This window comes from Pristiophorus japonicus, chromosome 22, assembly GCF_044704955.1.
Source record: "Pristiophorus japonicus isolate sPriJap1 chromosome 22, sPriJap1.hap1, whole genome shotgun sequence".
NCBI classification, from domain to species: domain Eukaryota; kingdom Metazoa; phylum Chordata; class Chondrichthyes; family Pristiophoridae; genus Pristiophorus; species Pristiophorus japonicus.
The window spans coordinates 24,696,949-24,835,146 of record NC_091998.1 but is presented as its reverse complement, the minus strand read 5'-3'; the positions used below and the strand labels follow the sequence as shown (position 1 = coordinate 24,835,146).

General features: G+C 43.0%; 1 protein-coding gene across 5 annotated transcripts; it reads left to right on the top strand.

Moving 5' to 3' along the window:
* The first annotated feature begins 37,845 nt into the window (after positions 1-37,845).
* On the top strand, positions 37,846-136,628 carry LOC139234906 (AP2-associated protein kinase 1-like). 5 transcript variants are annotated; one of them, XM_070865772.1, is made up of 18 exons: positions 37,846-38,294; positions 76,039-76,157; positions 91,056-91,164; positions 100,629-100,771; positions 100,860-100,981; positions 105,776-105,857; positions 106,029-106,161; positions 106,260-106,363; positions 108,528-108,607; positions 108,820-109,028; positions 117,874-118,064; positions 123,667-123,840; positions 129,161-129,390; positions 130,040-130,197; positions 130,836-130,952; positions 131,311-131,406; positions 132,684-132,710; positions 134,634-136,628. In XM_070865772.1, the coding sequence occupies exons 1-18, from the start codon at positions 38,132-38,134 to the stop codon at positions 134,726-134,728; spliced, it is 2,352 nt and encodes a 783-aa protein (XP_070721873.1). In that variant the 5' UTR covers positions 37,846-38,131; the 3' UTR covers positions 134,729-136,628. The 5 variants fall into 5 exon arrangements, with proteins under 5 accessions (XP_070721873.1, XP_070721875.1, XP_070721874.1 ...); XM_070865774.1 differs by lacking the exon at positions 134,634-136,628 and adding an exon at positions 134,476-134,606; XM_070865773.1 differs by lacking the exon at positions 132,684-132,710.
* Positions 136,629-138,198: the final 1,570 nt, after the last annotated feature.

Here is a 138,198-nt window from a genome sequence, read left to right as displayed (position 1 = left end):
GTAATACTTCGCAAACTTTTGACTGTAGAGATCCCAACCTTGAGTAAAGCCATAGCGATAACCCAGGCGTTCATCGCCACCAGTGGCAATACCAAGCAAATCTCTCAGCACATGAGTGCTGCTACGAGTATTGTGAACAAAGTAATGTTGTTTTCGAATCGTAACGTACAGGGCAGGCCTCACATGCCTGCAGCTGCACGTCCGCAGATGTCTCAGAGTCCACCATCAAGGGTGATGAATGCTAGGCCATTAACAGCTTGTTGGCGCAGCGGGGGTGATCATTGTTTTCATTCATGCCGCTTCAAAGGATACGTTTGCAAGGGTTGTGAAACAATGGGACATCTCCAACGTATGTGCAGGCGAGCTGCAAACCATGCTAATCCTGCAAACCACCATGTTGCAGAGGAGGGCAGATCCACAGCGGATCATGACAAACCAGAGCCTCAGACCGAGGAGGCAGAGGTATATGGGATGCACACATTTACCACAAAGTGTCCTCCGATAATGCTGAAGGTTGAATAAAATGGACTCCCGGTGTCAATGGAGCTGGACACGGCCGCAAGCCAGTCCATTATGAGCAAAAAGATTTTAGATAAATTGTGGTGCAGCAAGGCCTCAAGGCCAGTCCTGACTCCCATTCGCACTAAACTGAGAACTTACACAAAGGAACTGATTCCCGTAATTGGCAGTGTTACTGTAAAGGTCTCCTACGATGGAGCGGTGCACAAGTTACCACTCTGGGTTGTACCGGGCGATGGCCCCACGTTGCTCGGCAGGAGCTAGCTGGGGAAGATACGCTGGAACTGGGACGACATCCGAGAGCTCTTGTCCGTCGATGACACTTCATGTGCCCAGGTCCTAACCAAGTTCCCCTCGCTGTTTGAACCAGGCATCTGGAAGTTCCAAGGAGAAAAAGTGCAGATTCACCTAATTCTGGGGGCACGACCCATCCATCACAAGGCGAGAGCAGTACCATTCATGATGAGAGAGAGGGTGGAGATCGAGCTGGACCGACTGCAACGATAGGGCATCATTTCGCTGGTCGAATTCAACAAGTGGGTCAGTCCGATTGTTCCAGTCCTCAAGGGAGACGGCACCGTCAGAATCTGTGGTGATTACAAAGTAACGATCAATCGTTTCTCCCTGCAGGATCAATACCCACTATCAAAGGCAGACGACCTTTTTGCGATGCTGGCGGGAGGAAAGATGTTCATGAAGCTGGACTTAACCTCGGCCTACATGACGCAGGAGCTGGAGGAATCAACGAAGGGCCTCACCTGCATCAACACGCACAAAGGTCTCTTCATTTACAACAGATGTCCATTTGGGATTCAGTCAGCCGCGGCGATATTCCAGAGAAACATGAAAAGCTTACTGAAGTCGGTCCCGTGCACCATGGTCTTCCAGGATGACATCTTGCTTCAAGGTTGGGACACAGTCGAGCATCTGCAGAACCTGGAGGAGGCTCTTAGTCGGTTTATTCGCATGGGGCTCAGATTAAAACGCTCGAAGTACATTTTCCTGGCGCCTGAAGTGGAGTTCCTGGGGAGAAGAATCGCGGCGGACGGCATCAGGCCCACCGATTCGAAGATGGAGGCAATCGAGAACGCACCGAGGCCACAGAACGTGACGGAGCTGCAGTCGTTTCTCGGACTCCTGAACTACTTTGGTAACTTCTTACCGGGTCTCAGCACACTGTTAGAACCACTGCACGCCTTACTGCGTAAAGGAGACGAATGGGTATGGGGTAAAAGCGAAGAAAATGCCTTTGTAAAAGCGAGAAAATTGTTATGTTCAAACAAATTGCTTATGTTGTGTGATCCATGTAAGCATTTGGTACGAGCATGTGATGCATCGTCATACGGTGTCGGGTGTGTATTGCAACAAGCTAATGAATCTGGGAAATTGCAACCGGTTGTTTTTGCATTCAGAAGTTTGTCGAAGGCTGAGAGGGCCAACAGCATGATTGAAAAAGAAGCACTAGCGTGTGTTTATGGGGTAAAGAAAATGCATCAAATTTGAATTGGAAACTAACCATAAGCCACTGATATACCTCTTTTCTGAAAGTAAGGGGATAAATAAAATGCATCGGCCTGCATCCAGAGACGGGCGCTCACGTTCTCCGCATACAACTACGCCATCCGCCACAGGCTAGGCACAGAAAACTGTGCCGATGCTCTCAGTAGGCTGCCATTGCCCACCATGGGGGTGGAAATGGCACAGCCTGCAGATTTAGTCATGGTAATGGAATCATTCAAGAGTGAGCAATCATCCGTTACCTCCCGACAGATTAGAACCTGGACGAGCCAGGACCCCTTACTATCCTTAGTAAAAAACTATGCTTCATGGAAGCTGGTCCAGTGTCCCATTAGAAATGCAGGAAGAAATAAAGACATACCAGAGGTGCAAAGATGAAATGTCTATACAGGCAGACTGCCTTCTGTGGGGTAATCGGGTAGTGGTACCCAAAAAGGACAGGGACACTTTCATTAGTGATCTCCATAGTACCCATCCAGACATTGTAATGATGAAAGAGATAGCCAGATTCCACGTGTGGTGGCCCGGTATCGATGTGGACTTAGAGTACTGCGTGCACAAATGTAACACATGTTCACAGTTAAGCAATGCATCAGGAAGGCGCCACAAAGTTTATGGTCTTGGCCCTCCAAACTGTGGTCTAGGGTCCATGTCGACTATGCAGGCCCGTTCTTGGGTAAAATGTTTCTAGTGGTTGTAGACGCGTACTCCAAATGGATTGAATGCGAGATACTGTCGGCAAGCACGTCCGCTGCCACCACTGAAAGCTTGTGGGCCATGTTTGCCACGCAAGGCTTGCCTGATGTCTTTGTGAGTGACAATGGGCCGTGTTTCACCAGTGCCGAGTTCAAAGAGTTCATGACCCGCAATGGGATCAAACATGTTACATCTGCCCCGTTCCAATCAGCATCCAATAATCAGGCAGAGAGAGCAGTGCAAACAATCAAACAGAGCTTGAAGAGGGTAACTGCAGACTCACCTATCCCGTGTCCTGCTTAGTTCCCGCAGGAGACCCCACTCGCTCACTGGGATTCCACCTGCTGAACTGCTCATGAAAAGGGCACTTAAGACAAGGCTCTCGTTCGTACACCCTGATCTACACAAACAGATTGAGAGCAGGCGGCTTCAACAAAGTACATATCATAATAGTGCAAATGTGTCATGCGAAATTGATATTAATGATCCTGTATTTGTGTTGAACTATGGACAAGGTCCCAAGTGGCTTCCCGGCACTGTCGTGGCCAAAGAGGAGAGTAGGGTGTTTAGGGTCAAACTTTCAAATGGACTCATCTACAGGAAACACTTGGACCAAACCAAACTCAGATTCATGGACTATCCAGAGCAACCCACATTAGACCCTGCCTTTTTTGACCCCCCAACACACACACCAGTGGCAATCGACAGAGCGGTTGACCACGAAGCAGAACCCATCACCCGCAGCAGCCCAGCAGGACTCACCACACCAGGCAACCCAGCAAGGCCAGCTGCACAGCAGCCAAGCGATGGCCCAACAAATGACTCACCAAAACCAGCATTTGCACCGAGACGGTCAACCAGGGAAAGAAAGACCCCAGATCGACTCACCTTGTAAATTGTTACACTATTGACTTTGGCGGGGAGTGTTGTTATATATGTAAACCTGTAAATACCTTGTTTAACCACCTGGAGTCCCAAAGGATCCCACAATCCCTTGGGAGCACCTGTACTTAAGGAGGCCTCACAGGCTGGAGAGGCACTCCGTAATAAAAGAGTAAGGTCACACTTTACTTTGAGCTCACATTATCTGGTCAGACTCTTTATTCATACTTAACACTCACCATTCAAATACAAGAATGTGAACAAGAACTGAAAGGGGAAATTAGCTTTGTTTATTGGTTTTCCTTTGGAGTATGTTCACATAAAGCATTCACGTGAAGATTGTAAATCATAAACCATCACTGAATTTTGGAGTTAATACCAGAGTTGATTTTAGAACAGCAGCTTTATGTTTTTCTTATGCACTTAATTGAAATTAGAACAAGAAAATGATTTAATGGAATAAAATACCATCTGATTCTTTGAATTTGGGTTTCTTCAATTCTCCATGAAGCTTTGAAAGCTTTTAGCTGAAGATGGAGAAGGCAGTTCAGAAATTGAGTTTCACCCTTTTCAACTGCATTGGCATTTCTGCATTGTGTATTTATCCAAAAGTTTTTTTTATTCGTTCCTCTGGTGTGTGACTTGGAAGGGAACTTGGAGGTTATGGTGTTCCCATGCGCCTGCTGCCCTTGTCCCTCTGAGTGGTAGAGGTTGCGGGTTTGGGAGGTGCTGTCGAAGAAGCCTTGGCGAGTTGCTGCAGTGCATCTTATTGGTACACACTGCAGAAAGTAATAATGAACGACTGAAATATTAAATTTGGTTACGAGGACCTGCTAACTTTTTGTCAGTATTTTGCATTCGGACTGATACAAAATAAAAGAAGAAGGTGCAATGTGCAGTGGTGCCTGGATTCACCACCCTGAGGAACACCTTGTGGTGATCTGGTAGTAGCTCTTGAGAAAAATTTTCAGCTATTTTTGAAGGAGAGGGAGAATTTGATCATGTTAAAATCTGACTTCTCTGAACGTGAAACTTGAAACTTTCATTGTTGAGAGAATAACACTGAATTAGATGCAAGTGACAAAGTGTGGTCATTGTTACACATGATTCAAGTCAAGTAAATGGGTGAGAAATATCATCTGACCAATGAACCTACAGGCAAGCTAAAATTAAATACTTCTGGATGATGGGCACTGTTGTGTCCTTACACACTACAGCAAATCAACACGAGGCACATACTGGAGACAAGGTCACTCTGTGACCTGTACCTTTATTCACAGGACCAAGAAGTGATGACCCTGCGTGGGACCTCCCTTTATATACCTAGATGACCAGGTGAGGAGTGTCTCCCACAAGTTCACCCCCTGTGGTTAAGGTGTTCATTTCTTATGTGTATACAGTGTACAGTGTTGTTACAAGAAGGTTACAGTTACATGACGGTTACAAACATGCCATCACCTCCCCCCAACGTCTTTGGGTCAAAGATTGAGTCTTTCGGGGGGTTGACGCTCTCTCATGGAGCGCCGCAGTTGGGGCTCTGGTTGTTGAGCCTCTGAATGCATCTTTGTCACCTATGGTGATTCCGGCTCGTCCGGGCTGGCCGCAGGGATTGTGCATGCTGCTGAAGGTTCTTGTTGCTTGTTCACGGGCAGTGGTGTGGGCAGCATCTCATGATTTTCCTCAGGTTCCTCAGTGTTCATGCTGAACCTTTTTTTTACTTGGTCCAGATGCTTGCGGCATATCTGTCCATTATTAAGTCTGACCACTATGACCCTATTCCCTTCTTTACCAATTACAGTACCCTCAAGCCACTTGGGCCTCACAGCGTGATTAAGAACAAATATCGGGTCATCGATTTCTATGCATCTCCCCTTTGAGTTATGGTCGTGGCCCTCAACATTGTCTGACAGGACTGGATGGATGAGGGACAGCCGAGTTTTAAGTGTATGTTTCATGAGTAGTTCCGCTGGCGGGACTCCCGTGAGCGAGTGCGGTCGGGACCTGTAGGCCAGCAGGAGGCGCGATAGATGGCATTGAAGGGAGAGTCCTTGAATCTGGAGCATGCCTTACTTTATTATTTGGACCACACGTTCCGCCTGGCCATTGGAAGCCGGCTTGAACGGTGTTGTCCTGACATATTTGATGCCATTACCCGACATAAACTCCCGGAATTCATAACTGGTGAAGCACGGGCCGTTGTCGCTAACCAGGATGTCCGGCAGGCCGTGGGTCGCAAAGACCGCACGCAGACTCTCCATTGTGGTGAATGTCGTGCACGAATTCAATATGATGCACTCGATCCATTTTGAGTACGCGTCAACAACAATGAGAAACATTTTCCCCATGAACGGGCCCACATAGTCTACGTGAATGCGTGACCGTGGCTTGGTGGGCCAGGGCCACAGGCTGAGTGGGGCCTCCCTGGGGGCATTGCCCAGCTGGGCACACGTCATGCACCTGCGAACACAGTGTTTCAGGTCTGCATCAATTCCCGGCCACCATACGTGTGACCGGGCAATGGCCTTCATTAGCACAATGCCTGGGTGCTCGCTGTGGAGTTCCCTGATGAATGCTTCCCTACCCCTCCGGGGCATGACTACCCAGCTGCCCCATAGCAGGCAGTCGGCTTGGATGGAGAGCTCATCCATCCGTCTCTGAAACGGTCTGACCTCCTCTGGGCACGCCCCGTGCGTGGGCGCCCAATCCCCCGCCAGGACACATTTCTTTATCATGGATAGGAGGGGGTCCCTGTTGGTCCAGAGTTTGATCTGGCGGGCTGTGATGCGGTGTCAAAAGCCTCAACAGCCATGACCATCTCAGCGCTTTGCTCCGCCGCCCCCTCGGTGGTGGCCAGGGGAAGCCTGCTGAGCGTGTCAGCGCAGTTTTCGGTGCCTGGCCGGTGCCGTATGGTGTAGTCATACGCAGCCAGCGTGAGAGCCCATCGCTGTATGTGAGCTGACGCATTTGCATTGACCGCTTTGCTGTCGGACAACAGAGAAGTTAACGGCTTGTGGTCTGTTTCTAACTCAAACGGTCTGCCGAAAAGGTATTTTTTTCACACTATAAACGCAAGCGAGTGCATCCTTTTCGACCATGCCATACCCACGCTCTGCCTGGGAGAGCGACCTGGAGGCATAAGTTGGAGTTGTCCGTTTCCATTACCCTGCTGCAACACACACCCAACCCCGTATGATGATGCATCGCATGTTAAAACTAGTTTTTTACAGGGGTCATACAACATTACAGTTTGTTAGAACAAAGCAGGTTCCGCACCCTGTTGAAAGCCCGTTCTTGACAGTCCCCTGAAAACCATTCGCAACCCTTACGCAGGAGCACGTGTAACGGCTCCAACAATGTGCTTAAGTTCGGCAGGAAGTTCCCGAAATAGTTCAAAAGTCCCAGGAACGATCGCAACTCCGATGTGTTACCGGGCCGGGGCGCACGACGGATCGCCTCCGTTTTGGATTCGGTAGGCCGGATTCCATCTGCGGCAACCCTCCTGCCCAAAAACTCGACCTCTGGGGCCAAAAACACACACTTGGCCTTCTTCAGCTGCAGGCCTACCCGGTGCAGTCGACGTAGCACCTCCTCCAAGTTGTGGAGGTGTTCCTCGGTGTCTCGACCCGTTATTAGGATGTCGTCCTGGAATACGATTGTGCCGGGAATGGATTTCAGCAAGCTTTCCATGTTTCTCTGAAAGATGGCAGCCACCGAACAGATGCCAAAAGGACACCTGTTGAAGATGAATAAACCCTTGTGCGTCGTGATGGTGGTCAGAAGCTTGGATTCTTCAGCCAGTTCCTGAGTCATGTAGGCCGAAGTGAGGTCCAATTTAGTGAACAGCTTGCCACCTGCCAACGTGGCAAAAAGGTCCTCCGCCCTCGGGAGCGGATATTGGTCCTGCAGGGACACCCGGTTGATGGTGGCTTTGTAGTCACCGCAGATCCTAACCGAGCCGTCCGCTTTAAGGACAGGAACAATGGGACTTGCCCAGTCACTGAATTCAACTGGCAAAATTATGCCCTCTCTTAGCAACCTGTCCAACTCACTCTCAACTTTCTCCCGCATCACATACGGCACAGCTCTGGCTTTGTGGTGCACCGGTGTGGTGTCCGGGGTGATGCGTATCACTACTTTGGTGCCCTTGAAAGTCCCGACACCAGGTTGAAATAGTGCCTCAAACTTTTGTAAGACCTGTGAGCATGAACTTCACTCCACAGATGAAATGGCGTGCACATCCCCCCATTTCCAGTTCATCTCGGCTAGCCAGCTCCTCCCCAAAAGCGTGGGACCATTTCCCGGGACAATCCAGAGTGGCAACCGGTTCTCTGGTCCATTATGCGTGACCACCAACATTGCACTGTCTAGCACTGGGATGATCTCTTTGGTGTATGTCCGTAATTGCGTGTCAATGCGTTCTAGTTTGAGTCTGCTAGCTCTGAGTGGCCACAACTTCTCGAATTGTTGGACACTCATAAGTGACTGGCTGGCTCCTGTATCCAGCTTCATGCTTACCGGGATGCCATTTAGCAGTACTCTCATCATCATAGGTGGCGTTTTTGTGTTATGAGCTGTGGATGTTTGCCACCTGAACCCGCTGAACTTCAGTGTCCATTGCTGTGTCCCAAGCATAGCCCTGCCTTGCAGACCCCTCTTGTGGTTCATCCGCTTCGTAGACCAGCCTCGCTGCAGGCTTCCTGCACATCCTGGCTAAATGTCCACTTAAGTTACAATTTCTGCAGGTAAATTGCTGAAACCTGCAGTTCTTCGCAGCATGTCTGCCACCGCACCTCCAGCATGAGCTGAGATTGTTGTGAACAACAAAAGCTGTTACCAGGCATTCCTCTCTGATTGCCTCTTTGATTATTCTTGAGCACTCTGTTAGTGGGTGTCAATGGTCCCATCCCGGGGCGTATTGTCCCTTGTAATGGTGTAAATGTCCGTTCAACCTGCCATTGTCTCTGTTGAGGACCCACCCTAAAGTCTGTTACTGCCTGGTTGGTGTTGAATTGCCCTTGCCTGCTTGCGGGGTTCTGAGTCGCATTTACCATGTTAATTCCCTGCTCCATCGCCACTCGTTGGGAGCAGAGTTACGCGCGTATATGATCTTGGTTTCCTCCTCCCCCGCCATGAAGGTTTGAGCCATCAATGCCGCTGCTTCCAAGGTCAAGCCCTTGGTCTCAATTAGCTTCCTAAAAATCCCGGCATGACCAATGCCCTCAATGAAGAAATCCCATAACATCTCCCCCCTGCAGGTGTCCGTGAACTTACAGAGGTCGGCATGCTCTGCCCTTCCCGACGTCGGTGCGTATAGAACCGGTGTCAGCCCATGTGTATATTGCTCGCCAGTTTGAGGTGCTCACCGATCAGTTTGCTGAGCCCTTCGAAGGTCTTGTCCGCCGGTTTCTCGGGTGCGAGTAGGTCTTTCGTCAGCACGTACGTCTTAGGTCCACAGCTAGTCAGTAGATGCATCCTTCGCTTGTCATCCGCTGCCTCTCCCAGCCATTCCTCGTGACAAAGCTCTGCTGGAGCCTCTCAATGAAATCGTCCCAGTCCTCACCAACACAGTACCGTTCCCCCTTGCTACCGGTGGCCATTCTCATGAGTCGTTGATTCCCGTTTCTCGTCGCCAAATGTTGTGTCCTTACACACTACAGCAAATCAACACGAGGCACAAACTGGAGACAAGGTCACTCTGTGACCTGTACCTTTATTCACAGGACCAAGAAGTGATGACCCTGCGTGGGACCTCCCTTTATATACCTGGATGACCAGGTGAGGAGTGTCTCCCACAAGTTCACCCCCTGTGGTCAAGGTGTGCATTTCTTATGTGTATACAGTGTACAGTGTTATAGAAACATAGAAACATTGAAAATAGGTGCAGGAGAAGGCCATTCGGCCCTTCGAGCCTGCACCACCATTCAATATGATCATGGCTGATCATGCAACTTCAGTACCCCATTTCTGCTTTCTCTCCATACCCCTTGATCCCTTTAGCCATAAGGGCCACATCGAACTACCTTTTGAATATATCTAACAAACTGGCCTCAACAACGTTCTGTGGTAGAGAATTGCACAGGTTCACAATTCTCTGAGTGAAGAAGTTTCTCCTCATCTCGGTCCTAAATAGCTAACCCCTTATCGTTAGACTGTGACCTCTGGTTCTGGACTGCCCCAATATTGGGAACATTCTTCTTGCATCTAACCTGTCCAATCCCGTCAGAATTCTATATATTTCTATGAGATCCCCTCTCATTCTTCTAAATTCCAGTGAATATAAACCTAGTCGATTCAGTCTTTCTTCATATGTCAGTCCTGCCATCCTGAGAATCAGTGTGGTGAACCTTTGCTGCACTCCCTCAATAGCAAGAATGTCCTTCCTCAGATTAGGAGACCAAAACTGTATACAATGTTCAAGATATGGCATCCCAAAGCTCTGTACAATTGCAGTAAGACCTCCTTGCTCCTGTACTCAAATCCTCTCCCTATGAAGGTCAACATGCCATTTGCCTTCTTCACCGCCTGCTGTACCTGCATGCCAACTTTCAATGACTGATGCACCATGACACCCAGATCTCGTTGCACCTCCCGTTTTTCTAATCTGTCACCATTCAGATAATATTCTGTCTTCCTGTTTTTGCCACCACATTTATCTACATTGTACTGCATCTGTCATGCATTTTCCCACTCACCTAACCTGTCTAAGTCACCCTGCAGCCTCTTAGCATCCTCCTCACAGCTCACACTGCCACCCAACTTAGTGTCATCTGCAAACTTGGAGATATTACATTCAATTCCTTCGTCTAAATCATTAATGTATATTGTAAATAGCTGGGGTCCCAGCACTGAACCTTGCGGTACACCACTAGTCACTGCCTGCCATTCTGAAAAGGACCCGTTTATTCCTACTCTTTGCCAACCAGTTGTCTATCCACGTGAATACATTACCCCCAATACCATGTGCTTTAATTTTGCATACCAATCTCTTGTGTGGAACCTTGTCAAAAGCCTTTTGAAAGTCCAAATACACCACATCCACTGGTTCTCCCTTGTCCACATAGTTACTAGTTACATCCTCAAGAAATTCTATATGAAGGTTACATGAAGGTTACAGTTACATGAAGGTTACAAACATGACAGGCACAATCAGTTTTTTCCTGCACATGCCATTAAATTTTCTGTGCGCTCCTGATATTTCGCCATAACTTTGGTGGAAGATCAGCTGAAATGGCCATTTATGGCATTTCTCTAGAATTTCTGTGGATCTTCTGGTGAAGCCACGGCAGACAGTTGTTAGAATCCCCGCTGAAATTTAACCTCACGGAGATTTTTTCACCTCAGTTCCTTAGGACATGTACCAAATAATGAAGTGTATAAAGCACGGTTATGAGATGTCAGCATTTCCTTAATAAGGTTGTGTATCATAATTTTTAATATCAGTGCTAAGGAATTTCCAGCTTTGATGCTCAGTGGCAGTAGGAATCCAACCTAGGAAATAGGCCTCTCTAGGGCATCAAGATATCCCGTTATCTGAATGTGACACGAGTTCACAATGTTTACAGCAACTGATAAACTCAAGGTGACACAATTTTAGTGTTTGTAGTTAAAACATACTAGTTACAAAAGATTCATGGAATTAATGCTTGAACATAAAGAGGTAAAAATCTTTATTTGTTTTGGTCCCTCAAGTTTTAGATGAATAACAAACCTTTAATGAAAGTATATTTTTCATGGAATATTTGTATTACTCAGGAAAAATTGGTTTGGCATTGAAAACAGAATTAACAATAGATTGAAATAGCTGCCTAGGTGGGCAGTGACTAGAAAAGTTTGGCAGGATCTTTTCTAGGACTTCACTCTTCATATTACATATAAATGATATGGAGGCGAGTGTTTCCAATAATATAAAGAACTGTTGACACCCAGCTATGTAGTGAGATGATGAGTATAGGGGAGATTGAAAGCATTTAAATCGATCTGGACCAAGTAAGCTGATGATTTAAGGAATAGTGATGGATTTTAATATGGATAAATGCAAGATAGTTAACATTAAAACAGAAAATATGCACACAATGATGGTGTCCATTAGTAATGCTGGAAAGGAGAAGAGAATTTGGTGTGATTTGACCAATAAATTTGAAGCTGTTATCAACTATCCTGACTCAGTTTCATATTTCACAATCATGCTGTGACTTGACCAGTAAATGCAGGGATATATTTCAAAGTCATTTGATTGTAAGCCAAAACAAATGTTCACAACTTTGCATGGGTCATTGCCAAGGACATATTTTGGAATACTGCATTCAATTTTGGACTATCTTCAAAAGGTAATTCCTGCATTGGAGAAAGAATTTAAAGGAGGATAACTTTGGGTCTTCAACTACCAAGTTATTAAGACAGACTCAGTGAACTGAGCTTGTTTTCAGCAAAGAAAGTAAAATTGAAATGGGCCACAATTCGGTTTTTAGGAGTATAGAGAGGTTTGGGTAATGCAAATGTCAACAATGTATTCAACTTGGACTGTGATCGTGACGATGAGTGCAAAATCAACAAACCTCACGTGAAATCAGAGATTAGGAAAACATTTCTCGCCTCCCCAGGGTATTGATTTAATGAACAAACTGACAGTAGTTAAAGGACCACATTTTCATGGAAAAAAAAGTCCTTGGCAAAATTTGGTTTGAGTTGTTTGCAAACACGTGGCCTAATGAGGTAAGTTTCACCAAAATGCATTATCACATCATTTGTGCATGATGCCATTGTGACAAAATAATGCACAGATCTTTTGCTTTCCACCCTTTCCAAACCATAAAGGCAGTGCTTGTTTAATTCTATGATGAATTCTTTTGAAAGGAACTGGATAAGGTTAAACAGACGTGTGTAGGCAAAGAAAATCAAAACACTCTGTAGAACATAATGACTCCTGTGCTGCTACAACCACAGGAGTCATTATGTTCTACAGATTTGTGGAAAGCAACCAGCCGATGTTGAATAATGTATGTTGCAAGATTTAACTGATATCCCAGAGTTTTATGCACTTTGAAGACAGTGCATGAAATATATTGGGTGAAAGCATGATTGTAGATGGTCCTAAAAGGAAATGAGCCGAATTGCCTTTTCTTACTCCATTCTTTCATGTTTTCAAGATATGCTTTATTTATCTAATTGTATAAATTCATGCATATCAAATTATAGTCATTGACCATACATAAGTAATTGGATATAAATATTGCAATTACTAAAATGTTGAACTTGTCACATCATTCCTTTGTGTTTTATGTAGGTTTACTTGAATAAGACCCAATTCTATTTTCCTTGCACCATTTTTTAATTTAAAACTGCCCATTTGATTGCCGAATGCTTAAAGAGGAATATGAGTCAGGCTGGTGGCGCCATGCTAATGAGTGGTAAAACTTACGTTGTATGAACATCATACATATCTTTAGACACATAGAAATTTACAGCGCAGAAGGAGGTCATTTCGGCCCATCGTGTCCGCGCCGGCCGACAAAGAGCCGCACAGCCCTTGGTCAGCAGCCCTAAAGGTTACATAAAAACCTATGAACAATGACGGAAAGGCAAAGAGCACCCAGCCCAACCAGTCCGCCTCACACAACTGTGGCACCCCTTATACTGAAACATTCTGCACTCCACCCCAACCGGAGCCATGTGATCTCCTGGGAGAGGTAAAAAACAGATTAAAAACCCAGCCAATTTAGGGAGAAAAAATCTGGGAAAATTCCTTTCCGACCCATCCAGGCGATCGAAACTAGTCCAGATCATCACCCTGGCCGTATTCTATTCCCTGCAGTACTTACCATTATATCTGCACTGTCCAATAAAATGTCATCCAGTCTAATCCCGTTTACCAGTTCTAGGTCCGTAACCCTGCAGGTTACTGCACTTTAAGTGCTCATCCAACCATCTCTTAAAAGTGGTGAGGGTTTCTGCATCCACCACTCTTCCAGGCAGCGAGTTCCAGATCCTCCCCTGCGTAACGAAGCCCCCGCTCAAATCCCCTGTAAACCTTCCTCCAATCGCCTTAAAACTATGCCCCCTCGTAATAGTCCCCTCCACCAATGGCAATAGACCCTTACTATCCACTATGTCCAGGCCCCTCAATATTTTGTACACCTCGATGAGGTCTCCTCTCAATCTCCTCTGTTCCAATGAGAACAAACCCAGCCTATCCAATCTGTCCTCATAACTAAGATTCCCCATTCCAGGCAGCATCCTAGTAAATCTCCTCTGCACCCTTTCTAGTGCAATCACGTCCTTCCTATAATACGGCGACCAGAACTGCACGCAATACTCCAGTTGTGGCCTAACCAAAGTATTATACAATTTAAGAATAACCTCCCTGCTCTTATATTCTATCCCTCGGCCAATAAAGGCAAGCATTCCATATGCCTTCTTAACCACCTCATCCACCTGGCCTGCTACTTTCAGGGATCTATGGACAAGAACTCCAAGGTCCCTTTGTTCATCTACACTATTAAGTGGCCTATCGCTTAATGTGTATACCCTTTCCTTATTAGCCCTCCCAAAGTGCATCACCTCACACTTCTCTGAATTAAGTTCCATTTGCCACTGCTCTGCCCACCTGACCAGTAAATTGATATCCTCCTGCAGCCCATGCCTTTCCTCTTCATTATCAACCACACAGCCAATTTTAGTGCCGTCTGCAAATTTCTTAATCATACTCCCTATATTCAAATCTAAATCATTGATATATACCACAAAAAGCAAGGGATCCAGTACTGAGCCCTGCAGAACCCCACTGGAAACATCCTTTCAGTCACAAAACCATCCATCAATCATTATACTTTGCTTCCTACCTCCAAGCCAATTTTGGATCCAACTTGCCACTTCGCCCTGTATCCCATGGGCTTTAACCTTCATGATCAGTCTACCATGTGGGACCTTATCAAAAGCCTTGCCAAAGTCCATATATACAACATCGTACGTGTCATGTATCCTACATAGCTACTGTTTGTACTATCACAAGGTGTGCCACCAGAGGGCACAGCAGTGGGAGACTTGTAGGTCACCTGTACAGGTATGCCTGGTCTAGTATAAAAGGCAGGTCACCAGGTGTGATCCTCACTCTGAAGTTATCAATAAAGGACAAAGGTCACTACAATTCTCAAGTACAACACATTGCCTCATGGAATCATTATCAGAGCATCCTTGGACACAACAATTGGCGACGAGATTACGGACTTTCACGCGAAAATGGCTACCCTTGGTACGTTGCAGCAGTTCGCCGATGGTGCTGATTGGGACGCCTTTGTGGAGAGGCTCGGCCATTTCTTCACAGCAAACGACCTGGCAGGAGACAACCTGGCTACACTGGCTGGCAAGTGCAGAGCTATCCTACGAACCAGTTGTGGGCCCACCATCTATGGCCTCGTCAGGGACTTGCTGGCACCAGCGAAGACAACGACCAAGACGTATGAGGAGGACGTAACACTGATCCATGAGCAACTCAAGCCCAAGGAGAGCATCCTCACAGCCAGACACCGGTTCTATACCCACCGATAGCCCGAAGGCCAGGAAATCAGGAAATACGCTGCAGACCTCAGGAGGCTGGTAGCACCGTGTGATTTCGGCGACCACCTCACCGAAGCGCTGCAGGACATTTTTGTCATTGGAATCGGCCATGAGGGCCTTCTTCATAAGTTACTGTCGGCAGATACCACAGTCACACTGCGGCTCTTGGCAGATGACTCATCCTCAGGACTCAAACACGGCAAGTACTGTGCACAGAGTGGTGCCTTTTAGAGGCTGGACTGTAGAAAGTGAACCTTCTCAGGGAAGAGAGAACAGGTCCCCGAAACCCTTAACTCAGAGTCCGCTGAGGGGCGGCTAACCGAGTAGCCCCATGCTGGCGTTGTGGAGGGAATCACAGGGCTCATCAGTGCCGTTTTAAAGACTATGTATGCAAAGACTGCAGCACAAAGGGCCACCTCCAGTAAAAGTGTAAGAGAAATATGACTCACTGTGTCGATGAAGAGTCTGCAGATGGCCATGACTCCAGCGCGGATTATGAAATGATAGGAAGAGAGGCAGCTCAACCCTACGACGAGGTATATGGCATGTTTACCTGCACCACCAAATGTTCCCCGTTGAGGATGGAAGTCGAGATAGATGGCGTTCCAGTCTTCATGGAAGTGGATACGGGGGCGAGCCAGTCAGTAATGAATCAAGAAGCCTTTGAGAGGCTGTGGGACAATCAAGCTGAACGACCCAAGTTGGTCCCGGTTCAGGCAAAGCTGCGCACCTACACCGATGAACTTATCCCAGCTGTTGATAGTGCGAATGTAAAGGTACTCCATGATGGCGCGGTGCACAAATTACCTCTGTGGATTGTTGCAGGTGATGGACCAACGCTACTCGGAAGAAGGTGGATGGAGAAGATCCATTGGAAGTGGGAAGACTTCACCCCTCCAGCAATCGACATTCTCTGCGCTCAGAAACAAAGCAAGCCCTCACCTGAGGTTGGATTCGGCACCAAAGAGCAGACCAGCACAGCACCCGAGGCACAGATCGCCCACCATGACTGCGTGGAGATAATCCAGCTGGGACGACCCGAGCGCACCTTCCAGGCTCCAGTGGCAGGACTCCAGAGGAAGAAAATCGGATCCAAAGGCAACTCCCCAGCTTTGGTGGCAGAACCCGGGGAGAAGAGGATCACCGCAGTCAACATCGTGGATGGAGGAAAGATGGCGGCAGCCAGACCACAAGGGGAAACACTGATAGAGCAACACGTGGCACCAAACGAAGAAGAAGATTGGAGTAAAGAAAGCAAGGCTCTCTTAAAGGAGGCCTGCAATCCACCACACTTAAAGGGAGAGTTCCACATACTCAAGCGATGTAATAGCAGCTGTGAATTAGGTAAAATGTGTAACTGATGATCAGAGTTGTGTACATGCAACAAGCAAGGAAAAGTTGCGCGATCGCTATCGGAGCTACAGGGTATTCACAATAAGTAATGAAATGTTGTGCGATGTAGGATTTCAACTGAATACTGCCAATGCAGCGGGCAGACACCCATCGGGAGCACACAGGTCCAGCAAGCTATCCAAGGCTGTGGCCTGGGTCCCTGGGACCAGAGTTATGCACCATGGAGTGTGGCCACAAGCTGCCAATACACACGAGCTGCAGAGCAAGCGATCTCAGGAGGGCAACAGCATCGGTATCGATACCCTGCCTCTGATCAGCTCCACCTCTCAGGCACCCGATAGCACCAACCGCCACGAGCCTGAAAGAGCAAACTGTGCTAAGGCGCGGCCCCCAGACCCCACCGCCACCAAGGCCACACCCGGGAACGAAGGGTCACCCGCAACAGTTCTCCCAAAGGGGACCGGGACCAGCCAGGATCCCAAACCAAACAACGCCCAGGCTAGCGAGTCAGCAGTTCTCTGTGCATTGCTAGATGACAGCTCCTCAGGGAGCAGCAACGACCCAGGGCGCAAAGAAAGGACAGGGAGGTCACAGCATCTGTGAACCTGGCCGACGCTAGGAGCAATGGCAATAGCCTCGAGAGCAGGCAAATTGAGCCAACCGGGTTCCCACTGCCAACACTGGGCACCGCGCCACCACCAGACTGCCTGGACACCGGAACTAGCTTGTCCTTACGCATCGGTTACTGATCCCCAGTACGTATCAATAATGTATCTCACCAGTCTAATGTACTTGTGTCACAACTTACCACAAATGTAGTGCAAACTTGTTTTTCTGGACTTGAATGTGTATGAATGTAATGAGCCTCCGGCATAATCTATATGTGTGGGAGGGGGGGGGGGGGGTGCGGCGGCGGGGAGAGAATGGAGTGGTCAGGGACACACACAAACAGCAATCATCAGCACTCTACTGCCAACGAAACACCAGCCACTCACCCAAGATTGAAATGACCCACCAAGGGTCAACCAGAGCACAGTCAATGCAGAGGCGATTTGCACTAAAGGCTTGGGGGAAAGGTATGTCATGTATCCTACATGGCTACTGTTTGTACTATCACAAGGTGTGCCACCAAAGGGCACAGCAGTGGGAGACTTGTAGGTTACCTGTACAGGTGTGCTTGGTCTAGTATAAAAGGCAGACCACCAGGTGTGATCCTCACTCTGGAGTTATCAATAAAGGACTAAGGTCACTGCTGTTCAAGTACAACACATTGCCTCGTGGAGTCATTATCAGAGCATCCTAAGACATAACAGTACGCACTACCCTCAACAACCCTCTTGGTTAACTCCTCAAAAAATTCAATCAGGTTAGTCAAACACGATCTGCCCTTAACAAATCTGTGCTGACTGTCCCTAATTAATCCTTGCCTTTCCAAATGCAGATGTATCCTGTCTTTCAGGATGTTTTCCAATAATTTTCCCACCACTGAGTTTAGGCTGACAGGCCTGTAATTACTTGGCCTATCCCTTTTTCCCTTCTTAAAAAAGGGTACTACATTAGCAGTCCTCCAATCCTCCGGCACCATCCAAAAAGGACTGGAAAATGATGGTCAAGGCCTCTACTATTTCCTCTTTTACTTTGTTCAACAACCTGGGTTGCATTTCATCCGGGCCTGGGGACTTATCTACTTTCAAAGCTGCTAAACCCCTTAATACTTCCTCTCTCACCATATTTATTTCATCCAGAATATCACACTCCTCCTTGATAGCAGTATCTGCATTACCACTTTCCTTTGTGAATACAGATGCAAAGTATTCGTTAAGAACCCTACCAACATCTTCTGCCTCCAAACAAAGATTACCCTCATGGTCTCTAATAGGACCTACCCTTTCTTTAGTTACCCTCTTACTCTTAATATATTTATAGAACATTTTAGGGTTTTCCTCAATTTTACTGGCCAAGAATTTCTCGTGCTCTCTCTCAGCATTCCTAATATCCTTTTTAATTTTGCCTCTTAACTTTCTATATTCCTCTAAAGATTCTAAAGTATTTAGCTGTTGGTATATGACATAAGCATCCTTTTTTTTCTTAATCCTCCCTTGTAAGTCCCTAGACATCCACGGGGCTCTAGAATTATTTTTCCAGCCTTTTTCTTTAAGGGCATATGTTTGGCCTGTGCCTTCCAGATCTCCTCCGTGAATGCCTCACACTGTTCCGGCACTGATTTACCCACAAGTAGCTGTTTCCAGTCCACTATGGCCAAATCACTCCTGAACTTAGCAAAATTAGCTTTTCCCCAATTCAGAACTTTTATTCCAGGCCTATTCTTGTCCTTATCCATAACCAACTTGAATCTGACTGAATTATGGTCACTGGCACCCAAGTGCTCTCCCACTAATACCCCTTCAACCTGCCCAGCTTCATTCCTCAAAACTAAATCCAAGACCACCCCCCTCTCGTGTTGGGCTTGCTACATACTGACTAAAAAAGTTCTCTTGAATGCATCCTTCATTTTACCTATGTTGTTGGTCCCGATATGGAACACGACCTCTAGCTGTTTACCTACCCCCCCAGGATGCCTCTGTGACATTCTTGACCCTGGCACCATTATCCCAGATAATGAAGTAAGAACCCAAGAGTGTCTGCATCTGCACAGTAACATAGGGCTCAAGTTTCGGACTCCCGTTGAACGGCGCACATTGGAGAGGCCCGCCTAATTTGTGGAACAAAAATTGTGCCGAATATTTACCTCGCGATCCTCCGATAGCTGTTGGCTCATTTCCAGGTCGGCGTGGCGCAGCAGGAGCTGCTGGGGGTGGAGCTACAGCCCTGCGCCAAAAACAGTGCTGGCAGCTGTGCACATGCGCAGTGGAGACTGCGCGCGTGACCAGTAGCTCCCAGCCCTCCCAGCGTGTCCTGTCTTCAGGGCGACAACCCTATCCCTGGCCGATGGGACGTCGCCCCTATCCCAGGCCGAGTGGCCTGACGCATCTTACCTTGTTGGTGGGGCTGCCCGGTCTCTCGCTGGGGGCGAGTCCCGCCCGAAATCCTCCTTGGAACCGGCGTCGGTGGCAGCGGGGCCCGCCCGAAGAGTTGTCGGCGTCGGCAGCCCGGTACCTGTTGCATGCAGGCCCTGCCTGAAGTCCTCAGTGGGGCCCGGCTTCGTCGGCAGTGGCGGGACTCTCCCGCCTGGCATCTCGCTGGGGGCGGCCCCGCCCAAAGAATTGGCGGGGCCCATTCATCTTCTTCTCCACCCCCGCTCCCCCGTTCATCTTCCTCTTCCACCCCCCCGCCCCGTTCATCATCTTCCTCTCCCCCCCGTTCATCTTCCTCTCCCCCCCATTCATCTTCCTCTCCACCCCGTTCATCTTCGTCTCCCACCCGTTCATCCTCTTCTCCCCCCGTTCATCTTCTCCCCCACTTCCCCCCCCCTCTCTTCTCCCCCCCTCTTCGCCCCGTTCATCTTCTCCCCCACTTCTCCCCCCTCTCTTCTCTCCCCCCTCTCTTCTCCCCCCTCCCCCTCTCTTCTCTCCGGTGCTGCACTAGGTGAGTAGAAATAATTTTTTATTTATTGAGTGATTTTTGTATTTTTTTTTGATTGATTTATTGGTTGAGTTATTGATTTATTTATCATTTATTATTTATGATAGCTCTTTTTTTGTAAAAGTGAAGTGTTTAATGTTTGTAAAACCACCCACCCATCTCTCGATCCCTACGCCTGATTTCTAAGTGAAGGCAAAGTTTTTCTGAGCGTACAAAAATCTACGCTTACTTAATTCTAAGTTAGTTTGGAGTAAGTTTTCGCTGCCTAAACTTGCAAAACAGGCGTAAGTGGCTGGATATGCCCCCTTTTGAAAAAAAAATCTGTTCTAAAATGAAACTATTCTAACTCATTAGAACTGGAGCAAACTAAATGCCGAAAATTGCAATTTCTAAGATGCTCCATTCTAAACTAGCTGCTCCAAAAAAAAGGAGCAACTCAGGCCAAAATTTGAGCCCATACATATATAGACTGGAATAATAAAGTTATTATAATAAAGAGGAAGTCGGTAAACAACTTCACAAGCTTGTTGGGACACAAAAATCATCTGAAGCACATGTGCATGTGTGTGTCTCGCTGCAGGGTTGAACTTGATTGGCAAACCATTCAAGAAATGCTTTACATCCACAACCAGCTCTAGTAACAAACACTGATTTTCACGTGATTAGTTAAATGCAACCTGAATTGAGTCCACAATTATTCCACTTTAATGGTACAAGGCCACTTTTAAGGGAAATTTATTCTGACAAATGTTCCACAAAATGCACATTATTGTTGTTTAAATCAATATTCTAGAATAAGGCCTAACAGTAGATTCAAGTATTCATATGGAAAACACTGAATGTAAGACAGAGAAAAAAAATATTTGTTTAAATTTTATCAAGTTTATAAGATTTAAAAGGTGTGACTGCTGTCTCGCTTGGAGGGATCTTCACTTGAGTTCTGAGGCTAGATAAATATGGTGTTTGCTTAATATCAGCTCTCTGTAACAGCCTCTCCTCAGCTCAGAATTGATAACGTGTTATCACTCTTCTATTAAATATGTGGCATCAAATCACAAATAGATTCTCACCAATGGTGATACAGTATGCTTTACAATTTCATAAGTTCTTGCCAATACTCATTCAAAGACTATACTGCAGAAAATGTTTGCGTATACATTGCAATACATTTTTTTCTAAAATACTTTCCAATGTAATTCTATGTAAATTTAAAAATGCCTCATATTAATATATACCCGATTCTTTCACAGATTCATTTATTTTGCCTCTTCAGCACTGTTTTGATGGAGCTCGGCTGACTTATATCTCCATTTTCCTGAACCCTCCCCAGTGATTGAGGATTTGTCTTATTGTTAGGTTTATGGTGTTAGAATACCTTTTTCATTACAAGAGAAATTTTGAGGGGGCAGGGAGAGTTTATTTTGAGGGAGGAGATATTTTGTGGCATTAGTGATGAATGAAAACAGTAACAGCCCTATGTTCAGAATAGATTTCAGGGAGGGAACAGAGTCAGCATGTAGGGAAACAAGGACAGCAGGATGGTTGATGAAAAGGAAAACAAGGCATTAGAATAAGTTGTCTGCAGTAAAAAGGAAGCACACAGGTTTGAACACGTGCAGAAATCAACACAGAAGAAGCAGAATTGATGCAAGAGCTTAAATGCTTTTGCTATTGCTAATTACATGAGATCATACCTAAGCTTGATTGCTCTAGGTGGTTGGGCAACTCTCCAAAGGTATTGTGGTGATCCTTGTGCTTTCCTGCGTCTTTTCTTCTCGAAAGTTGTTGACTTGCATTCAGTGGGTTCAATTTTGCCCAAAGCCGTTTTTTGGTGTATTGCCAGAGTTACATCTGTTTTTCTAGGCCAGAACTACTCCAAAAATAAATGTTCCAAGTTTCCCCACTCTATTTTTCAAAGATTGGTACCACGCAGTCTGTCTTGTAGCCTCGGGGGATGGAGCCTACTGTCTACACCGATGAAACAAAGTCATCACTTCTGCGCATGCGCGAAAAAAAGTACATTTTTGACGTGACTCCTATGGGCGTGCATGCGCAGTACAGCTCCTGGTCTGCAATCGGCCATTTTTAAAGAGCCAGTTGCACATGTGAGAACTTTGAGTGCTGAGTGAGAACTTTAATTATCATTGGAAAAATCGGAGCTGCAATACAAGATGAAACGCGGCGCAAGGACCAAGAATTTCTTACAGGATGAAGTGGAGGCACTAGTTACTGTGATTGAGGACAGATGGCAGGAGCTGGACATCAGCAGAGGTCACACAAAAGTTCCACCCAAAGAAATGAAGAAATGCTGGAACCAACTTGCAGAAAATTACTATGCAATGGTGACCACCCTGAGGTCTGGAGGCCAGTGCAAAAAGAAATGGCAGGACCTTGGTCAAGTAGTTAGTGTAAGTAATATTTTCATTTATTCAGTGGAATTGCAATTGTAAATGTGGTCATCTGTATATGTCCCACCCAGCAGAAGGACACCCTCTCTAAAAAGTTATATTTTCATCTTTGCAGAGGAAGGTGGCATACAACAAAAGGGAAAGATCTCGAACAGGAGGATGTCCGGCAAATCTGCACACCCTTGGGTCGCTGCTTTGATGGGTACTGCCTGGAGAAAAGCAACCACCACTGAACAAGCTGGGCCCACACTCGAGGGAGAGGGTAAGTCCTGCAAATTCCACAGTCTGGCTTTTTAAATGTTAAGTACTGCATGGGCTAGCCATGCTTCGGTTCATGGGGATGTCTCCGTAAGCTACGCTTCGGTTGATGCAATGTGCTATCATTCATCGTGGTCGTTCAAATGAGCCTGCTGCCTGCACTGTGTGTGCCTACTTATGCCACCCTGCTCCCTCCTCTGCTGCTAACCATTTGTCTGTTCTGTTATATTTTGCAGAACTTGAGGCTAACCCTGACGATGCAAAAGATTCAGACGAGGACGAGCCTGAAGAGGAGAACATCTTCCAATCCTATCTTCCAGACCAAGAGCATGGGGGGGTGAGGATAAGGGGATGGATGAAGGCCCCACTGTTGTACTCACTTTGGAGGAGGTGCAGGTGCTGCCCATTGAGGTGGTAGCCCCTTCCCTGAGTAGTGGTTTGAGTGTTGGTGGGACATTCCATGGTTTCTCATCGTCCGAGGCTGTGGATTCCAGTGGGATGCAACAAGGCACACCCAGGGCCCCATTGTCCGAGGCTGCGGGTTCCAGTGAGGTGCAGTGAGGCACACCCAGGGTCCCACCGTCTGAGGCTGTGGGTTCCAGTGAGGTGCAGTGAGGCACACCCAGGGTCCCACCGTCTAAGACTGTGGGTTCCAGTGAGGTGCAGTGAGGCACACCCAGGGTCCCACCGTCTGAGGCTGTGGGTTCCAGTGAGGTGCAGTGAGGCACACCCAGGGTCCCACCGTCTGAGGCTGTGGGTTCCAGTGAGGTGCAGAGAGGCACACCCAGGGCCCCAATGTCCCAGACTATGGGTCCCAGTGGGATGCAGCAAGGCACACCCAGGGCCCCACCGTCCGAGTCTGCAGGTCCCACTGAGATGCTGTGAGCATTGCACTCTCCTGAGGGGCAGAATCTTACAGATGTGGTTCAGATGATGGCGATGAGTGCGGAGAGCATTGACTTTATGCGATCAGTCCTGGACACCATCAGTGGGGTGGGTGATGAAGTATCGGGATTGAATTTATAATGGGGAACAAAGAAATGGCGGACCAGTTAAACAAATATTTTGGTTCTGTTTCACGAAGTAAGACACAAATAATCTTCCAGAAATACTAGAGGACCGAGGGTCTAGTGAGAAGGAGGAACTGAAGGGTATCCTTATAAAGCAGGAAATTGTGTTAGGGAAATTGATGGGATTGAAGGCCGATAAATCTCCGGGGCCTGATAGTTTGCATCCCAGAGTACTTAAGGAAGTGGTCCTAGAAATAGTGGATGCATTGGTGATCATTTTCCAACAGTCTATCGACTCTGGATCAGTTCCTATGGACAGGAGGGTAGCTAATGTAACATCACTTTTAAAAAAAAGGAGGGAGAGAGAAAACGGGTAATTATAGACCGGTTAGCCTGACATCAGTAGTGGGGAAAATGTTGGAATCAATTATTAAAGATGACATAGCAACGCATTTAGAAAGCAGTGGCAGGATCGGTCCAAGTCAGCATGGATTTATGAAAGGGAAATCATGCTTGACAAATCTTCTTGAAATTTTTGAGGATGTAACTAGTAGAGTGGACAAGGGAGAACCAGTGGATGTGGTGTATTTGGACTTTCAAGAGGCTTTTGACAAGGTCCCACACAAGTGTGCAAAATCAAAGCACATGGTATTGGGGGTAATGTACTGACGTGGATAGAGAACTGGTTGGCAGACAGGAAGCAGAGAGTCAGGATAAATGGGTCCTTTTCAGAGTGGCAGGCAGTGACTAGTGGAGTGCTGCAGGGCTCAGTGCTGGGACCCCAGCTCTTTACAATATACATTAATGATTTAGATGAAGGAATTGAGCGTAATATCTCCAAGTTTGCAGATGACACTAAACTGGGTGGCGGTGTGAGCTGTGAGGAGGATGCTAAAAGGCTGCAGGGTGACTTGGACAGGTAGGGTGAGTGGGAAAATGCATGGCAGATGCAGTATAATGTGGATAAATGTGAGGTTATCCACCTTGGAGGAAAAAACACGAAGGCAGAATATTATCTAAATGGCGGCAGATTAGGAAAAGGGGAGGTGCAACGAGACCTGGGTTCATGGTTCAACAGTCATTGAAAGTTGGCATGCAGGTACAGCAGGCAGTGAAGAAGGCAAATGGTATGTTGGCCTTCATAGCTAGAATCAACTGCCACTCCCACACTAATCCCCAGACTAACCTCTGAAAGCCGGGCCTCCCACAATACCGTCTGCCACAATATCACCTGCTCCCCCCACCCTCCCGCCACATTCCCCCCCCCCGCCGCCAACAAGAAGTGTGCATTACCCGAGATGTTTGAAAGAATAAGCTTGGTACCAACCTGAGAAACGCTGCACCACCGCCTGCGGGCAGGGTGGTGGAGTCACCAAGACCAAGCAGATTAAGGTGGAGGAGAGATGGGTGCAACCTTTGCTACTGTTGTTGTTATTATTATTGTTGTTACTGTTGTAACTGTTCTCAAATTAAAAGTTTTTTGTAAGTTATGTAAATTTACAAGGTTAAAAATTAGTAAGTGATCTTAAAGTTTTGAAGTGATCTAAGAGTTTGTAAGTGATCCTAAAGTTTGTAAGTGATCTTAAGTGAAAACTTTAAAGTTTGATACAAGAATATGTTTATTAAAGTTATGTTAAGTACAAACAAATATTTGTTAAACTTTTGAATATATACTTTAGATTATAACTGAATCATTTACATTGTTTGTTCCATTATTAATACAACTTTTGAAGTAAACAAGAAGCATTTCCATCATTTGTTCCATAAATACAACACAACATTACGGAACAGGTCCAAACAGTAAACATAGTCCATGTGGAATAGTTGCCACTGAGTCATCAGCCAGAAAAGCATTCACGGATGAGCTGTTGGCACAAGGCTCGAGCAATCGTTAAAGGGGCATGATGGCCTGCCCTCCTCCGCCGTCGTGCTCCAGGTTCAGGTAGTTGCATGGCTTCTCCCTCCTCCTCCTCCTCCTCCTCCTCGTCATCTGCATCTTCCTCATCATTATCATCAGCCACTCTCACCTCAGGTAGATCTTCTACTACCATCTGCTGCTGCTTCATGATAGCTAAGTTATGCAGCATGCAGCACACAACAGTGAACTGATTGACAATCTCAGGGGAGTATAGCAAGGATCCTCCGGAATGGTTCAGGCATCGGAAACACAGTTTCAAGATGCCAATGGTCCTCTCTATTATGCTGCGTGTCGCAATGTGCGACATATTGTATTCCCGGTCAGCTTTATAGAAACATAGAAAATAGGTGCAGGAGTAGGCCATTCAGCCCTTCGAGCCTGCACCACCATTCAATATGATCATGGCTGATCATGCAACTTCAGTACCCCATTCCTGCTTTCTCTTCATACCCATTGATCCCTTTAGCCGTAAGGGCCACATCTAACTCCCTTTTGAATATATCTAACCAACTGGCCTCAACAACTTTCTGTGGTAGAGAATTCCACAGGTTCACAATTCTCTGAGTGAAGAAGTTTCTCCTCATCTCGGTCCTAAATGGCTTACCCTTTATCCATAGACTGTGACTCCTGGTTCTGGACTTCCCCAACATCAGGAATATTCTTCATGCACTCAACCTGTCCAATCCCGTCAAAATGTTATATGTTTCTATGAGATCCCCTCTCATTCTTCTAAATTCCGTCCGGGTTACACGTAGGGGCTTCATGAGCCAGGTGGCGAGGCCGTACCCTTAGTCACCCAGTAGCCAGCTCTGTCCTTCTGGCTGCTGCTGAGAGAGTCTGCATCACTCAGGTGCAAGTACGAACGCCTGTCTCGATATACCCGACGTGGGTAAGGCCTCCTGCCCATCACCCTACTGGCTCTGAGGTTCCTCATGCGATGACATCGAATCAATTGTCTCCTCCGCAGCACCATCATGCAAAAGGTTTGCACAAGGTATGAGATTGTCAATATTGCCCCTATGCTTAAATGCTACCTTTGCAAGAAGCTCAAAATGGCAGGCAGGCAGGACAAGGTTCTTTGTTCTCCCTCTCCACAGTTCTGTATGGACCACACCCAGGACTGAGCAGGCGCAGTGATCGGGAGCCCCGCACCCCCCCAACCCCCCGGGCTACATTTGATGCGTAGTGCAATCTTGTGATTTCTTCCGATTGCCTTCCACAGCCCCCCACCCACCCGGTCTTGATTTGATGGTAGTGCAGGCTTCTGATGCCTTCCGATTATCTTCCACAGCCTCCCACCTCCTCCCTGGGCTTCTTTTGCAGCTGAGCCCCAAGCCCCTGAGTCCGGGCATGGGACCGATTCTGCCGGCCAGCCCTCCAGCCCTGTTTGCAGATGTTTGGTGGTGGCATGTCAGTTGAAAAAATATGAAAACTTACAGAATTCCATCAAACTTCCATTTACTGCATTATAAGATAAAAAAATGTAATAGTTATTATGCATGTTTAACTCTTCTTGACTCCCTCCAAAACTTTGCTGGCTGAAAAACAATGGGGTCTTTCTGCGCCGATTTTGCAATGCACGCTGGTTTTTCTTAACTAACCAAAAGGTTTTTCAGGAGTGGTCATATACGCCGACCTAGGAGACATTTTTTTGGGGCAGACTTCCATAATTGACAAAAACTGGCGCAGACATCAGGTTACGTCCCATCTGACGCAAAAAAAACGTAACTGAGTTACGCTGGCATACATTCCTTGGGGAAACTTTAATTTTTTAACTTACGCCAAAAAACGGTATGCGCCAAAAAAATGGTGCAAATCACTGGGAAAAATTGAACTGGGGGTGGGGGCATAATCTTAAAATTCGAGTTAAGCCATTTAGGATTGAAATCAGGAAGTACTTTTTCACACAAAAGGTAGTAGAAATCTGGAACTCTTTTCCCCAAAAGGATGTGGATGATGGGTCGACTGAAATGTTCAAGACTGAGATTGATAGATATTTGTTAGGTAAGGGCATCAAGGAAGATGCAGCATCAGCAGGTAAATTAAGGGACATAGAAGCTGGAGTAACTGATAGCAGGAAATAATGCAAATTGTAGTTAAATCTACATATTTCAAACTATACTAGTGACTTCATTCAGGACTTTTCCCCCCAAAAGGCAGGTAACTATAGGCCGGTTAGTTTAACATCTGTAGTGGGGAAAATGCTTGAAGCTATCATTAAGGAAGAAATAGCGGGACGTCTAGATAGGAATAGTGCAATCAAGCAGATGCAACATGGATTCCTGAAGGGGAAATCATGTTTAACTAATTTACTGGAATTCTTTGAGGATATAACGAGCATGGTGGATAGAGGTGTACCGATGGATGTGGTGTATTTAGATTTCCAAAAGGAAATTCGATAAGGTGCCACACAAAAGGTTACTAGAAGATAAAGGTACGCGGAGTCAGAGGAAATGTATTAGCATGGATAGAGAATTGGCTGGCTAACAGAAAGCAGAGAGTCGGGATAAATGGGTCCTTTTTGGGTTGGAAATTGGTGGTTAGTGATGTGCCACAGGGATCGGTGCTGGGACCACAACTGTTTACAATATACATAGATGACCTGGAAGAGGGGACAGAGTGTAGTGTAACAAAATTTGCAGATGACACAAAGATTAGTGGGAAAGCGGGTTGTATAGAGGACACAGAGAGGCTGCAAAGAGATTTAGATAGGTTAAGCGAATGGGCTAAGGTTTGGCAGATGGAATACAATGTCTGAAAATGTGAGGTCATCCACTTTGGAAAAAAAAACAGTAAAAAGGAATATTATTTGAATGGGAAGAAATTACAACATGCTGCGGTGCAGAGGGACCTGGGGGTCCTTGTGCATGAATCCCAAAAAGTGGTGTTACCTTAGCTACCCTCCAGTCCATAGGAACTGATCCAGAGTCAATAGAATGTTGGAAAATGATCACCAATGCATCCACTATTTCTAAGGAAATCATGCTTGACAAATCTTCTCGAATTTTTTGAGGATGTAACATGTAGAGTGGACAAGGGAGAACCAGTGGATGTGGCGTATTTGGACTTTCAAAAGGCTTTTGACAAGGTCCCACTGAAGAGATTCGTGTGCAAAATTAAAGCATATGGTGTTGGGGATAATGTATTGACGTGGTTAGAGAACTGGTTGGCAGACAGGAAGCAAAGAGTAGGAATAAACGGGTCCTTTTCAGAATGGCAGGCAGTGACTAGTGGGGTACCGCAAGGTTCAGTGCTGGGACCCCAGCTATTTACAATATACATTAATGATTTAGACAAAGGAATTGAATATAATATCTCCAAGTTTGCAGATGACACTAAGCTGGGTGGCAGTGTGAGCTGTGAGGAGGATGCTAAGAGGCTGCAGGGTGACTTGGACAGGTTAGATGAGTGGGCAAATACATGGCAGAGGCAGTATAATGTAGATAAGTGTGAGGTTATCCACTTTGATGGCAAAAACAGGAAGGCAGAATATTATCTGAATGGTGACAGATTAGGAAAAGGGGAGGTGCAACGAGACCTGGGTGTCATGGTACATCAGTCATTGAAAGTTGGCATGTGGGTACAGCAGGCGGTGAAGAAGGTAAATGGCATGTTGGCCTTCATAGCGAGAGGATTTGAGTATTGGAGCAGGGAGGTCTTACTTCAGTTATACAGGGCCTTGGTGAGGCCGCACCTGGAATATTGTGTACCGTTTTGGTCTCCTAATCTGAGGAAGTACATTCTTGCTATTGAGGCAGTGCAGCGAAGGTTCACCAGACTGATTCCCAGGATGGCAGGACTGACATATAAAGAAAGACTGGATCGACTAGGCTTATATTCACTGGAATTTAAAAGAATGAGAGGGGATCTCATAGAAACATATAAAATTCTGATGGGATTGGACAGGTTAGATGCAGGAAGAATGTTCCTGATGTTGGGGAAGTCCAGAACCAGGGGTCACAGTCTAAGGATAAGCGGTAAGCCATTTAGGACCGAGATGAGGAGAAACTTCTTCATTCAGAGAATTGTGAACCTGTGGAATTCTCTACCACAGAAAGTTGTTGAGGCCAGTTCATTTGATATATTCAAAAGGAAATTAGATGTGGCCCTTCAGGCTAAAGGGATCAATGGGTATGAAGAGAAAGCAGGAATGGGGTACGAAAGTTGCATGATCGGTCATGATCATATTGAATGGTGGTGCAGGCTCGAAGGGCCGAATGGCCTACTCCTGCACCTATTTTCTATGTTTCTATGATATAATTTCTCTGTATCTCCCCTATATTATCCCTTTATCATTTTAAACATCTCAATTGGATCATCCCTCAAACTTCTAAACTTAAGGGAATACAAATCAAATTTAAGCAATCTGTCCTCAGAATTTAACTGTTTAAGCCCAGCTATAATGTTGGTGAATCTGTGCTGCACTTTCTCCAAGGCCAATATATTTTTCTGGAGGTGCGATGCCCAAAACTAAATGCAATGCTCCAGATGGAGTGTGTCCAAGGCTCTGTACAACTGATGCATCACTTCCTCACTTTTATATTCCAACCGCATTGAGATAAAGGTCCACATTCCATTAGTCTTTTTATTTGCTTTTTGGATCTGTGCACTAGCTTTTAGTGATTTGTGTACATAGATACCTAAATCCATTTGTTCCTTCACAGCTCCTAGTCTTCCACCATTAAAAAAATATTCCAATTTGTCTTCTCGGACCAAAAGTGGATGATCTCATACTGCTATTAATTCCAACTGCTATGGTTTTAGCCACTCACTTATCCTGTCCATGTCTTTTGTAACTTCCTGCTCTCATCTATGCACAACTTACTGTGCCTCTCCACTTAGTGTCATCATATAGTAGGGTTTGATATGATGGCAGAAGTACTAGTATCTGATGAAAGACACTGATCCATTAACATAAGAACATAAGAATTAGGAACAGGAGTAGGCCATCTAGCCCCTCGAGCTTGCTCCGCCATTCAACAAGATCATGGCTGATCTGGCCGTGGACTCAGCTCCACTTACCCGCCCGCTCCCCGTAACCCTTAATTCCCTTATTGGTTAAAAATCTATCTATCTGTGATTTGAATACATTCAATGAGCTAGCCTCAACTGCTTCCTTGAGCAGAGAATTCCACAGATTCACAACCAGTGGAAACAACCTCTCTGCCTCTATCTTGTCTATCCCTTTCATTATTTTAAATGTTTCTATAAGATCACCCTCATCCTTCTGAACTCCAACGAGTAAAGATCCAGTCTACTCAATCTATCATCATAAGGTAACCCCCTCATCTCCGGAATCAGCCGAGTGAATCGTCTCTGTACCCCCTCCAAAGCTAGTATATCCTTCTTTAAGTAAGGTGACCAAAACTGCTTGCAGTACTCCAGGTGCGGCCTCACCAATACCCTGTACAGTTGCAGCAAGACCTCCCTGCTTTTGTACTCCATCCCTCTCGCAATGAAGGCTAACATTCTATTCGCCTTCCTGATTACCTGCTGCACCTGCAAACTAACTTTTTGGGATTAAAGTTTAATTTGTTTTAATTGCCGGTGCTTTTAGTGTCCCCCTCCCCTTTTATAGGGGGCACTTGGAGAAAAATTGAATTCTGTGCAAAAAAAAAGGCATTGTAAATGTTGGTGTTTCCCCCAGATCGGGGGGCACGGTTTAATGTTTTTTTCCGTTAACTCCCTAAAAGAGTTTCATGCACAAGGAGTTCCATTATTTAAAGGGGCTGCTCCTGAAATTCTGGCTGCACTTCAGTCCCACACTCCTGATCTTTGGGCACCCTGTGCGGAGGGGAGCGGGTAGGTCCGAGGGCCTCCTCGTAGGACTGCTCCTGGGCACGGCCAAGGGTGCCATCAGCCGGTCCAGGCAGCGGGCGGTCGAGGGGGTCATTCAACCTGACTGCCTGCCTCTCTTCCGCTCTTAAATCCGGTCCAGGGTGTCCTTGGAGATGGAGCACGCGGTGTCCACCGGTACGCTCGCGGCCTTCCGCGAGAGGTGGGCACCGGAAGGACTGGAGTGCATCATCACGCCCGGCAACCAAATTTTAATTTGATTTTACCTTTTAAAGTTTAATTTGTTTTAATTGCCGGTGCTTTTAGTGTCCCCCTCCCCTTTTATAGGGGGCACTGGAAAAAATGTGATTTTAGCGTCCAAAAAAAAACCAAAAAAAAAAGAAAAACACAAAAATAAAAACACAAAAAAAAGAAAAAAAGGGCCTTGTAAATGTCTGGTGTGTCATCCAGGTTGGGTGGCACAGTTTAATGTTTTATGTTTTAAAGGTAAACTCTAAAAGAGTTTCATGTACAAGGACCCCCAAGTCCCTCTGCACCGCAGCATGTTGTAATTTCTCCCCATTCAAATAATATTCCCTTTTACTGTTTTTTTTTCCAAAGTGGATGACCTCACATTTTCCGACATTGTATTCCATCTGCCAAATCTTAGCCCATTTGCTTAACCTATCGAAATCTCTTTGCAGCTTCTCTGTGTCCTCTACACAACCCGCTTTCCCACTAATCTTTGTGTCATCTGCAAATTTTGTTACACTACACTCTGTCCCCTCTTCCAGGTCATCTATGTATATTGTAAACAGTTGTGGTCCCAGCACCGATCCCTGTGGCACACCACTAACCACCGATTTCCAACCCGAAAAGGACCCATTTATCCCGACTCTCTGCTTTCTGTTCGCCAGCCAATTCTCTATCTATGCTAATACATTTCCTCTGACTCCGCATACCTTTATCTTCTGCAGTAACCTTTTGTGTGACACCTTATCGAATGCCTTTTGGAAATCTAAATAAACCACATCCATCGGTACACCTCTATCCACCATGCTCGTTATATCCTCAAAGAATTCCAGTAAATTAGTTAAACATGTTTGCTCTTCATGAATCCATGTTGGGTCAATTTTTGCAGCTAATTTTTGAAAAGCCCTTCATTATAGAAATAAAGCATATAAAAGATATGGATGCATTGGACCAATGTAAAGAAGAGTAACAAGAATGATCCCAAACATAAAGGTGATGTTTGTCATTTAATCAAATCTGCCTTCCATCTTATCACATACCTTTCCCTTTATCCTTTCCTTCACCCCTTTTTCCCGTTTCTGTACTTGCTTAACTTCTTCCAGTTCTGAAGAAAGGCCATCGACCTGAAATGTTGGCCGCGATTTTGTGATAGTTTACTCACCTTTTGATTTTAACAGCTTGCCCACGAATTTCACGCTGCTCTTCGACCCCGTCTGTTCATCTGAGGTGGAGGTTGAGTGGCCATTGAAGGAGATGATAGGTGATAGTGTTAAAACTTGTATAAAAACTCACAGTTTACACCTGCACACTTTCCAAACCCAGAGATTCTTGGTTTCTCCCCTAGGAAGACAGATTCTGTTTTATGCTGGCTGCAAGTCTTTGTAGCAAACTCTCCAGCCATTCTCACCTCAATGCAGCAACCTCTCTCATCTTTGACAGAGTGTTTCTGTCATCTCATCTTCAACTGGTATCTACTCCATCAGGATGGGAACCATTTACACTCTGTCACCTTGACCCTCAGAATCTGACCACGATGAACACAAGCACCAGCAGCACCAGGCTAACCAGCGTCACCAACAATAACACCAACCTACTCCGCAATCACCTGATGCTGCACAGGACACAGGGCATCAGCTGCCCAGGATGCCAGGGATGGCCTCACCATAGCCACATTTACTTCACTTGATGCTGCACACCCTGGCTGCCACATGAAGTGCCAGGCTGGCATCACCCCACACCAACACCATAAAGCATTCCTACAATGCCCAAGAAATTCCTTTCACACTCATCAGCATTGCTGGGGGTCCTGTTATGTCTCACCACTCACTGTAACTCACTAAGCCGCTTCCAAAGGTGCACACAAATCTGTCCAAGAAGGCAAAATGTTGAAAATAAAGATTTCAATGATTGACAACACATTAACAGAAACTTTACATGAACATTGTGTGTTGTTAGTTGATATGCTTGCACTAGGATGAGGGTGAGTGTGAGGAGTGGCTAGTGAGATGGGGATGTGATAATGTAGATAGAGAGAGGGATGAGTCGAGGTGCAAGGTAAGGTCACTCCTTTGGTGTGAGTAAGGATGTGCAGGAGTAAGGTAGGGAAGGCAGAGTGAGGAGGATGTGATGAGTAGCACAGAAGGATGAGATTGAGTGTGGCTTTGCAGTAACGTTTTATGATCTACTAAGACCATTGAAAGGTTTGCGCCATTGCAGCCAGCTCTTCCTGATGATATCCCTGCTTGTGCCCTTCTGTGCAATGTGTAACCAGGCTGTGTTGGTCTTCCGGGAAGGTCTCTTCCACCCTCTGGAAGAGAAGAGAACCTCGCTGCATGCTGTGACTCCCTCCATAAGCATATGGACGGAGACATGGAAGAGACTTGGTGCACCTTTGTGCAGTGCTTGTCAGTGTTTGCAGCACCTCAGTGCTGTAGAACACTGACAACACAACTGCCAATAAATTAATTTGCACGTGGTCCCTTTAAGGAAACTGTCTGATGACGCATCATCAAGTGGCGTAATAAGACCCGCTTCCTTTTAATTGGCCGGGAACCTCGCTGGGTGGGCTTAACACAATCAGGAGAAAGTTGTGTGGGAGGCCAGGATGGAGACAGCAGCGGGACTCACCACCAACGTCACCGCCTTGGTCCCGCCTCTGTCGGTGAAATCGTGACTGTTAACTCAGTTTCTCTCTCCACAGATGCTGAGTGTCTCCAGCATTTTCTGTTTTTAATTCAGATTTGCAGCATCCGCAATATTTTGCTTTTGATAAAGGGGATGGCTATGAGGAATGATTGGAGAATTTCAAACTCTACATTTTAGAGAGAGGTTAAAGGGGTATTAAATGGATTAGATAGGATGAACTTGGAACCTTCAAGGTCAGCCAGACTAATCAGAGCAGAGGACATTAATTTCATGAAAAGTAAATTTAAAACAGAACTTAGAAAAAAAACATATTTATTCTAAAGGGCGATAACATTTGGAAATAATCTACGAGGCAAGGTTGTAGAGTCAAACATATTCAAGGAATTCCAAATGTAGTTGGTTATCAGGCTGTATAAGCTGAAATAATAAAGGGAAGGGCAAATGATCTTTTCTTATCCTTGACTTATTCTTAATTTTCTAATGTTCTACCTTCATAAAGGTAACAGAGAAATTACTTTTCAAACCATTGATATACATACAACACAAGTTTAAGGAAGCACTGTGGTTTCACTGGGAACTGTAATCTCATTCAGCCGTCTACCACCATCTGAGATCTCTGCGCTCCTCAAATTTTGGCATCTTGTGCATCCTCTGAGTTTCTTCGCTCCACCATTGGCAGTTGTGCCTTCAGCTGCCTAGGCCCTAAGCTCTGGACTTCCTTCCTGAAACCTCTCCACATCTCTATCACTCTCTCCTCCTTTAAGACACTCCTTAAAACCTACGTATTCACCTGTCCTCTTAAGACAAATATTGCTGGATATATTTAAGAGGTTTTGCAAGCTGTGTGCCACTATTACATAAATATAAAGAAGCATGAATCAAGAAAATGCCATTTGTACTGTGTGGCATATTCTCTCTGAAGATCATACACAATGCATTGCATTGTGGTGTAAGCAATCCATGTCAACTCTTAAAAAAGGATTCTGTAAATGATCCCACATACCACAAAGTTAAATTAAGCAAAATTGCAGAATACTTTTCTAATCTTCCATCCTATGTTGAGACTAGTTGGCTTTCTTGGCACATTATTTATCATGTCCATTTTGTTATAGTAATAATATAATGCCCATAAGATTATGACAAAGTATTCAATCGCCTCTATCTGTTTATATCCTTATAAGTTTTGATCCCTTTCCCTAGCAAATATTTAATCAGGCCAATTTCAAAATTATTGATTAACACACATTAACTGCTTAAACCAGGAGTCTGTTTCAAATATCAACTGTTCTGCAGGAAATAAAACTTTCTAATTCAATTTCTGCTGGAAGCTTGTTAATTTTGTACTTATGACCTCTAATTGTGCCATCATATTCCAAATACAGTAACTTGCTTGCATCTAATTTATTCATCCTTTTAACATTTAAAAACCTGCACATCGTAACTTGGAAATAAGTGGAGAAAATTAGCTTATTTTTTTCCACTTACTTCTAGCTTAGGGACATTAGCTAATAAGGTTTGTGATGAAATTCAATCAGGAGCAAAGCAAATATCAGAATGTATGCCATGATTCTGCCTTCTGCTCTCTGTCCAGTGCCAGAAATGAGATTATGGCTCAGATTCTGCTGCTTGCTTTGAAGTTGATAAAATTTCATCACAAATCTTATTTAGTCTTGCCAAAAAGGAACAACCCCAGATGCAACAGTCTGTCTGTTTAGCAGACACCAGAATTAACTCTAAATAGAAGAAAATTGTACGACGGTGAAAATAATAAAGTGATAGAAGTATGAAAGATAGACAATTGGTTAGGGATTAACATATAGAGCAACTATTGGCTTTTTAAACTGACTGCATTACAAACCATGGGGTCGCTATTAATTCCCCCCACAACCCCACAATTGGTGGGAGAGGGACGGGGGGGGGGGGATTAAAAAATGAAAAATTGTAAAACGTGCCCCCCCCCACCCACCACGTATCTGCCCATTGCCATTTTTACAGTAGTGGGTTTCGAGCCGTGGGTGTGACCCATCTTGGAGAGACAAATTATAATATTTAAATCAGGCTCCCACAGTGCAGTTGGGAGCCTGATTTAAATTTAACGGTTGTGGGCTGGGTTTCCCAGGGCTCAGGAAAGCCGGCAGAGAAATGGAGACGGGAGTTGCTGGATCAAGTAGGTTAATGCTTTTTGTAGCAAGCTTTGTAGGCCAGAAGGAGCAGGAGTCCTCCCACCAGCCAAACCTTCCAATTGCGGCCTCACCTCACTGCCACGATTGGCGGCCCCGCCCATCCAATCCCCGCTCTTTGCCTCCCTCCCGATTGCCATGCTCTGAGCCCCATCCTCACCAAGCCCCTATCTTTTCCAATTGCCGGGTAGTATCCCCAAAGGTCTTTCCTTCAAAGGTCTGGCTTTCCTCCCAGCAGCTGGCCAAATTGACAGGCGCGTAAAATGGGTTGCTAGAGGTTATTGCCTCAAATCTGTCACGAATAAAAGTGCACCTGGATTACCATCCGAAAAAAAATCTACAGTCCCTTTTATGGCTCATAGGGATGCCACCAACTCTATGCGAAAGATAGCAGCTCCGACAGCGCAGCGTTTCCTCAGCACTGCACTGGAGCGTCAGCATGGAACGAGCCCAGTGCTCAAGTCTCTGGAGTGGGACTTGAAGCCATGACCTTCTGACACAGAGGCGAATAAACTGAACCACGGCCAAGATGGCCCGTGTGGGGGGGGGATCGCACCCGTGACCATGCCGTTATTAGCACCAGACTCTAACCGACTGAGCTAACTGAGCAGTGCCCAAATTATAGTAAAAAAAAGAATGTGAGTTGTCATTGATAAAAGAGGGAACATAAGAAATAAGAACAGGAGTAGGCCCCTCGAGCCTGCTCCGCCATTCAATAAGATCATGGCTGATCTGATCTCGGCCTCAACTCCACCTCCCTGACCCGCTCCCCATATCGTTCAAAATGTCTAAAATATATTCAATGACCCCAGCCTCCATAGCTCTCTGGGGCAAAGAATTCCAAAGATTCACGACCTTTGAGAGAAGAAATTCCTCCTCAGCTCCGATTTAAACGGGCGACCCCTTATTGTGAAGAGACTTGAGCACTGGGCTCGTTCCATGCTGACGCTCCAGTGTAGTGCTGAGGGAGCGCTGTGCTGTCGGAGTTGCTATCATTCGCATGGAACGTTAAACCCGTCTGTCCAAAAAATCCCATAGCACTATTTCGAAGAAGAGCTAAGGGAGTTATCCCTGGTGTCCTGGCCAATATTTATCCCTCAATCAACATCGCTCAAACATTATCTGGTCATAGGTGCTGTTTGTGGGGGCTTGCTGTGTTCTAGATTCCCCCACGAGGGGAAACATCCTCTCTGCATCTACTCTGTCAAGGGTAGAGGGGGAAGTGGGCAGGTCTGGTAGCAGCAGCGGCAGGGAACTAGTTAAAGACTTTGGTGCTGACTAAGGAAAGTTGTTGTCTTTGTGTGTATTTCCGCTTCCGGCAGAGGGGAGGGGCTGGCGGGCAGCTCCCGCCTGCCGCATGTTTTCCTGACACTCGCTTCAAGTCTGTCAGGTAACACGGAGGGATGCGCCGGCTTGCTGGCCCCGAAACAATTGAAAACACCAACCTGAGCTGCGGAGGGGTCGCTGTCGGGGAAAGAGACATTTTTTAAAAAGCCGGCTTGTTCTTGAGGCGTCGTAGTCCGTTCGCTATGCTGTCAGCAAGGTGGCACTGAGATCGGAGGAGGAGGAGGGAGAAGGCAGAAGAAAGCCGGCGACGGGCGGCGTGAGGGCGAGAGAAGGATGAAGAAGTTTTTCGACGCTCGGAGAGAAGGCGCGGCGGCCGCGGCTGGTGTCGGCGGGGCGGCCGGCCAGTCGACAAGCGCCGGCGGCTGGTCTTCCTTCCAGGGCAAGGTGTACATGGTGGGCCGCTACCAGGTCACGGTGGAGGAGTTGATCGCGGAAGGTAAGGGGGGGGGGGAGTGGGTGTGTGCGCCGAGCGGCCGGCCGGTGAGGGAAAGCTGTCCTCCAACCGCCGTTAGGCGGGAGGCGCGAGCTCGCGCCCCAACGGTCCAAATTTGAGAAGGGCGCGAGCCGCAACGTTCCAAACGGGCGTTCTAGAATGAACATTCGTTCAGTTCAGTACTGTCCGCTCGCTGCTGCTGATTGGGTGGGGAAAGAGACTCGTTGTGTCTCCATTAAGCTGCTGGCACAATTTCTCTCACTTATTTACCCACGTCTTCACCATATATAGAATCATAGAATAGAATCACAGAATGGTTACAGCACAGAAGGAGTAGGACTAGCTAGCTGCAACTCAGCTAATCATTTGGCCCCTCGAGCCCCTGTTTGCTTTCTGCAACTCAGCTAGTCCTACTCTTTTTCTCTTTCTCTCTCTCTCTCTCTCTCTCTCTTTCCCCCCCCCGCAGCCCTACATTAATTTCAGGTACTTATCCAATTCCCTTTCTGAAAGCTGCAGTCGAGTCTCCCTCCACCCATCTTGCAGTCAGTGCATTCCAGATCCTAACCACTCGCGTTTTTTAAAGTTTTTAACTCCTGTCGCCTTTGCTTCTTCTGCCAATCACCTTGAATCTCTGGTTCGCTACCCTTCCGCCAATGGGAACAGTTTCTCTCCATCTCTACTGTCTAGACCCCTCGTGATTTTGAATACCTTGATCAAGTCTCCTCTCAATCTTCTCTGCTCGAAGGAGAACAACCACAGCGTCTCTAGTCTATCCACGTAACTGAAGTCCTTCATCCCTGGAATCATTCTCGTAAATCTTTTCTGCGTCCTATCCAAGGCCTTCACATCCTTCCTAAAGTGCAGTGCCCAGAATTGGACACACTACTACAGTTCAGGCCGAGCCAGTGTTTCATAAAGGTTCCTCATAACTTCCTTGCTTTTGTACTCTATCCCTATTTATGAAGTCCACTATCCCATATGCTTTTTTAATTGTTTCCTCAACCTGCCCTACCACCTTCAATGATTTGTGCACATATTCACAATTTGCTTGCTATGTCCATCATTTGCTTGTTGTTTTCACCCATGAATATAAACATTCTTCCAAGTGATATTTTTAATTTTGGAAAGTGGGAATTTTTTTTGAACACAATGCACTTAAAAAAAAAAGGTTAGATTGAGCACAAGCTGGGGTTCTTTTCTCCAGATAAGAGAAAGTTAAGGGGTGACCTGATAGAGGTCTTTATTAAAATTATAAAGGGGTTTGATAGGGTAGCTGTTGGAGATGTTTCTCACTTGTCAAAAACTAGAGGCCTTAAATATAAGAGAGTCATATCATGAATCCAATAAGGAATTGAGGAGAAACTTATGGTGAGAATGGGAAATTTGCTACCACATACAGGAGTTGAGGGGAAGCTAGATAAGTACATGAGGGAGAAAGGAATAGAATATATTTAATATATCATTGAATATATTTAAGATGGAGATAGACAGACTTTTGAACGATAAAGGAGTCAAGGGTTATGGGGAGCGGGCAGGGAAGTAGAGTTGAAGCCAAGATCAGATCAGCTATGATATTGAATGGCGGAGCAGGCTCAAGGGGCCAAATGGTCACCTACTGCTCCTATTATGTTCTTATATGTTTTTAGGGTAGACAAAGAAATTAAATATAATATCTCCAAGTTTGCAGATGACACTAAGCTGGGTGGCAGTGAGAGCTGTGAGGAGGATGCCAAGAGGCTGCAGGGTGACTTGGACAGGTTAGGTGAGTGGTCAAATGCATGGCAAATGCAGTATAATGTAGATAAATGTGAGGTTATCCACTTTGGTGGCAAAAACAGGAAGGCAGATTATTATCTGAATGGTAATAGGGGAGATGCAATGACCTGGGTGTCATGGTACATCAGTCATTGAAAGTTAGCATGCAGGTACAGCAGGTGGTGAAGAAGGCAAATGGCATGTTGGCCTTCATAGCGAGAGGATTTGAGTATAGGAGCAGGGAAGTCTTACTGCAGTTGCACAAGGCCTTGGTGAGGCCACACCTGGAATATTGTGTACAGTTTTGGTCTCCTAATCTGAGGAAGGACATTCTTGCTATTGAGTGAGTGCAGCGAAGGTTCACCAGACTGATTCCTAGGATGGCAGGACTGACATGAAGAACTGGATTGACTAGGCTTATATTCACTGGAATTTAGAAGAATGAGAGGGGTTCTCATAGAAACATAAAATTCCGTCGGGATTGGACAGGTTAGATGCAGGAAGAATGTTCCTGATGTTGGGGAAGTCCAGAACCAGGGGTCACAGTCTAAGGGTAAGGGGTAAACCATTTAGGACCGAGATGAGGAGAAACATCTTCACTCAGAGAATTGTGAACCTGTGGAAGTTGTTGAAGCCAGTTCGTTAGATATATTCAAAAGGGAGTTAGATATGGCCCTCACGGCTAAAGGAATCAAGGGGTATGGAGAGAAAGCAGGAATGGGGTACTAAAGTTGCATGATCAGCCATGATCATATTGAATGATGGTGCAGGCTCGAATGGCCGACTCCTGCGCCTATTTTCTATGTTTCTATGAAGTAGGGTGGGAGAAGGCCCTTGTGGAGCTACATTCAATGTATTTCTATGTAAAACTTGGTTATTGCCTTTTTAAGTGCATTGCATGCAACAATTTGCTCCTTTCCAAAACTAGAAGTATCACTTCAAGAATTTTGAGAGTATGTGAAGGAAATAGGGTCTTTTATGGCAACACTTTTTAGAAGCTGTATTTCCGGTTTCCAGCATCACTAACTACCTGCGTCTTTTAAAGTTGGGTTTGGTGACAGTCAAGCCAGCTCTGTTATATTGTCGAAAAAGGCTAATCTCAGTAAGTTCAATGAGAACTTTCCATACTTAAGTAGAAATATAAAAGAAAATTGAATGCTGGAGGTCTGAAATTAAAAATTGAAATACAGGGATCAATGTCTGGCCAAAGTTGACTTTTCAAATTGAACCCTTCATCACTTGGTTTCTGAGTAGTTCAGCGCTATTTTTTTTTTTTACTCGTCTGGGGTTTTGCTGATCAACCTTTTTGCTGGCTCCCAAAAATGTCCGAACAAAGTATATGGTGCCAGCAAGCATATCATTGCATCAGTTGCATGTGATAGTATTTGACATAACACATGACTTGCCAAAACCACAATTGACCAAACTCTTCTTGTTAAATACCTTTTATTTCCGATTATTTGATTTATAGGATGTTTGCTATGAAAATGCAGTATCAAATTTTGATAAAGTGCAGTGCCGTGGGACATTTTACCAAGTTAAAGATGCTATATAAATACAAGTTAATTTAGAATTTGTAGAATGGTGTATCAGAATCTGTAATGTTTTAACTGGGACAATAAGTACCATGTTTGTGACTGAAATGCTCAGTGCTTTTTATTTTTTGTAATTTAGTACTGTAATTTTACAAATTCTGGTAAACATAAGCTTTAAGATCTATCTATCTTTTCTCATCCATCCACTCAAGTTTCAGGCACTTTTGTTCATATTCATTTCATTATTTTCTATTTCAAACAAACTTGATCCCAGCTCTTAACAACTTGGGTCTTGTGTTGGATACTTTTATAATTAGGATATGATTGATAATTGCACTGCCCACAGGAGCATGGGTTCACAGATGTGATAATTAGATGTGTAATTTCACGGATGTGAAATAATGTGGATTTTGTTGAGTAAACAAAAAGGATAATTCAGTTAGCTATGACAGCAGAGATTAATGGATGATAACTATTATCATTGCTAATCAACGTTCCAGGATGTTTAATCAGCTCTGTCTCCTTACAACATGAAACTTGCTGAAACATCATTGACCAATAAGTTTAGATATGTTTTCAACTGTTGCTTGATATTGCATTTACCTTAGTGTTGTCTTTAATGGCATTCCTGTCTTTGGAGCAACTTAGACCCACCTCGAACTGTGGTTTCTCCAAGCTCCTTAAGAGCAGCAATGTGAACAGCTATTATCTCTTCTTGCCAATACGTGGGCTGAGCACTCAGTAACCTGTTCAGGCCAGCAATGGTCCTTTCACATTTTGGACTGTTGCCAGGCAGACATAATAGCAATTGTTTTGGATTCAAACAATAGTTGGTTGCCCCTGGAGCTGTGAAATTTTGATTCATCAGTTCCCATCAGGCACAGGACTGGATCACAAAATTGACAGTGTCAGTAAATAATCATAAGGGGTACTTGCTGTGGGGAAAGGGCACCAAATCGGTGGTGCAGTAACGTGCTTGTTGACTTAAAGGAAACTGTTGGCGCAGATTAAGAGGGAGCATTTCCTGCTCTCATTAGGAATGAATGCTTGTTGGCAAAACTGGTTGCCAAAAGTTTTCTGTTCCCAGTACCAATGTTCTTCCACTAGATGATATAGAGGACGATATGAACCAGAACTATTTCAATATGGCAGAGTATGTTTACTTCAACCATGCTTTTGAAATGTCCAAATTAACTATTTTACAAGTTAACCGTAAAAACTACTGTGTGGACAGTAATGCCCCGTGACTTGGTTGATATCTTGGTGTCGATGGCAGCTTGTCATTGTATTTTAATTTAACGCTGCGCAAACCTTCTGACTTATAACTTATCTTTTTTTCCTTTTTAAAATGTTTTTGAAATATTTTAGATGAATAACAGTATACGAATGCTTTTCTCTAAATGTTGAGCAAAATTTTGAATTTAATTGAGTTCCTTGTAGCTAAAAATTGTATTGCATTTTTTGGGAGTGAGAATCTGGAGACATTTTACCACATTATTGCACCACATATTTGGTTACAATGTTTCAACAACAACAGCTTGTATTTATATAGCATCTTTAATGTAGTGAAATGTCCCAAGGCGCTTCACAGGAGTATCATGAGATAAAAATTTGACACCGAGCCGCATAAGTAGAAATTAGCGCAGGTGACCAAAAGCTTGGTCAAAGAGGCATGTTTTAAGTAGTGTCTTAAAGGAAGAAAGAGGGGTAGAGAAGCGGTGAGGTTTTGTCAGAGCTTGGGGCCTAGGCAACTGAAGGCACGGCCACCAATGGTTTGAGTGATTACATCTAGGGGGGGGCGGGGTGATGGGGGAATGGAAGAGATTAGAGATAGGGATGGGCGAGGCAATGGAGGGATTTGAAAATATGGATGAGAATTTTGAAATCAGGGCTTTGCTTAACCGGAAGCCAATGTAAGCTAGCGAGCATAGCGGTGATGGATGAGCGGGACTTGGTGCGAGTTAGGATACTGGCAGCTGAATTTTGGATCACCTCTAGTTTACGTAGGGTAGAATGTGGGAGTGCATTGGAATAGTCAAGTCTAGAGGTAACAAAGGCATGGGTGTCAGCAGCAGATGAGTTGAGACACGAGCGATGTTACGGAGGTGGAAATAGACAGTCTTAGTTATGCTGCGGATATGTGGTTGAAAGCTCATTTCGGGGTCAAATATGGCACTAAGGTTGTGAACAGTCTGGTTCAGTCTCAGAAGTTGGGGAGAGGGATGCAGTCTGGGGTGGGGATTGAAAACAATGGCTTCGGTCTTCCCAATATTCAATGAAAACTGGACCCTTAAACCCGCCCTCCGGATTAGTGCAGGAAATCTTAACTTCAGATGAGAGTATCCACAATTCTGAGATTGAATTATCTTGGAATATAAATAACAAATGTATAATGTAACACTAAGGGCCCAAGTTTCCACACGATAAAAAACGGGCGCCCCTCCGAACTGGACGCCCGTTTTTCGCGCCACAAAGTGCGCCTAAAAAAACCCTCCGTATTCTCCACCTCCCTGCAGGTCCTCTGGCCCTCGGCGCGGCGCAGCAGGAGCTGTAGGGGGCAGAGCTAGGACCCTGTGCCGGGAGCTCTGCACATGCGCGCTACAGTGGGCAGTAGCTCCAGGCGCCCGAAACTGTGTGGGAGGGGCCCGAAGCACGCAGCCCCCAGCCCTGGCTGAATGGCCTCACTGGGGCTGCATGAATAAGGCTCCTCCCACGGCCAGTTCCTGCCGACTCCCGCTCCTGCTTCCCTCCCCCCCTCCCCGGACCGAACTCGGCCCGCCTGTCGCTTCCGCTCCTGCTTCCCCGCCACTCCTGTCTCTCCCCCCCCACCCCCCCCCCCCCCCCCGACTCGACCCGCCTGCCGCTCCTGCTTCGGCCCCCCCCCCCCCCCCGACCGGATTCGACCCGCCTGTCGCTGCCGCTCCTGCTTCCGCCCCCCCTCGACCCGCCTGTCGCTGCTGCTCCTGCTTCCCTGCCGCTCCTGCTTCTCTCTTTTCCCCCCCCCCCCCCCGACCAGACCCGACTCGACCCATCTGCCGCTCCCACCCGACTCGACCCGACTACTCTCGCCCCCGGACTGGATCCGACCTGACCTCCCCTCCCTCCCCCACCTACCTCTGGTGCTGGGGACGGGCCCTGCCCGAAATCTCGGGCCGGCCCGTTCAGCCTTCGGTCCCGACGGCAAACCGCTTCCTAAAGGCCTGCCTGAAGAACTTTCACACAGGTAGTAACATGGTTTATTTAATCTTTTCTTTTTCTTTGCTTATAAATGTTTATTCAGGTTGGATTTATTTGTATAAGTATAACTAAGGATTTATTGTAGAATTTAATGACTTCCCTCCCCCTCCCCCCCTCATTCCCTATGCCTAATTTGTAACCTGCGCCTGATTTTTTAATGTGTAGAACAGGTTTTTTCAGTTCTACAAAAATCTTCACTTGCTCCATTCTAAGTTAGTTTGGAGTACGTTTTCACTGTGGAAACTTTGAAATCAGGCGTCAGTGGCCGGACACGCCCCCTTTTGAAGAAAAATTTCTGTTCCAAAGTAGAACTGTTCTACCTGACTAGAACTGCAGAAAAAAAAATCTGGAGAATTGCGATTTCTAAGATAGTCCATTCTCCACCAGTTGCTCCTAAAAATCAGGCGCAAATCATGTGGAAACTTGGGCCCTAACAGTCTATTCTAGTGTGATCTGAACTATTTGAATGCTTTTGAGTTCAGCCAGTTAAACAAGAATTGCACTTGTACAGTGCCTGTAAAGCAAATAATAATACTGGAAATACACCGGTCAGTCAGCATCTGTAAAAAGAAAAAACAGGTTATAAAGTTTCAGTTGGGGATTCATCATTAGATTTCAGATTTGCAGATTTGCTTTTTTATTTAGTATGTTTAGCACTTTAATACATTTTCAAAAGTATCAAGAGCTTCAGACAGTGATGTGCAGTCTAAATGTGATGGCCATTTTGCTCACAACAAGATGCCACTAACAATAAAATGAATGGCGACTTAAACAGTTAGTGTTTTGGTTGTAGGAGGAATATTAACCAGGACACAGTGCCATGGGATCTTCAGTGTCAGCCAGATTCGAGGCTTTTGTTTTATGTTTCCACCAAAGGACAATGCAGAACATCCTCAGTACTGCATTCAAAATGTAGATGGTCCAACAGAAGGCAACCCAACCATTAGCCTCGGGTAAAACAGTCCCTATTTGTATTTGTATTTCTTATTTGCTGGTTTGCGCTCCTTAAATTTTGTGTGCCTGGAGAATTGGAAAAGATTGTTCTGAGTGCTTATACATCATTGTGTTGGTTTCAGTAAAGTGAATGATACCATTGGTGTAAACTTTATGGCTTCCAGAGCGCCATTGTATACACCTATTTGGCCCCTGACTTGCCTGGCCTAGATTAAGTGCTCAAATCCTGGAGTAGAACTAGGAGCCACGAATTCATGGGTAAACTCTCCCAAATCAGCAACTTTCACTATTCTAGCACTAACACAATTTTGCAATCACTAATGTGATCAGGTAGCAGGAACTGGGAGGTAATTAAGGGTGCACTGTAAGAGGTAGGATTTGAAGGTGTGAAGAAATGTAATAAGAGGGAGCAACTTAGAAAGAGAATTCCAGAGTGCAAAAGCATAATGGCTGAAGACTTTGGACCTGAATTTGCGGTTGGAGGGTTCCCGCGGGCGAATGTCTATAAAGCGCAAGTAAACTACGACTTTACCTGGTGCCTCCGGAGGTTCGAAGACTCGCACCCCTGGGCCTGCCAGGCGAACACCTGCGTAAAGGCCTAGTATCCCAGCGTAAATATCCCTGGGACGAGTGCGGTTTGCAAACATCCCTGGGATCATGTGCGCCACCACAGCCAATGATAAAGGGGGATCCCCATAAGCTTAATAGGAATCCCTCAAAAAACACACATTTCACATTTAAATAAAAATAAATCATTATATGGTCAAAATTAATTAATACTTTTACCAGATGCAAGAGTTTCGTGGGCATCCGCTGAGCAAATAGCCCAACTCTCCACCAGAGAATGTCCATTTCCCAGGGATGCGGATGACTTGACAGAAAGCAAGTTCCGGGTTTTCGCGCATGCGCACCCGGGCCAATATCACCAGAAAGAAGGGCTGCATGTTAGATTAGAGTGGAGAGTGCAAGCTAGGAAAAAAGAGTGAAGGAGGCTGCACTAGTAAGGGAGGCCTTGAGGTATTTGTAAATGAGGGTGAAATCATCTCTGGAAAATGGGGAGTAAGCAGAAGCCTCAAAGCCTCCCTGATAAAATGCAACATTTCCACCGACAGCTGGGAGTCCCTGGCCAAAGACTGCCCTAAATGGAGGAAGAGTATCCGGGAGGGCGCTGAGCACCTCGAGTCTCGTCGCTGAGATCATGCAGAAAGCAAACGCAGGGAGCGGAAGAAGCGTGCAACAAACCAGACTCCCCGCTCACCATTTCCTTCAATGACTGTCTGTCCCACCTGTGACCGAGACTGTAATTCCTGCATTGGACTGTTCAGTCCCTAAGGACTCACTTTTTTAGAGTGGAAGCAAGTCTTCCTCGATTTCGAGGGACTGCCTATGATGATGATGTAAGAACAGGACTGGCGAATGAGAAATGCTTCCTATTAAATTGGGCTGCAAAAATTCTGGCTGAGTTGGTGTTTTTGTAGGTTAGAAGCAAGGAGAGCATATTTTTGTTTCATAGGGTCTTAAAAATATGAACATTTAATTTTAAAAGACATCAAATACTGCCATGTTGTACATTCAGAAACCGTACAGAAAGCGTACTGCTACAAAAATACTTGTAATTTATTTTCATCAACCCTGCAATGCATGTATCTCACTGCTGGGCTCCTCTGGTGAAATCCCTGGCAGAAAACAATGGAGCCATAATTTTGGAAGGGTTTTCAGTAATGTAAGTTCCCCCGGTCAGTCTAACGTCCCTGAGGTGCTCCCTATTGGTGAGATCACTGGAGCAACCCTGTAAGGGTGAGAGGTTAGAATGTGACTTTTTTTTTTCTCATCGCCAATTTTCTTTCTTCCCATGTATCTCTGCTTGGTTTTGGTCCAATGGGTGCCTGCTGCTACTTCACTGAAATACCCATTATTCATATTCGATCCTTGGTGCTGAGTGTTGCTAGGTTATTATATCAGGAGAGGGACCACTGCTGAACCTAACCTTGCCCCCTGCTCTCTTCACTTGCACACTTACAATAGGAATTGCTGGACAACAAGTAGAAGTTAATCCAGCACATGAGATTAAATCTAGAACAATCTTGCACTGCATGAATCAGCAACTGAACAACTCAACCATTGGGGAAGTCATATTTGGTGTTTTGTACAAAATGCAACTCTTGTTCTGATTGTATGTTTTGGACAATGATGGATTCGAATAGAAACATAGCTTACATACCAAATGACCCAATAACAGCACAAGTACGGAAGTCTATTTGCCCTCTCTCCTAGAAAGAACTTGCAGTTCCTCATCAGAACACCTGACTTAGGGCCCAAGTTTCAGCCTCAGTTGCTCCTGATTTTTTGGAGCAACTGACGTAGAATGGAGTATCTTAGAAATTCAAATTCTCGGCATTTAGTTTGCTCCAGTTCTAGTCAGTTAGCACAGTTTCACTTTGGAACAGAATTTATTTTTCCAAAAGGGGGCGTTTCAAAGTTTCAAGGGAGGGGGAGGGGGACGGGGACGGGGACGAGAGTGAGCACCGGGGCGGTACAATGCGGTCTGTGGAGGAACTACAAACGCCCACTGTTGCCATCAAGCACTCCTAAACGTGTTGTCAAATAGGATAGATGTAGAGCAAAGCTCTCCTTTTTCCCTGCCTCAATAATTTACATCAGCAATAACCTTAGAAGTGGAACTCCCTTCTGCACCAAGGTGCAATTTTATATTTCCTCCAGCAGATATCTCTATGGCTTCTTTTGATTGAAATGCCCAATTTGTGCAGTTACAACCAGTTTTGTGTTGTGTAATCATTAACTGGATTGAGATGATGGGTTGCCAGTCAGTTAGAACTGTTTACTGCCACTGCTAGGCTAGAGTCTTTTATGCTCAGGAGAGGGCTTGCTACTTCCTTTTTTAAAATGTAAATCCTTGGAGGCAATGTACACACTGGATAAACATTTACATTGACTGCAGGTAGGTTTTAAAAAGTGTTCAGAAGGTCCAAAGGTCATTTTGCACATTTTAACAAATCTGGTTTGATACAGAATACTATTTTACATTTACCACTTCCCTGTTTTTACAGGATCAATCTTGTATAGGGCAGGTATTAATTTAGAGATATTAAATTGCCCTTTTGATCATTTTCCAAAATTTTACATTGCTTTACCAATTGGTGACGGAGCTGTACACTTTTCCTTTAATAGCATTTACAGGGGGCTATGTTGATGGGTTCCTGTTCATAGTTACATGAGTTAGTATAATGTTACACACTTGAGGATCAGGATCTTATCCTTGGTATTTACTCTACTCGGCTTACCACCCCCCCCCCCTCCCCCTCTCAGCATATGACACTAAGGGGATATCCTATCTTTTCTATGAATGCAGTTATATTGATGCTGGCGTGGGAAATATTCTTTTGTTTGATCTTTTTTGCATTGTCCCTCCCCTTGTACAGGTATTTGAGGGGGAGGGTGAAATCTTATTATATGGGTGTCTATATTTCTTGGTATTCTCCAACACCATTGCCCTCCTACTGATCAAGCTCTAAGGATTTTAATACTAAAATTATATTTCTGTCACCATCTCATGATTTTAAGCTTGGCTCAGTTGGTGATACTCTTGCATCTGATTCAGTCATTGGTCCAAGCCCCACTCTCAAGCACGTGATCGAGGCTGACACTTTGGTACAGTACTGAAGGAGTGCTGCATCTGATAAGCCCTGTCTACCTGTTCAAGATGTAAGAAAAGTGTTGGCACTATTCAACGAAGAGTGGGGAGTTTTTCCAGTGTTCCGGACAAAATTTATCTCACGACAAACAGCGCCCAAAATAAGTTAACTGCCATTTCAACTCGCTTGCTGTTTGTGGGATCTTTTAGTGTGAAAATTGTGAACATAAGGGATTCGGACACTGCCAGGGGTGTGGGGAGAATTGGACACTGGAGGGGGGGTGGGAATTTGGCAATTTTCCAGGGGGGTGGGGGGGGGGGGACGGGACGGGACGGGGAAGAGGAAGAGGAAGAGGAAGAGGAAGAGGAGAGAGATTTGGAATCCCAGCATTCATGCGTTAAAAATAAAAATAACAGCCTCTATAAAATATTTTAGTGACAGACCCACCTAACAGCAGGTTGCCCGCCCTCTGACTCGCCTCTGTTAAAAGTGGGTAGCTTGGAGATGGGTTGGGGTCAGGTTTGATATTTTAAAAACTTTTACCTGCCTCCAACCCACCTCTCTTGGTGTTAAAATTCCTCCCCGTTTCTGGCATGGTCCTAGGATTTTGAGGGAGATGAGGGAGGAAATTGTCGATAATCCAGAAATTATATTTCAGAGCTATGTTTGGTATGGATGTGTGCTGGAGAGTGATCAATGTCATATCCATTTTAAAAAAGGGAGACTGAGCTAATCAGGGTTATTACAGACCAGTTGACTCAATATCTGTAGTCGGGAAAGTTTTAGTCCTTAATTAAAGAATAAAATGACCATGTATCTACATAAATCGCAAGTAATTAAAGTATCCAGCACGGATTTCAAAAGGGTGGATTGCGCTTGACATACCATATGAAATCCTTTTGAGGAGGTAACAAATGTGGTAGATGGGGCATGTAGTGTACGTGGACTTTAGGAAACCCTTTGGGAAGATACCAGATGGGATATTACTACGAAAGATTAGAGGTATGGATTTGAGGGAAATTGGATTAAAAATTGGTTAGAAAGGCGTTAAGGTCAGATTTTTCCGAGTGCTTGGAAATGGGCTAATGTTGTCCCACAGGGCTCACTTCTGTTCATGGTTTGCATTAATGCTTTGGATCATGGTCTAGTGGGAGTGGTGGTGAAATTTGGAAATGATACCAAAATGTTAATTCTTCGTTCAAAGGAAGGTGCAAAGGTATATTGATAAGATGGGGGAATGAGCTAAAGTGTATCAGTATATATGATGTGATTAATTTTGGTTTAAAAGAAAATAAGTCTAAGTCTGCTCGGTCCTTTAAATGATTAGAGGGATTTTAGGGTACAACTTCAAGATATTAAAGGCGGCACCTCTGATTGATGAGACCATTTAAATAAAAACTAATGGAATTAAAGATCTTATTGAAAAAGTATAGAACATAAAAGTTGAGTTAATGATGAGCTTATATATAGAACCATATTGAGGTCAAGAGTATTGGGCTGCACACTATAGAAAGGATATTGAGATTTAGATAGGGTACAAGAGAGATTCACTAGGAAGTTGCCTGGTTTAAGAAAATATGCATATGAAAGTCTCAAAACCGGGTCTTTTTTCATTAGAACACATAGGGCCCAAGTTTCCACATGATTTGCGCCTGATTTTTAGGAGCAACTGGTGGAGAACGGACTATCTTAGAAATCGCAATTCTCCACATTTTTTTCTTCTGCAGTTCTAGTCAGTTAGAACAGTTTCACTTTGGAACAGAATTTTTTCTTCAAAAGGGGGCGTGTCCGGCCACTGACGCCTGATTTCAAAGTTTCCACAGTGAAAACGTACTCCAAACTAACTTAGAATGGAGCAAGTGAAGATTTTTGTAGAACTGAAAAACCCTTGTCTACACATTAAAAAATCAGGCGCAGGTTACAAATTAGGCATCCAGAACGAGGTGGGAGGGGAAGGGAAGTAATTAAATTATATAATAAATCCTTATTTATACTTATACAAATAAATCCAACCTGAATAAACATTTATAAGCAAAGAAAAGATTAAATAAACCATCTTCCTACCTGTGTGAAAGTGCTTCAGCCAGGGAGAATTGAGGCAGCCGTTCGTTCCTGCGGGGAGAGGAGAGGAGAGGAGAGGAGAGGAGAGGAGAGGAGAGGAGAGGAAGCCGTTCCCGACGGCGGGGGGAGAAACGGCTGCCTCAACTTTCTGAGGCTTCCTGCAGCCTTCTCACTGCTGCAAGAAGCCTCAGTGCTGATGTGCTGATGGCAATGTGATTTTATTAAAAAATGTTCAAAAATTAAACAGCTACAAAGAACTACAAAAATGGCCGAGTGCCAATGTTTCCTTCACACTGCGCATGCGCGAACGCTCCAACACGCACGCGAGGGTTGCCGGCAGGAAAAAAACTAATTTAAATGGTACCCGCCCCCTCCCACTTACAAAATCGGCGCGAGTGGTAGGCTCCGCCCCCTGGGCGCCGCGCCAAGCAGACATGGAGCTGCAGGGCGCTCCAGAATTGCGTGTTTTTTTTCCCGGCGCCGTTTTCGGCGCGAAAAATGGGCGCCCAGCTTGGAGGGGCGCCCGTTTTTTATCGTGTGGAAACTTGGGCCCATTGTTTGCAGGGCAATCTGTTGGAAGTGTTTTAAAATTATGAAATGATAGGATAAGGCAGTTAGCAGCAGTTTCCAGTAATTGAGGGGTCTAGACGAGGAGCCATAGATAGAAGATTAAATGAGATTGAAAACTGAGGGCAGGAGAAACTTCACACCAAGTTGTGAGGCTTACTTCCAGGTTTAGCGTTTGAAGCAGGAACCATGGCAATGTTCAAGATCAAATTGGATGAGGAAAAAGCGGATGAAGGAATGTGGGAGCAGGATGAGCAGTTGTGATTAGGACTACAGGTACTTGCTCGCATGGAGGGGAAATGCTTACATGGACTGGTTGGGATGAAAAACCTGTTTCTTGTGTAACTTCAGTGTAATTAAAGAGAACCTAAATTTTCCAAATGTCCATAAGAAGGATTAGCTGGAAGCTGGGGAAAAATGTATTCTGCCAATCAATATGTAAGGATTGTGGAGATACATAGACTGAATGTTAATGGTTTAGATGGTAAAAGCTAGAAGGAATGTAGCCCCGAGTACATTTTCAATTATGAAACAAATCGATTGAATTTTAAACTTGCAGCATACTGTTTAATGGTGAAGTAAATCCATGTATTACGGTTTAAATAAATTGTGAAGGATTTTGGAAGTTGCTTAATAAATATGCAACAATTATATTACCATTCACTGTATCCATAGCAATAGTGTAATATTTTGTCTGAAAAAGCAATCATTCAATAGGAAATTAAAGATGTACTGAATGGGCTAGACTTTCCACTCCGATCGCTAGCGCCCAAAAAATGGGCAATGTTCCAGCCTTAGCGATTTAAAAAATTTTTCCGGATTGCTGGAAGATTGCCCATTTTTTTGATCGCTACTTTCGGCCTTTTATTTTGGGCGATAGCCTTAGCGATGTGGACTGAGCCTTAGCAATGTGGAAGGCTGGCGTCCATAGCAATGGCCGTTCTGCGCATGTAGGTTTGGGGGGTGGGGAGGGGGTTATATATGTTCTTAAAAAGTTTCAAATTTCTCTCATTATTAAATTCTTTTATTTTACTGTACAATTGTCCTGAAGTGTCTTCTAATAACGCAAGGTGAAACATGAATACAGTGGTTGGAAACAATGGCCAGGCCTTGCGAGGCAATGATGAAACGTAACGCAACTGTCACCAATGTAAGTTCACGCGAAGCATTTATTTATAAACTGCTGGCGCAAGAGTTTTGCAGCTGCGTAACTACCGCAGGGCTTTTCCAGTTTTGCTTGGGGGCTGGGCTCATCGCCAGGCTGATTGTTTTCCCCGAGGTTCTCGTCATCCTCCTCCTCCTCGTCTTCCTCTTCTGCCTCCACTCTCTCCTGAGGTGGACCGGCAGTCCCGTCTGGCAATTGTTGTCCTCTCCTCATAGCTAGGTTATGCAACATGCAGTACACCACAATAAACTCAGCAACCTGCTCAGGGTGATATTGTAGGTTGCCTCCTGAGTGGTCCAGGCATCTATAGCGCCGTTAAGAACGCCAATTGTCTTTTCCACAACATTGCGTGTAGCTATATGGCTTTCATTGTAGCGGTTCTCTGCTTCCGTCTGGGGCTTACGCAGTGGGGGGCGTCATGATCCAGATGGCAAGGCCATATCCTTTATCCCCCAGCATCCAACTGTGACCTTGTGGCTGACACTTAAACAGATCAGAGACAGTACTCTCACGTAAGATGTGCGCATCATGGATGCTGCCTGGAAAATTTGCATTTACTGCCATGATTATGGTTGTGGTCGACAATGAACTGCACATTCATGGAGTGGATTCCCTTTCGGTTCTGAAACACCTCTGCATCCTGTAAAGGTGCTCGCAGGGTGATGTGCGCACAGTCTATTGCTCCCTGCACCTTGGGGAAGTTTGCTATTCGCGAGAAACCCAAAGCCCCCTCAGTCTGTGTCTCCCTGGTCATAGGGAAGCTTATAAAGTGCATCCTGCGTGCGTAAAGGGCTTCAGTCACCTGTCGAATGGAGCAATGTGTGGCATGCTGAGAGCCCGACGCGTAGAAGGAAAGTGCCGCAACGGGCAGTGTGGTCTTGGTGGTGGTGGTAGGCTGCAGATCTCCCTTAATTAGCTGGCGTATCTCACCGATGACTTCCTTTCGGAAGCGCAGCCTCCTAAGACACGTGTTATCGAGAAAGTTCAGGTACGATCGCTTATCCCTGTAAATGCGTTGGGTGTAAGGTCTCCTACTCCGTAGCAGTCTGCCATCTCTTTGGCAATATAATACTCTTCAATGTAACTTCTCCCATCTTCAGTCTGCAGCATGTGGTTAGTGACCAATACGGGTAGGGAAATTACAGACCCCATCACTATAAATCGCTATAAATACTCTAAATTTGCCCTCAACAGATACAAATGTGATTAGATGATTGGCAAGAGTCAAAAAGGCCCTTGAAATCACACTCTCATTGATTCTCATAAGCATTTGAAGCAGCCTTTCAGTACAGATCCTCCGTTGTTCAAAGTGGTGTCCGTAGTGCCAAGTACTGCCGACTTAAGGTCAGGTGAGTGCAGCTTTTCTCCAGCGATCTTTTCGGCGAGCGATCAACTCGGCAAAGTGTGGGCGATATGGTGAAAGTTGCAGTTGGCGATCATCTGGACGATAGCCTTAGGCCAGGCAGTGCAGCATATTCATGTGTGCCGAAAGTTGGGCCGGTGATGAAAGGGCGATGTTCCGACCCTACTTTCCACTTTTGAGCAAAAATCGGCGATCGCCTGCTTATATGCCGATAGATGGGCAATCATGAGTGGAAAGTCTAGCCCAATAACTGTACGGTGCCACTTACTTAAGGGTGACAAAATTCTGTTTCAGGGTTGGGCCTGAACATTGTGTCATAATACATGCAGCAAGCTTGGAAATCAGCACGAGTCGAGTTTCGTGCCTCAGCATGCTCCTGCCATGATGCTATTTTGTGCTCACAGATGTGTAAAGTCAGTTCAGCATATCCAGTGGGCCAGATGAGATGATTAATCAAATGACGGATGGTGTAACTGTAGTGATGCCAGTTTTCAAAAGGTTGGGTAGCTTTTATATTTGGGAGCACTGTTTATGTCCCATCCCCACAACTACAGTCAGTGACATTCTGTTGAGGTAAAAGTGCTTCTAGTCTTGGAGGCCAAAAATAATTTGATTCAGCTAGCATCTGGTCCATAGATATTTTATCCAGATTTGTGGTGGTGTTTTGCTACAGCAGCAGGTTGATGGGGGAGTCCTCCTTTGATGTGTGCGCTTAGTTTTCATGTGTCTTAACTCCCCACCTCCATAAATTATTTGTACAGGCAGGGGAAGAGCACCATGAGTCTGGTCACAACTTCTGTGGCATACTATAGAGATTTTAGTGCATGTTTCAGGACACTCCAAACAGTCAGCTAGCGTATAAGGAGTGTCTGGCCTCTGCTCTCAAACATTGTGAAAATGGAGATGCAACCTATTGCTCTTGCTTATGGCATTAGAGCACCAATAAGTACTGTATTTCAGCATCACTGACCCACACAGGTCCTGTTAGTATATTTTTAATTTAGTTCATGGTGAGTGGCTTGTGCAACTTTGCCTAATGAGTGGATCAACCTTTCTCTGTTCTCTGGTCAGTTTTGTATTCTTGTGTATTTACTCAATCTTTACATTCATGCTATAACATTCTTAAAACTTCAATAAAATGCAACTGGGTTATTGACAACAGATTTACTAAAACCTTAGAATTGTAGCCAAAATGAAAGGTCTTTTTCTGATTTTTTTTTAGCTGCGTTCATGCTCTGAGAAGCCACAACGTGCTGTGGTATTAAATAAACACCCATGCGTTGCAAATGTTGTATTAATAGATTAAAATGTAAATTAGTGACTGGGTTGAATAGTTCCTTTTATTAATCATTTATTTAAAAATTAAGGCTAAAATTGTTGATCTTTATCTCAATTTTTCATAGGTTTTTAATAAGACAGTTTTATGCAGTATGGACAGCAGGCACCTCATCCCTATTTAGGTTGCTATAAGCACACACACTTGGGAGAATGGCAAAGTGCTAGTGTAAATCAGCTAAGTCTTGTATTTTCGTATATTTGAGGCCAGTTTCACTGCTGTTTTAATCGTGCTCATTGAAGTGAAAGTTTGTTTGCTAAATTATAGAACGCTTTTTGTGCTAGAAATTGATCTAGGGCCACTATCAAGTGAAGAACGATCGGCGCTCAATGAACGTACACCAGAAGCTGGAGACCCGAGACTCACCTAAAAGCAAGACTTTGGTGGCAGCATCCAGTGGTCCTATTAAAGTCCGCACGTGAAGCTGCCTGTAGAGCTGGAAATTCTGGGTGCTGCCCAATTTGCTGTGGGGTCCTTAAACAGGCATTAAGTCCTCTATTTACAAGTGCCTAACGCCTGTTTTAGGTGGTTGCCAGGGGACGTCTGCAAAGTTGGCATTATCAATATGGCATTTCCTGTAATGCATGTGCAGATCGGGCGTGGGACATTGCACCCTATAATTGGTCTATTTTGCCCTCATTTTCTGTTATGAAAATGGGTGCTAGGACCAATTTCTCCCCCTTTATTATTTTTTTAGCCACCTCATAGCCATCTGCATCAGACCCTCGTGTCAAATTAGTAGAGGCCATACGGCGCATAAACAGAGTAGAATTGATGAGGACGGAGATGGCAATGAGAAATCAATTGAAGAAAAATTGTTTCAGCAAGCTGTTTATTTCAAGGTGTAATTTCATGCAGGCAAGAGCCAATTTACATTTATCTAGTACTTTCTACTATCTAATACATCTCTAAGTCCTAAAGCTCCATGTCTAATGGATTACTCCTTGAAGTATAGTCACTCGTGTTATGTCAGCAAACGTGGTATTAACTGTGCAGTATACTGCATGTCTTGACACAATAGAATGGAGCAGGGCCGATTGGCCTACTCCTGCTCCGATTTCCTTATTTATTTTTTTACAATAAGAAATGCCTTATTTTCCAACCTTATGTTTCAGGTTTCCCTATGATACTTAACATTAGCTTCTTGAGAAGAAAAGTAGGTGATCTGCTTCCAAGGTTCTGGTCAATGAGAGAGAATCTTGCAGGAATGAACGCTTGCAATGTTTCTACAATTTGTAAGGTATTTTTCCTGCACAGAGCCCGTGGCATTGCACTTTGAAATGCTGAGTCTTGGACCACTGACTGCGGAGATCTGCTTGAGCAAATCAGCAATCTTTAACATTAGTTGTTAAATAATTTAATTTGAAAACCTAATGTTGATAGTGTAAAATATGCATCTTACTATTTCTATGTTGCTTCTAACCGAATTAGTTCAAGTAAATTAGGAGTGCTTCAGTAAAACAAATGCTGTCAGTGAATAAGCTAAGATCCAGGCATCTGTTTAGTGATGCATCTTTTATTTTGTTCTGGGGGAAAAAAAATCAGCTGATAAAAATCAGTCTTAATGCAACGTTGGAACTTCCTACAGCCGTTGAATTACTTCCACTTGTGAAAATGTAAGGGTGAGATGGGGATCAGTTGTGGAACTGCATTCCACCAAAGAGTCAGCACCTTTGGAGGAGAGGAGAAATTTCATGGGGGAAGGTGAGGAATATAGTACTTGTTTTAAACATGGGTGCAGGTGACCTGGAGATTAAACTTATCGTTGAATTATTTGACTAAGGGCTTAGACGATTGTTCTGCAACTTTTGTAATCTTTTTTATAGTCCTATAATAGTTTCTAGATCAACATTAATATTTGTGCTGTGGTGTTCTTTATTACAATCTGAAGAAGGTTGTTTGTTCGAGCCCAGCACTGTGGTTTGAGCTCATAATTTCAGCGAGCAATATTAAGGGAGTGTTATATTTTTTGCAGGGGTCATCATTCGGATGAGCCTTTAAACTAAAGACCCATTTGCTTGTTCAGCTAGATATTAAAGATCCTGTGACACTACTCAACAGAGAACAGGGCCGACATTTCTCCCTCTAGTACCAGTGTGACAAAAATAGGAAGTTTTATCTGGGTTTCATACATTTTAAAAGCAAAAGTAATGAAGGATTAAAATGGAGGCTGCTTCTACATTTAAATTTAAAATGGCGGAATGGACATGCTCTGTCCGCAATGTTATCTTTGGGGGTGCAATATTAATATATTCAACAGGCTATTATGTAATTTGATGTCGCGTCAAGATCATCTTTTGAATATGTAGATCATCACAGAATAGAAAATACAACTGTTACAAGCCATTATTCCATTGTTTGCTAAGATCGTTAACATTTTGCTTGATTTAAAGAAAAAACAGTTTGAACCTCAAAGGCAACTTAATCCTTAAAGCCCTAGTAATAAACAGGTTTATATTGTCTTCACTGTTATACATAGTTATGGAGCTCTGTAACTTGTGGCATGCGCTAACTACCAGAGACTGAATGTGTAGAGGAGCTGAAAGAACACCCTTGAAATTGGCAACTCAGTTCCATACATCACATTGGGCTGGATAATATTTTGTCTGCATGTCTGCTTCTGTGAATCCTTTTTGCCTATAACTTAATTAGTCTATTACACCAATCAGTAATAAGCCCACATCATCATAGGCTTCCAAGAGTTCACAAATGTTTCAATGAAGGACCCGATGTTCCAGTCCTGAACTCCACTTGGGTGGAAGATACTTGTGCATGGAATTTTTTTTTTACGTGTGGTGACCGTTGTCCATCAGCCACCACACGGGCTTGACTGAGCTGGGCCTTTGTCCATTGGCAAGGGTTAACCAGGATGACTGGAGACCTACTCTGCTGCACGGACCTAGTGCACACACATCGCAGTATTGGCAGGCCTGTGCTGCCCCATGGCCCTTGGCTCTAATCGGCCCCGTTCCCTCATTCGCTGCTCCTCCGCCACAAACATTCACTGCACCTCCACCATGATCCCTCACCGCTCCTCTGCCACGTAAACACTCGCTGCGCCTCTGCCACCATCTCTCTCTGCACCAAACATTTCTACATTACAACAGTGACAACACTTCAGAAGTACTGCATTGGCTGTAAAGTGCTTTGGGACATGTAGAGGCCATGAAAGGTACTAAGGACGCTGTGGACCCAATGCAATCACTCATATTCTTAAAATCTTGATGGCTGTATCTGCATTGTCAGTTCTTGGATGATTTTCAACATATAAAATGAAAATTCATGTGTTAGAAGCTGGCACTTGAATTTTCCTGCATCTCTGGGTGCTTAGACGAACAGGATTAAACCAAGCTATCTCTTGGAAAGTACCATTGTCATTCTTTACATGTCTCAGAATGAACTACAACCCCCGGAATGTCTTGGTGTGCGTCACTCTGATAGACTATAACCTCCAGAATGAATATAAAAACAAAATACTGCGGATGCTGGAATCTGAAATTAAAAACAGAAAATGCTGGAAATCTCAGCGGGTCAGGCAGCATCTGTGGAGAGAAAAACAAGAGTTAACGTTTCGGGTCAACGACCCTTCGTCAGAACTGGAAACATTAACTCTTTTTTTCTCTCCACAGATGCTGCCTGACAGGCTGAAATTTTCAGCATTTTCTGTTTTTACTTCCGAATTAAGTTTCGTAATTTCTTGATGCCTGTCACCATACCTGGTGTTACTAAAAATTTAATCTTTCCTTCTTGTGAAGTCCAATGCTTTCAGTTTTGTAGATCTGTATCCCAGATATGCTCTTGTAATATATCACTGGCTTGGACCAAGACTGCTAAATCTCTCCAAAGTGTTGCAAACTACTGTGTGCAATGAGGAAGTTCTGATTTACATGCAATAGTTATGTGCTTAGCATACAGAAATCCTGATTGGCTTAAATAGCAAAAATTGAAAAAATACTTCTTGTCTCCAAGCTGTCTCTTTTCCAGACCGTGACGGTGGCTTTGTCCCCATACCAGCACCCTCCCTTGTGACAATATAAACTAGAATATTGCCTGAGCGACATGGGCGATTCACTAATTTGTAAATAAATCTGGAGTGTAGTTTAACATATACAAAGTCTAGTGTTGCTGCACTTCATACCCATTTATTCCTTTCTGCACGTTATACCTATTTTTCTGACTTGTCATCTCTAATCAATATGTTCATCACTATTATCTGATTACCTGTCCCACATCAAGTCGTGGATGAGCTGGAACTTTCTCTAGTTGAACATCAGGTAAACCAAAGCCATTTTATTTGGCTCCCACCAAAAACATTGCACCTGCGCTCTTGACTCCAACCACCACCTTTGCTGTTTACTCAGCTTGGACCAGACTATATGCCACCCAGAGCTATTCGTCAAATCCTAATCCAATCCATTACTAAATATTGCGCACCCTCTGCATCTCCCATCCACGGCGACTCAAACCTATATCCACACTTGTGTTGCCTCAATGCTCAACTTCTTGAATGCCGTCCACACTGGTCTCCCTGAGCTTCTCTCCAACAAACTCCAACTTGCCTGAAACTCTTGCCAGCCACATTTCTTCTGCACTGGTCATCGCTGACCTCCATTTGGCTCCCCATCTTCCAAATCATGGCATTCAAAATTCTTTCCTTGTTTACAGAACCTTTCTATGTCCTTGCCCTACCCAATGATGAAATGCAACTTCAAATCAGTACTAAGACAACAATACTACAGCATTGGAAGTCACGCAAACAGTTTAATAATAACATTGTGATTTAAATACACGTGGGGAAAATGTTATATTCGTTTGGGGCTTTTGATAGCCTGTCATTTTAACTGTATATCATTTACCTTTTATGATGTATTGCACAATACGGGCTTCTTCAAATTACTGTGCTGCCAAGCCACAGTCATGTTCATTCTATATTTCAAGCTGTGTATTTTATTTTTAATGGGCTATAAATTGAAGATTTCCTTCATTTAAGCCTGAATTACAGTACTCTGAAGTAACCCATACTTTAAAAGATGCTTCCAGTTCTTTAAAAAAAAATATGTACATAGTAATTTGAAATGTTTTTGTTTGCATGTGTTTTAGGTAATCATATGGCTGTGACTAAAATAGGCTCCAGTCTGACCACCTGTGGTTCTGACCATATGGTTGACTCAGCGTGAAATGTAAACCAATGAAGATTGCAGCAAGGAAGAAAAGAGATTCAAATAAAAGTGAACTTTCCCCTAAACTCCATAGCATGTTCTTTTATTATGAAGAATCTGCATCGAATTGATAATGTAGGTTACCACATACTACGTACCACCGTGTGGTAAAAGTGCTCCCACACTGCTGCGAGGGAACTCCCCCTCTATGAGCTCAGTGGGAGTACCTTCACCACATGGAAGGCAGCGGTTCAAGAAGGCAGCGCACCACCACCTTCTTGAGGGCAATTGGGGATGGGTAATAAATACTGGCCTTGCCAGCGATGCCCACATCCTGTGAATGAATTAAAAAATGTTAAACATAGGTGTATTTTATATGCAGTAACTTTTAATGGGGAATGTATTTGGAAATATGATCTACAAGTGAGACTCTGAAGCAGAGTAGAACACCACTAATTCACGCGAGCAACATGAACTGCTTTAAGGGAGGTGTGTGGAAACACTACTAGTGAAGAACACTTTAATCTGCTTCAGAAGATCTTTTTCAGTAGACTTTTGTGAAATGTGTATCTGCCTTGAATATTGACACTTATTTGTCTACAAAATGCCTTAGAATAGTGTTAAATATTCAATTCTAGAATCCATAGCATTTAGCTTTGGGCTCCTCTCTCTTCTGCCACCCACCCATCTGGCTAAATGAACAGGAAGATATTTGTTTTGGCTTTTAAATCATTAACTTAACAGTGGGACCTGGGACTGAAATCAAAAAGGAGAGTTGTCATTTAAGTATCACCAAGGTTGGGGAATGGAATGGACCATGTTTTCCAATCACTGCTCCACTCTACGGGCCCAAGTTTCGGCCTCAGTTGCTCCTGATTTTTTGGAGCAACTGGTGTAGAACGGAGTATCTTAGAAATTCAAATTCTCGGCATTTAATTTGAACAGTTAGTTAGAACAGTTTCACTTTGGAACAGAATTTTTTTTTCAAAAGGGGGCGTGTCTGGCCACTTACACCTGAAAACTTCAAACTAACTTAGAATGGAGTAAGTGAAGATTTTTGTACGCTCGAACAAAACCTTGTCTACACTTTAGAAAATCAGGCGTAGGTTACAAATCGGGCGTAGGGAATTGGGGGGGGGGTTTAAAGGGAAGTTTACAAACATTAAACACTTCAGTTTTACAAATAAAGAACCATCAATAATAAATGATAAAAACATCAATAAATCAACCAATAAATCAATCAAAAAAAATTAATAAGAAATAATAAAAAAAAAATCAATAAATAAAACATTTTCTACTTACCGACTGCAGCACCGGGAGCCCTCCAACAGTGTGCTGAGATGCCCCCCCCCCAGTGTGTGTCTGTCAGTTTCTCTATCTGTGTGTGTGTCTCACTCTGTCAGTTTCTGTGTTGAGGAGGGGGAGGAGGAGGAAGTCGACGTACTACGCTACTACCACTGAACGGGCCGGGCCCATGACTTCGGCCAGACCCGTCCCCAGCACCAGATGCACAGGTAGGTGGCTCGGGGTTGGGTCGGTTCGGGGGGGGGGGGGGGGAATAGCGCAGGTCGGGTCCAGTCCGGGAGTGTTGGGTCAGATCCGGGGCGGCGGGGGTCGGGCGGAAGCAGGAGCTGGGCGTGGGAGGAGCCTTATCCGCGCAGCCCCAATGAGGCCATTTGGCCAGGACTAAGGGCTGCGTGCTTCGGGTCCCTTCCACACAGTTTTGGGCGCCTGGAGCTACTGCACAAGTGCGCCCACTGTAGCACGCATGTGCAGAGGTCCCAGCACTGTTTTCAGCGCAGGGACCTAGCTCCGCCCCCTACAGCTCTTGCTGCGCCGCGCCTGACTCGAGGAACAGCAGGGAGCCGCAGAATAAGCAAGTTTTTTTTTTTTAGGCGCACTTTCTGGCGCGAAAAACGGGCGTCCAGGTCCAGGCTGCGCCGTTCTAGGCGCGGCCCGAAACTTGGGCCCTACATCTGCAAAGCTTTAATTAAATAGCCGTATTCTCTCCTGATTAAAACTTTCACTGGCTGCTCGCACTATTTTTCTTGAGGCATCAGTATTCCATATAATTGAAATTTGAGCAATGAATTGCTCATCTGAACTTCTGTAAATCTCTAGACTTTGTAAAGTTGGAGACTCGAAGATTGATTACAAGTTTGTGTGACTGATTACATAATGTGCGAAAACAAAAGATGTGATTTGTTGCAAAACGTTTCAAATATTTGATGTTTATATAAAGCATATGATTTGTAATTAAATCAAGCTTTCATCACATTTGCCATTGTTTGCAGCTAATTCATGAGCTGTATAGTGAATAGCTTTCAGTATAATTAGATAAGTAAGCATTGCCTTTATTGATTACTGTTAATAGATATGGTAACTGCTTTCAGTGTTGAGCTTAAATTGCCAATTTTGTTTTTGCTAAGTATTCCATGTTTCCTAGGAACACTTTATAGTGAAAATAGGATAAAATATTATGACCCAAGGGAGATGGATCACTTGTATCTTACTGGGATAATGGCCATTGTCAGGGAAGGATGTACCCCATGAGCTATCAAAGACTCTAACAGGTTTAATGCTACACTATATGTCTGCTGTGATTTTGCTCCAGTGTTGCTGGATTTGATGTGTCCTAATTGGTCTATTTTCATGTAGGTTTATATTTATTTTATCCTTTTGGAAATTTCTCTTTGTAGGTAAAATAATTCTAGTAGTTGGAGTGATATTTTTATGGGATGTTCAAGACTTGAATGTCGATTGACACTCCAGTACAGTGTTGAGGGAGTGTTACATTGTTGGAGATGCTGCTTTTTGATATTGGTGCCGCTGCCTTATTCAGTGATTCAAGTGGACATTAAAGATTCCATGCTATTTGAGGAAGAGTAGGAGTTTTGCCCATTCATTGCTTGGCCAACATCAATCCCTCAATCAACACCGCCCTCCCAAAAAAGTTTAACTGATCATTTCATCTCATTACTTTTTGTGGGATTTTACACTTGCGCCCCTAACAGTCACTTTGCTTCAAGATAATGGGATCCTGGGCTTCATAAATCGAAGTATAGAGTATAAAAGTGTGGAAGTTATGATGAACCTGTATAAAACACTGATTCGGCCTTAACTGGAATATTGTGTCCAATTCTGGGCACCGCACTTTAGGAAGGATGTGAAGGCCTTCGAGAGGGTGCAGAAAAGATTCACGAGAATGATTCCAGCGATGAGGGACTTCAGCTACGTGGATAGACTGGGGAAGCTGGGGTTGTTCTCCTTCGAGCAAAGAAGATTGAGAGATTTGATAGAGGTGTTCAAAACCATGGGTCTGGACAGAGCAGATGGAAAAACTGTTCCTATTGGTGGAAGGGTCGAGAACCAGAGGACATAGATTTAAGGTGATTGGCAAAAGAACCAAAGGCAACTTAAGAAAAAAAACTTTTTTTCTCACAGCGAGTGGTTAGGATCTGGAATGCACTGCCTGAGAGGGTGGTGGAGGCAGACTCAGTCACTGCTTTCAAAAGGGAGTTGGATAAGTACCTGAAGGAAAAGAAATTGCAGGGCTACGTGGAAAGGGCGGGGGAGTGGGACTATCTGAAGTGCTCTTAGAGAGTTTGACGGGCTGAAAGACTACCTTCCGTGCTGAAACCACTCTATGATAAAGTATGTGAAGCACCGTGAAATTTTTGAACAACCCAAGGTGCTATATAAATGCCAATATTCCTGTCCTTGCCTGGCTTTTCTGCAGCATAATTTGGGTAACACTTGTATCCCTGGCGTTTTCACAAGAATGTAGGTAGTTGATACAGCAAACTCTGCCAGATAGGAAGTTGTTTCTTGACTCTGGAAAATGAAGGAGCAATTTCATTAGTACCTCTCCTCATTGCATAAAACCTAGTTTTGAAATAATGTATTGAGCAACATCCTGTAAGCTTTAATAAAGTTGTAATCAACTAGGCACTCTTCATTTAACGGCAATAAAAATTCCTAGTCCAGTAACAATCTGCAATGTATGCATTGGCATTTACAAATAGAAAAATAAAAACCTTTTCTTATGTTGCCTCTCTTGGGTACTCTTGCGTTACTTGTGGCATGCTTTCTATAATGGGATTTGTCCCATATGTCAGCTCCAGCACAGCCACGCATGGTCTCCTTCAGTGCTGTAAATTTCCATGATCCTATATGCCCAATATGTTGGTTATCTCAAAATGTCAGCACTGCATATGCAAGCAACTGCATTCCGTACAAACCATAATGGTATGATGCACCACCACGATCATCTCATTATGCATCTGAACTCAGCTATGTTTGCAGCCGCTTTTAATTTTTGAATTTTGACGTGCTTTGATTTGATTTAAATGGTGGATAGAAATGATGCAATCCAAAGTTAAATGGTGGCTATAAGACAGAAAAGGTGCAGCATCAGTTTCAATGTTTAGACAGTCTTTTCTGTACCCAGTGCATGTGGAAGTAAAATACTCTCGCTTCATTATATTTGAAAACTAGTCCTTTGGTGAGATAGGGGGAAGTGAAGACCAAGTATTCTCTTCAGAGGAAGCCAGTTTAGTGGGCAGGGTAGAATTGAACAAGGGTGTGCAGATGTACTTTAGTTTGCATTTTAAAGTCCGTCATTTTGTCTTTTTATATAATACTTCGATTTGACATTTATCGTTAAAATTGCAAAACTTGCAACAATTTGTGAAGTAGAATTGGTTGGAGCCTAGGAGTTTACTCTACAGTACAGGCTGAGGACACAATCATCACATTTGTTCTCATTATTTGATATACAAATCATGTATCAAAGAACTCACTGTCAAAGTGGCAAGTTGCAGTTTACACCTTATCTGTCTAACTGCAATTAATTTAAAGCATGTTTGCATACCTAGTATGAAAGAAATGCTTTCAAAGAAGCTGGTCTCAACTCAGAAAAAGTGAAGAGTATATCTGGGTAGCTGTCCTAGATTGGCACTGAGGCAGAACACCTTGGATGTAGAAGCTTCAGTAGATTGAAAACACGGTAACATGTTAGTTTTTAAAATTGTGACACAGCAAATGCGGAGAACCATAGACCCAAATACGTCAGTATTGCTTCAGTGTCTGGCAAATGAAGGGAATTGGGTATTAGTAGAGGATTACCTAACCTACCAAACAGCAATTAATGCGGATGCAAAAAGAAAACAACACATTTGTCTTAATGTTCTTTTAAAAGTTTCTTTCTTTTTGCTGCTAATTCTTAATTAGCGCTCTCCATCTACTTTATCATGGACCAACCAGTGTGTTTATAGTTTATAACAGTACCCCCTTTTTTCCCCTTTGATTCCTACACAGATACTTGGGAAATTCTTCAATACTGATATCGTGAATGTGATGGCTGTTCAAGCCTTTCGGCTTCCTCCTTTACGTTGGAAACCGCAAGTTATATTGGTACATTTGTGCAGCTGCCCTCACTGATAACGAAGCATGAGTAGGTTTCCTGTAACTAAGGAAACTGTGTTTAAAATTTAATAGACCCCTGTCCCCGCCTTCTACCTCTTGATGCTGTTACGGCAGTCCCTGCTACTGTGATAGATTAGGAGAAGGGGCAGGAATTGCATCTGATCGTGGTCATGCAGGAATTATTTGGCCACATGTCAGGGAGTGGGTGTACGGAGAACAAACATTCAGCTACTTGAAACTTCTTTGACCTTGCAGATAGTCCTCTTGCCTCTTTATTGTAAAGACGAGGACAATGATTGGACTGCAACTTCATATAAGGGAAGGCTTATATATCTCATTTTATCATAAAATGTTGTAGCACAGGAACAGCCTATTTGGCTCAAGTCTGCAGTGTTGTTTTCCTCCATGAGGCATCTAGTCTAATCTCATCTCGCTCACCACAACCTTTCATACTCCTCTCTTTTAACAGTATAATTCTGGTTTTAAAAAACTTATGGATTCTGCTTCAACAATTTGTGATAGAGAATTCAACCACCCTCTATGTAAAACATTTTTTTACAACATATACTTTTTGATTCTTTTTGTGACCTTTAAATTTGTACCTCATAACCATCACACCAACCAGTTGAAACAGTCTCTTACTATTTACATTAACTTAACCCATCATAACCTCAAAGGCCTCTGTCAGCAGACCCAAACCTTAGCAGCAGTGAAAAAAGTGTTGACTTCTTAAGTGTGTCTCTAATTGTAACTCCTCATTCCTGGTAGCATCCTCGTAAGTCTGAGCTCTACATTTGTCCGTTTTAATGTTGGAATTTTTTTAATAACTTTGTTTTCTTCCAATATCTGAGACCCATAATTATATGTCAAGGAGACTGTAAATGCTGTAAGAAAGTTTTCTCCCAGACCTGAAACTATTCTTTGACTCAGCTCAGTTGGATAAGTACTTGATGTTGAAAATATCTTCTTCTTTGACTTGTTTCACATGTGCTGCATTGTCACGCAAGTTATACAAATAAATAATTGAATGGAGTTTTCTTAGCATTTTATTTTATTTCCAGATTTGATGAATACCAGCATTAAATGTTTTTTTTTTATACACTGTTTTAGTCTCTATACAATTTTATGTCTTGATTCCAAAGGCACAGTGCTAAAGTCCTGTGATGGTGTATTGACTATTCTTGCACCCAGTTTACTACTTCACATTTTTAGTTAAACTGTATCTGACATCATTCACCCACTTGCTTCATCTATTTGTTGTTTTGCAATTTTGTGCTCCTTCGATAATTCACGATAGAAACAGATCTATCCTTTTACAAATTATAAAATTAGAGCTTTTTTTTTTATATGGAATTGTAACCGGGCCTAAGTTGGCAAATTTGAAGTGATTTCCGGCGTTGCGTGGATGTAGGTCGAAAAAGAAATACCCAATTCTGTGTAGGGTGGTTATGTCCAATAGACATTGTTGACTAGCACACTGTGGTTACAACGACACCGCTTTAGCCACATGCACTTATCAGGTTTCTGTCCCTGCCACAGTACTGAAACAGCTCTTCTCAAAGTCACAGATTACATCCTATATGACTGTGGTAAACTGTCCCTCCTCGTCCTTCTCGACCACACCATCCTCCTCCAATGCCTCTCTTCCGTCGTCCAGCTGGGTGGAACTACACTCTCTTGGTTCCATTCTTATTTATCCAGTTCTAGCCAGAGAATTACCTGCAATGGCTTCCCTTCCTGGTCCTGTACATTTACCTCGAGTTGCTCAAGGATCTATCCTTGGCCCCCTCCTTTTTCTCATCTACACACTGCCCCTTGGCAACATTATCCGAAAGCATAGCGTCAGTTTCCACATGTATGCTGACAACATTCAGCTCTAACTCTCCAGCACCCCTCTAGACCCCTCCACTGTCTCTAAATTGTCACACTGCTTGTACGACATCCAGTAATGGATGAGCAGAAATTTCCTCCACCTAAATATTAGGAAGACCGAAGCGATTGGATCTGTTCTCTAGCCACTGACTCCATCCCTTTCCCTGCCAGTTCACCGTTGTCCGGACCACACATTCCACGCCCAAAGGTTTAAAGCACACGTGCATATGCTGTGTGAATGAGTATTGGTACTCAACGACTGTCTGTTACTCATTTTTTTAATTTACTAATCAAATGCAATTAGCAATATTTGGATTTCCAATTAGCCATGTGGCTCGCAGGAAATTTCTGCTCATCCATCACTGGATGTTGTACAAGCAGTGTGACAATTTAGAGACAGTGGAGGGGTCTAGAGAGATGTTGGAGAGGTAGAGCCGAGTGTCGTCAGCATACATGTAGAAACTGACGTGGTAATCTACTATATCCATAGAAACATAGAAAATAGGTGCAGGAGTAGGCCATCCGGCCGTTCGAGCCTGCACCACCATTCAATAAGATCATGGCTGATCATTCCTTCAGTACCTTGTTCCTGCTTTCTCTCCATACCCCTTGATCCCTTTAGCCGCAAGGGCCATATCTAACTCCCTCTTGAATATATCCAATGAACTGGCATCAACAACTCTCTGCGGTAGGGAATTCCATAGGTTAACAACTCTGAGTGAAGAAGTTCCCCCTCATCTCAGTCCTAAATGGCTTACCCCTTATCCTTAGACTATGTCCTCTGGTTCTGGACTTCCCCAACATCGGGAACATTCTTCCTGCACCTAACCTGTCCAGAATCGTCAGAATTTTATATGTTTCTATGAGATCCCCTCTCTTCTTTCTAAACTCCAGTGAATACAGGCCCAGTTGATCCAGTCTCTCCTCATATGTCAGTCCTGCCATCCCAGGAATCAGTCTGGTGAACCTCCGCTGCACTCCCTCAATAGCAAGAACATCCTTCCTCAGATTAGGAGACCAAAACTGAACACAATATTCCAGGTGGGGCCTCACCAAGGCCCTGTACAACTGCAGTAAGACTTCCCTGCTCCTATACTCAAATCCCCTTGCTATGAAGGCTAACATACCATTTGCCGCCTTCACCGCCTGCTGTACCTGCAAGCCAACCTTCAATGACTGATGAACCATGACACCCAGGTCTCGCTGCACCTCCCCTTTTCCTAATCTGCTGCCATTCAGATAATCTACCTTCGTGTTTTTGCCCCCAAAGTGGATAACCTCACATTTATCCACATTGTACTGCATCTGCCATGTGTTTGCCCACTCGCCTAACCTGTCCAAATCATCCTGCAGTCTCCTAGCATCCTCCTCGCAGCTCACACCGCCACCCAGTTTAGTGTCATCTGCAAACTTGGAGATATTACACTCCATTCCATCATCCAAATCATTAATATATATTGTAAAAAGCTGGGGTCCCAGCACTGAGCCCTGCAGCACTCCACTAGTCACTGCCTGCCATTCTGAAAAGGACCCGCTAATCCCGACTCTCTGCTTCCTGTCTGCCAACGAGTTCTCTATCCACGTCAGTACATTACCCCCAGTACTATGTGCTTTGATTTTGCACACCAATCTCTTGTGTGGGACCTTGTCAAAAGCCTTTTGAAATTCCAAATACACCACATCCACTGGTTCTCCCCTGTCTACTAGTTACATCCTCACAAAATTCCAGAAGATTTGTCAAGCATGATTTCCCCTTCATAAATCCATGCTGACTTGGACCTATCCTATCACTGCTTTCCAAATGTGCTGCTATTTCATCCTTAATGATTTGATTCCAACATTTTCCCCACTACCGATGTCCGGCTAACTGGTCTATAATTACCCGTGTTTTCTCTCCCTCCTTTTTTAAAAAGTGGTGTTACATTAGCAACCCTCCAGTCCATACGAACTGATCCAGAGTCAATAAACTGTTGGAAAATTATCACCAATGCAGCCACTATTTCTCGGGCCACTTCCTTAAGTACTCTGGGATGTAGACTGAGGCCCTGGGGATTTATCGGCCTTCAATCCCATCAATTGTCTCCTCCAGATTTCACTATTCCAATGCTCTCCTGGCTTGCCTTCCATCTTGCACCCTCTGTAAAATGCGGGTCATCCAAAACTCTGCTGCCTGTATCCAATGCCACACTTGTGCATCACCCCAGTATTGGCTCCCAGTCCCCCAATGCTTAAAATTGAAAATTCTCAGTGTTTAAATCTCTTCATAGCCTTATTCCTTTCTGTCTCTGTAACCTTCTTGAGCCCTATTAACCCCCTCCCCCACACACACTTTGTGTAACACCTTTTCTAAATTAAAGGTGTTCTATAAATGAAACTTGTTGGCAGTATTTTGCTATATGAGCTTTTGTACATTGGATTTCAGAGTCTCCTGTTGAGAAACCTTACATTAGAAGGGTGGAATTTTAATGCATTGCCGAGCTTTGCTTTAAATTATTACTTGTGACGTGCTAATACCATTTTTTTATAAAATTGCTAATGATTCTATTTGGCAGTCTTCCACAATCCATGTTTTATTTTCTGTGTTTAGCCATTAGGTTTGTGTAAATCAATTGTGCCTCTGACGACTGCAATTGCAGAGATCAATCACCAATGGAGCTAAGAATGTCTGGAGTGGAAGGTTCTTGCCGATTGGCTGGGGGAGGGGTGGGGGGAGGAGGAGAGAGAAACCGGTTTCTGCATAAACATACATCACCTTTTTTTTTGTTTTACAATGTATTCATTGCAGACAAAAAAACGTAAGTTGCTGCTGGAAGAAATTGTGCATTACAAAGCACATAAGATAACTGCAGCAAGGTCAGTCTGTGCTCAGAGTTTGAGTGGGATGGCAAGCATGCAAATTGCATTCTGGTTAAAGTTGTTTAAAAGACTGGAATCCATCAATCTTAAATAATAGATAGTGGTAACGAGGTGGATTAGTACAAAAGGTAGAAAATATCTGGTGAATTTGACAAAATTGGCATTTCTCTCCCTTTTTTCCTAACTCTTATACTCTGCAGCAACAAATCTTGCAGCTAAATTAAAAATATAGTTGTAAGTTTTTGGAACAATTTAACACATGAAAAACATCCTGTGTCAGCCAGTGGCTCAGTGGTAGCAACCTTGCCTCTGAGTCAGAAGGTTGTAGGTTCAAGTCTCACTCCAGAGACTTGAGCACAAAATCGAGGTTGACATTCCAGTGCAGTACTGAGGGAGTGCTGCACTGTCGGAGGTTCTAATCGGATGAGACGTTAAACCGAGGCCCCGTCTGTGCTCTTGGGTAGCTGTAAAAGATCCCATGGCACTATTTTGAAGTCGAGCAGGGGAGTTCTCCCGATATCCTGGCCAAGATTTATCATTAATCAACATCACTAAAACAAATTATCTGGTCATTATCACATTGCTGTTTGTGGGAGCTTGCTGTGTGCAAATTGGCTGCCATGTTTCCGACATTACAACAGTGACTACCACTTCAAAAGTACTTCGTTGACTGTTAAGCACTTTGGGATGGTCATGGAAGGTGCTATATAAATGCAAGTCTTTCTTAAGGAGGTGCTGTTGCCTTTTTTTGTGCATCTGCTCGAATATTTCTGTTTAACATTGGAACAGGAAGGAATGGGCTATCCAGCCTCTAAAGCCTGTTCCTGTTCTGCCACTCCAGTTAGATTAGGCTGAGCTATACCACAACTCCATTTACCTGTCATTGCTTCAAATCCCTTGATATCCTTGTGTAACAAAAATCTATCGATCTGTCTTTAACATTTCAACTGACCAGTATCCAAAGCCTTTTAGGGGAGAGTTCTATATTTCCACTACGTTCATCAGAGCCGCAAGATTTATATCGACTGCTGCACATGAGTTATGTTCAGCAGCAGCAGCTTTCTAATATGGAACTGAAAGAATTATTGTGCAGTTTCTTGAGTAGTGTTCAAGAGACAGTTATAGCTAGCCAATGGCGAACCTTAGATTTATGATTCCTTTTCATGTGTTAAATTGATCCAAAACTTGTATCTGAATGGAAAAATAAGTTGTAAGATTTGTTGCTGCAACGAATAAGAAATAGAACGACAAAAGTTGAAGGGTCAAATATGGAACAGTTTTGTTCATCATATTGTGCGGAACATTACTGCATTTGACGATTGTCTTAAATTGCTAGTTCCATAGTCAACATGGTCTGTTTCTTTGGCACAAGGATCCTCTCTTGTTGTAAATCCACTCAAAGCATTACTTGTGAGAATGAATGAACAATGTTCACGAGGTGAAATGCTACTTGTAATACATCTTCCAATATAAGAAGTTGATTTTAAAAATATGTTAATTCTATTCTATTTGAAGTCACTTGCAGGGTTCCATTTAACTGGCTACTTGGCAGCAAAGCATCTCTTTTTGGGAGTAGTATTGGAAAGGTGCAATTAGAAGTGTGTACACACTTTACTGGCTAATTTGAGTGGGAGACAGATTAAATTATCTAAGAAGGATTGCAGAAGTTATTGGGAGTTTATTTGCTCAATGTTAAAGTTATAAATTTGGAGTGGGGTTCAAGTTTCTGGTCTCCTCTCTGAACATAAGAACATAAGAATTTGGAACAGGAGTAGGCCATCTAGCCCCTCGAGCCTGCTCCGCTACTCAACAAGATCATGGCTGATCTGGCCGTGGACTCAGCTCCACTTACCCGCCCGCTCCCCATAACCCTTAATTCCCTTATTGGTTAAAAATCTATCTATCTGTGATTTGAATACATTTAATGAGCTAGCCTCAACTGCTTCCCTGGGCAGAGAATTCCACAGATTCACAACCCTCTGGAAGAAGAAATTCCTTCTCAACTCGGTTTTAAATTGGCTCCCCCGTATTTTGAGGCTGTGCCCCCTAGTTCGAGTCTCCCCGACCAGTGGAAACAACCTCTCTCCCTCTATCTTGTCTCTCCCTTTCATTATTTTAAATGTTTCTATAAGATCACCCCTCATCCTTCTGAACTCCAATGAGTAAAGACCCAGTCTACTCAATCTATCATCATAAGGTAACCCCCTCATCTCCAGAATCAGCCTAGTGAATCGTCTCTGTACCCACTCCAAAGGTAGTATATCCTTCCTTAAGTAAGGTGACCAAAACTGCAAGCAGTATTCCAGGTGCGGCCTCACCAATACCCTGTACAATTGCAGCAGGACCTCCCTGCTTTTGTACTCCGCCCCTCTCACAATGAAGGCCAACATTCCATTCGCCTTCCTGATTACCTGCAAACTAACTTTTTGGGATTCATGCACAAGGACCCCCAGGTCCCTCTGCACTGCAGCATGTTGTAATTTCTCCCCATTCAAATAATATTCCCTTTTACTGTTTTTTTTTTTTCCCCCCAAGGTGGATGATGACCTCACATGTTCCAACATTGTATTCCAGCTGCCAAACCTTAGCCCATTCGCTTAACCTATCTAAATCTCTTTGCAGCCTCTCTCTGTCCTCTACACAACCCGCTTTCCCACTAATCTTTGTGTCATCTGCAAATTTTGTTACACTACACTCGGTCCCCTCTTCCAGGTCATCTATGTATATTGTAAACAGTTGTGGTCCCAGCACCGATCCCTGTGGCACACCACTAACCACTGATTTCCAACCCGAAAAGGACCCATTTATCCCGACTCCCTGCTTTCTGTTAGCCAGCCAATTCTCTATCCATGCTAATACATTTCTTCTGACTCCGCGTACCTTTATCTTCTGCAGTAACCTTTTGTGTGGCACCTTATCAAATGCCTTTTGGAAATCTAAATACACCACATCCATCGGTACACCTCTATCCACCATGCTCGTTATAGCCTCAAAGAATTCCAGTAAATTAGTTAAACATGATTTCCCCTTCATGAATCCATGTTGCGTCTGCTTGATTGCACTATTCCTATCTAGCCGTCCCGCTATTTCTTCCTTAATGATAGCTTCAAGCATTTTCCCCACTACAGATGTTAAACTAACCGGCTATAGTTACCTGCCTTTTGTCTACCCCCTTTTTTAAACAGAGGCGTTACATTAGCTGCTTTCCAATCCCAAGGTACCTCCCCAGAGTTCAGAGAATTTTGGTAGATTATAACTAATGCATCTGCTATAACTTCCGCCATCTCTTTTTTTAATACCCTGGGATACATTTCATCAGCACCAGGGGACTTGTCTACCTTGAGATCCATTAGCATGTCCAGCACTACCCCCCCCCCTAGTGATAGTGATTGTCTCAAGATCCTCCCTTCTCTCATTCCCGTGACCAGCAATCTTTGGCATGGTTTTTGTGTCTTCCACTGTGAAGACCGAAGCAAAATAATTATTTAAGGTCTCAGCCATTTCCACATTTCCCATTATTAAATCCCCCTTCTCATCTTCTAAGGGACCAACATTTACTTTAGTCACTCTTTTCCGTTTTATATATCGGTAAAAGCTTTTACTATCTGTTTTTATGTTTTGCGCAAGTTTACTTTCGTAATCTATCTTTCCTTTCTTTAGGGGTGGTGTGAAATCTTGGGAGTCTCGCACGACTTCCATTTGGAAGTTCAGTGCAGTGCAGTGTAAAACCAAGTGTGTAAAGCACCTCTACATTAAAGGCGCTATATAAGTTCAAGTTGTAAAGTTCCTTGGATCTCCTGAACACATTTTACACATGTCTGCAATTAATTTAAATCTTTAGATGGCATGACTACTGCCAACTGCACTGGTTAAACATTCTAAAATGTAACTACTTGGAGATGGACTCTCCGTGTATGTGTTCATGCAAATGCAGGGCAACAGAATTAATTTTTCACCTGAGGCAGTGTAAGCAGGATTCTGCGTGGCTGAAATCGGTGCGCCACCTATCTATTTTCGACCAATAGCTGCAATGACATTGTACCTTTTGGTTTCGTTAACTCTAGCAGTTCCTCAATTTTTAAGCTGTGCCTTGTGATTTATTTATATTGAAATAGGAAGATAAATTACTTAGAAAATGCTTGATTGGCCTACTCTTAACTGACGACACCTGGTGAATTAGCTAATAAATGAACAAGGCAGGTCTAGCCTATTCGGACGAAGGATATGTAAATATATGTGCATGCGTATTTTGCAATGCCAGCTGTTTAATAAAGACCAAATATAGGGGAAGTTTATAAGACGTATCTGAATGAGAAGGAGATTGGCGAGCATCTGTTAAACAGATAATGTCCAGATTCTGCCAAAAAGGTTTCTAGATGAGCTGTCACTGCTAGGTGGAAAGGCTCTCTTTGCACTGTGATGTGCAGGTTTCATTGTTTTGTTAAGGAATTTAAAGTACAATTTGCAGTCTGATCCTGTCCAGATAATGTTCATGACTGAGCTATAAATGAGATTATTTAAACTGATAGTTTTGATATGATCTATTGTACTAGATCAGCAGCTAATAATGTTGCTCAGGTTCAATACATCAATTACAGTGGTAAATATAGATCCATAGGCTGGCGCATGCGTCAGCCACCCACCCAAGTAAAAGATGCTGCCTGAATATTTAAAGGTATTTCATGCTTATTAATTACATGACAACTTAATGAGAATATAGTAACATTCAAAAATGTCATGTGTCTGCAAAATAAAAATTTAATTGCCTGTAATATGTTTCTAACTGTATTGTTTTCCATTTGTTTAGGTGGATTTGCAATAGTGTTTTTAGCCAAGACTCACAGTGGTGTAAGATGTGCTCTGAAACGAATGTATGTAAACACGGAACATGACCTCCAAGTTTGTAAGCAGGAAATAGCCATTATGGTAAGAAAAATGATGGTCACCTTATAGCTAACTTCAGATTAAAGCAACAATCTGGCTTCTGTTCTAGTCTTTTATGCTATTTACTGTGAAATTTGTTGCAGAGGTCTCCGCAAGTAGAAGCATTTTTTATTGGAAGATTCCTTTAATTCCAGCACTGAAGCAAATTTACTGGGTGCCTTTGATTTCTGCCAAACTAGTAAAACTACTAGTTTCTGTTTACACTTAAGTTCAGATCTGAAACGATGATGGTTGGTTCTCCAAGGGATTTGAAATATATCAAGTGAGCTGATTCTCATGGCCTCTATTTGTCCACTGCAAGAAAACTGAATGTTAAAAGCATGGCCTACACCTTGTATGTCCCAAAGTGCAGAAGGAAGAGAATGTCAAGTTGTGACACAGATGTGTAGGGAGAGAGCAAAGCAGGCCAAACGAGAATTGATTTATCAAATACCTCTCAATAAATTTACATGAAAATAGCATCTCCTCAGTGCAGTAAAATTAGCATTCCCCTCTGAGAACTGCATATTATGCTACTGTTCTTTTTGACTTCCTACTCTATTACCACCAAGTTTTCTTTCATCCTAAATCCCTGTCTGTTCAGTTGCTGCCTAGAAAGGAGAACAAAATCGTTTGTAGAAACTAGGCCGGAAACTGAACTGAAAGACAGAAATAACAAGTGATCAGAAAAGCAAATTTATTGGGAACTAGATACGGTTGGATAAAGATGGATTTTTTAGAAAGACAATGTTTCCCTTTCATTCTGCTTCCTATTCAAGAAGAAAGGAGGAATCCTATCCTATCATTTGATTAAAATCCTGGAAGCGCCCTTCGGCATAACTACAAGGTACAATTTGTAGGCATTCCTGGTGAAAGTGAGAAATAGCTATCATTGCTATTGGTTGTCTGATCTATGGCTTTAATACTACTGAGTGTGGAAAATGTTCCTTTCTTTAGTTCTCTCAAAGGCGAGACATTTTATAATACCTTCAATTGATTGATTAAAAGTTTGTTAGCCTCTGAAAATGTAGTGTTGAATAAAAAAAAAATCCATTAGGTTTTTCCGATAAGCCAGATTTCAGAGAGGAAATATTAAATAAACGTTGAGAGTTATGTAGACAAGGAAAGCTTAGGTCAGGCTAGACCATGAGGAAAATGTATTTTAGAAAGTGTGCTAGCTATGTTGGGACAGGTCAGAGTGCAACGAAGATGACAGTACTGTAGAGTACAGTTGGTAGATGCAGTTGTGTGGTTGAGTCTACTGATGGCCCTGGAGAAGTTAGAGAACAAGGAACAAATAATGTGCCATTGTGCAGCCACACAAGGAGCTGGTGAGTTGGACCAAGTTTAGTAGTCAATACTCTGAGTGACAGGAATTTGAACAGGAAGTGGTGGGAAAAGTGAATACATTGCTGGATGGACATGACTTGTTCAAGAACTTCTGAGAAAGGGAGGTGAGAGATGGGTAATAGTTGGGGAGGGTCAGGCTTGAATTTTTTTTTAAGCAGACAGGAAGAGATGGGAACTGGTGATGGCAGCCATGCCACTGCAGAGCTTTGGGTGGGGATCACGTTGCTGAGCAGGGTGGCCTCGATGAAAGGGAAGGTGTCAACATTGCTTAGCTAGGTTTTGGACAGGCCCAAATGTTAATAGACTTAGTTTGACAGCGGGAGTGTGATCAGGGGAGTAGTAAGGCGGGGACTGAAAGGACATGTTGCAAAAGATATGGAATGGGATGAATGGATGAAATGGGGAAGCAAACAGCAGATGGAGCAGGATTGGTGTGATGGCTAGCAGCGAGGTAAATAAGCTTGGGTCTAGAATGCAACCAGTGCAAGCGTGCAATTGGATACAGAATTGCTCCATGAGTACTTTGCAACTTCTTTCAGTCCTACATTCCAGCTTGTGATCATTGCCCGACTACACTTCTGCCTCATTCTTCCGCTTTGCCATTAATGGCAAAGATTTCAAATATCATGAATAGTAAAATTCCTTTTCCTAACTCCCTCTGTCTTTTAGCATTACTCCCCACCTTCAGACACCTCCTTAAAACTTAGCTTTTAGTCAGCTCTCCTAATTCTTTGAACTTCTGTTTGGCATCCATTTTCCCATCTCTTCTCCCCATTGATCCCACCCCTTCTCTGTGAAGCACTTTGGGATGTTTCTGTATGTTAAAGAAGTGCTTATTGACGGTACTTCGTGCATGACTGCTTTCAAAATTGTAACAACATATGCAGTTGCATTTCAAGTAAATATTTTTGAAATGCTGAGAATGTGACGGTTCATGGGCATGCATACATTGAACATATTTGCAGGTAAGCTAATAATGGACAAGTACAAAACTTGTTACCAAACCATCACAAATTTCTTACTTTTCAGGACTGTGTTGACTTAAGTGAATTTGTGTCAGCATTAGAACATTCCATTTTCAGCATGGTAACAGAATAATGCTGTAAAAATGGAAGTCAGCTGAAACCTGCATATTAGAACGTTGCACTATAATATAATCCAGTCATTGCTTTTGAAGCCGCCTTCACCAACCACTGCCATTGTGATGACAGTTGCTGCACACCATAGTCATTCTTCACAGCTGTAACAAATATGAACGGAACTTCCGTGGTTTACCAAAAAATAAGCCACCGACTCTCTTGTTTACTTTGCTATAAACTATCAAATTGGACCAGATGTCTTGTATGTGTTCAGCTTTGAGGCATATTTGAAGAGGTTAGGGCATGTGTTGTGCTTTTCTGGGAAAGCAGCATGGATGTATGTGAATTTGTGCGTGGAAACAAAGATGTGGTTGTTTGAAGCAATTTGCACTGTGTCCCTATAGAAAGTCAGCAGAGAAAACCCAGAGTCAAAAGTAGGATGGTTGAAGAAAGCAAGAGACTGAAACTTGAAAAAGTTACGTCAAGAGGAAGAGACTGAAACTACGCAAAGAGTTGATGGGTAAGAGATGGGCCATAGAAAGAGAGGAAGCAAAGGAGGAGATGGAGAAGAGGAATGCTGAAGGAAAGAAAAATTAACTATAACATTGGACCAGATGTTTTGTATGTTTCATGAGACATATTTGAAGTGGTTAGGGCTTGTGTTGTGCTTTTGTGGGAAAGTTGTGTGGGCGTATGTGAATTCATGCTTGAAAATGAAGTTGCAGTGATCCAACCAACCGTGGCTAACTAGAGAAGTTAAGGATAGTATTAGATTAAAAGAAGCTTACAATGTTTCCAAAGAGAGTAGTAAGCCTGAAGATTGGAAGAGTTTTAGAAATCAGCTAAGAATGACCCAAAAAATCGATGGAGGGAGAAAATAGGAAATGACCGTTAACTAGCAAGAAATATAAAAACAGATTGTCAAAGCTCCTACAAGCATGTAAAAAGTAGCAAAAGTAAATGCGGGTCCTTTCGAGGAAGAGACAGGAGAAATTATAATAGAGAATAAGGAAATGGCAGATACATTAAACAAATATTTTGTATTTGTCTTCACAGTAAAAGACACAAAAAACATACAGGAAATAGTGGAGAACCAAGGGTCTAATGAGAGTGAGTAGCATAAAGTAATTAATAATAAAGTAAAAGTACTCAAGAAATTCATAGGACTAAGAGCAGACAAATCTCCTGGACCTGATGCCCTGCATCCAATGTTCCCTCTAAGTCGCACAGCCACGCAGTCCAAGACCAGCTTTTTCAATGTCAAATATCGCGCGTGCATGTAACTGAATGGGCTGCTCAGCCACTTAAAGGTACTGCGCACTCAAAAGAAAAATTAGAAGAAATATTGTCTACATCCTAAGGTTTTAAGAGATGGCTGCAGAAATAGTATATGCAATAGTTTTGATCTTCAAGAATTCCGTGGATTGGAAGGTAGCAAATGTAACTCCCTGTTCAAGAAAGGAGACAAAACAGGGAACTATCGGCCAGTTAGCCTGACTTCAGTAGCAGGAAAAATGCTAGAATCTATTATTGGGGATGTGGCAACAGGGCACTTAGAAAATCATATGATTAGGCAGAATCAACATTGTTTCTCTTTCATAATACCGTGTTTGACAAACCTATTAAGTTTTTTGAGGGTGTACCTAACAGAGTAGATAAAGGGGAACCAATTGGATGTAGTATATTTGGATTTTCAAAAGGCAGTTGCTTGTGTAATATATTATCTTGGATTGGGGATTGGTTAACAGACAGAGAATATAGATAGGAACAAATAAGTAATTTTCAGGATGGAGGGGTATTGCAATGATTGGTGCTCAGGCCTCAGCTATTTACAATCTATATCAATGACCTAAATCGGGACTGAGTGTAATATATCCTAGTTTGCTGACTATACAAAGCTAGGTTGGAAAGTAAGCTGTGAGGAGGATGCAAAGAGTCTGCAAAGGGATATAGACCGGTTACGTGATTGGGCAAGAAGGTGGCAGATGGAGTAGAATGTGGAAAAGTGTGAAATTATCCACTTTGGTTGGAGGAATGGAAAAGGCGAGAGACTAATAAATGTTGGTATTCAGAGAAACATAGAAAATAGGTGCAGGAGTAGGCCATTCGGCCCCTCGAGCCTGTGCCGCCATTCAATAAGTTCATGGCTGAACATGCAACTTCAATACCCCATTCCTGCTTTCTTGCCATAACCCTTGATCCCCCTAGTAGTAAGGACTACATCTAACTCCTTTTTGAATATATTTAGTGAATTGGTCTCAACAACTTCCTGTGGTAGAGAATTCCACAGGTTCACCACTCTCTGGGTGAAGAAGTTTCTCCTCATCTCTGTCCTAAATGGCTTACCCCTTATCCTTAGACTGTGACCCCTGGTTCTGGACTTCCTCAACATTGGGAACATTCTTCCTGCATCTAACCTGTCTAAACCCGTCAGAATTTTAAATGTTTCTATGAGGTCCCCTCTCATTCTTCTGAACTCCAGTGAATACAAGCCCAGTTGATCCAGTCTTTCTTGATATGTCAGTCCTGCCATCCCGGGAATCAGTCTGGTGAACCTTCGCTGCACACACTCAATAGCAAGAATGTCTTTCCTCAAGTTAGGAGACCAAAACTCCAGGTGTGGCCTCACCAAGGCCCTGTACAACTGTAGTAACACCTCCCTGCCCCTGTACTCAAATCCCCTCGCTATGAAGGCCAACATGCCATTTGCTTTCTTAACTGCCTGCTGTACCTGCATGCCAACCTTCAATGACTTATGTACCATGACACCCAGGTCTTGTTGACCTCCCCTTTTCCTAATCTGTCACCATTCAGATAATAGTCTGTCTCTCTGTTTTTACCACCAAAGTGGATAACCTCACATTTATCCACATTATACTTCATCTGCCATGCATTTGCCCACTCACCTAACCTATCCAAGTCACTCTGCAGCCTAATAGCATCCTCCTCGCAGCTCACAGCCACCCAACTTAGTGTCATCCTCAAATTTGGAGATACTACATTTAATCCCCTCGTCTAAATCATTAATGTACAATGTAAACAGCTGGGGCCCCAGCACAGAACCTTGCGGTACCCCACTAGTCACTGCCTGCCATTCTGAAAAGTACCCATTTACTCCTACTCTTTGCTTCCTGTCTGCCAACCAGTTCTAATCCATGTCAGCACACTACCCCCAATCCCATGTGCTTTAACTCTTGTGTGGGACCTTGTCGAAAGCCTTCTGAAAGTCCAAATACACCACCAACTGGTTCTCCCTTGTCCACTCTACTGGAAACATCCTCAAAATTCCAGAAGATTTGTCAAGCATGATTTCCCTTTCACAAATCCATGCTGACTTGGACCTATCATGTCACCTCTTTTTCCAAATGCGCTGCTATGACATAATAATTGATTCCATCATTTTGCCCACTACCGATGTCAGGCTGACCGGTCTATAATTCCCTATTTTCTCTCTCCCTCCTTTTTTAAAAAGTGGGGTTACATTGGCTACCCTCCACTTGATAGGAACTGATCCAGAGTCAATGGAATGTTGGAAAATGACTGTCAATGCATCCGCTATTTCCAAGGCCACCTCCTTAAGTACTCTGGGATGCAGTCCATCAGGCCCTGGGGATTTATCGGCCTTCAATCCCATCAATTTCCTGACTAATAAGGATTTCCCTCAGTTCCTCCTTCTTACTAGACCCTCTGACCACTTTTATATCCGGAAGGTTGTTTGTGTCCTCCTTAGTGAATACCGAAGCAAAGTACTTGTTCAATTGGTCTGCCATTTCTCCCCTGTTATGACTTCCCCTGATTCTGACTGCAGGTGTCCATGGCCATGAATCACAGAAGGTTACTATGCAGGTTCAGTGAGCAATTAGGACGGCAAATTGTATGTTTGCCTTTATTGCAAGGGGGTTGGAGTAAGGAAGTCTTGCTGCAATTATATAGGGCTTTGTTGAAACTACACTTCGAGTACTGTGTACAGTTTTGACCTTCCCAAAGAAGGATATACTTGCCTTAGAGTGGATGCAACAAAGAGTCACTGGATTGATTCCTGGAATGAGAAAGCTCTCCTATGAGGAGACATTGAGTAAAATGGGTCTATACTCTCTGGAATTTAGAAGAGAGGGGATCTCAATGAAACATAAGATTGTGAGAAGGTTTGACTGGGTAGATGCTGAGAGGCTGTTTCCCCTGTCTGGACAGTGCAAAACTAGGGGTTATAGTCTCGGGATAAGGAGTCGGCCATTTAGAACTGATAAATTTCTTCACTAATCTTTGGAATTCTCTACCCCAGAGGGCTGTAGATGCTCAGTTGTTGAGTATATTCAAGGTTGAGATCAATAGGTTTTGGGGCACTAATGGAATCCAGGGATATTTGGATTGGGTGGGAAAATGGAGTTGAAGTAGAAGCTCAGCCATAATATTGAATGGCAGAGCAGGCTAGTGGGGCCATGTGTCATGTTCCTGCTCTTACTACTTGCGTTCTGATTCGATTTCCATGTTTAAATTGCTTTTGCTTTCTGATTTTCATCTGTGGGTATCTCCGCTCCTCAGTGTGGGAAATGTGACATGGCCAACTGGGAATATCTGAGAATGTCTTCGTCTTTACAAGCCAGCAGTTGACACCCATATGACAGAGTCTACTCCCAAAAAGCATAACTGTGTTATGTCTTGAATAAAGAGTCAGACTAGATACTGCAAGCTCAAAGTAAGGTGTGACCGTGGTCTTTTATTACATATCTGAGTGCCTCTCCAGCCTGTGAGGCCTCCTTATATACAGGTGCTCCCAAGGGATTATGGGATCCCTTGGGACTCCAGGGGATAAACCTCTGGTGGTTAGACATGGTATTTTCAGGTTTACATACATAACACTTTGGACGCAAACCTTCATTAAATGCCAAGAGCTTCCACAACTATTCAACTTCATTGGCCAAGTAGTGCAAAACACTGAGACCAGCAAGCATCATGAAGGACTTGCGCCCATGATGATGAAGCCCTAATGAGCTGCCTCTTGCTCCCCTATTATTCTTTCCTCATGGTGTGTGGAACTTGTGGCTCTTCTGATCTCCAAGTAAAGTTGAGCATGCTTGTAGTTTGTATTGTCCTTTTGTTCCCCGCATAATGTGTATGAGACGTTGCTAAGTTTGGGTGTTGTACTACTAGACTCCTGACCATTATTGTAGATGTTTCAAATAATTGGCATTACAGGTTGTCAGCAAAGCCTGGATGTTGATTTCACCTTCTTTTGGCACAAGTGTTTTAAATTTGCTACTGCAATTTAGCAGGGCAATGTTGAATTATACATGGTTTCAGGGATTACTTTCTTGCTTCTCATTATGAGCTGTGTGATGGTATGTGGAGTTGGTCATCATCATTCAGCCCTGTTATTCCATGGCTGTAGATATTGCTGCAGAACTTTTTCTTCTTTTTCTTTCTCCAAGCAAATTTCATCATATTGAAGCAATGGCTGTTGCACCAATATTTGCTGCGTAAACTTGGTTTGTATGCCCTTGTGTTTAGAAGGTTGAAGGGTGATCTAATTGAGGTCGTTAAAATAACAAAGGGATTTGATGGAGTAGATACAGAAAAAACAATTTCCTCTGGTGGGGGAATCCAGAACAAGGAGTCATAATAAAACTAGAGCTAAGGCTATTTAGGAGTTTCTCACAGAGTAGCAGATATCTGGAACACTGTCTCCCTCAAAAGGACATGGCTGCTGGGTTAATTGAAGTTTTGAAGATGAAGATCGATAGATAGGAAGTGGGACTAGCCAAAGTGCTCTTGCAGAGAACCAGCACAGGCTCGGTGAGCCAAATGGTCGCCTTCCGAGCTGTAACCATTCTATTATTCTGTGATCTGTTAGGTAACGACATCATAGGATATGGAGCATAGGCGGGTAAATGGAGTTGAGATACAGAATGTCAGAGCAGAATGGCCGAATCCTGTTTCTATTTTCCTTTGACCCGATTCTGAATAGTGGAAGATACAACCAATTTTCTAAAACAGTTTATATGCAGTTCTTTAATCTTGATGCATTTCTCACCTTGCAGACATGTGCAAGGTGTGAAATGCATGGAGATATGCAATTTCATTGATAATAGCTCTTAAATGAATGGGTTTAACAAACTGCAAATCTAGTACAGCAGATAAATGTACAAGGTGTGAATTATTCCATGAGGATAAATGAGCTGAAAATATGTGGGGAAATGCATTGTCCATTGATGATTCAATACCATCTGCGTAGTGAAATGTGAGATATATAGGTATTAAGTGGCAGCTATTACTGTAAACCACTAAACAACACATGGGAACACAGGCTGTGCACAAATATAATCATTATATTGAAATTGATATATCCCAAGTCCATTCGCAAATTTGCCATAGAATTCACGTTCTCCTGCTGCAGAATATAATTGATGTGTAAATTACTAAGATTATCACATGTTCTATGCTGTCCTTCCATAATGCCCATATACATGCACTTCCAACAGTATTGCTGGATAGTAACCAGGACTGGAAACTGGCTGATTTCCCTGCTGAAAGTGGGCTATATTGCAGCTAAGTATGAATGAGGAAGGCCTTTGACTTGACCTCAAAGCTACAACCCTCTTCTCAAAAATGGCAGAATTCAAATGACTGGCAAAGGTTTTGGCTGCATTAACTTATCCAGAAGGTCATTTGAAGTGTTGATAACTATTTCTATGGAGAATATACTTTCTGATGTGAGTTACTTCATGGAGAACACTAGTACGTTTGTCTATGTGACTATGCACCAAAGTCAGAGATTCTATAACTAGTCCTTAGCTGTGAAATGTAGTATTATACTGTACCACACAATGCACTTGCAGCACCACAATGGGGTCGGGTGATTGCTGGCACCCTTGCATAAAGCAATGATTATGTAATGTGTAGCATTGGGTGAGACTACACAACTGTACAACATTACACCTTGCCTCTGATCATCGGTTGTACTTCGTTTATGTTGTCCCTTCAGGATTTAAAAGGGGAAAAGGAGGAGTCAGCACCTATTTGCAATTTGCTTATATACTGAATGTGATGTGACTACACACTGGCCCAAAATTGCTGGAAAAAAAATGGCGCGGGCACGACACCCATCATTATTTTTGCGTTTATATATTTTTTTAAAAACAGCAATTTGTGGCGAGGAAGAGATACATAATAATATGAACATAAGAAATAGGAACAGAAGTAGGTCATACGGCCCCTCGAGCCTGTTCCGCCATTCAATAAGATCATGGCTGATCTGATCATGGACTCAGCTCCACTTCCCTGCCTGCTGCCCATAAATCCCTTATCCCCTTATCGTTTAACAAACTCTCTCTTTCTGTCTTAAATTTATTCAATGTCCCAACTTCCACAGCTCTCTGAGGTAGCGAATTCTACAGATTTACAACCCTCAGAAGAAGTTTCTCATCTGTTTTAAATGGGCAGCCCCTTATTCCAAGATGATGACCTCTAGTTCTAGTCTCCCCCATCAGTTGAAACATCCTCTCTACATCCACTTTGTCAAGCCCCCTCATAATCTTACACATTTCGATAAGATCACCTCTCATTCTTCTGAATTCCAATGAGTAGAGGCCCAACCAACTCGACCTTTCCTCATCTCCGGAATCAACCTAGTGAACCTTCTCTGAACTGTCTCCAAAGCAAGTATATCCTTTCGTAAATATGGAAACCAAAACTGCACGCAGTATTTCAGGTGTGGCTTCACCAATACCTTATATAGCTGTAGCAAGACTTCCCCTTTGCAATAAAGGCCAAGATATCATTGGCCTTCCTGATCACTTGCTGTACCTGCATACTAACCTTTTGTGTTTCATGCACAAGTGTACCCCCAGGTCGCGCTGTACTGCGGTACTTTGCAATCTTTCTCCATTTAAATGATAACTTGCTCTTTGATTTTTTTTTCTGCCAAAGTGCATGACCTCACACTTTCTGACATTATACTCCATCTGCCAAATTTTTGCCCACTCACTTAGCCTGTCTATGTCCTTTTTGCAGATTTTTTGTGTCCTCCTCACACATTGCTTTTCCTCCCATCTTTGTATCGTCAGCAAACTTGGCTACGTTACATTCGGTCCCTTTTTCCAAGTCATTACTATAGATTGTAAATAGTTGAGGTCCCAACACTGATCCCTGCGGCACCCCACTAGTTACTGGTTGCCAACCAGAGAATGAACCATTTATCCCGACTCTGTGCTCTGTGAGCTAATCCTCTATCCATGCTAATATATTACCCCCAACCCTGTGAACATTTATCTTGTGCAGTAACCTTTTATGTGGCACCTTGTCAAATGCCTTCTGGAAGTCCAAATATACCACATCCACTGGTTCCCTTTTATTCACCCTGTTCGTTACATCTTCTAAGAACTCCAGCAAATTTGTCAAGTCTACAAAAAGGAAGAGATTAGCAAAAGTCCCAATGTTAATGAACATGTAAATAAAGCTTTACAAATATCAACTGAAAAAGTATTTTGGTACATTCTTGGTGTAGCGAAGTGTAAATAAATGTACTTTCATGTACATACTATGGCTAAAGTTAGTCCTCTTGTACAGTTTGTGTGCAGCAATCTTATTTCTTTACACAAACCTCCTTCGATCAGGTCCACGATCCACGTTATTTTAGAAACTACATGATAAATTTATGGGATATGAGCAGTGTGCGTCACTCAATAACAGACATGCTGATATAAATAGTTTGAGCTTCACTGTTAAGTTATTGTCATATAATCCAATAGTGCAATATTGTCTTGTAACATCCAGCTCATTATTTTGTACAATGTAGATAAACCTCAGGTATCCCTTTTCTTTTGCTGATGGAGGTGTCAAAGTGAGCAGTAGGCTTCCATGACGCAAGTATGAATGTATCAAGTGATTTGACAGAGTATGAGCATAACATTTTAATCTCCAATACAGGGAAATATATTTTCTGTGGTATAACAAATAGCTAAAAATATATCCTTGTAACCGGTCACACATTTACTTTATTTTTTGCAACATGTTAACTTTCTTACTCATGTGATGTCAAGATAATCATGGAGGATTACACAAGTTTAAAAAAATAAAGTTTTTACAGTCAGCTTAAATTGGGAAGCTTGATTAATGCAAATGCAATTGCAGCAAAGCAATTCAAGCAAAAAAGTTATTTAATAAAGGATTTTAAAAAATCTATATTTTATTTCATGCATGAGTATTGAACAAAATTAAAGTAAATATTTGAGTGGAAAATTTGGTCATTCCTCCCAAAGCAGAGATTCTCTAGTTCTATGCAGGAAGACCTGATTATGTGAGCAACAGGCAAACGGCCTCAGGGGACTCTCATCCGAGGGGGAGCATTTGTGCAATGTCTTATGGTATCTACAAGATCTTGGTTACAAGAACAGACTAACACTTCCTCGCCTCCGTGCAAGAAAGCAGCCCATTTTATACGCATCCTTGCTGCCACCTCTTGTGCCCACAATTGTTTCCGTTCACTCCCATATGAAATGTTGCTACATTTAAGAATTAAACTTCCGGTTTTAAAAGTGGGAACCGATCAACTAACGTCAAGATGTTGCTTAATCAGTTCCAGAGAAGCTTGCAAGAGTTAGCTTTACTTCTAGTTTTTTCACCTTCACAGACAAAGTTTGCTTCTGCAATGTCCAAATACTGCTGAAGACTGTATTTTGCAAACTTGATAAACTAAACTTGTCAATTGCTAGCTGAGTCCTATGGCTCAGAAACTGGTAGCAAGCACCATTAATTGGGTTTTTTCCTCACCCTTCAGATCGTATTACTTTTGCGCCGCTAATTACTGTTAATGCGAATTGATAATGGCGCAATAACGTCAACAAGGAAACTGGAACTTCCTGAACATTGGGTCAAATGATGCATCACCTTAACCAATGAATAAGGATAGAGAAACAGAGGAATGATAGAAACATAGAAAATAGGTGCAGGAGTAGGCCATTTGGCCCTTCGAGCCTGCACCACCATTCAATAAGATCATGGCTGATCATTCACCTCCGTACCCCTTTCCTGCTTTCTCTCCATACCACTTGATCCCTTTAGCCGTAAGGGCCATATCTAACTCCCTCTTGAATAAATCTAACGAACTGGCACGAACAACTTTTGCAGTAGAGAATTTCACAGATTCACAAATCTGAGTTAAAGAAGTTTCTCCTCATCTTGGTCCTAAATGGCTTACTCCTTATCCTTAGACTGTGACCCCTGGTTCTGGACTTCCCCAACATTGGGAACCTTCTTCCTGCATCTAACCTGTCCAGTCCCATCAGAATTTTATGTTTCCATCAGATCCCCTCTCATTCATCTAAACTCCAGTGAATACAGGCCCAGTCGATCCGGTCTCTCCTCCTGTTAGTCCTACTATCCCGGGAATCTTCGCTGCACTCTGGTGAATCTTCGCTGCACTCACTCAATAGCAAGAACGTCCTTCCTCAGATTAGGAGACCAAAATTGAACTCACTATTCCAGGTGAGGCCTCACCAAGGCCCTGTACAACTGCAGTAAGACCTCCCTGCTCCTATACTCAAATCCCCTAGCTATGAAGGCCAACATACCATTTGCCGCCTTCACCGCCTGCTGTACCTGCATGCCAACTTTCAATGACTGACGTACCATGACACCCAGGTCTCGTTGCACCTCCCCTTTTCCTAATCTGCTGCCATTCAGATAATCTGCCTTCATGTTTTTGCCACCAAAATGAATAACCTCACATTTATCCACATTATATTGCATCTGCCATGCATTTGATGGAGAAGAAAATAGGGTGAATTAGAGTCAAATCAGATAGAGAGAGAAAGAAAGGATTGAGAGAAGACAAAGGAAAAGTAAGAAAAAAATGTACAATTTAAATTTAATAAAGCTCTTGGAATCATTTACTACCTGCAGTGAGACTTCAGTTTGAATTGTTACCTTTCTGGGCCTCCCAAGGTTAAGTGGCATGTCAGGACCATAATAACGGGGTCCTACATGGTTGCAGCGAGATTCATTAGTATTTACAGCGCAAATCCAGCAATTTATTGACATGGATTGGGAAGCTGATGACTAGCTCCTGTTTTTGTAAGAGTGACGATGGAGCGGCGCAAGTCGTCCAGGAATTTGTTTCGCAACTCGTGGTGTATTGGTGGAGCAGAGAACATGGGCGGTCGGGAAGTGAGTGGAGAGCTTGGATTGTCTGCGTGCACAGTTGCAAAAGACAGTCAGCAAAAAGAGAGAAAACAATGAGGTCTTTGTGTATTTTATTACTTATGTTAACGAATTTTACTTTTATATGACTTGAGGGAAGGGTGTGACTGACTTTATCTGTTATTCTGCTGCACGGTGATTGAGCAATGATTTTGTGCTGCACAGTAATTTTTGGTTTAATGCGTTCTTGGAGAATTTTTTTTGTGCAAAGTAATTGCAAACAAAAGAAAATCAATCGGCAAGAACACAAACTACACCTGACTGATTATTTAGGAAGAAGAAAATTGTCATTTTCAGTATGCTCATGGTGCCCATAAGACACCAAACTTGTATTTTATGTAGATGTTTTGATGGCCTAGTTTTACAGGCTCACATTTTCTGAGCTGGAGCTCGACATTTACAAGGAGTTTGCAAGCTGAAAGTTTCCCTCATCAACAATTAAATTCTGTGATTTTTGGGGTGTGTATACTTGCAGAAATTAAATTTTATGACCTTTGAAACATTCAAGCCAGTGAAAACTGATCTATCTCAGCAACAGAATAGTACATTTGTGTCACATGGAATACTGCACTATTGTCATTGGTGGAACATCTGACTTGTGTGTGTAGTGCCTCTGAATGTATATTAATCAATGGATGTACATTTAGATGTTGCAAGCCTCCTTAACAGCAAGCATGACTAAAGCTTTGATAAAGAGTACAGGCTGAAATGGTAAAGCTCACATGAAGTCTAGATACGTTCAAAGATGGCTGAGGGTTTTTATCCTTGATATGAGAGGTTCAGATGTTAATTTATTATTGTTTGAAACTTCAGCATCTTGTACAATCTGTGCATCTACATTTAATGTACAGCATAGTGCCACAATGTGGTTGAACAATTGTTATATATTTTTAAAACCCACAAGTATCTGGTTTGTATGTGAATTTCAAATGAATTGATGTCTGTTTCTGGATCAGGCAAGGAAATGCACATTAAACTACAAGCTGGAAACTGAAATAAATAAAACACTGAAAAGCTGGGATAACCTTTCAGCAGACTATTCATTAGAAGTGTTTTTTTTTCTGTATATAAATGTTTATACTGGGTTCTGTCAAAGGGTCATGTAGACAGTATTCTTTCCTTTTTGGTGCTGACAAAACCTCCCGCGATTCGCAGCATGTTTAAATTTTAGTTTGCGTTTTGAACTAAATGAACAATGAACATTTCAACACAAGTGTTAAATGTTTACTTGCACAGAAGTTGCTAAAAGTATATATCTTTCCCTTTTTTTAAACAGAAAGATCTGTCTGGGCATAAAAATATTGTCAACTACCTGGACTCCAGTGTTACCTCGATAAATGCTAGTGATGTGTGGGAGGTCCTTATTCTAATGGAGTACTGCAGAGGTTTGTTAATGTTTATTTCTCTATATAATCTCATGTTTATGTGTGCACATGTGCATCTACCTACCAATATATACAAACCGTATGATAGTGGAATTTCCTACTAATTACATTGTACTTTAGCATTTAGCATCTTCATATTCAAAAATCCAATAAATGAAAGTAACGAGCAAAATCTACCAATATGAAAAAGTTTCAATTGAATATACTCTTACTTTTCAAAATTAATTCAGCTATTTCTTTTTCCATAACTGGAATTACTAATGTGGAAAATGAAGGTTTATAACATGAAGATCTATTTTTAAAAAAAAGACATATTTCAGAACTTGATTGATTTGCCTATAAATTTGTCCCTTGTGCCTCTGAGTACCATTTTATTTAATGTTATTAGTTGGAGGCTTCACCCTTTCAAAAAGGTTGGTATTGATGTTCTTTCCAGACCTACATCTGAAGATGAGAGCAGCTACACTTGTGCTTGCAGTTCCTAGGTTGCTGCAGTCAGTGTGTGCAGAATCTCCCAGCATGTCAGCATGATTCTGTGCATTAACTGGAAGCATACTACTTCAAAATATTTGTACTTATAACAATTTTTCCAAATATGTTTATTTGGTATCAAAATGAGATGAAGGATGAATTTTAGAACCTTTCTGAGGAAACATTTTCATAATGAAACTATTATCAAGTGCTTATCTCTTTCACTTCAGGGAAAGTGAGAGATTTATAATTAAAGCTGTATAAGACTACCTCACTTGGAATCTCCCATTGAACTGAGAAGTGTGTTTATAACCACAATAAAAATTACAAATAAAAAACGGAATAAGGTAAAGTAAATACTGTTTTCACAAGAACATAACAGGCCATTTGACCCCTCGAGCTTGCTCCGCCATTTAATAAGATCATGGCTGATCTGATCATGGACTCAGTTCCACTTCCCTGCCTGCTCCCCATAACCCTTTATTCCCTTATCGCTCAAAAATCTGTGTATCCACTTTAAATATATTCAGTGACCCAGCCTCCACAGCTTTCTGGAGCAGAGAATTCCACAGATTTACAACCCTCAGAGGAAATTCCTCCTCATCTCGGTTTTAAATGAGTGGCCCCTTATTCTGGGACTATGCACCCTAGTTTTAGTTTCCCCTACAAGTGGAAATATCCCCTCTGCATCCAATTTCTCCAGCCCTTTCATTATCTTGTGTTTCGATAAGATCATCTCTCATTCTTCTGAACTCCAATGAGTATAGTCCCAACCTATTCAACCTATCTTAAGTCAATTCTCTCATCTCTGGAATCAATGCAAGTATATCCTTCCTTAAATATGGAGACCAAAACTGTATGCAGTACTCCAGGTGTGGCCTCATCAATATCCTGTACAGTTGTAGCAGTACTTCTCTGCTTTGTACTCAATCCCCCTTGTAATAAAGGCCAGCATTCCATTTGCCTTCCTGACTACTTCCTGTACCTGCATACTAACTTTTTGTGTTTCATGCACAAGGACCCCCAGGTTCCTCTGTACTGAAGCATGTTGCAATTTTTCTCCATTTAAATTATAATTTATGCTTCTATTTTTTTCTGCCAAAGTGGATAAACTCACATTTTCCCACATTATACTCCCATCTGCCAAATTTTTTCCCACTCACCTTAGTCTGTCTATACTTCTTTGCAGATTTTTTTGTGTCCTCACAATTTGCTTTCCTACCCATCTTTCTATCATCAGCAAACTTGGCTATATTGCACTCGGTCTCTTCATCCAAGTCACTAATATAGATTGTAAATAGTTGAGGGTCCAGTACCGATCCCTGTGGCACCCCACTAGTTACTGTTTACCAACTGGAAAATGACCCAATTTTCCCGACTCTGTTTTCTGTTAGTTAGCCAATCCTCAATCCATGCCAGAGGAAGTGGAACATTATGCTGAAACTCATAATACAAAGATGTTCTTCAGCACCATCAAGTCAGTCTATGGACCATCAAAACCCAGCACTACTCCAGTCCTTTCAGCAAATGGCAGCAATTTGATCAAAGACAGGACTGGCATAAATGAGAGGTGGAGAGAACACTTCAGTAACCTTCTTAATCGACCTTCAACAGTGAACGAAGAAGCACTTGACTCCATACCCCAGCAACCTATCAAAGAAGATCTTGATCTTCCTCCCAGCTTGGACGAAGTAAAGAAAGCCATCAACCAGATGAGTACTGGAAAGGCTCCCAGAAAGGATGGAATCCCTGCTGAAATCTACAAGGCCAGTAGGCCCAGCAACACTCGAGGCCTTTCATGAGATAATAACTAGCATCTGGGAAGATGAAGACATGCCACAGGACTTCAGTGACGCTATGATAGTTTCCCTCTACAAGAACAAGGGCAACAAAGCAGACTGTGGCAACTATAGGGGAATATCGCTTCTGTCCATTGCTGGGAAGATCATCGCCCGCATGGTTTTGAACCGATTCGTAGCTAGTGTCTCGAAGTAAATCTTCCAGAAACACACTGGCTTTCGACCTGTTCATAGAAACATAGTTCAGGCACAGCGGACATGATCTTTGCACTCAGACAAGTGCAGTGCATTGAGCAGAACATGGACCTGTACGCTGTATTTATTGAGCTCACCAAGGCCTTTGATACTGTCAACAGAGCAGCGCTGTGGTCAATCTTGATGAAACTTGGGTGCCCAAGGATGTTTGTCCACATCATCGAGCTGTTTCATGACAACATGACAGGTGAAGTGCTCTCAGATGGCACAACCATGGCCCCATTTGCCATCTCAAGTGGAGTGAAATAAGGTTGTGTACTCGCTCCAGTTCTGTTCAACCTATTTACCTGCGTCTTGAACTATGCCATAAATGACTTGGAGTTTGGGGTCTACCTGAAATATCGATTTAGATGGTTCACTGTTCGACCTCTGCTGCCTTGCTGCAAGGACCAAAGTACGGAAACGACTCATCCTAGAGGTACTCTTTGCTGACGACTGCGCCCTTATGGCACACAAGGAGAGTGACCTACAATTCATACTCAGCAAATTTACTGAGGCAACAGAATTGTTTGGCCTAACCATCAGCCTTAGTAAAACCGAGGTTCTCTCTCGGCCTGCCCCTGGCACCACAGCACCTGCTCTCAGTCTTCATCGGCAGTATACAACTAAAGTCAGTGGACAGATTCAAGTACCTTGGCAGCACCATATCAAGTGATGGGTCCTTGGACAAGGAGATTGATGCAAGGATCTGTAAAGACAGCCAGGCACTTGGTCGCTTGCACACTAAGGTGTTGAGTCACCACCACATCCGACTGTCAACTAAACTGTTGGTGTATAGAGCAGTCGTTCTCTCATCTCTCCTTTATGGATGTGAGACCTGGACACCCTATAGGTGCATCATCAAAAAGTTGGAAGCTTTCCATATGCGCAGTCTCAGATCTATACTCCACATATGCTGGCAAGACCGGGTGTCAAACTGAGGTTCTGGAGAGAACACAATCAACTAGCATCGATGTGATGATCATGCGAGCCCAGTTCCGGTGGGCTGGACATGTCATCCGCATAGATGAGTCAAGGATCCCTCGGCAGCTTATTCACGGCGAGCTCTGTGAAGGTCGAAGACACTAGTGGTGCCCCCGCAAGCGCTACAAGATTGCATCAAGGCTAACCTCCAGTACTGTGGCATCCGACCGAAGGACCTTTAGAATACAGCAGCTAATAAAATCCAGTGGCGAACCCTCAGGAGGACTTGCCTGCTAGACCTTCGAAGAAAGCCGATGTCAATGCCTGCGGGACACTAGAAATAGACGACATCAGATGGCAGTACTGTCAGCATCAGGCACATCGAACTTCCCTTGTCCGACGTGCAAGAGACTATGCATTCAGAATTGGCCTATACAGCCACTTGAAGACACATGCCATTGATGATTAGCACATCAACGTCTTCGTTGGATACGACAGACTACCAAGAATCCATGCCCCAACCCCATGAACTTTTACCTTGTGCAGTAACCTTTTGATGTGGCACCTTTATCAAATGCCTTCTGGAAATCCAAATACACCATATCCACTGGTTCCCTTATCCATCCTGCTCGTTACATCCTCAAAGAACTCTAAGCAAATTTGTCAAACATGATTTCCCTTTCATAAAACTATGCTGCCTCTGCTTGATTGAATTATGCTTTTCCAAATGTTCTGCTACTGCTTCATTAATAATGGACTCCAGCATTTTCCCAACGACAGATGTTAGGCTAACTGGTCTAATTTCCTGCTTTCTGTCTGCCTCTTTTTTTTTTAAATGGGGCGTTATATTTGCGGTTTTCCAATCCACTGGGACTTCCCCAGAATCCAGGGAATTTTGGAAGATTACAACCAATGCATCCACTGTCTCTGCAGCCATTTCTTTTAGGACCCGAGGATGCAGGCCATTATGTCCAGGGGACTTGTCCGCCTTCAGTCCTGTTATTTTACCGAGTACTACTTCTTTAGTGATGGTGATTGTATTAAGTTCCTCCCTCCCTATAGCCTCTTGATTATCCCCATTGGGATGTTTTTAGTGTCTTCTACCATGGAGACCGATGCACGATATTTGTTCAAAGTCTCTGCCATTTCCCTGTTCCCCATTACTAATTCCCCAGTCCTCATCCTCTCTGGGATCAACATTTACTTTAACCACTCTTTTCCTTTTTATGTACCTGTAGAAACTCTTGCTATCTGTTTTTATATTTTGTGCTAGTTTACTTTCATAATCTATCTTCCCTCTCTGTTATTGTTTTAGTTGTTCTTTGCTGGCTTTTAAGGGTTTCCCAATCCTTTGGCCTCCCACTAGTCTTGGCCACGTTGTATGCCCTTGTTTTCAATTTGATACTATCCCTTATTTCCTTAGTTAGCCACGGATGGTTATCCCTTCTCTTAGTCTTTCCTTCTCATTGGGATATATTTCTGTTGAGTTATGAAATATCTCCTTAAATGTCTGCCACTGCTCATCAAACATCCCACTCTTTTTAATCTATTTTCCCAGTCCACTTTAGCCAACTCTGCCTTCATACCTTTTGTAGTCTCCTTTATTTAAGCTTAGGACACTGGTTTGTGATTCAACTTTCTCACCCTCCAATTGAATTTGAAATTCAACCATGTTATGGTCACTCATTCCTAAAGGATCCTTTACTAGGAGATCATTTATTAATCCCGTCCCATTACACAGGACCAGATCTAAGATAGCTTGCTCCCTGGTTGGTTCCGCAACATAATGTTCAAGGAAACTATCCCGGACACACGCTATGAACACTTCCTCAAGGCTATCCTGGCTAATTTGCTTTGTCCAATCAATATGAAGTTTAAAATCGCCCACGATTATTGCCATTCCTTTTTTACAAGCCTCCATTATTTCTTGATTTATTCTCCATCCAACAGTGCAGCAACTGTTAGGGGGCCTATAGACTACGCCCACCAGTGACTTTTTCCTCATTATTCCTTATCTACACCTAAACTGATTCAACATCTTGATTTTCTGAGCCAATATTGTTTCTCACTAATGCACTGATTTCATCATTTATTAACAGTGCTACCCCACCTCTTTCCTTTCTGTCTGGCCTTCCAAATTGTCAAATACCTCTGAATATTCAGTCTTGGTCGCCTTACAACCACGTGTGCAACAGATAATGCAGTAATGTGCAGGACAAACCTTGGAGTGCAAATACCCCAGTGGCAACTAAATAGGTGAAACGTCATTGTGCATGAATAACCAAATAACATTATGAAGTTAAAATCTTAAATATCCGTTGAGTCCTTCATCAAAGAGTTTATAGATTAAATCTGCAGTAGTGTCGATAGCTGAAAAATTAAAAATTGCCATGAATAATCTGCCTGTGCAAATATCACTAACAAAGTCACTAGGTTGAATCTGGATCTACAGTGTTTGTCTTAGACACTTCATCAGGTCTATCTCGTGCTCATTTTATAAAGGGCAACCTTTTACTCTCTGCAATTTACTTTTGAACTGTATGGAGTTGGTCCATGCCTAATTTTTGTTACATGATCTGATTTGTTCTGTGGGAAGCATGTGACTGCTTGGCTTCCCTTCATTGGTTGATGCTCATTGTTAATGCTGCATCCATCCTCCAGTGATCCCACATTTAGCAACCAGTTCTGCCAGTTGTTGACCTGTGAGCTGTCCTACACACACTCCTGTGGGATTGCTCAAGGTTAAGTCAGTAAGCTGTTTTGTAAGGACACGAGTATTATATACATGATGCACAGTCTATTATTCTGCTGTTCAGGTGTAGCTGTCTATGCTAACTTTATCAAGTTTTGGGTAAGCAGAGTTTCTTGATGTTGAGATGAATTATTGTTTGTTCAGGAGCCTTTGCAAATCAGAATGTATTGGTCACATTTCAGGCATCAGCTTGCACAGCATTTTCCGATTGTTTTACATCAGTGACAAGTGTTGGTGTGACTCCTGCATGTACCATGTCCTACTATCCTGGAAATAGTTCATTGGATTTAACTTATCTATGCTATCCAGTATCTATGCTGTATGATGTAGTGTCATCTCTGTTCTTCATCATTCTCCTTGGACACCAGCATTCAGTGTACCAGAAGGCATCAATGGTGTGGCTCTGTCTGTCTGTACCATGATTATGCCTTGAATTGTTTCCCTTCTGTCATAGTGATCAAAATTCAATACAGTACAATAGGATGCTGTTTTTGCATGACTTTTTCCACCTTGTATCGACTGATTTAGCAATGCTTTGCTACTGCTCCACTGATTTGACATTTAAGTATAGAATCTATGGTCCTAGGTCACTTTCCACTGCACCTTTTCAGCTATTCCTACACCATCCATTTTTCATTTCTAGGTGTGCTATCTTGCAGCTTCATCTGCCACTAATATACCTGTTAACAGATTTTATCTCCTTTTTTGTGTATACAAGTCCCTGGCTGATTTCTCTCTCTACTACCTCCAAGTTAACATCATCTGTGAATTTGACTTTGCTTTGGGTTTCTGAATCCAAGTTATTCCGACTAAGTTAGAAGCCATAAGATCCCTAGCCCTGATTTGCAGAGCACTCTGCTCAGTCCCCTTTTTTTTTTTTACCTCATTCTCAATGTTTATTCCCTTAACAAGTATCATTTCCTTTCCTGCAGCCAATGCCTTAGCCATGTCTGGGTTTGGCCACGAATTTTCACTGCTTTTGGTTTCAGTAGCAGCCTTTTAATGAGTACATTTATTGAAGGGGTTTTGTAAATTTAATTACACCACATCATGTGATTTTCCACCATTGGGATGTTGCATCCTCAAAAAAAAAATGTGGTTAATTATGCAAGATGTTCACTTTCCCTGGCCATGCTGGCTGTTGATCTTGAACTGATTTTCTCCTGATAATCAATTTTATTCTTTTATCTGATAATGATATACTGAAGGATCTGTACTTACATGGGTTAAATTTCTCTCCTTGAATGTTGATACTACATCAGTTGCTTCTAATTTAGTAATATCTCACCAAAATTGAATGGCTTCTTCATGATCATTATCAGCATTTGTAACGCCTCTGTTTATTAAAAAAAAAAGGGGGCAGACAAAAGGCAGGTAACTATAGGCCGGTTAGTTTAACATCTGTAGTGGGGAAAATGCTTGAAGCTATCATTAAGGAAGAAATAGCGGGACGGCTAGATAGGAATAGTGCAATCAAGCAGACGCAACATGGATTCATGAAGGGGAAATCATGTTTAACTAATTTACTGGAATTCTTTGAGGCTATAACGAGCATGGTGGATAGAGGTGTACCGATGGATGTGGTGTATTTAGATTTCCAAAAGGCATTCGATAAGGTGCCACACAAAAGGTTACTGCAGAAGATAAAGGTACATGGAGTCATAGGAAATGTATTAGCATGGATAGAGAATTGGCTGGCTAACAGAAAGCAGAGAGTCGGGATAAATGGGTCCTTTTCGGGTTGGAAATCGGTGGTTAGTGGTGTGCCACAGGGATCGGTGCTGGGACCACAACTGTTTACAATATACTTAGATGACCTGGAAGAGGGGACAGAGTGTAGTGTAACAAAATTTGTAGATGACACAAAGATTAGTGGGAAAGCGGGTTGTGTAAAGGACACAGAGAGGCTGCAAAGAGATTTCGATAGGTTAAGCGAATGGGCTAAGGTTTGGCAGATGGAATACAATGTCGGAAAATGTGAAGTCATCTACCTTGGGGGGAAAAAAAACAGTAAAAGGTAATATTATTTGAATGGGGAGAAATTACAACATGCTGCGGTGCAGAGGGACCTGGGGATCCTTGTGCATGAATCCCAAAAAGTTAGTTTGCAGGTGCAGCAGGTAATCAGGAAGGCGAATGGAATGTTGGCCTTCATTGTGAGAGGGATGGAGTACAAAAGCAGGGAGGTCCTGCTGTAACTGTACAGGGTATTGGTGAGGCTGCACCTGGAGTACTGCATGTAGTTTTGGTCACCTTTCTTAAGGAAGGATGTACTAGCTTTGGAGAGGGTACAGAGATGATTCACTAGGCTGATTGCGGAGATGAGGGGGTTACCTTATGATGATAGATTGAGTAGACTGGGTCTTTACTCGTTGGAGTTCAGAAGGATGAGGGGTGATCTTATAGAAACATTTAAAATAATGAAAGGGATAGACATAGAGGCAGAGAGGTTGTTTCCACTGGTCGGGGAGACTAGAACCAGGGGGCACAGCCTCAAAATACGGGGGAGCCAATTTAAGACTGAGTCGAGAAGGAATTTCTTCTCCCAAAGGGTTGTGAATCTGTGGAATTCTCTGCCCAAGGAAGCAGTTGAGGCTAGCTCATTGAATGTATTCACATCACAGATAGATTTTTAACCAATAAGGGAATTGAGGGTTACGGGGAGCGGGCGGGTAAGTGGAGCTGAGTCCACGGCCAGATCAGCCATGATCTTGTTGAATGGCGGAGCAGGCTCGAGGGGCTAGATGGCCTACTCCTGTTCCTAATTCTTATGTTCTTATGTTATGTTCTTATTTCATGAATGTCATCCCGAGACTGTCCTAGTACCCTGGAATGGAAAGCATTTGTTCCCAGATCTAACCTGGCTTAGATTATTTTGTTGATTTTTAATACTAGTAAATCTACATGGATTATTTCTGTCAGTGGAGGATATTTTACTCTTGACTTCGCTAATGAATGCTTAGTATTAAGTATATTAACCATTCTCTGCTCATCCCCATTGGTACTGTTCCTTTTAAAATTCTCATCTCACTCTTATCTACTTGCTGTTGTGGTACTGTACTTCAGCATCTGTGGTTTCCACTTGCCTTTTTGCCCTCCTGATCACCATTAAATAGTTTGAATATAACTATATAATATGAGATATGGATTGAAACTAAAAAGTTAAGACCTTGGACTACAGAGACTAATACTTTTAATGACCATTAAGTAAATTATTTTTCCATGCATTTCAATTGAGAAATCAAAAGTGCGTTTTGATGCATCAGATTTTTCTGTTCTCCTAGGTGGTCAGGTTGTCAACTTGATGAACCAACGATTGCATTCTGGGTTTAGTGAAACTGAGGTGCTGCAAATATTCTGTGATACCTGTGAAGCAGTGGCTAGGCTACATCAATGCAAACCTCCAATTATTCATAGAGATCTTAAGGTGAGAATTAATTGAGAAATATCAAACTAAAACTTCTTGCACATAGTGCACTGAATACAAAACACTGCATTTTTCTGTTCGGCCTTAGGTTGAAAATCTTCTACTTCACGATAGCGGTAGTTATGTCCTCTGTGACTTTGGAAGTGCAACAAACCGATTTATACGTCCTCAAACAGAAGGGGTTGGTACAGTTGAGGAGGAAATAAAAAAGTAAGTTTTTCTTGTTTACAATCTTGTACCTGTTAAGTTCAATTAGCTTTAGAGTTGAAAAGGCATTAACATTTTTAAGAAAATATTTTTATAGCACCCTCTGCATAGTTGCTATGGTTAACTGCTGATGCAGGTGTGACTTCTGTAATGTATGCTAGCTTTGTCATTTTAACATTTTACACTTGTCTCCTGTAGCATTTGCTGCAATATTTTGTGCCTTTCCAGTAGCTCAGCAAGATTGCACAACTGTATTGCTAAATGTTTTCCAAAGAAATCTGATATAAATATTGTATTTAAAACTATTTTGGGGGAAGAGGGTAATTTTTGTATAAGTGATCTGCATGAGTTGTACTCCTGCAATTTACAGTTGGTACTCTTTGATTAGAATGCCGTTTTATTCCCCCTCACCCCCACAGTCTGTTGTTTGAAGTTTGGTAAATTCATGTTATTACCTTTACTTTATTTTCTGACTGTGCCACAGCTTAGAAACATAGAAACATAGAAAATAGGTGCAGGAGTAGGCCATTCAGCCCTTCGAGCCTGCACCGCCATTCAATAAGATCATGGCTGATCATTTCCTCAGCACCCCTTTCCTGCTTTCTCTCTCTCTATCCTTTGATCCCTTTAGCCGTAAGGGCCATATCTAACTCCCTCTTGAATATATACAATGAACTGGCATCATCAACTCTCCGAGACAGGTTAACAACTCTGAGTGCAGAAGTTTTTCCTCATCTCGGTCCTAAATGGCCTACCCCTTATCCTAAGACTGTGTCCCCTGGTTCTGGACTTCCCCAACATCGGGAACATTCTACCCGCATCTAACCTGTCCCGTCCCGTCCCGTCAAAATCTTTTATGTTTCTATGAGATCCCCTCTCGTCCTTCTAAACTCCAAAGTATAAAGGCCCAGTTGATCCAGTCTCTCCTCATGTCAGTCCTGCCATCCTGAGAATCAGTCTGATGAACCTTCGCTGCACTCCCTCAATAGCAAGAACATCCTTTCTCAGATTAGGAGACCAAAACTGAACACAATATTCCAGGTGAGGCCTCACTAAGGCCCTGTACAGCTGCAATAAGACCTCCCTGCTCCTATACTCAGATCCCCGAGCTATGAAGGCCAACATACCATTTGCCGCCTTCACTGCCTGCTGTACCTGTATGCCAACTTTCAATGACCCTGTTGAACAATGACACCCAGGTCTCGTTGCACATCTCCTTTTCCTAATCTGCCGACATTCAGATAATAATCTGTCTTCGTGTTTTTGCCCCCAAAGTGGATAAACTCATATTTATCCACATTATACTGCAACTGCCATGCATTTGCCCACTCGCCTAACCTGTCCAAATCACCCTGCAGCCTTCTAGCGTCCCCCTCACAGCTCTCACCACCACCCAGTTTAGTGTCATCTACAAACTTGGAGATATTACACTCAATTCCTTCATCCAAATCATTGATGTATATTGTAAAGAGCTGGGGTCCCAGCACTGAGCCCTGCGGCACTCCACTAGTTACTGCCTGCCATTCTGAAAAGGACCCGTTTATCCCGACTCTCTGCTTCTTGTCTGCCAACGAGTTCTCTATCCACGTCAGTATATTACCCCCAATCCCATGTGCTTTGACTTTGCACACTAATCTCTGGGACGTTATCAAAAGCCTTTTGAAAGTCCAAATACACCACATCCACTGGTTCTCCCTTGTCCACTCTACTAGTTACATCCTCAAAAGAATTCCAGAAGATTTGTCAAGCATGATTTCCCCTTCATAAATCCATGCTGACTTGGACTGATCCTGTCACTGCTTTCCAAATGCGCTGCTATTTCATCCTTAATAATTGATTCCAACATTTTCCCCTCTACTGATGTCAGGCTAACCGGTCTATAATTACCCACTTTCTCTCTCCCTCCCTTTTTAAAAAGTGGTGTTACATTAGCTACCCTCCAGTCCTTAGCAACTGATCCAGAGTTGATAGACTGTTGGAAAATGATCACCAATGCATCCATTATTTCTATGGCCACTTCCTTAAGTACTCTGGGATGCAGACTATCAGGCCCCAGGGATTTATCGGCCTTCAATCCCATCAATTTCCCGAACACATTTTCACGCCGGTTCCTCCTTCTCACTAGACCCTCGGTCCCCTTGTACTTCCGGAAGGTTATTTGTGTCTTCCTTCGTGAAGTCAGAACCAAAGCATTTGTTCATTTGGTCTGCCATTTCTTTGTACCCCATTATAAATTCACCTGAATCCGACTGCAAGGGACCTACGTTTGTCTTCACTAATCTTTTTCTCTTCACATATCTATAGAAGCTTTTGCAGTCAGTTTTTATGTTCCCGGCAAGCTTCTTCTCGTACTTTATTTTCCCCCTCTTAATTAAACCCTTTGTCCTCTGCTGAATTCTAAATTTCCTACAGTCCTCAGGTTTGTTGCTTTTTCTGGCCAATTTATATGCCTCTTCCTTGGATTTAACACTATCCTTAGTTTCCCTTGTTAGCCACGGTTGAGCCACCTTCCCCGTTTTATTTTTACTCCAGACAGGGATGTACAATTGCTGAAGTTCATCCATGTGATCTTTAAATGTTTACCATTGCCTATCCACCGTCAATCCTTTAAGTATCCTTTGCCAGTCTATTCTAGCTAATTCATGCCTCAAACCATCAAAGATATCTTTCCTTAAGTTCAGGACCCTAGTTTCTGAATTAACTGTGTCTCACTTTCCATCTTAAAGAATTCTACCATGTTATGGTCACTATTCTCCAAGGGGCCTCGCACAACAAGATTGCTAATTAGTCCTTTCTCATTACACATCACCCAGTCTAGGATGGCCAGCTCCCTAGTTGGTTCCTCGACATATTGATCTCGAAAACCATCCCTAATACACTCCAGGAAATCCTCCTCCTCTGGGCTAACCAAACTGGTAGCAATGCAATCAATATGTAGATTAAAGTCACCCATGAAAACTGCTGTACCTTTATTGCATGCATCCCTAATTTCTTGTTTGATGCTGTCCCCAGCCTTACTACTACTTTTGGTTTGTACACAACTCCCACTAGCGTTTTCTGCCCTTTGGTATTCCGTAGCTCCACCTACACCGATTTCACATCATCCAAGCTAATGTCCTTTCTTACTATTGCATTAATTTCCTCTTTAACCAGCAATGCCATCCCACCTCCTTTTCCTTTCTATCTATTCTTCCTAAATGTTGAATGCCCCTGGATGCTGAGTTCCCAGCCTTGGTCACCCTGGAGCCATGTCTTTGTGATGCCAATTACATCATACCCATTAACTGCTATCTGCACAGTTAATTTGTCCACCTTATTCCGAATACTCCTCTCATTGAGGCACAGAGCCTTCAGGCTTGTCTTTCTAACACATTTTGCCCCTTTAGAATTTTGCTGTAATGTGGCCCTTTTTGCTTTTTGCCTTAGGTTTCTCTGCCCTCCACTTTTACTTTTTCTTCTTTCTATCTTTTGCTTCTGCCCCCATTCTACTTCCCCCTGTCTCCCTGCATAGGTTTCCATCCCCCTGCCATATTAGTTTAACTCCTCCCCAACAGCACTAGCAAACACTCCTCCTAGGACATTGGTTCTGGTCCTGCCCAGGTGCAGACCGTCTGGTTTGTACTGGTCCCACCTCCCACAGAACTGGTTCCAATGTCCCAGGAATTTGAATTCCTCCCTTGTGCACCACTCCTCAAGCCATGTATTCATCTGAGCTATCCTACGATTCCTACTCTCGCTAGCACGTGGCACTGGTAGCAATCCTGAGATTGCTACTTTTCAGGTCCTTTTTTAATTTAGCTCCTAGCTCCCTAAATTCGTCTTCTAGGACCTCATCCCGTTTTTTTTACCTATATCATTGGTACCTATATGCACCACGACAACTGACTGTTCACCCTCCCTTTTTAGAATGCCCTGCACCCGCTCCGAGACATCCTTGACCCTTGCACCAGGGAGGCAACATACCATCTTGGAGTCTCGGTTGCGGCTGCAGAAACGTCTTATCTATTCCACTCACAATTGAATCCCCTATCGCTATAGCTCACTCTTAATCCTGCCCTCCTGTGCAGCAGAGCCACCCACGGTGCCATGAACTTGGCGGCTGCTGCTGCCCTCCCCTGATAAGTCATCCCCCTCAACAGTACCCAAAGCGGTGTATCTGTTTTGCAGGGAGATGGCCGGAGGGAACCCCTGCACTTCTTTGCTTGCACTGCTCTTCCTGTTGGTCATCCATTCTGTATCTGGCTGTGTACCCTTTACCTGTGGTAAGACCAACTCGCTAAACATGCTATTCATGTCATTCTCAGCATCGTGGCTGCTTCAGAGTGAATCCACCCGCAGCTCCAGTGCCGCAATGCGGTCCGTCAGGAGCTGCAGGCGGATGCACTTCCCGCTCATGTAGTTGTCAGGGACACCAGAAGCCTCCCTGACTTCCCACATAGTACAGGAGGAGCATAACACGTGACTGGGAGCCAATGTAGATCAATGAGCACAGGGCTGATAGGTGAACAGGACTTGGTGTCAGTTAGGATATGGGCAGCAGAGTTCTGGATGAGCTTAAGTTTATGGAGTGCAAGGTGGAAGGCTAGCCAGAGCGCATTGGAATAGTCAAGTCCAGAGGTAACAAAGGTATGGATGAGGGACATTAAAGGTGCTCTATAAATGCAAGTTGTTATAACTAAACTACAAGCCAACATGCTGTAAAGACGTCCAAAAAGCCAACAGTGGGGAAGGCAGCTCTCCTTACAATGAGAGAGCACTAGTGTTGCATGAATAATGTAATCTTACTCTAATTTTCAGATATACAACGCTGTCCTACAGAGCACCAGAAATGGTTAACCTTTACAGTGGAAAGTCTATTACCACTAAAGCTGACATATGGGTATGTAAAGATTGACCTGTTTCTAGGAATACAAGTTGGAGGCCGACGTGTGTTCCCAAATGCTCTTTCTATCTCGCACTTGATTGCTTAGAATTAATTTGATCTGCTTGTGTGCAGTCAAGTTGCAGAGTAGTTGGTCACTATATTAAAGTTTTTTTTTATATCTCTTAGGCACTTGGGTGTTTACTTTACAAACTGTGCTTCTTTACCCTGCCATTTGGAGAAAGTCAAGTAGCCATCTGTGATGGAAGTTTTACAATTCAGGATAATTCGAGATATTCCAATGAAATGCACTGTTTAATACGTAAGTATTCAATTCTTGTGGTGATTTATTTTTCAGGTAAATTTTTTTTGCTACTTTGCCTAAATTTTCCTCATTTGTACAAACTTTTTTTTTTGCAGGGTACATGCTTGAGGCAGATCCAGACAAGAGACCTGATATTTATCAGGTTTCTTTCTTTACATTTAGGCTGTCAAAGCGGGTGTGTCCAGTTAAGAATATCGGTGTAAGTATGTTTTTCTACTGGATTTCATTGATAACCACAAAGAACTGATCTTTTGACAGGAATAATTCTGTGTAGAGTCCATTTGTGATTGTCATATGCAGATGGTGCTAGATTATCCAGATTGTGGGTGCTAATGAAGGTGGATGGTGTAAAAGTTTCAAGTCAGTTATGTAGGTCATGCACAAATTGAGAAACCAGTATTCTGATTCTCGTTGCATTGGAGTTGTGATCTAACAGTATTAAAGTTCATTGGGAGCCATTCTTGTAGGATTTTAGAGAAACAAACAACCATGACATTTTGGGGGACTATAATTTTGCTGCACAAAATGACAGTCTTACTTTGACCAACCCTAACAGAGCAAAGCTACATGATAAAGTTTCAAGTGACATTTTTGTATCCTAGATTAACTGGCAATTTTTGTTCGGCAAATAGAATCTGATATTTAGAATGACATAAACTTAGAAAATCAGTTCTTGGCTTCAACCCAGAGACAAGAAATATATTCTAAAATTAAAATTGGCTCGGTGAAGATGTAGATATGCAATTTTTTTTTAATGTAATGATTGTGAGTGGGGGAAAAAAAATGCTTTAGGAGTAAGTATTGTATTAAACTGCATTCGGTTCTGATGATCACAAGTGAAACTTCCAGTCCCTGGAAGCAATGCAGAGAGGGGCCAAGAGGCTGTGCTCTAGTACCAGAGGACTGATCAGGAAAGGTTAGAAAGCTAGGATCCTTGATGGCTGGCAAATGGGAAACGATCTTAATAGAGGTATATAAAATGCTAAGTGGAATTTAAAAAGGTTAATCCAAATTTCAAATTAAAGCAGAACTGCTGGACAAAGGGGCATTTGTACAAACTGATAGTTCTGAACTGGTTTTAGGCACACCTATTCACCATGATCAATACTTAGTGGAGGCCAAAGGCTGAGCCATCAAGTTTGATGTTGAGAGGAGGGAATCATAGGCTTCAATGAAAGGATGGACTAGAATGGCCTCCCTCATCTGCACTGTCATTTTAGCAAATGCTTGTGTTTTTGTTTCACTGTGCACATACTGACCGTCAAATGTTTGGAGGGTTCCTTTTCGCAGCTCAGTAAATAAGACCTAAAGATGGTTAGTGAAGCAGGTTCACTGGATATTAAGTAGGTTGGATTTGCATAAATATAGACTTTGATAGTGAGATGCTTCAAATACAGATGCGACATCCAAAATCCGTGGTGGGATGATCCGGATACCCTGCCAAAGCGCTACCAACTATCCAAAATCCAAAAATCGAAAACTCTCAGAATACACTCAGGAATGAAAAAATAAAAACTCCAACCCACTTCTTCTAGGTCTTCACACTTCACACCCACAGGCACCGCTGCTCCTGGGTCGGCAACGCAAGTCTCCGGGCGTCTTCCCTCGGTCAGAACACAAGCGCGTCAAAACTGCAAAGCACGCAACTGCGGCACCCCCAGCCTAACGGAGGCGGTCTGTCTAAAACCACTGGTGCAAGACCAAAACAGCTCTAGCAAAACTTCAGTTTTAGTCTTTCATAATTCGACAATGCATTAAAACCCTCAAGTGCAGATTCTCACTTACCATCTGGGCTCGCGGTATTTTTCTAATACCCTGTATAAATATTACAGCAAGTTTATGCCTAAGAAAATCTGCACTGCAAAGGGTCCCTATTTACCTGAAGTTCTGCAGTGATGATGACATTCGCTGTTAACTAATTCACTGGGTTAGTAGGAGGGAGTGATTTATTCTGTTCCCTATTTATCCATCAAGATCTTATCTGATGACAAATTTTGGAGATCATTTGTTTCGGAATTGTTTGCCTTTGAATGGCAAAAGCTGCTGGAACCAGTAAGTGCAGAATCGTCCCGAAAAGATGTTCTGAAATCCGGAAATATCCGAAACGGCCTCGGTCCCGAGGTTTCCGAATTTTGGACATCACACCTGTATATGAAACTTTACATCTGGATTTGGAGAAGGGGAGGAACTTGATTTAGAGCATTTTCCTTTGCTTTAAAAATGGCACTAAATCCCAGTATTTTGGTTGATTACCTTTCTATTGAGGCAGCTTAGTTTTAGACTCCGCATTCTGTTTTTTATCCAATTTTTTTTTAGACAGAGCAGTAAATGTGTTCAATACAAGATGTGTTCTTGTTTTCCAGAATATGCCGATTCCAGTGAAAATGCCAGTGCCAGTAAAAGCTAGTGAAGTTGCTGTTAAAAAGTCTCAACTAAGAGCAAGGTAAACTGGTCACTGCATCGTGGTAGTTATATTTCAGAATTTTGTTCCTTTTTAGAACCAATATAATCGAAGTTGTATTCAAAGTAAATTTCCTGTTGCCTTTTAAACTGAAGTCCAAACTTGTATTTATTTATTTTTTTAAAGTGATGGAATTTTTTTTAATAACTTAGATGTGTGCTATTACATTTACTGTTCATATAAACCTTCCTTAGGCTTACAGATCCAGTACCGACTACAGAGACCTCCATAGCACCTCGCCAAAGGCCTAAAGCTGGCCAGCCAACTCTGTCTTCAAGCATTCTGACGATTCAGCCTGCTGTGACTCCAAGGAAGAGATCAACTGCACCGTTGGTCTCGCAACCATCAACTGCACCGTTGGTCTCTCAACCGTCTACTGCACAGTTGGTCTCGCAACCATCAGGTATGTAGTTGCACACATTTTTATATCCTCACCGTTGCATATAATCAAATGAAAATGCTGTTTTTTTTCAGCGGATTTAAATGACCTGTTTACAGCTATTTCTTTCCTCATCCCCTCCCAACAAAAAAAGCATCTGATCTATTTGGCAAACCTTTTTTTTTAATTTTCAGTGGAATTAAACCCACAATTTAACAAAAAAGTCACTTGAGTGAGTAGCTGTTGCAGGTGCATCCACAAACCATAGGTGACTTCCTGAGCTGTTGGTTTCCTTTTGAAAATGAGAACCCTGCAGTCTGCCTGCCTTTTTTTCTACAAAGAGCTGAATAATGACATATGTGAGAAGTTATAAATTGTTTGAGTCACAATTGAAAGGAAGTGCCTGGCTTTCATTTTTTTCAAGAATATTTCCCCTCGATAGAATGTGAATCTGTGAATAAAAACAGCTGCACTCTGGGTGAGAATTTCTAAAATTAAAAAAGACTAGTTTGCCAAGAAATGGTGCCTGGATCCAGCATTCTATAAACCAAAGATTAAAACATAGTCCATTCGAAGTTCTTTATTTCAACAATTTGCTGTACACAAGAAAACCTGAAACATTTAAATATGTCTTTTGACCAAAAGTAATTCAACTAAGTATGTTTTGGTGGCCCTTGGCAGTAGATTGACTACATTATGCTGAGAACTCAAATCATGGTGATTGCAGGCTATTTAAAGCCAGGATAAAGGTTTATTCATTTAAAGAAGTTATGTGTAAGTGCAAATTTAATATAAACTCCTTTCCCCATCCCTTAAAGAAAAAATAGTTGGTAAAAATTATCTTAAATTTTTTTTGGAATCACTCTCTTGCAGAAGAAATTAGATTTGCATTATGATCCACAGCCTCTCGGAGACCAGCCACGGAGCCACTCGGCTGACATTGGCCGTCTGTTCCATCAACAAGCAGTTCCATAGAGTCTAGTGGTGGTTGGAATCCAGGGCCGAAAAGGACGCCTATTGTGTGGACTCAGACTAGAAAGCTCAGTACCAACTGGATACTGTTATCTGTTCAGCTGGTACTGAATTTCCCAGCCTCTGACTCTTAGCAATAGTAACCCTTTTCAATCCTGGATACCACTGAACTTCACAGAGTCACATACTAATGTCAGCTGAGCAGCCTTCATGTATTGAGACATAAAATGGTAGATCTTCAAAAGGCAGTGGTGGTAAACTTCTCAAGTTTGCTAACGTTTCAGAGAAACTTTTTTAAAAAAAAAATTAAATTAGAGTGCTTTTATATTTTCTGTTCATTGCAGTAACTTATACTGCAGATCAGAAATTAGAATGCATGGAGGTGAACTCTGGCAGCAAAAGGGTAGTCACACCCCTGCACACAGATGTCAATACTCCCTTCTATTTAGCTTGCTTCAGTTGGCTTCAGCCCTGTTTTAGTAGATTCTGTTTCCGAGCATTGTGTCTCTATATGCTCATTCAATATCTAAGAATTCTTTGTTCAATGAATCATTTGCTAAAGTCACTGATCCCACACTCTCCAAGCTTGAAGGAAATACGGGATACAATACTGCAATGCTAATTCTTCAGTCTGTGGCTCCTACCAGGAGTGCAGGGTCAGTGAATATACTCTAAGTTACAAGTCATTGTGATATATATATATTTTTAAAATCTGGAATAAAATGCTAGTGCCAGTAATGGTGACCGTGAAACTATCGGATTGTCATAAAAATCCATATGTTTCACTAATGTCCTTTTTAGCAAAGGAAATCTGCTGGCCTTACCTGGTCTGGCCTATATGTGACTCCATGCCCACATGCAGCAAGACCTGGATGACATTGAGGCTTGGGCTGATAAGTGGCAAGTAACATTTGTGCCACACAAGTGCCAGGCAATGACTATCTCCAACAAGTGGATGTTCAACCACCGCCCCTTGACATTCAACGGCATTACTATCGCCGAATCCCCCACCATTAACATCCTGGGGTCACCATTGACCAGAAACTTAACTGGACCAACCACATAAATACTGTGGCAACAAGAGCAGGTCAGAGACTGGGTATTCTGCGGCGCGTGTCTCACCACCTGACTCCCCAAAGCCTTTCCACCATCTATAAGGCATAAGTTAGGAGTGTGATGGAATACTTTCCACTTGCTTGGTTGAGTGCAGCTCCCAACTACAGTCAAACAGCTCAACACCATCCAGGACAAAGCAGCCAGCATGATTTGCACCATATCTACCACCTTAAACCTTCACTCCCTCCACCACCAGCGTATCGTGGCTGCAGTGTACCATCTACAAGATGCACTGCAGCAACTGGCTAAGGCCTCTTCGGCAGCACCTCCCAAACCGGTGACCCCTACCACCTAGAAGGACGAGTGCAGTCAGGTCACTGAGGTTCCTACAGTAAATTTTCAGGCCTCTACTTTCAGAAAATGCAGCAAAATAATAGCATTGATGCTTTTACTGTGTATAATGCTTTAGGAGCTGTGGAAGCAGCGTACACAGTGTAGTGACATCCAATAGGACAAGAAAAAAGCTTTGATGTATTGAGACTTTGATGCATCAAAATTTGTGCTCCCGCCTTCTCAATACACCAGCTGATCTCTCGCTCACACATGTACTCCATGCATTGTTACAAATTGGCTCTGCTCTCCCACTAGATACTATGTACAACCCACCAGTGAGGGAACCGCACTGAAAACTGACATCAGCATTGCTGCTGATGCTGTCGTATTCAAATATACAAGCTCAGTGCCATAAAAATGCTCCTAGAACTGGTTTTGTGTTGACTGGAAGTTGGGTGGAGGAGAACGGAAAACTAATGTTGAAGAGTAATGCAGGAGATTGCCACAGTATTTATTGCTTGAGTTGGATCAGTTTCAAACAGTGCAGGCACATACAGTATCTGAGTGGAGCCACACATTTATTTTGATATACTGGTTTTACTTTGCTATATCAAAGCGAGGCCAAAACTGCAATATGTTGAGATATTCTGTGCACACAAAAACTTTTATCAGCCATAATGGAGGGCTTTCTCTCCAGGAAAACAATATTTTTTCAATGGTGAGAAACTATTAAATGTTGGTGTTCAGAAAGATTTGAGTGTCCTTGTACACAGAACACAGTTTAACAAGCAGGTAAAGCAAGCAATTAGGGAGGTAAATGGTATATTGTTTTTTATTGCAGGAGTAAGGAAGTCTTGCTACAATTGTACAGGGCTTTGATAAGTCCATGCCTGGAGTACTGTGTACAGTTTTGCTCTCAGTACCTAAGGAAGGAAGTACTTGCCCTGGAGGGTTGCAACATAGGTTTGCTCGATTGATTCCTGGGCTGAGGGTTGTCTAAAAAGGAGAGATTGAGTAGAATGGGCCTATACTCTGGAGTTTAGAAGAATACAAAGAGATCTCATTGAAATATACAAAATTCTGAGAAGAAATGTTAGAAATACTCAGCAGGTCAGGCAGCATCTGTTCAGAGAGAAACCGTTCATGTTTCCGGTCGATGACCTTTTGTCAGAACTGGAAATAGTTAGAGATGTAACCGATTTTAAGCAAGTGCGGGGATGAGAAAGAACAAAAGGGAAGGTCTTTGATAGGGTTGAAGGAGGGATGATTAAAAGACAAAAGGAGATGATGGACAGGTAAAGAAACAGAAGGTAAGTCTAGAGGAGGTGTAACTGGGAATGGCAGAATTATCAATAGCTGCCATCTGAAAAAATGAGGGCCGATGTTATGGTTTGAAAGTGAATGAAAATTTCATGCCCAATTTTTGTATCATCTGCAAACTTAACCATACTCCCTACATTCAAGTCCAACTCATTGGTATATACCACAAAAAGCAAGGGACCTAGTACTGAGCCCTGTGGAAACAGCCTTCCAGTCACAAACACCAATTGACCATTACCCTTTACTTCCTGCCTCTGAGCCAATTTTGGATCCAACTTGCCACTTTCCCTTTGATCCCATGGGCTTTTACTTTTGTGATCAGTCTGCAGTGTGGGACCTTAACAAAAGCCTTGCAGAAATCCATATCGACACACCAACCTCATCGGCCCTCCTTGTTATCGCCTCAGAAAATTCAATCAAGTTAGTCGGACGCAACCATCTCTTAAATCCATGCTGACTGTCCTGATTAATCTGTCTTTCTAAATGAATATTTATCCTGTTCCTCAGAATTTTTTTCAATAATTTCCCCACCACCGAGGTGAGGCTGACTGGCCTGTAATTACTCGCTCTATCCCTTCCTCCCTTTTTAAAAATGGTACAATGTTACCAGTCCTCCTGCACCAAACCTGTAGCCATACAGGATTGGAAAATGATGGTCAGAGCCTCTGCTATTTGCTCTCTTGCTTCTCAACAGCATGGAATACATTTCATCTGGACCTGGGGATTAATCCACTTTCAAAGATGCTAAATCCTTAATACTTCCTTTCTCACTGTTTATTTCATCTAATATTTTGCATTCTTCCTCCCTGATTGCAATGTCGGCATCGCCCCTCTCTTTTTTTGTAAAACAGACGCAAAGTATTCAGTAAGAACTGCCTCCACACACGGGTTACCTTTATGGGGCCCAAGTTTCGGGCCGCGTCTAGAACGGTGCAGCCCGTTTTTTGCGCCACAAAGTGCGCCTAAAAAAAAAACTCGCCTATTTTCCGGCTCCCTGCAGGTCCTCTGGAGCTGGGCGCGGTGCAGCATGAGCTGTGGGGGGTGGAGCCAGGTCCCTGCGCTGAAAACAGTGCTGGGACCTCTGCACATGCGCGCTACAGTGGGCGCGCATGTGCAGTAGCTCCAGGCACCCAAAACTGTGGGACGGGCCCTAAGCACGCAGTCCGTAGTCCTGGCCGAATGGCCTCACTGGGGCTGCGTGGATAAGGCTCACCTCCCTCCTTCCCCGACCCGTCCCCGACTAACCCGAACTCCGCGACTGACCCGATGCCACCTACCTGTCAATCCAGCAATCCAGCCCGAAGTCTTGGGCCCGGCCCATTCAGCCTCCTTCTCCCTTCCTGCCTCCTCCCGTCTCCTTCCTTCCCTCTCCTATCCTCTCCTCTCCTCTCCTTCCCTCCTCTCCTTCCCTCCCCTCCTCCTCTCCTCTCCTTCCCTCCCCTCCTCCTCTCCTCTCCTTCCCTCCCCTCCTCCTCTCCTCTCCTTCTTCCTTCCCTCCTCCTCTCCTCTCCTTCTTCCTTCCCTCTCCTCTCCTCTCCTTCTTCCTTCCCTCCCCTCTCCTCTCCTTCTTCCTTCCCTCCCCTCTCCTCCTTCTTCATTCCCTCCCCTCTCCTCCTTCTTCCTTCCCTCCCCTCCCCTCTCCTTCCTTCCCTCCCCTCCCCTCTCCTTCCTTCCTTCCCTCCCCTCCCCTCTCCTTCCTTCCCTCCCCTCCCCTCTCCTTCCTCCCCTCCCCTCCCCTCTCCTTCCTTCCCTCCCCTCTCCTTCCTTCCTTCCTTCCCTCCCCTCCTTCCTTCCTTCCTTCCCTCTCCTTCCTTCCTTCCTTCCCTCTCCTTCCTTCCTTCCCCTCCTTCCTTCCCCTCCTTCCTTCCCCTCCTTCCTTCCCCTCCTTCCTTCCCCTCCTTCCTTCCCCTCCTTCCTTCCCCTCCTTCCTTCCCCTCCTTCCTTCCCCTCCTTCCTTCCCCTCCTTCCTTCCCCTCCTTCCTTCCCCTCCTTCCTTCCCCTCCTTCCTTCCCCTCCTTCCTTCCCCTCCTTCCTTCCCCTCCTTCCTTCCCCTCCTTCCTTCCCCTCCTTCCTTCCCCTCCTTCCTTCCCCTCCTTCCTTCCCCTCCTTCCTTCCCCTCCTTCCTTCCCCTCCTTCCTTCCCCTCCTTCCTTCCCCTCCTTCCTTCCCCTCCTTCCTTCCCCTCCTTCCTTCCCCTCCTTCCTTCCCCTCCTTCCTTCCCCTCCTTCCTTCCCCTCCTTCCTTCCCCTCCTTCCTTCCCCTCCTTCCTTCCCCTCCTTCCTTCCCCTCCTTCCTTCCCCTCCTTCCTTCCCCTCCTTCCTTCCCCTCCTTCCTTCCCCTCCTTCCTTCCCCTCCTTCCTTCCCCTCCTTCCTTCCCCTCCTTCCTTCCCCTCCTTCCTTCCCCTCCTTCCTTCCCCTCCTTCCTTCCCCTCCTTCCTTCCCCTCCTTCCTTCCCCTCCTTCCTTCCCCTCCTTCCTTCCCCTCCTTCCTTCCCCTCCTTCCTTCCCCTCCTTCCTTCCCCTCCTTCCTTCCCCTCCTTCCTTCCCCTCCTTCCTTCCCCTCCTTCCTTCCCCTCCTTCCTTCCCCTCCTTCCTTCCCCTCCTTCCTTCCCCTCCTTCCTTCCCCTCCTTCCTTCCCCTCCTTCCTTCCCCTCCTTCCTTCCCCTCCTTCCTTCCCCTCCTTCCTTCCCCTCCTTCCTTCCCCTCCTTCCTTCCCCTCCTTCCTTCCCCTCCTTCCTTCCCCTCCTTCCTTCCCCTCCTTCCTTCCCCTCCTTCCTTCCCCTCCTTCCTTCCCCTCCTTCCTTCCCCTCCTTCCTTCCCCTCCTTCCTTCCCCTCCTTCCTTCCCCTCCTTCCTTCCCCTCCTTCCTTCCCCTCCTTCCTTCCCCTCCTTCCTTCCCCTCCTTCCTTCCCCTCCTTCCTTCCCCTCCTTCCTTCCCCTCCTTCCTTCCCCTCCTTCCTTCCCCTCCTTCCTTCCCCTCCTTCCTTCCCCTCCTTCCTTCCCCTCCTTCCTTCCCCTCCTTCCTTCCCCTCCTTCCTTCCCCTCCTTCCTTCCCCTCCTTCCTTCCCCTCCTTCCTTCCCCTCCTTCCTTCCCCTCCTTCCTTCCCCTCCTTCCTTCCCCTCCTTCCTTCCCCTCCTTCCTTCCCCTCCTTCCTTCCCCTCCTTCCTTCCCCTCCTTCCTTCCCCTCCTTCCTTCCCCTCCTTCCTTCCCCTCCTTCCTTCCCCTCCTTCCTTCCCCTCCTTCCTTCCCCTCCTTCCTTCCCCTCCTTCCTTCCCCTCCTTCCTTCCCCTCCTTCCTTCCCCTCCTTCCTTCCCCTCCTTCCTTCCCCTCCTTCCTTCCCCTCCTTCCTTCCCCTCCTTCCTTCCCCTCCTTCCTTCCCTCTCCGCCCACTCCTCCCCCCCACTCCTTCCCCCCCCCCCCCTCGCCCACTCCTTCCCTCTCTGTCAGAAACACAGACACTGACGGACAGAGAGTGAGAGACACACACTGGGGGGGGCCGTCCCAGCACGCTGTTGGAGGACTCCCGGTGCTGCAGTCAGTAAGTAGAAAATGTTTTATTTATTGATTTTTAATTTAAAAAAAAATTTTTAAATTTTTTTTTGGATTGATTTATTGGTTGATTTAGTGATGTATTTATCATTTATTATTGATGATGGCTCTTTATTTGTAAAACTGAAGTGTTTAATGTCTGTAAACTTCCCTTTAAATCCCCCCCTCCATTCCCTACGCCTGATTTGTAACCTATGCCTGATTTTCTAAGTGTAGACAAGGTTTTTCTGAGCGTACAAAAATCTACACTTACTCCATTCTAAGTTAGTTTGGAGTATGTTTTCACTGCCTAAACTTTCAAAACGAGCCTAAGTGGCCGGACACGCCCCCTTTTGGGAAAAAAAATCTGTTCCAAACTGAAACTGTTCTAACTGACTAGAACTGGAGCAAACTAAATGCCGAGAATTGCAATTTCGAAGATACTCCATTCTAACCAGTTGCTCCAAAAAAACGGGAGCAGCTCAGGCTGAAACTTGGCCCCATGGTTCCTAATAGGCCCTACTCTTCAGTTATCCTCATGCTTTTAATGTATTTATAGGTTTTCCTTGATTTTACTTGCCAATATTTTTTTATGCCCCCTCTATGCTTTCCTAATTTCCTTTTTTAATTTCACCCCTGCACTTTCTATACTCCTCTAGGGAGTACAATCTCCTTTTGCTTTGTATAACCATATCGTTTGTCATTTAATCATTCCTGCCTTGCACCCCCACCACAGACCTTCGCCTTTGTTTTTTCGTCCCCGCCCCCCTTTCCCTACCTCTGCACTTGCTTAAAATCTGTTACATCTTTAACTTTTTCTGACGAAAGATTGCCGACCTGAAACATTAACTCTGTTTCTCGCTCCACAGTTGCTGTCTGACCTGTTGAGTATCTCCAACATTTTCTGTTCTTTCAAATTTTCAGCATCTGCAGTATTTTGCTTTTGTAAGATTGAGGGGGCTTGACAGGGTAGATGTGAAGCTGTATCCCCTGGATGAAGAGTCCAGAACTAGGGGGCATAGTCTCAGGATAAGGGTCGGCCATTTAGGACTGATGAGAAATTTCTTCACTCAAGGTTGTGAATCTTTGGAATTTTCTAACCAAGGGCTGTGGCTGCTGAGTTGTTATATTCAAGGCTGAGATTGATAGATTTTTGGACTCTAAGGGAATTAAAGAATATGGGGATCGGGTGGGAAAGTGGAGTTGTGGTTGAAGATCAGCCATGATCTTATTGAATAGAGGAGCAGGCTCAAGAGGCCATATGTCCTATTCTATTGTGTTTTTGTATCCTGATTCCTGTTGATCTCTCGGACCTGAAGCTCTGCAGGCATCTTAACCTGAAGCTTAATATCAGTGTTACCAGAATAATCAAATCTACCGAGTTCTCAACATCCAGATCATAGCTGCTGGATCAAAGAACCAGCGCCAGTGAAAAATCAAGTAAAAACTTTCAGTTGTATTTCAACTTGTGCATGCAAAACAAAATCTGGACCGAGACAAAAATTCTTTGATGATGAAGGAATCTGCCCTATTGAAATTTGACAGATCCAGACTCTACGGGGTTTGCAGCAGTACAAATGTTCCACTCAAATGTTCATCAAAGATCTGCGGGGAAAATAGCTATCAGAACATTAAACATTTTGAAATTTTTGGTTTGCACAGGAGCTATAGCTGCAAACAGTGGGCACATTGCTCAGTTACATGATCAACAAGCACAAATTCAGCCAGCTCAGCCTCCGCCTCAGCAGCAGCTGCAACCGAAACCACAGGCACATCTGTTACTTCAACAGCAGTATTTGCTGCACCAGCAACAAGCTTATTTCCAGCAACAGCAGATGCTTCAGGCAGCGCAGGTAATCCTCAAATTCATTTAAAGTTGTACTTTGTTTTTCTTCCCATACAATCACCAAAAGCATTTGGGTGCATTGTAAATATTCCTCATCTGGTACTCAATTCTTCACTGATGGCCTATTCATATACTATAATTTTGTAAAGATAGCTCTAACTCACTTCACTTATTTCCTGTTACCAGATTTTAACCAAACTCATTAAATGTATCCTCTGGCAATGGGTTCTTTTAGAGACATGCTTTGAGCGGTGTGCATGATCAAGTCCCAGCTGTGTACAAATCTAATCAACATAAACTCCTTAGATTTTCTTTGAGCTTATTACTACTTCTTCACACATCAATTCTCCAGGTACCAACAGGCTCATCCGTTTCTCCAAATGGACAGTCCCCTTTAAGATTTCAGGAAAATTGGCTTGCATGGTTTCATTGCTGCATAGCTATAAATTGACTTTGACTTTGTATTAATATTCCCTAAGTGCTTTTGCCCCATTGTCGGCAGCACTGTTGTCTAGTCCTTTTTGTTCATTCTTTGAAGCTTCATTTTGTATGGTTGAGCATGTTTTTTGGGAAACTTTTATTTTTCCTTTTAAACTTTCTTTCTTTTCCAATTCTCATCATGCTCTGCCTGTGCAGTGTTTTGCTGTATTGAAACCTTCAGACAGGGTCTATCTCGGTTGAAGCTTGCTTTGATCAATACTAGTGCCAGGATCTAACTACAGATGGTAATGGAAAGTATTTTGTACTTGTCTTCCTGCAAGTTACAGCTTCCAGGAGCTGAGCCTTTGCTCATTTCTCACAAAAGAACTTTAGCCACAGCTGGAGTACTACGTACAGTTCTATCACCACATTACAGGAAAGATGTGATTGCACCAGAGTGCAGAGGAGATTTACGAGGATATTGCCAGGACTGGAAAATTTTAGCTGAGGAAAGATTGGATAGGCTGGGGTTGTTTTCTTTGGAACAGAGGAGGCTGAGTGGAGATTTAATTGAGTTGTTTCAAATTATGAGGAGCTTAGATAGTGGATGGGAAGGATGTTTCCCTTAGCAGAGGGGTCAATAATCAGGGGGTATAGATTTTAAAGTAGTTGGTAGAAAGATTAGAGGGGTGATTCGGGGAAAGAAATTCACTGAGGGTGGTGGGGGTCCGAACCCACTGCCTGAAAAGGTGGTAGAGGCAGAAACCCTAATCACATTTAAAAAGTACTTGGATGTGCACTTAGAGCTGTGATCTACAGGGCTACGGACCTAGTGCTGGAAGGTGAGATTAGGCTGGTTAACTCTTTTTTGATCGACATGGAGACGATGGGCCAAATGGCCTCTTTCTGTGGTAATTTTCTGTGATTCTAACTTGATGTGACAATCCTTAATGGCAATGCTACTTTCTCAATCATCCTGCTGATTTATTAAGTGCAAAGTTAGCCCTTTGGTCAAAAGGCCAACAAACTCAGGCTAGAGGGGGACTTTGGTGTCGAGGACATAATCGGCTGCCCAATAAGCACCAATCAGGGTGGGTTGTGACCCACTTTGGGTGTCTTCAAACATCACAAAGTGCTAGAGCTGTCGACACTATCCGGTGCCCACAGCTGTGATCGAGGCTGCTAAGGAATAAGATAGTGCCTCGGCTTTGACTTCTGTTGGCAGAACAATGTCTGATGCGCATTTCTAATAATGCAAGACCTAGAAAACCACCAGTAGGCAGCAACAGCTCACGAGTGGTCTCCGCGTGAGCATACTAAGTATCAGCAGGCTATCAGTTTAAATCTCGTGACAGGAAGCTGGAAAACTGATTGACACATGCTTCATTAGATGGAAGTGCTCATCAGCAAGGAGCCTTCAACCTAGATGTGTGGAGTCGGCCACAAACCACCTGCCAAATAAATGGCCTACTTGAGGGTTCATATTCAGGGTGTTGCAGACACTGGCAGACAGCTTAAATAAATAGGGTGCCTCATGCTCTTTCTCACACATGCTGAGAATTTGGCATTGGTGTTGGCAGAACTACTTTGTTCTCTGCCTAAAATAGATTGGGAATACTGAATGTGGCAGTTGAACTCCAAAGTAGAGTTAAGGTACATGCCAGTGACTGGACTTTCCATCTTAATGCTGTAATAAGGGCCGCCCATTTAAAACTGAGATGAGGAGAAATTTCTTCTGAGGGTTGTAGATCTCTCTCAGAAGGTTGCAAATCTGTGGAATTTTCTACCTCAGAGCTTTGGAAGCTGGGACATTGAATAAATTTAAGACAGAAATATAGTTTCTTAAACGATAAGGGAATAAGGTGTTATGGGGAGCGGGCAGGGAAATGGAGCTGAGTCCATGATCAGATCAGCCATGATCTTATTGAATAGCGGAGCAGGCTCGAGGGGCCGTATGGCCTACTCATGCTCCTATTGCGCTTATTCTTTCCCAGTTAGGTTTATCAGAATACCGACAATGAGATTGTTTTCCAAAACAGGAGTTTGGTCATGTTCTTAAGGATTGAAGCTAGCTGAATGTTTATTTTTAACATCTTTATTTCTTGGGAAGGGTATCTTAAATGTTTGTTTATGTTTTATGAGATTATTCAGAACCCCAATTTGACTGATGACAACATTTGTCTGCTTTTCTGGAAACTTCTAAGCATCGGGTGACTTCTGTTCTCTCTGGTTAGATTTACTGTTCCAGATCTTCCCGTAACACTTAACATTTTGGTGTGCCAGCTGTAAGGTAATTCCCTTTTAAGGTGATCTTGCTTTGATGAGGGTACTGTTATACTATCAAAGAATTCCTCCACACCCCAAGACTGTAAACTATGAAATGGAAGAGGGATTTTTTTGGTGTCAGGAAATTCGTTTCATCCTTTGCGTATTGTGGAATCTTAACCTTCTACTCCTACTCCATCCAGTCACTTGTTCCAGAAGGACCTGGTTTGCTTATGGTGCAACTGGTGACCAGTGTAGCCACCCATTAGTATTGCGGTTGTAAGATATATCAATTCTATATCTTATCTACAATGCATTTTTTTTTTTAAACATGTGTGCGAACTTTCTGAGACAACTTTTCCTAATCAAGTTTCATTTGTACACATTTATAACAGAAACGGCTTATGCAAAAATGTCATTCTGATGCCAATGTTGGCATTGTATAGCCTCAGCTTTACATCTCCCAGCTCCTTAGCCTGTTAATGTCGAGAAACTCCTATATTCCAACCAACTCTGCTATCCAAATTGCTGTGCGTTTTTGCTATTTTTAACTAAATATTAAATCCAAGTAAATGACAATGTACGATTTTAAAGTGGGGACTGAATTAAATCGGTGCGCCAATTAGCTTCTGACCCAAAGACTACAGTTTCTTGACTTCCTGTGTTCAACTGCATAGGTGATCAACTAAATATATTCCATATAGTAACAGTCCCCTGTGTAACCTTTCAATTCAAGCAAACTGAAGCTTTTTTGCAATTAAAACAGTAACTTCTGTATTGCTGTCCTCTGCACATTAAATTAATGAGCTTCATCTTCTGGTACTTGACACAGCATGTTTGGTTTGGCACTCTCCAGTCAGTCACAAGATTCCAAGAGTTTTCTTTGCTTTAAATTGTCAGAATAGAATTTCTCATTCCATATGAGAGGTTTTTACCTACTGGTGCATTCCTTCAAGTGAGTGCAGATATCCTGGTTTGTCAGGCCTTGTGTTTAGATTGGCCTGTGTCCTTGGTTCTCAGCAGTTACTTGTTTGTTTTGGAGATAAAACTTTAGGTAATTCGTCTTCAAATAATATTGCTACATTGATTGTAGAATTTTTGGTTGGAACTGACAATGAAAGCTCATTCATTGCTGGGGGAGAGAGAAGGAAGGGAGGATTGAGTTGTACAGTATGCTATCATGTGGTCCTTGCATCTCTTGGACTCTTGTTTCAACTCCGTGCAGACTGATCAAATTAAGGCCCCCGAAATGAAATGATCATTGTGATCCAAGCTAAACTGTAAATGTGTATGAATCTAGAGCATAAATCTGCCTGTATATTGGCATCCTCTCCAAAAAAGCAAAGTCTTTGCTGCACATACAGATTCTGCCTCTTAAGCTCACATTTAAATGGGTTTTTCTTCATTGGATTTTTATTGAAACTGCATGAAGGTTACAGTAAAGAAATGGAGAGTATTTTGCATAATAAGATACAAGGAATCCCAAGAGGCATCTCTTTATATGAAAGGTGAACCTCTAAGAATAGATCACACTGAAGATGGATAATTCTCCTATGCTTTTATGAAGGGCAGTGAGTAAAGTCGTCCATCAAGCTGCATCCGTAAGTACTGCACTTGACTGAACACTGACTTGCTGCCACAATATATTAAACTTCAAAAATAACCTTTTGACTGTTTTGATATTGCGTTGGTTTGAAACCAGACTTGATTTTTAGTATGAACTTGCCTTAATTATTGATTTCATTACAGTAGGTTAAATTCAAATTGATGACATTTACTGTCTCTGACCCTTTTAAATAAAAATGTTTAAATGCGATTATTAACTTCAGTTCCTTAGCACTGCACTAAGCTTGAAAGCTCTTCATTTAAAGTGCAATTCTGAAGCACTTTGTTCTTTTGAAATAGTAAAAATGTTGAGGGTTTTCTTGATGATTCTGTAAATGGTAATTGGGCAGCACTGTTGATGCTAATTCACCATTGAGGACCTTAAGATTTTATTCATGAAATGCAATCTTTCAATATAACAGCCTACCCTTGAAGTCAAAGACAGTAACTTTTTAATTCTTTCTTGCAAACTTCTGAGGAAAAATTATAGTTGATTTTAGCCTTGCCTGCCAGTGAAAACCAGGCAGGTAGGCAATTCAAATTGGCCAGGTGACTCACCTGCCAATTTCAATTTGATCGTTCCCTTCTCCGCATGCAGTAAAGACACCCGTCTGAAGCCATGTGGTCTTTCTTTAAATTTGCATGATTCTGCCATCAGGCCCAGACTGAAATTATAACTGCGGCCTGACCAGGGAAGCCACTGCAGATTTCTCGCCAGGTGAAGACAGTGGGAAGTGGATCTGATCTGGGACTACAAAAGAACATTTAAGGTTTTTTAAAAACTTTTTGTGGGATCAGGAGGAGCAGAGGTGTACTTGTGGGGCCCACAAGGAAGATTTAGGATTCCTCTTTCTCTCCCCTGCCCGCCCGCCCTCCCAACTGGCGAGGCACTTCCCGGAGACTTTGTATTGAATTTCGAGAGACTATTTGACCCTGAGTTGGCATAACCTAGCTCAGTCCAGGCATTCAAGCACGCACACGCACTTCCCCGTCCCTGGCAATTGCTGTACAAGGCAACATTGGGTTTAAGCCATTGGACTGGTCCAAGTTGCAGCTGTATTGAGGAAATTCATTTGGTTCCTCTTTATTCCATATTTAGACTAGCAAACACTTGTTCCAAATTGATCATTTGTAGCTGTACAGAGTTTGTTCATAAGATGAGCCAATACTTGGCCACGAATGAAACCGTAGTAAGTGCTGATTATGGAACATGAACAATAACATTTTTTGTGACCGCGGCTGAATAATCCCTGTTGTAAAAATGTTATTTTTCTAAACCTGAAGATGTTCTATTAATGTTGTACTGTGTGCTGAAACAGCGCTACCAGGTGATGCAGCAGGCCCAGCAGCAGATGATGCAGAATTACTACCTTCAGCAACAGTACGCAACAGCCATGCAGCAGCAAGCAGCTTTACGGCAGATGATGGCGCAAGCGTCTGTTCAGCAGCAGGTGGCACAGCAGATGGCTCTGCAGCAACAGCAACAAAACTTTGTAAGAACTTTTCATTTATAATTAAGTTATTCAATTAGATCTTTTAATACTTTATGTACATAATTACACTTTTCTAAACCTATACATCAATTTAAAAAAAAAAATCTCCAAACAAGCTGCAAATCTGATCACTTGATCCCTTTTTTAAATGTGTTGTTCAACAACAGCGATAGCTTGCATTTGTATAGTGCTTCTAACATAGAAAAATGTTCCAAAGTGCTTTTCAGTTGCAGTCAGAAATAAATTGAGCCAAATGGAGATATTGGGAGGGGTGAGCAAAGCTTGTCAGAGGTGGGTCTTGCAGGAGAGAGAGGTGGTGAGGTGATGGGGTTTAGGGGGGAAATTCTAGTACATAGGGCCTATATAACCGAAGGCATGGCTGCCAATGGTGGAGGAAAGCAAGAGGAACAGAGTTTGAGGGGTGTTTCTAGGAGTAAAGGAGGTTTAAAATTTGAGCTGTATGGTGATTGGGAGCCAATGTAGGTCAGCATGGACGGGTGATGGATGAGTGCGACTTAATTTTCTTACAGCTGGCGAGGCTGACATTGCCCATCCCTGGTTACCCTGAGAGGTTGGTGGTGGGCCGCCTTGTTGAACCGCTGTGGTGATTTCATATAACCAAGTGGTTTGTTAGGCGTATCCAATAATCTAACAAAAGTAGTGGCTCGAGTAGATTGCAACGAGCTAGCCTGTTACGTACCACACCCTGGGCCAGAATCGTGTCGGCTACGGATGATTTAGCACCAACTCTCTCATGAACATGCGGTGTGTTAATGGGAGAGGTGGCACCCATCTGTCTGCATTCCAGCCTTGAGTGAAGCGGCATTCCACATGGACTGGAGTCGGCTATCCCAGGCCAACCGGTGATCCTCGGCACTAGGGATTGTTGCATTGATCCAGAATAGGATATGGAGAGCAGAGTTTTAGATGAGCTGACTTTTATGGAAGGTGGTTAAAGGGAGACTGACCAAGGGAGCATTGGAATAGTTGAGTCTCTGAGGGTTCTAGTAGCCAATGGGCTGCGATATGGCAGAGGTGGCCAATGTTACAAAGTTGGAAGTTGTCAGTCTTTGTGCTGGAGAGGATTTGTGGTCGGAAGCTCAACTTGGGGTTGAATAGGATGCAGTCACTAACAGAGTGCTTCACCCTAAGATAGTGGCAGGGGAGGAGGATTGAATCGGTGGCAAGGGTATGGAATTTGTGGTGGTGGGGGGGGGGGGGGGGGTGGAAAATAATGGCTTTGACCATCCCAACTGGTGAAAATGGCATCTCGTCCAGGCAGTAATGGGGGTTTGAGAGGTAGTGGAGAGGTAAAGCTGGGTGTCATTGGTATACATGTGATAGTGACCCCATATCTACGGATGGTGTTGCCAAAGGGCAGCATATAGATAAGCAAGGAATTGGAGGGGCGGGGGGCTAGGATAGATCCTTTGAGGACTATGAAGATAATGGTGAAGATGCTCTGGATACAGTCGGATAGGTAAGAGTGGGACCAAGTGAGGGCAGTCCCACTCAACTGGACAATAGAGTGGCAGCTTTGGGCGGTGGTTTGCAAGTACAGCATGGTTGAAGATGGAGTTTTTTGAAGTGGGGTAATGACTGCTTGTGAAAGGAATTTTGGGTGAACTTGGCTATTCAGCCCAAGGTTGAAATACTTAGTGTTCAGCACATTATTGTTCTAATCTTAAAGCCTTCTGTCCTGTCGACGGAGCCCAGTAAGCCTTCGATTCCATTTTGGAATTTAAAAAACACTCGTGTAGTACATAAGCAAAAAAAAAACAGCATATTGCTTTACTTCTAACTCATACAGGATGTGATAACAGACACCACACTCCTCCCTGCCCAACTTATAAAAGCTTGAATAATTTTCCCCCCATCAGTCTGGGTTTAATGTAATACTGGTGTCAGGGAACAGTATTTGAACATTTGCCAGATTAATTTGCACCTGCTCTATTTCATTTGGGTGCTCTGCAGTAAATCTCAAGATTTCTCAGCACACTGGAAAAATTGGCTTTCTGTCTGAATCTTGGGACTACTTAATTTTGTTGTGACATTTCTTTAAAGCTTAATCAGATAAGATGTTCAGACAAGTGTGAATAAAGTATGCTTGATCTTGATCTGCATATATATCATACTTTTTAAATTAAAAAAATCCTTGTCCAGGGACCTGTTTATCAAATAACTAATATTTTCCTGTTGGGAAGATCACAGCAATTGTCTTCGACCACAGCGTTCTAATTAGCAACTTCCATAAAACTGATTGTTTCTGCAGAAAATGGTCAGTACACTACATTTAAATGGAGAAAAATTGCAAAGTGCTTCAGTACAGAGGGACCTGGGGGGCTCCTTGTGCATGAAACACATAGTTAGTATGCAGGTACAGTAAGTAATCAGGAATGTTGGCCTTTATTGCAAGGGGGATAGAGTATAAAAGCAGAGAAGTCCCGCTACAACTGTACAGAGTATTGGTGAGGCCACACCTGGAATACTGCGTATAGTTTTGGTCTCCTTTCAGGAAGGATATACTTGCATTGGAGGCTGTTCAGAGAAGGTTCACTAGGTTGATTCCTGAGATGAGGGGGTTGGTTTAGGAGGATAGGTTGGGCCTATCCTCATTGGAGTTCAGAATAATGAGAGGTGATCTTATTGAAACATATAAGATAATGAGGGGGCTCAACAAGGTGGATGCAGAGAAGATATTTCTACTCATGGGGGAAACTAAAACGAGGGACATAGTCTCTCACTTAAAATTGCTGCCCATTTAAAATTGAGACGAGGAGGAATTTCTTCTGAGGGTTAGAGAGCTGTGGAGGCTGGGTCATTGAATATATTTAAGGTGGAGATACAGATTTTTGAGCGATAAGGGAATAAAGGGTTATGGGAAGCGGGCAGGGAAGTGGAGCTGAGCTCAAGATCAGATCAGCCATGATATTAAATGGTGGAGCAGGCTTGAGGGGCCAAATGGCTTACTCCTCCTATTTCTTATGTACACTGAAATGTAATCTGAGCGATTAGCTGATGGTCCAGTAAATCATAACACATTATTTATTTATCAGTAAATCTTTTTTATTAAGCGGTGGTTCACAATTTGAAAGGAACTGAAATGATTAGCTTTTGCAACACTCAGATGTTTGTCTGACTAGCAGAAGAATGTTACTGTGTGCATTTATCAACATTTACAGCATACAAATAATTTCAGCAGTATCTATCTTACAGTATTGACGTGCTGCCAGAGTAATTGTGAGCAACAGTACCCTCCAGTGGCAAAGAGATGCAATATGTTTTATAGCAGAAGCAAAAAGCTGTTAACTGAAACATTCCACTTACAAAGATGTCTTTCTCAAGTCTTTTTTTCCCTCCTTTTTTTAGTTTTTTTTGGCTTGTATATTTCTTTAGCATTAGTGTATTATTTCTGTTCTTTAGAATCGGTATTGATTTAGACCCTGGATGGATGCTTAACTCTTGTTGGAACGACGTGTGGTTCTAAGTCACTATTACTGCATCTGGTTACCACACGATTGCTGTTCTCTTAGCCAGCAGTCATTTCAAATTGGGCCTCTGGTGATGTACCAGGTGTCTTAATCTATATCTAAAATATAATTTGGCACACTTACTTCCAGTAGAATTGCAGTATTAATTATTCTGCTAACAATATAAAAAAATATTTAGCCAACATGTGCACAGCAAGCGCCTACAAACAGCAATATGGTGACCAGATAATCTGTTCATTTTTGTTATGTTGGTCGAGGGATAAATATTGGCCAGGACTAACTCCCCTGCTCTTCTTCGAAATAGAGCCATGGGATCTTTTATGTCCACCTGAGAGCAGACGGGGCCTGGTTTAATGTCTCATCTGAAAGACGGCACCTCTGACAGTGCAGCACTCCCTCAGCACTGTACTGAAGTGGGAGCCTAGATTTTGTGTGCTCAAGTTCCTGTGCCCCGCTCCTGACATGTCCACCTCACTACCGCCCCAGAAAAAAAAGTGGAGCGCTTCCTTTCAGGGTGGTAACCCCATTTTCTCGCGAAAGGTGAGACTTGTGTGCCTGGTGAGCGTTGCCCAATTTTCCCTGTTAATGCCCAGATATTGATGCCTGAGCTGCACAGCTCTATCATTCAAAAATAGCGTTTGTGTTTTAAAGCAACCTTGAACCTGCTACACATTTCACAGTTTTTACTAAGTTAATAAATGAAGATTTTGGAATAGAATGCAACACTAAACCCGAGTGCTTTATCATAGGAATGATCAAACTGGAATAGCCACAATGAAGAATTTTAAGATCGTTCCATCTTTAAGTGCCTTTTGTGCTATGGCATATTGTGAAATTCTGTTTCTTTTACCCTGTGTAGTTTCCCCCAGGCCACCTCTGCAGTCCTTTGTTTCCATTGTTCATTAACCTGTATATGTAATAGTGTGAAACTATTTTCAGCTTTTGGTTCAAAACTTAGTATTTTTATTAAAAACTAGAGCTTACAACTTAACTTGCGGCCAATCCCAATTTCCAAGTTTGAGTTGATGAAAGGCATATTCAGACACTTTACCCTGACACGGGATTGTATGAACCATGCCAAAGATTCTGTGGAGATGTAAAAAGTAATCATGCGGCAAGATTGCACCAAAATGGTTTTGTCCAAAATGGCGTGGCGAAGTTTTATATCTGGATCACGAGCTTACAGTACTCCCACATGTATTTTTGTTACTACAGGGTACTCTCAAAGTGAAATCCTCTAAATGTCAGGAAGAAGAGAGTGCATCAGAGCAGATGTCTGTGTCCCAATTTAAATCAGCAGAAGCAGAAATCTGTGGTTTGTAAGGGAAATCCTAAATGGATTTAGCAGTTGCCACTGATGAAGCCTGTTCAGCAATGCTGATGACTGCAGTCAAAGGTGTTCGGTACAGTTTGTGGATATAACTGCATTTTTTGGTGCTAAAGTGTGTTTCTCAGTGCCACTTGCACCAAGAGTGTAGATTATTAGTTTTAATCTACTTTGTCTGCTTGCCAGCACTGGTTTAATGAGCTATTGGAATTGGCTGCTTTGTTTTGGCTATTTTACAATCATTTTTAAATAATTTTTTTTTTTTTAAAGAGAGGGCAGTTTTCTTTTTGGAGTTGGGGTTGAGGGAGGTGTGCGATTCCCCCTCAAACTAGATTTAAGATTCAGGTTGTAGCATAACCCAAACATAACTGACCAGTCCTCCTTAAATACATTGTGAACCATTTCCGCATTTAGTTTTTCCTCGGAATTCATTGTTACCTCGCACACAATGAATGAACTAATGAAAATGGATGCACACAAAATATAATTGACTTGTGTATAGTTACAGGCACATATACAGCAAAAGATTCCAGCTCAACAAGTTCAACCCCAGTCCCAGCAGACAGCCAAGCTGTTGTCGCTAACGCCGCCATCTTCACCAAAAGTCCAGCGAGCCGGCCACAGGAGAATCGTCAGTGACGTCCCGTTCAGTAGTGTGTTTGGAGTCCCTGCCAGTCATTCCTCTCAACAACTGGCAGCAGCTGCTGCTGAGGCAAACCTTTATAAATCAAAGTGAGTTCATCATAGCACCTATACAGATTAAGGTTATACTTTGTGACATTCACGTAAAAGAAAGGAAAGTTCCGAGAGATCATCGCTTTTTATTCAAAATCACCCACCCCACCACCATTTTGTAAAGTTAAATAACACGCTAGAGTCTCCATGCTGATAAAGTTGACATACTACAAATGCTGCCACTCTCCCAAGTCTATTGTTTTGCTTTTCTACAATGGAGTACTTGGAGCAAAAAGGACTCACACACCTACCAGCCTTTCCTTGGCCCTGAAGGTTAAAAACTGGAATTTTGAGGCAAAAGTATTAAGTATTGACTGTATTAATTAAAGTGAGAGATTTTGTTTCCTGAAGAATAAAACTGTTTGGATGCATTACTGATGATGAATTACATAATACAAATATAATATTTTTCTAGATTTATGTAGAAGATACTTTTAGTAATGAGAGATCGATGGGTGATACTATAGTTCTGTTGATTTTCTGGGACTTGGCCTCTGTAGCCACTTTCCAACTTTTGGTGAATGAGTTCCCCATTTTGGGACTTGGTCTCTGCTTTATTTGAGATGTACATTATAGGTAAATCTTAGTCGTGAGCTGTAAGTTACAGCATTTTCTAATGTTTTATTTCTGGACATTTCTAACCTAGGTCAGCCTCTACAAGTCCTGCAGGGTCACCCAAAGCTTTACAGCAAAATATTTACAATCCACCAGATGTGTCCATGTGGAATCCTTTTGGAGATGACAATTTTTCCAAGCTAACTGCGGAGGAATTGCTAGATAAGGAGTTTGCTGAGCTGCGAAATGGTGGGTGTTTTATGCAATTTTGAGGAAGTGCATTCTGCTCATTCTTCATAAATTGCTCCTTGTCTCACTGTTCCTTGTCCTATGTATACCACTGGGTCTAAGCATGGGACACAAATGGGGCGAATGCAAAGAGTAGACATTTGGAAGTGTGTAGCACTACCCATGGAATTGCCTGTTGCAAGCTTCATTTCTCTAACTTGCCCGCACTGGGTCAAGGCATTGGATTTTTTTTTCTTATTTTGCTGTTGTGCTGAGATTTTTAAAAGTTGCTTGAAATACTGGGCACTCCCAGTATGATGGTGCTAAAACAGTATGGATTCCTGATTTGTAAGTTTCTCAGTTTGTCCATCAGGGCTGCCTTCACTGGAAAGTGTCCCTGCATGTGCATTGTCATATCTGACTTGGAGAAGCTGAGTGTTGGAGTTGATCTCATTGTTGACCCAGCAGGCTCCAAACGGCTGAAATAAACCCCCACATGCTTCACTAAGATGTGGCTAAATCAAAGCAGCATGGCATGGAGGGGAGAGTCGCAACTTAGCAATGCTGCCAATTCACTGGCTGAAAGCCCCACCTTTTTAAAATATGAACCAAAGGTGATCCACAGTAACTAATCCCTGCCATTAAAACTATCCTGACAGATAAATCTGCAGAACTGAAGACAGTATCGACTGAAAATGTAGTTCCAGGGTTTCATCCCAGCATGACTCCGCCCCAAACAGATGTGTTTGGGGCGTCACCCTTTGCATCTGGGGCAGGTTTGTATTAGGATTTGTATAATCCATCAGCGGCTGTAGACTCCTTATAATTTTGCTATCATTATTGGTTGCAAATCAATATTTATTTGGCAAACCTCCATTAAGTACAACACTTAAAATGTTTTGAGATTTTCAGTATTTCAACAGAAGAGAATGAATTTGGTAGAAAAAAATTAAGGGAGCCCACAGTAAAAGTTTTTAAATTGATGCATATTAAGCCTCTTTGTAATTCAGTTTATATTTGTAATTGTAATCAGTGATGTGCAGCTTGCCTATGACTGGAATGCATGAAATTCTCTCCTTCTTTCTCATAATACTATTTTCTTTCTTCCTACTCTTCTCTTTTACACTTCGTAAGAAGCTAAAATATCTATGGAAGCTTCAGTTCTAGACTCTAGCTCATCAGCTGCTATTTCTGATCCTTTTATACATGTCCCACTATCTGACTTCCCAGGTAAGGATGAATAAATAATGAGGATTACCGTTTTGGTCTTGAGGATTATCCTAATGAATGAAGTGGGGGGAGAGGAAAAACAGTTTCCCCACAATTGGACCACATTTTATTTTGAACTATGTTTTAGCAATTTTTATATACAGGTGCAATGTTCCGAATTCTGAACTCTGAATACCGGAATTGTCCAAAAACTGGACATTTTGAGCATTCCAGATGGAATCATCTGGAATTATTGTACGAAAACCGGACATTTTTGAGGCGGCCAACAAGTGGGGTGGTTCAGTTTGGTAGGAGGAATAAGGAAGGCTCTTTACCGGTAAAAAGCGCAGCGCCAGGGGGCTGTGGGCGGCGAAGAGCTACCTCGAGTGGCGAGGTCCGAAATATGTCAAAACCCGAATTCCAACACTGATTCAGTTGAGGATTCCGGATTTCACAAGAAAGTATCAATTGTCTGAAATCCGGAATCCTCAACTGAATCCGGGCCGGATTTTGGGTTTTGCTGGATTTTGGACCTCGCCGTTCAAACCACGGCACGGATTCGGTCAAGGATTCTGGATTTTTGACACTTTATTTTCTTGTCTGAAATCCGGAACCCCACAAAAACCGGCATGGATTTGGTCCTGAGGATTCTGGATTTTGGACATTGTACCTGTATTTTGAAAAGTATACATCAAGAGCATCTCCACCTATGCATAATCTCAGGTGTAAGACTTAATAGATAAGGGTGTGAATATTTAACCAGTAAGATATATTGATTGTTTTCTGGAATTAGTGTTGGAGTACATAGGAGAAAAGAACTGGTTGTGGCTTCTTTCACAAAGAATAATTTAAAGTTGTTATTAAAATCAGCATAGCTTTATCCTGATGCTGCCAGACCAGATTTTTAAAGAACTTTAATGCTTTCAATACACATGCGGATACAATCAGTCTCTAGTATTGTGAAAACTTTCATTTTGGAAAGCCACAGTATCTCAGGATTTTAGTGTAACACTTCAGTAGCCTGTATATATTGGGGGGAGGGGGAGAGAGAGAAAGAGAGAGATGATTTATAAGGTTGTGGGACAATGCCAAGCTAAAGAATTTAAGAAAAACCTTTTAAAGCAGAAACTTGGAACAAAATGAAGTTAGTTGTGTCTATGTAAATCTTGGAGTGGCAGAAGTAGATGTCACATGGGTCCTAGTGTGATAAGTGAACGCAACCACAATGTAGGCTGACTTGGTCTATCATTCTGACAGTAAAATAAGCTTTTGTTTAATTTCTTTATGCTATCCAACAGTTGACCTGTTGATTTGTTTTGGAAACGGTAAGGAGAACCTTTGCCTTGTTATAAAATCTAACTAGAAACATGGATGGTCAGGGATTCACTAAACTGGAATGCATGGTTCAAAGTTACCAAAAGCTTTTAGTAATCCATGCCCCACAGGATGTATGAAATAGGTACAGCATTCTTGTATCTAAGGTGTTCATATCCTTTAGTATAATTGTGTGTAAAGTAATTGATTGACGATGATTTGTAGTTAGAATTGCAAAGTGACAGGAAAATTTCAATATTATGATACCCAAAATCTTCTAATTTTTTCAAAGTTCTGTTGGGGTTTTTTAAAAAGAAAATACTTGCCAATTTTTTCTTCTTTCCCATGCATAAAGACATGAGCACCTTGCTGGAGCATAATCCTGTGTGACATTCGTCCAAGTAACCAATATCCATATATGAGCCTTGACAGTCCATGTTGGTAGGCTATTTGACTGAGGCGTCTCTCAGCTGAGCCCAATCCTGTCCCATCTATGTACATTTCCAGTCGAACGCATTCCCCCCCGATCAGGAACAGGAACCAAATTTTCCCTCCACCTAGCCCAAGGTCTCCGCGACCAATTGTAGCACCCCTACCATTAACAGATCAGTTAATGCCAGCACAGACTGGAGATGGAACCCAGAGGCCTTCCGTCTGTGTGGGTGAGTTGCTGACTGAATAAACTTGCTGAGCTATCCGGGCAGCCTCATTTACCTTTCTACAGAAGTGGGGCCCATATGACATGCCTTAAAACTAGATCTTATTTTGTATGACTAGATATTGAATGTGCAACAGTTTCTTCTGTCATAAATGAATGGGAATTGCCATTGTTTGCCTTCTTGAAATTATGTTTGAAAAATGAATTAACATAGTGGCTACCAATGGATTACACTTGTTTTTTGTGGGAATTTTTGTTTATGCTAAATTTCAAAAATACTTTGTTTACACATACTTGAGGCAGAAATTTCATAAACATAAAAATAAAATGTAATAATTACACAAGTTTTGGGTCACCGCCCCACATAGGTTCAGATAATGAGATATGATTCTAATTTTCTGAACTGAATTAATTTTTTTGTCGATTTCTGCAAAACACTAACTGTTTAAACTCTTGTGCTGCATGTTTGACAGAGTACTTTTTGCTATGTTTTTGCTAACTTTTCTGTCTCACAACCTCTTCTGAGTCGTCTTGTTCTTTCCTCTGCTATTCCTGTTGCACCTTCTCAGACACCTGTACTGGGGATGACTCTGTCTCAAATCCCAGAATCCTTTCTGCTGCTTCAGCTGACCGTGCTGATCCTTTTGCCCCTGCTGTATCTTCTAATCAGACTGGTAAGAGGAGGAGGCAGACAATTTGATTTTATAAATGGTGCATATGATTAACACAGGACACACATCAATTTCCAGGTAATATGGAAAAGTGTACAAAAAATAAAATTCAAATTATTCAATTGGCTGTAATTGGCAAGAAACTGAGAAAATGTGTTTTGCATATTGTGATGATTCTACACTGGTGTGAGGTACAACCACCACAGAAGATACGACTTTCCATGTTATTGAAATGATGTCTGGGATTGACTGGTATTGCATCTCGTTACAGGCCTTATTGTATTATGAATAATTTTACCATGACACTGGTGTAAATCCATTGTAGTTATGCCATTATCTCCCATTCCTACTGCTTTCAGTCCAGTTTGTGCCATTCCTTTTCTTTCCTCGTGATCCCATCTCAATGTCCCTGGTCAGCTTCTTTTAAGTTCTTTTTGCCTTTTTCAGCACTTCTGACCACTGTCCTTATTATCTGTCAACAGCTAATGATTCCAACTCTGGTGGTGTGAGTGCAATTAGGAATAATATAAAAGAGTTCACAAAATCCAGCTGTATGTGTTGCATAAAAAAATAACCTAGTAAAGTGATATTTTTTACTTTTCTAGGTGGTCACTCAAAGAACCGCAGTGGGAGTTCAGAGAACAGACTTCCTGGTCTAGCTAGGTCTTTTCTGCTTGTGGATCAGCTTATAGACCTTTAATGACCCTCCCATTAACCTATCTGCATATTAATTACCTGCACCCTCCAGTAGAAATCCCTTTCCAAAGAAAGCATGGTAAAATCAGTAGTATACCTCAGTTGAATGCCACGCCTACCAAGACATGATTGTAACAAGATGCAAAGGAGATGCTACTAAAAATAAACGACTATTCATCAAGGCTTTCCTTCACCTTGTATCTGCCTGTGTGCCGTTAATATGCATATACAAGAAAAACTGCTTGGACATCCCTCCACATTTTTAAAACTTGCTGAAATCCTCTTCCTGCCTTTCCATCTTGTGTTGAAATGTTTCCGTGCAGGACCTTGGCTCGATATACCTCAGCATTTTTGAACAATGTATGGTAAAACTGTGCATAGCTACAATACCCCTTTAGTTGCGCAAAGTGATTTGCTAATTTGAAAATGCAGTACCTATACCCTGTGTAGTTTTTTTTTTGGTTTAATTTTGTAGCTTGAGAACAATTTAAGCTAACACTGCCTGGATTCTACTACCTGAAGTTGTAGTGGCATTGAGGTCTGATGTGTTAACTCGCATGACACTTAACTACATACTGATGAGAAAACATGCAGCTCATTTCACATTGCACTGCTTTAATTGCTTTGCCTTAGTTTGCAATGAGTTAAGTATATTCTTCGGTTGTTTGGGCATTTTTGCTTTTAACCTTTTTTCTGTAAAGATAGTTCAACCTGTTTTATTGTTTCTGCTAAGAAACAAATTGTTTTTTAGCTTCATCGTATAAACTGAATGTGGATAGCAGAACATCAACTATTTAGCTATTTAATTTTACTTCTTCCCTCCATTTGTTACTTTGTTTTGAATTTTAACTTGAGTATCCTGTTTTTAACTTGATGTGCAGACACACAAGTGAAGTGCCATCCAGTCATATAGGGCTAAGCAGCAATGAGTGCGATACCTCAGTGCTGTGCACCAGTAATCTTCTGTAACATGATTTAGAAATTGCTTTTTATTTGCAATAATCATTTATTTTCTCCTAAAGACATTAAAGCAACTTTGGTGGTCGGTTGAAGTTCTAAAAATGTATGTGTTGTATGCACACTATTGTCTAATTCTGTGTCTCCTGCATTTTTATCTTAGTCACATAAATGAGGACTTTGGGCTTTTAGTTCAGGCTTAATTAAGTCCCCAAAATTTATTGCATAAGTCTTGGGTGGAAAAGAAAAATAAATCCTATCCATTTAATTGAGTATAGGATTTGGCACTTGATTTAGTCTGGTAGATTTAGAAGCGGTCACATTTTTCACATGTTTTTTATTTAAAATTTAGCCAAGATTAACTTTTTGTAGGACTGTTAATCAATGTAGCTATAACAAATACCAAAATAGAAACTTAGTTGGTTAAATGATGGCTGTTGTGTATCTAAACTGGGTGGTGAGCTTTTAAAGAGTTCTCGGATAACTTTACTAGATTTAAAATATATATATATAAATGAAGCAACAGTAAAGTTACAAACTCTAAGCTAGCTGTAAATATTTCAAACAGGGAGAAGATAATGATGGAATGGTCACCTTCCTGATGTCTCTTAATGCCTAATGTGAGGACTGTTACTAGGCGTCTCAATGTGCAATGTTAACTATTTAATAATGCTTAGTTTTGACAGGGTTTTTAGAATATAAAGCTTTGCACTATATTTTTCATTGTGTTTAAATCTCAGGATATATCCTGCTTCCCTGTTTATCAAGTAGCCATTACTGGCGTGTGTGAGCCTAAACTATGTTGCATTGTTTCTGCACTGGTTATTTTGAATGTCCTACCACTAGGCTAGTGTTGAACGACTGCAACAAATGGATGACTAAAATGTGATTATTTAAAACATATATACTGTAAATAAATTTGAAAACATTTTCATATTTACACTAAATACTGCTGTTCTTGTTGATTGATTTTGTACATCGACATCATGCTATTAGTGCACTGTCCAAAATAGCTTTGTTACAGATAGTTTTGTGCTTTGTGCAAGAACACATGCATGGAAGGTATGGCTGTTTCTAAAGTGTTTGTTAGAATATAGAATTATGATATTCCAAATGAAAAATGTCTTACAGGGAGTATACTTTTAGCTTTTAAAAAAAAAAAATGTATTTGGATAAGGGTGTCGCTGGCGAGGCCAGCATTTATTGCCCATCCCTAGTTGCCCTTGAGAAGGTGGTGGTGAGCCACGTGGTGAAGGTGCTCCCACAGTGCTGTTAGGGAGGGAGTTCCAGGACTTTGTTTCTTCATCGTCGCTGGGTCAATGATATATTTCCAAGTCGGGGTGGTGTGTGACTTGGGGGAGGCAACTTGGAGGTGATGGTGTTCCCATGAATCAGCTACCCCTGTCCTTCCAGGTGGTGGAGATCATGGGTTTGAGCGGTGCTGTTGAAGAAGTTACAAGATTTTTGTAAAAATTACACATTGAGGCAGTAACATTTTATATAATATCATATTAAAAAATATAATGTTTAGTGCCAAATTAAAAATTAGATGCAAATGTTATTTCTGGAAACCACATAGTCAATTAAAGGGTTGTCACCAGTGATAACTTAGATGACATCGTGTATATAAAATGCATGTATAGCTTGCTAATGACTATCTCCCCAAAGAACTGCTATTACAGAGCATCACTGGTGAGAATTCCTTTCATTTACGTCAGATAATGTTGGCTCGTAAAAGTAAATCTAAAGGATTGCCATAATTTCAGATTTTCCAAAATGAACTCATTTCCTTATATCTGTCATGGGGCATTCTTATGTTGCATTCATTTGTTATTTTGTGCTATTAGTCACATGGTTTGATTTCAAACACGGAAAAAGTCCTTGTATTGCAATTCTGCTGATCAGGTTCTTGGTTAGTTTTCGAAGCATACTCAGTATTTTTGTCAAACTAATTTGATTTATACTACATTCTGAAATTTGTTCCAATCTTTCCAATGAAGATTTAATTGGAAGAAAAAAGTGATTGGTAGATGAGGTCGACATTGCCCAAAGCTGATGCCCTCCGTGGTTAAGCACAAGAACAATGGCAAGTTGTCCCACAGCTAACACTTCACTTCCATGAGAGAAAAAAATTAGTCAAGAAACCTTGACGCACACAAAAATTCAAACGGTACAAATTAGAATCCTTTAGTTTCATCCAGTGCCATTGGTGTAACTACTATATTTCAAAGGAGTCTTATTTTGGGTCTCAATGTCAGCTTGGCTAAGTTGATGGGCTCTGAGCCAGAAGGCTGTGGATTTAAACCCCACTCCAGGACTTGAGCACATAATTTGGAATGTGGTACTGAGTGCTTTGTCAGTGGTGCTATCCTTCAGATGCAATGTTAAAACCTAGGCCTTATCTACTTGTTCCCATGGAATTGGCAGATTCCAAGTCACTATTCAAAGAACAGCAGTGAGTTCTGGTAGCCTGGTCAACATTTTTCCTTCAACTAGTGCCACCAACAGTAGATTGAT

Excerpts from the sequence above, each read along its gene's own strand:
- LOC139234906 (XM_070865772.1), top strand. The coding sequence starts at position 38,132 with ATGAAGAAGTTTTTCGACGCTCGGAGAGAAGGCGCGGCGGCCGCGGCT. Across the intron at positions 38,295-76,038 it reads GGAGGAGTTGATCGCGGAAG|GTGGATTTGCAATAGTGTTT; the intron begins GTAAGGGGGGGG and ends CCATTTGTTTAG. Across the intron at positions 132,711-134,633 it reads GTTGATTTGTTTTGGAAACG|GTGGTCACTCAAAGAACCGC; the intron begins GTAAGGAGAACC and ends TTACTTTTCTAG.